At 33.6% G+C, this 118310-nt stretch overlaps 9 protein-coding genes and 1 long non-coding RNA gene across 22 annotated transcripts; 4 read left to right on the top strand and 6 right to left on the bottom strand.

Annotated features, from left to right (window-relative positions):
• The first annotated feature begins 277 nt into the window (after window positions 1–277).
• On the top strand, window positions 278–11923 carry LOC111711023 (3-hydroxy-3-methylglutaryl-coenzyme A reductase). Of its 6 annotated transcripts, XR_002767173.1 has the most exons (16): window positions 278–310; window positions 2263–2331; window positions 2465–2623; window positions 3303–3554; window positions 3619–3968; window positions 4508–4667; window positions 5118–5328; window positions 7564–7684; window positions 7779–7938; window positions 8012–8753; window positions 9039–9224; window positions 9302–9465; window positions 9597–9833; window positions 10000–10207; window positions 10363–10422; window positions 10560–11923. XR_002767173.1 is itself a non-coding variant. In XM_023485248.1 (14 exons), exons 1-14 carry the CDS (start codon window positions 293–295, stop codon window positions 10096–10098), a joined length of 2928 nt encoding a protein of 975 aa, XP_023341016.1. In that variant the 5' UTR covers window positions 278–292; the 3' UTR covers window positions 10099–11923. The 6 variants fall into 6 exon arrangements, 1 of the variants encoding a protein (XP_023341016.1); XR_002767174.1 differs by lacking the exon at window positions 10363–10422 and having other exon boundaries at window positions 10563–11923; XR_002767172.1 differs by lacking the exon at window positions 10363–10422.
• A 5656-nt stretch (window positions 11924–17579) lies between these two features.
• LOC111711033 (kelch domain-containing protein 8B) lies at window positions 17580–29417 on the top strand. 3 transcript variants are annotated; one of them, XM_023485263.1, is made up of 14 exons: window positions 17580–17687; window positions 19515–19553; window positions 19765–19851; window positions 20571–20680; window positions 21206–21366; window positions 22099–22198; window positions 22560–22712; window positions 22925–23131; window positions 23559–23637; window positions 23784–23830; window positions 24142–24219; window positions 24292–24331; window positions 28641–28684; window positions 29168–29417. In XM_023485263.1, exons 1-14 carry the CDS (start codon window positions 17601–17603, stop codon window positions 29217–29219), a joined length of 1284 nt encoding a protein of 427 aa, XP_023341031.1. In that variant the 5' UTR covers window positions 17580–17600; the 3' UTR covers window positions 29220–29417. The 3 variants fall into 3 exon arrangements, with proteins under 3 accessions (XP_023341031.1, XP_023341030.1, XP_023341033.1); XM_023485262.1 differs by having other exon boundaries at window positions 22051–22198; XM_023485265.1 differs by lacking the exons at window positions 22560–22712; window positions 22925–23131 and having other exon boundaries at window positions 22051–22198.
• Window positions 29418–33501: 4084 nt separating this feature from the next.
• On the top strand, window positions 33502–34120 carry LOC111711026 (protein PXR1-like). The gene is made up of 2 exons (XM_023485251.1): window positions 33502–33632; window positions 33772–34120. The coding sequence occupies exons 1-2, from the start codon at window positions 33502–33504 to the stop codon at window positions 34118–34120; spliced, it is 480 nt and encodes a 159-aa protein (XP_023341019.1).
• A 1930-nt stretch (window positions 34121–36050) lies between these two features.
• Window positions 36051–61767, bottom strand: LOC111711030 (speckle targeted PIP5K1A-regulated poly(A) polymerase). Of its 5 annotated transcripts, none has more exons than XM_023485256.1 (27): window positions 61684–61767; window positions 61341–61406; window positions 60599–60657; window positions 60430–60492; window positions 59991–60038; window positions 59236–59300; window positions 58539–58599; window positions 58218–58264; window positions 57925–57992; window positions 57551–57594; window positions 56856–56896; window positions 45747–45856; window positions 45408–45507; window positions 45066–45121; window positions 44798–44882; window positions 44401–44466; window positions 43189–43319; window positions 41628–41759; window positions 41157–41281; window positions 40747–40821; window positions 40358–40487; window positions 39528–40081; window positions 39424–39468; window positions 38599–38679; window positions 38003–38101; window positions 36732–36805; window positions 36051–36312 (listed from the first exon to the last, which is right to left on the bottom strand). In XM_023485256.1, the coding sequence occupies exons 1-27, from the start codon at window positions 61694–61696 to the stop codon at window positions 36234–36236; spliced, it is 2517 nt and encodes an 838-aa protein (XP_023341024.1). In that variant the 5' UTR covers window positions 61697–61767; the 3' UTR covers window positions 36051–36233. The 5 variants fall into 5 exon arrangements, with proteins under 5 accessions (XP_023341024.1, XP_023341026.1, XP_023341025.1 ...); XM_023485258.1 differs by having other exon boundaries at window positions 41673–41759; XM_023485257.1 differs by lacking the exon at window positions 56856–56896 and adding an exon at window positions 56776–56816.
• Window positions 61761–76634, bottom strand: LOC111711025 (zinc finger protein 26). The gene is made up of 22 exons (XM_023485250.1): window positions 76573–76634; window positions 76124–76175; window positions 75466–75616; window positions 74671–74852; window positions 74545–74620; window positions 74372–74433; window positions 74091–74156; window positions 73565–73647; window positions 73250–73391; window positions 72588–72746; window positions 72223–72291; window positions 71417–71516; window positions 70265–70369; window positions 68571–68698; window positions 68191–68270; window positions 67245–67363; window positions 66603–66731; window positions 65744–65847; window positions 65199–65257; window positions 63939–64011; window positions 63812–63864; window positions 61761–62184 (listed from the first exon to the last, which is right to left on the bottom strand). Exons 1-22 carry the CDS (start codon window positions 76632–76634, stop codon window positions 62082–62084), a joined length of 2157 nt encoding a protein of 718 aa, XP_023341018.1. The 3' UTR covers window positions 61761–62081.
• A 170-nt stretch (window positions 76635–76804) lies between these two features.
• Window positions 76805–78708, bottom strand: LOC111711034 (mediator of RNA polymerase II transcription subunit 28-like). Its single transcript, XM_023485266.1, has 3 exons — window positions 78621–78708; window positions 77956–78062; window positions 76805–76889 (listed from the first exon to the last, which is right to left on the bottom strand). Exons 1-3 carry the CDS (start codon window positions 78672–78674, stop codon window positions 76805–76807), a joined length of 246 nt encoding a protein of 81 aa, XP_023341034.1. The 5' UTR covers window positions 78675–78708.
• Window positions 78680–92205, bottom strand: LOC111711032 (transcription initiation protein SPT3 homolog). Its single transcript, XM_023485261.1, has 12 exons — window positions 92092–92205; window positions 91627–91747; window positions 91169–91237; window positions 90849–90919; window positions 89065–89125; window positions 88307–88363; window positions 87409–87490; window positions 86858–86947; window positions 86355–86408; window positions 85486–85548; window positions 85071–85141; window positions 78680–79092 (listed from the first exon to the last, which is right to left on the bottom strand). Exons 1-12 carry the CDS (start codon window positions 92169–92171, stop codon window positions 78976–78978), a joined length of 936 nt encoding a protein of 311 aa, XP_023341029.1. The 5' UTR covers window positions 92172–92205; the 3' UTR covers window positions 78680–78975.
• Window positions 92206–96781: 4576 nt separating this feature from the next.
• Window positions 96782–101895, top strand: LOC111711029 (uncharacterized). Of its 2 annotated transcripts, XM_023485254.1 has the most exons (8): window positions 96786–96974; window positions 97271–97366; window positions 97976–98020; window positions 98572–98663; window positions 98766–98848; window positions 99491–99602; window positions 100774–100868; window positions 101736–101859. In XM_023485254.1, the coding sequence occupies exons 1-8, from the start codon at window positions 96914–96916 to the stop codon at window positions 101803–101805; spliced, it is 654 nt and encodes a 217-aa protein (XP_023341022.1). In that variant the 5' UTR covers window positions 96786–96913; the 3' UTR covers window positions 101806–101859. The 2 variants fall into 2 exon arrangements, with proteins under 2 accessions (XP_023341023.1, XP_023341022.1); XM_023485255.1 differs by lacking the exon at window positions 100774–100868 and having other exon boundaries at window positions 96782–96974; window positions 101736–101895.
• A 462-nt stretch (window positions 101896–102357) lies between these two features.
• LOC111711028 (uncharacterized) lies at window positions 102358–105379 on the bottom strand. The gene is made up of 3 exons (XR_002767175.1): window positions 104041–105379; window positions 103428–103510; window positions 102358–103239 (listed from the first exon to the last, which is right to left on the bottom strand). It is a non-coding gene; the product is annotated as an uncharacterized LOC111711028 (long non-coding RNA).
• Window positions 105380–105877: 498 nt separating this feature from the next.
• On the bottom strand, window positions 105878–118253 carry LOC111711027 (major facilitator superfamily domain-containing protein 8). The gene is made up of 16 exons (XM_023485253.1): window positions 118139–118253; window positions 117966–118003; window positions 117817–117869; window positions 116385–116502; window positions 115588–115671; window positions 115246–115274; window positions 112975–113095; window positions 112191–112292; window positions 111619–111744; window positions 111418–111517; window positions 110924–111013; window positions 108332–108446; window positions 107954–108066; window positions 107574–107634; window positions 106572–106658; window positions 105878–106070 (listed from the first exon to the last, which is right to left on the bottom strand). Exons 1-16 carry the CDS (start codon window positions 118163–118165, stop codon window positions 105931–105933), a joined length of 1404 nt encoding a protein of 467 aa, XP_023341021.1. The 5' UTR covers window positions 118166–118253; the 3' UTR covers window positions 105878–105930.
• Window positions 118254–118310: the final 57 nt, after the last annotated feature.

Raw genomic sequence — 118310 nt, 5'->3', positions numbered from 1 at the left:
ATAATTAGACCCAGAGTTTAAATTCAATATTTATTCTCTAACCTTACCCTAATAATCTATTGAATATGATCAAGTAAATAATTATGTAATTTAAACCTTAGCTGCACCAAACATTTCAGTTTTGTTCGCTTAAAAAAATTTCACAAAATTTATAAATGATTGTTGTGATGAATTGCATCTTATACAAGTAGAACGTGATAAGGTTTGATAAATTTAAGTATCGGTCGTATCTCCCCCCCCCCCCCCATCCTTCAGTAGAAATCCTACAGTAGTGAACTAGAACTGCATCAAGATGGATCCAGGGAATAGGGTTGGAAACCTTTACTTACCATTCTTCTTAAACTAAACTTTAAAACTCGATAATAAACATTCTCTATTTATCCAACAGAGCGGCGGAGTTATGTTTGTGTATGTTACATCTGTATGCAGTTAAATTTTAACACTTTCAGTGTAACTTTAAAAATGTAACAACTTACCTTACGAGTAACAAAGCAGGAGGTCGTCTGCCGTAGATTTTTAAAATGATTTTTTAGAAAACTACGGGCAACGCCGGGTATTGTTCTTTTTATACAGTGATAACCAGAAAGACCCGGAATTAATTGGCAATTAATCAGACGACTTTTCCATCGTTGAAATAGTTTCCGGCATTCACTTGTCAATCTAATTTTACAATTATAAAAATATGATTGAATAAACGATGATCAAAAACTAGTCCTGCCATTTCCAAAATATGGTCTGCCTGTTTTGTGCGTTCAAATTCATCAGTAGATATAAATGATTTCATTCAAAATTAGAAAATTTTCGTTTTATTTAATAAAAAATGACATTAACTAAATCTCTTTATATCTCGGGTAGTTCTGAACGCACTACAAGGGCAGACCACATTTTGGAAATGGCAGGACTAGGGTAATTTTGTAATTATCGTTTTATCAATCATGAATGCCGGAAACTATTTCAAATATCTAAGACGATGGAAAAGTCGTCTGATTAATTGTCAATTAATTCCGGGTCTTTCTGTATATGACTAATATGACTGTATACGAATGAGCAACTTTTAGTCAATGATAACATGTAAAAATGTTATTTTTAAGTTGTAATAGTTAATTTTAATTTGTGGCTTGTATATTTTATTTTACATTTACCTCAATAAATATTTACAAATATGAAAAATACAATTTGCAAAATATGTTTGCCTGTATTTGATTAATGTGCCAACCAGGCTGAAGGAATTGTGTAAATATTTAAAATATTACTTCTATAGTATTTGTTCAGTTTATAANCCCTCCACATACATCTAACATAAGAACCACTAGCCTAGGATTTATATACATATAAATGTGTGAGGCAAATCCATAACCTGGTTTAAAACTTTCTACCCGGCCATACTGTCACTTTTTACTAGGCCAGAGCTGGAAACTTTTAAATTAAAATGAGTTAAACTCATCCGGGTGTAATTCATGAAGTTATGTTTAAGATCAATGATTTTTGTTTATTTTTTCCCTTTAGTTTTGTTAAGTTTGGCATTCACTGTTAAAAGCATCAAAATATTTATCCAACGTCTACTCCTTTTTAAATTTATGATTTTTAAAACTTAAAAAAATTATTTTGTAAAAATTGCTCACCAGGAAATCAACTCTCGTCAGTTGGTTTGTTAGTGAATAATTGTATAGTGGAGCAATATTCATTATTTTTTACGATACCATGGAGACTGGGATGGGGGGGAGGGGGGTGGGTTGTGGCTGATTGCTTCATATTCCGGAAGATTAAAGTTAGAACCTACTTACTTTTTACTGCCTCCATACTTATTTAGAGGTGCTAATTGCCTAAGATATTGCTAAACCCTTCTTTTTACGTGTGTGCACAACACATACAGTGTCCAATTTTTTTTTTTTTAACGATTCTTTTAGTTTTATACTAGTAAGGATTCATGTTTTAAATGATTTAATATTTTAAAACTATGAAATGATTAATTACATATTATAACTTCAACCGCGTATGTCAGGATTGTCCACGGTTTGATGAGAAACACCTTTCCTCGTTTAAAACGTTAAAAAATATTAGTTAACTTGAGATTTTTCTCAGTCAACCAATTCTTTTAAGGCAGTAAGTTGAAATGAAAAACGCGTTTTTTGTTAAAAAAAACTGGGATTTTTATGAGTTTAGCTTGAGATTACAAATTTCGACGATTGAAGCTTACTCGAAAAGCTAAAAATGGTCTAATTATGCTAGACAACCAAACATTTATAAATTGATTGAATTTAGGTGTTAACTGGTAGAACTGGGAGTAGAACCCCCTCTCCTTCCACCATGCTCACTCACACTGTACGGAAGGTTGGTTCATACCTTGTATATTATACCAAAATACAAATCGGTCCATTTTAGAAACCTTTTTACAAAAACAAATAGATTCATCTAAAACATTGAATATTTTAATTCAAAATAAGATATTATTTAATTTGCGTAGGTGTTCCGTAACCACGGGGAGTTCTGTGCAAGTCAGCCCTGGGAGGTGATCGTAGCTACGCTAACTTTCTTGGTTTGCATCCTCACAGTCTGGGGGAAACATGGAGATCAACCCCAACCTTCAAACCTTAATACTACATCCAGTACACAAACATCAGAGGTAGGAATTTTATTAGTACATCCAGTACACAGAGATCATGGGTAGGAATATTATTAGTACATCCAGTACACATAGATCAGGGGTAGGAATATTATTAGTACATCCAGTACACAGAGATCAGGGGTAGGAATGGTATTAGTACATCCAGTACACAGAGATCAGGGGGTAGGAATATTATTAGTACATCCAGTACACAGAGATCAGGGGAAGGAATATTATTAGTACATCCAGTGCACAGAGATCAGGGGGTAGGAATATTATTAGTACATCCAGTACACAGAGATCAGGGGGTAGGAATATTCATCCAGTACACAGAGATCAGGGGAAGGAATATTATTAGTACATCCAGTGCACAGAGATCAGGGGGTAGGAATATTATTAGTACATCCAGTACACAGAGATCAGGGGGTAGGAATATTTTTAATACATCCAGTTCACAGATCCAGAAGTCTCCATCTGAAAAAATCTTGCAGCATTCAATCAATTTTCAGCCTCAGAAAACGATGATATCTTAATGATCTATTTCGAGGGTCAAAGACTATCAATGTGAGTTACTGATGAAAGTCTTTTAATGGAGGATCACTATAATTGACAATGCTATTTTTTTGTCATATAAATCACACCAGATCTAGAGTTTAAGGATTTTTTTATTCATAAATATATATTTATGAATATTCAGGTTGGAGGCTCTTGGACCACAATGGAGTTGGTTATCATGACATTTATCCGCTGCCTGGCCTTGTTGCACTGCTACTACCACTTCAAGAAGGTTCACAGGGTCGGCTCCAGTCTTATCATGAAGATCACTTTGGCTTACCTTGCCTTCACGATGATCCTGTACAGCCTGATCGTGTTCGGTATGATGGGACCCGAGTTTGATAACGTCAAGGAGTCTTGGTTTCTTATCATGCTCTTCACGGATATACCAAAGGTGAGAACACTCATTTTTTAAATTTGTGAAATTTGAGTTGTTTTTAACTCGACATATTTCCCAGGTGACCCGTCTTGCCCAGTTTGCTCTGACTTCCTCTCATCAGCGACGTATATCTGAGAACCTGGCTGTCGGGATGGCCCAGCTTGGTCCTGTTATGACTTTCGAGACGGTTGGAAAAGTCCTTGTTGTCGGACTCTGTGGACTGACAAACTATACTCGACTAGAACTACTTTGCACCTTTGCTCTGATCACAGTATTCGTTGACTTTCTGACCTTCATGAGCTTCTACCCCTCCGGGCTCTCCCTGGTCATAGAGTTAATGTTCAACAAGAACGGGCGTCCGCACTGGGATGTAAAACAGATCATTAAGATGCTTCCTCATGAAGAGACACAGAATTCTGTTGTGTATAGGTAATAACAAGTGGAGGGCCGGGGGGGGAGATGCATAGGTTCCGTTCTAACATCCTGTACGACGAATTCCAACAGTTGAATGACCTTGAATTAGAATAATTGTTGAGATAGATGAGTTTAACTATATAAACCTGTATATCTTGATACTACTTGATACAGTCTTTTATTTGTATGATAAGTACCCTCAATATGCTAGGGGTTAATTTCTAAGAATAACCTAGCGATTTGTCTAAATATAGGAAATCCTGTTTTGAAATAATAAATGACATGAGATAAGAATGCTGAGAATGTTTGGTTTACTATGACTAAATTAAATTTCTAAATCTTCAACGCAACGCGGTATTTTGGTGATAAATTAGTATACTTATGACTTTCTAGAATTTAGTTTGAAGTATATATTCTCGATAAAATCATTTATCATGTCGAGGTGACGACCCAACCTGTATTTGGTGATGTTCAACAATAGGTTGGAGACAGAGTTAGTCTAGGGTTCAGCGGGACCCTGGCTCCAGATCATCAGATAACATTGATGTGTTCAGGGTGCGCGTGATCGCTATGACCGGACTGGTGGTGGTGCACACCTTCTGCCGATGGCCGGTAGATTACTCGGTAGAAAAATCTGCTAGGACAGCTCAGTATATCAGTAGCGAGTGGTTAAAGCTCATCGTTGCTAACGCAGAGCAGTTCTGCATCCTTGCGGTAATATTTTTGCCCTTTATGTTGTTTGTCTCCATTTTATCTTTTTTTCTTTTGCCCTCGTAGTTTTTATTGTTTAAAATCCTTATTTCTTCTAAAAAAGGCTGTCAGCATAAATTCAAGTGACTTGTTTTATGAACAGGTATATTCGATCAAAACGATACCCTCTAATCCTTTGTCTGATCAAAAAATATAATGTTAACCCTGTTTTTTAGCTAAAATTTTTATTAATTGCAGTTCTCTATAAAAGTGACCTGAGGATTTTTACAGCATTTTTACTGTAATAAAGCAGAAAGGAGTTATGGAGAAATTTTATCTGTAACAAAAACGAACATGGTAAAATGTACCGTTGTTAATCGGGCATGTAACGGTGTAATTTGAGGGGCTTTTTAAATGACTTGTCTGTTTTGTTTCTGAAAAAAGTATGTTTTCGTAATCCTCTACTTTTAATAGCTCGTGCTCGCTTTGGCTGTGAAGTACCTGTTCTACGAGGACTGGGAGGAGAACTGCAGAATCAGGAAAACCTACCTAGAGGAGCTGGAGAGGAAGTTCGAGGAGGCCAGTGAGAGTGAGTCCGTGGACACCAACACCAGCGAGCGGTCAACTCTGAGAGACTGTGTGCGTACTGGTGGAGACGAGATGGATAGATCTTCGAACTCAACAGGTAAACTGAAACTCTTATCTTTGTTCTTCAAGAACTGTTTTCCTATTTAATTTAAAACTGGTTTTGTACTTTGTCTATTTTGTAAATACCCTGTCCCTTAAAAGTTAAAGGCCCCTAATTGTTCAAGATGATGGATGCATCCGGGATTACCAAAATATACTGCATACTGGAGTCCTTAGGTGCAGCAAAACAGATTAAACCTGGATTTATTTTCACTTTTGGAAATTCCGTCATGCATGGTTAGACGGTTTAATATGGTGGGCTATTATTATCTGAAACGATATTAAACTCAACTACTGGCTAATAAAAATTGAATGAAATGCATTTAAAAACACACAAATAAACCATTTAATGAAAATACATTATAGTAATAGTAAAATAAAACTCATTGAAGAACTCGAAATAGCCACAAGTATAAAAATTTCAAATTATTTAAATTACTAGTAGGTAACACTGAGATTAACGGTAAATTTGCTCAGTAATTGGCTGCATTTTAAGATTGATAGATAGATGATCCATGACAATGAAAATTAAGTTGAGTTTAAAAGAATGCAAGTAAGTTTGCATTCTCATGTATTTGCCTGTTAGCAAAAAATAAAATCATGAACCTGTGTTTCTTATGTACAGCTTATTTTTGTTCTTATGTACCTCCTAGTCCTGTTCATCTGTATTTTGATCTATTGTAAGTTGGTGTACAGCTCTATTTTTATCTGGTGTAATTCATATATAGCTGTATTTCGAGCTTGTATTGCAGGGTGGGTAATATTATAAGTTTTTTTTTTGGGGGGGGGGAGTACCCTGCCCCTCTGGGTCTACTTCTTTATTTCCTTCTTCATTTTCAGTTTTTTTGGGATGGAGTACCCTGCCCCCTCTGGGTCTACTTCTTTATTTCCTTCTTGATTTTCAGTTTTTTTTACGGGGGGGGGGAGTACCCTGCCCCCTCTGGGTCTACTTCTTTATTTCCTTTTTCATTTTCAGGTTTTTTTGGGATGGAGTACCCTGCCCCCTCTGGGTCTACTTCTTTATTTCCTTCTTCATTTTCAGTTTTTTTACGGGGGGGGAGTACCCTTGCCCCTCTGGGTCTACTTCTTTATTTCCTTCTTCATTTTCAGTTTTTTTGGGATGGAGTACCCTGCCCCCTCTGGGTCTACTTCTTTATTTCCTTCTTGATTTTCAGTTTTTTTTACGGGGGGGGGGAGTACCCTGCCCCCTCTGGGTCTACTTCTTTATTTCCTTTTTCATTTTCAGGTTTTTTTGGGATGGAGTACCCTGCCCCCTCTGGGTCTACTTCTTTATTTCCTTCTTCATTTTCAGTTTTTTTACGGGGGGGGAGTACCCTGCCCCCTCTGGGTCTACTTCTTTATTTCCTTCTTCATTTTCAGTTTTTTTTAGGGGGGGGGGAGTACCCTGCCCCCTCTGGGTCTACCTACTTCTTTAATTCCTTCTTCATTTTTATTATTTGTATTTTGTCATTGCTATTATTATTTTTTACTTGTGAGGTGTAATATTGGTATTGTTCTTGTATTTGTTTGATGCAACCTTCTCTCTTCCATAGAAACCGTTAGCATAAGGTTAACTAATTTTACACTGCACAAAACTGCACAGCCTATACAAAGAAAATCTGCTTGCTTCCAAAACAATTACAGGGGTAAATTCTATCTTGAATATTGTTTAACAGGATCGCTGCTGCATAGGCGACAATAAATTCCATAAATCCTGTATCAATAATTTACTATCCCTGTGTTAAAACAAAATTTATGTTGTGATAGTTGGCAAGAAGATATAGTAAGCGTATATAAGAATATAATGTGGCATCCGCACACAGGATGCGTTAGCGTAAACTCGAGAACGCATGATGCACGGACCTGTGGACTGGTCTACGGTACACATATTCATATATGTAGTGTGTAGTGGGAGTAACTTGCCCCGAGCCATTCTATTCAATTTGAAGACGGTAGTATCCCCGTTTATGTTTTAGCTGAGCTACATCCTGAATCCGGTATACAAGAATTCCATAAATACCATTCTCCAAATACGCAGGAAACCACGTTAACCTTCAAGCGTTTCCTTGTCTCTACACTATCAACATTCAACACTGTAATATCTTCATCTCGATTTGAATTCGAATAATTAACATTACCAAAGATAATCAATAAAACCCAATACTCAAACTAGAATTCGAGAAAAAATAGTTTAATGCGGACTTTCCTTAAATTTATAAGATTAAATTTTTAGATGAAGGCATCAGCCTAAGTACACTGTCTCAAAGAAGAATGTCTGCTAACTTTGACCGACGGTTGTCTAGCAACTTGGACAGAAGATTATCAGCCGGGGCTAAATCTTTGCATTCTCACAGGTAAGATATAGACCCCCCCCCCCCACACCCACAGATCACACCATTTAATCGTTAAGTTTTATAAATTACAGCTGATTAAACGTAAATAATTTAGGGATAGAGTATCTATCGTTGTTGGATGTGATTCATTCTCTGAGAGTCCTTGGCCTGAGATGTACCTTGAGGCTGTGGATGCCGAGGTTCAAACAGACTCGACTGTTCAACCATCTCAATCCTACCACGATCAAACCCTAGAGGAAGAGAAGGATTCACTGGTAAGATTATCATCCGATCTCAAGTTATTTATTGTTAAATCTTTTGTCAAATTCATGTTTTTCTTTAACCCAGGACTATGAGCAAGTACCAAGAGAAGTGGCTGAATGCGTGAAAATCATGAATTCTTCCGAGGATGGAACCTCCTCTCTCATAGACGAGGAGATTATTCAGTTAGTTGACACCAAACATATTGCTTGCCACCAGCTGGAGAAGATCCTTAACAATCCAACCAGGGGTGTGGAGATCAGAAGAAAGATTATCGGTAAAGCTGGGAACATGCGACGTGCCATGAACACACTCCCCTACAAACATTACGACTACCAGCTGGTAATGGGGGCGTGTTGTGAGAATGTGGTCGGATATATGCCTGTACCTGTCGGGGTCGTGGGACCTCTCAACCTGGATGGAAACCCTATACATATCCCAATGGCGACAACTGAAGGTTGTCTGGTTGCCAGCACTAACCGAGGGTGTAGAGCTCTCAAGGATTGTGGTGTTAACACTGCAATAACTTATGATGGTATGACTAGAGGTCCAGTGATAAGACTGCCATCCATGCATAGAGCCACAGAGGTCATGCGCTGGTTGGAAAACAAATCAAATTTTGAGGTTGTGAAAACAAATTTCGACTCCACAAGCCGGTTTGCTAGGCTCCAGCGATTACACATACGCATCGCCGGAAGACTTCTTTATATCAGATTTGTTGCCAAGAGTGGCGATGCTATGGGCATGAACATGCTTAGTAAAGCGACAGAGTTCTCATTGAGACGAATGTTGGATATCTTCCCGGATATGGAAATCCTCAGCCTTTCAGGTTTGTGAGCCGGAAATTTCAATCTTTCTGGGTTTTTTTCCCCCTCTTATTTTACACAACATTTCGTTAGCGTAAACATTATAATGGTTTGGTTGGAAATTAACTTTAACTGATTTTTGATAAATGGTTTTCCATTTTTTCTGCCTTGAAACAAAGTTATAAAATTTCATGTTCGTATTCCATGTGGTGGGACCTTGCAAGGTAAAGGATCGGGTTTAATAAAGTAGAAAGAATATCCACTGAATGATGTTTAATTCAGGTTGGATCTGACCTAATTTATTTTAGGAAACTTCTGCACAGATAAGAAACCAGCTGCCGTCAACTGGGTTGAGGGTCGAGGTAAATCTGTGGTTGCAGAGGCCATTGTTCCAGCTTTTATTGTTAAAACTGTTCTTAAAACTTCAACCTCAGCACTTGTCGACCTCAATATATCTAAAAACCTCATTGGCTCTTCCATGGCTGGATCCATAGGTATAAACACACAAAAAAGAACTTAAACTTCAGTCAGCCGATATTAAGTTTTTTTAATTATACAATTTATTTTCTAGGTGGATTCAACGCACATGCAGCAAATATAATCACAGCTATATATATTGCTACTGGACAAGATGCTGCACAGAATGTTGGAAGTAGTAACTGTATTACACTAATGGAACCCTGGGGTAGGGATGGAGAGGATCTGTACATAACATGCACAATGCCCAGTATAGAGGTATGTACACTGTACAGTATGCACATTAATTTTAAGACAGTTTAATCTGATTATCGGTCGTTTAAAAACTAGAACTGCATTGTAAAAAAGTTGTGGATTCAAAAATGAAATATTAAATTATATAATCCTAGGTCGGAACAGTAGGAGGAGGAACTGTCCTACCAGCTCAAGGAGCATGCCTGGAGATGCTTGGTGTCCGAGGACCTCATCCCGCCTGCCCAGGAGAGAATGCATCCCAGCTGGCTAGAATAGTCTGTGGAGCTGTTCTAGCAGGGGAACTGAGTCTCATGTCTGCTCTAGCAGCTGGTCATCTCGTCCGTTCCCATCTTCGTCACAATCGGTCAACTCAGGGACCTCTAGCCCCTCAGGTAGAAGATCTTATTCCATAAAATCTAGCTTTTAGGTGAGTGAGACACAAATGTGATGGTTTGTCATGCTTTTTATTAGACACGGTGAACACAATAATAAGGAGGGAAATCGTCAAATGTCCGTTTATTTTTTTGGCTTTTATGTAAACAACTAAATATGTTTCAGGTCGAGCGACCATTGTGCTCTAGCTCCCCCCTTCCCCAGCAACAGCAGCAGTCTGGGGAACCTAGTTTTAAAGATCTTGTTCCTTGTGCTCCACTTTGACGTAGTCACTCAGATAAATAGTTCACACATCTCTTAAACTTAGCAGAACAACTCTTAACGATGTCATTTCCCACCAATGTCTATTTTGGAAGTTGTCAAGCTGTGAGAGGTGAAATATTTATGTACAGTACAACTTTATATGCTATTGCAGTACAGTAAAGCTTGTCCTCCTGTTCCAGTACAGTACAGCCTGTTCTTATGTTGCAGAAATGTACTACTAAGTTCTGTTGTTGCATTACAGTACAGATTATCTTACTATTACAGGACAGTATAACTTGTCCTCCTGTTCCAGTGCAGTACAGCTTGTACTTCTGTTGCAGTAAGGTACTACTAAGTTCTGTTGTTGCATTATAGTACAGATTATCCTACTATTACAGGATAGTATAGCTTGTCCTCCTGTTGCAGTGCAGTAAAACTTGTCTTAATACTGCAGCATTGTACAGCTTGTTCTTATGTTTCAGTAGAGTTCAGCTTGTACTGCTGTACGATACCCTGTCTTCCTGTTGCAGCACATTATAGCTTCTATTGCTGTTGCAGTACTGTACAGCTTGTCCCACTGTTGCAGTACGAGTTGTTCTCCAATGACGTCTAAAGACCTCTCTACTAAAGCCCAGTTGAAGTAGAGAACGCGGTATCTTCATTAAACAACGTATTAAGTGAAACATTCAACCAAATAGATACCTTCGCTACCTACCTTCAGTTTTACTCCGTCCAGACACATGATGAAGTTTATCCAACCAACTTATCACCAGATCTTCTAGTTCTTCTCTTCACATCCCTGCTAGATTACGTATTCTTCCATTCATGAATTGTAAACCCCCAGTATCATTTAATTTTCTTTTTTTTAGAAAAATCAGGCTGCTCTCTTTAAATCCCAGTATGTCATCAAGTAAGCACTTTTTAAGAGAAACTCGGTGAATACGCTCTCTACAAAAAGCGCCTATTTTTAATTAAATTTCCAAAATAATCAAAATTTATTTTTGTAAAAAGTGTTCAGCATTATTTTTGAGCCCATGTTGATGATTATAATCTAGTTTATACATACATATATACATATATACAATTTTATATTTTTAACAATTTTATTGTTGGTTTATCTTAGTTGTTGATAAAAAGGCTGACAAATTATTCTGTTTGTTTATTTAAAATAAGTTGTTTGATAATATGTCGTCAATTCTACATTATTGCATTTGATCAATGTATTTATTTCTAGCCCAGTTCACTCAACAATTCTCTAGGATACTAATAATAGTAATGTAGATTGTAGATTTTCTTCTATATTATAACCTAGAGAATCTAGACTTTCTAGATAACTAGTAATCTAGTCTACATAGATTACTCTTAATATAGATTATGGAGATTACTAATAACTATAGGTTACAAGTAACTTAGATTCTTTAGGTTACTAGTAACTTAGTTAACGTTCTTAATGAGTTGTTGATTAGCGAGCAAGTGTTTAGACCAATGAAATAGTTAATTCTTGTTAATGTGGTAACATACGCAATTTTTTTCATTAAAGCAAAATACATTAATCCTGTGTCTCATGTTTTCCTTTACCAGGATATAACAAACAAAAATATTTGTATAATTTAATCTGATGCATTCTGTTCCATGTTTACTCTTCATTGTAAATTGTGTAATATATTAGGTAGTTATTTTTATGCTAATTTTCTGATGGGTTAATTCAATTATTTCCCGCTTTATGGGGATCAAAGGGGAGAGGGGGGGTGTTAACATTTTTAAACCAAACAATAGTACAAAGCTCAAATGATATTACTTGTGAAAACAAATAATGTTTTTTTAAATAAAAAAATTTCAATTTCAATATTTTATTATTAATTCCACGTGAATAGGTGCAATACTCAATACTCTATTTACGACTCTAGAAAATAAATGGGAGATATCTAGAGATTTATTATATATTATGTATTTGATTAGGTATGATGAGATGTTCCTAAACGCTGGTTTTATAATTTTATGTAAAATATTCAATATTCGACGTAAATAGATTTTGATTAATCGTGATCTTACAATTAATTCTTCGCGGATAGATAACTAAAGAATAGTTTCCTATAGACAGATAACTAGAGAATAGTTTCCTATAGATAGATAACTAAAGAATAGTTTCCTAAAGATAGATAACTAGAGAATAGTTTCCTATAGTTAGATAAATAGAGAATAGTTTCCTATAGATAGATAACTAGACAATAGTTTCCTATAGTTAGATAACTAGAGAATAGTTTCCTATAGATAGATAACTAGACAATAGTTTCCTATTGATAGATAACTAAAGAATAGTTTCTAATAAACAGATAACTAGAGAATAGTTTCTAATAGATAGATAAATAGAGAATAGTTCCCTATAGATAGATAAATAGAGAATAGTTCCCTATAGATAGATAACTAGAGAATAGTTTCCTAGAGATAGATAACAAGACAATAGTTTCCTAGAAATAGATAACTAGAGAATAGTTTCCTAGAGATAGATAACTAGACAATAGTTTTCTAGAGATAGATAACTAGAGAATAGTTTCATATAGACAGATAACTAGAGAATAGTTTCCTATAGATAGATAAATAGAGAATAGTTCCCTATAGATAGATAACTAGAGAATAGTTTCCTATAGATAGATAACTTGAGAGTTTCCTATAGATAGATAACTAGAGAATAGTTTCCTATAGACAGATAACTAGAGAATAGTTCCCTACAGATAGAAAGATAACTAGAGAATAGTTCCCTACAGATAGAAAGATAACTAGAGAATAGTTCCCTACAGATAGAAAGATAACTAGAGAATAGTTCCCTACAGATAGAAAGATAACTAGAGAATAGTTCCCTACAGATAGAAAGATAACTAGAGAATAGTTCCCTACAGATAGAAAGATAACTAGAGAAAAGTTACCTATAGATAGAAAGATAACTTGAGAATAGTTTCCTTCAGATAGATAGATAACTAAAGAACAGTTTCCCATAGATAGATATATATATTAGAAAACTAGAGATAAAGTAAGAAATAAGCAAACATGCGATATTGTTTCGTTTTAAAGCTTCATTCTTATATACTTCCACTGTACCCTAGGCCTTGTAATGGCTGTGAAGTCTGTCAAGTGCCAACTAGACTTTGTAGATTATATAAAGATTTCTAAACCACAGAATATATTTTATAAACATAAATCATAAATTGTGAGAAAATGTTAATTTTTTATTTTTTTAGAAGCCTTGTATGTAAATTATCACTTAATTGCTATAAATGTATGGGGGGGAGGGAAGGTCCCTTTCTTAGTTAATTCACGAAAGGTAGATTTCAGAAATATTTATAACTCTTATCAGTTCTGTGTTAATTGTTAGAAAAGCCTGTAAGTTTATCAGGTGAAGATATAGTTTCCAAACCACAATATTCTTTAACAGTCTAGTCATTATATTCAGTAGGTATACTACATATACTGTATGTTACAATGTATGATATTTAAATCATTAATTATCATTAGATTAACAGTGACCATTGGGAAAGTACAGTCATCGTCGTATATATCAATACAATGAAGACGACTTTGTACTAATTAACAGCTTCTCTTTGTTTAATTTTAGTTAAATTTTGAAAAATATCTTGTTGGAAATCGAAACTAAAGCAGAATAATAGTTTTAAATTGATATAAACGCTATACACCACTATACATTTGTCATTCTTGAACTTTTCATTCAAAATGAGGTTGGATCAGAAAGTTTTGTGTCTAAGTAAAAACTGAAAGGTAGATTGAAAACTAAATATTTTCATCTTTCAAGAATAAGAAAATAGAAAGTTGGCTAACTTCAAATTGCAAATGGTCATGGGCATTGGGTATCTTTTATATGGACTCCTGTAGCTTATTATAATGTTTCCAACTGGCCCTTCTTCCTTTTATTTGATTTTATTTAAAATTCGGTGTTCTGTAGAGTAAAAAAGTAGATGCTAGTTCCACATTTATTGAAAATATATTTCGGTCTGGGTTGACCCTCGTCAGTTCTAACGATATAATAACCAATAACCGTTAAAAAATATATTAAAAAATGTTTGTTAAAAATCACAAGAAAATAAACAAACAAAAAAAATTACTCAAAATAAAAATTTGGGCTGTCAAATAGACATAAGGGTATCGAACTCAGATTATCAGATGGAAAAAAGATAATTTGCAAATATTCACTTTAAAAAAAATGTTTTAAGACAATTATTATTCCTTGAGAGTATTTCTTTCACAAAGGTTAAAAAGAAATTGTTAAGATGTATGTGTATAAAGTAGTGGTGGGGGTCGATCTAATTAACGAAATTTTGCGTAAATCGGGGGGAGGGGGGGGGACGGCTTGTTTAAGGAGGGGTATTTAAACCTTTTAAAGAATTGGACCTAAACAACTCTTTTTTTAAAAAGATACTGAATTACAGTTTAAAATTAAATAAAAACTATTTTTTTCTGTTCATTTCTCTAAGTTCAGTCATGTATTTAGATTCTCGTACTTCAAGTTAACTTCTTTCGAGGTCCCAAACCTTCTCTAGTATGCTAACTTTTAGATGGTAGAGTTCATGTACAGGAAGGTTAAAATGTTCTCCTGTTGGCTGGTTTGTATGGAGATATCTAATGTAACCAATATGTTCTCTTTCGTTTTTCGTTTTTCTAACATACTAAAATCTTTGCAACATACTTCTTCTTATCTCTAGATCTCTCGAACCTCAGAAAACTTGCAAGTCTTAATTTGTAATTTCTGACGTTGTTCCGATTTTTTATTCATGTCCATATTACATCTACAATTCTATATATATAATCCTATGCCCTCTGTATCCTCTGCATCTACTGTATTTTCTGCATCCTCTACATCTTCTGCATCCACTACATCTTCTGCATCCTCTGTATCCTCTGTATACTCTGTATCATATGTATCCACTGTATCCTCTATATCCTCTATTTCCTTTGGATCATCTGTATCTTATGTATCCTCTGTGTCATCTGTAGCCTCTATATCCTCAGTATTCTTTGTATCCTCTGTATCCTCTGTATTCTCTGTATCCTCTGTATCCTCTGCATCATCTGCATCCTCTGTATCCTCTGTATCCTCTGTATCCTCTGCATCATCTGTATCCTCTGTTTCCTGTATCCTCTGCACCATCTGCATCCTCTGTATCTTCTGTATCCTCTGTATTCTCTGTATCCTCTGTATTCTCTGTATCCTCTGCATCATCTGCATCCTCTGTATCCTCTGCATCATCTGAATCCTCTGTATCCTCTGTTTCCTGTATCCTCTGCATCATCTGCATCCTCTGTATCCTCTGTTTCCTGTATCCTCTGCATCATTCCTTACTTTTCTCTTGTTGACCTGCATTCACAGATCTTTTTTAAAACATGATATTTACTTTATTCTTTAGTAAAACCTTGTATGCAGAATAGTGAACCCTTCCTGAGCTAAGACCCAATCTACCCGCTAATTAGTATTGTAAAACTTGAGATGTATAAGAACTGAGGTTGGATATCTCAGGATCTGTAACATCCGTACTTTCCATGTGTATAATATAGTACTTCTACTCTACACACTGCACGCAATAATTTTAACCATGTTGATGCTAAGTTATTTAGTTTAACGGGTTTCAGGTTTCAGGTTTAGAGTTATAGATCAGGTATTTCAGGTTTCAGACTTTGATGAATTAAAGATTTAGGATCTAGAGGGGTTAGGTTTTAATGTTTATGGTCTAAGTTTAAAGTTTCAGGGTCTTAGGGGTCTAGGTAAATATTCTATCTTTGGGGCCTATGGTCCAAATTTAAAGATTTAGGTTCTTCGAACCATATAGGCTATAGGGTCTGGGTTTTAAGGTTTAGGGTTTACATGGTCTAAGTTTTAAAGTTAAGATTGTACAGGGTCTAGGTTTTAAGGTTTAGTTTCTAGAAGTTAAAGGTTTACAGGTATAGGGTCTATCTGACCTAGGTTTTAAGCTGTTAGGGTCAAGAAGTTCAAGGTTTGAATGTTTAGGACATACTTGGTCTAAGTTTTGAGGTTAGAATATCAAGGTTTAGGATATACTTGGTCTAAGTTTTAAGGTTAAAATATCAAGGTTTAGGATATACTTGGTCTAAGTTTTAAGGTTAAAATATCAAGGTTTAGGATACACTTGGTTTAAATTTTAAGGTTAGAATATCAAGGTTTAGGATATACTTGGTATAAGTTTTAAGGTTAGAATATCAAGGTTTAGGATATACTTGGTCTAAGTTTTAAGGTTAGAATATCAAGGTTTAGGATGTACTTGGTCTAAGTTTTAAGGTTAGAAGATCAAGGTTTAGGATATACTTGGTCTAAGTTTTAAGGTTAAAATATCAAGGCTTAGGATATACTTGGTCTAAATTTAAGGTTAAAATATCAAGGATTAGGATATACTTGGTCTAAGTTTTAAGGTTAGAAGATCAAGGTTTAGGATATACTTGGTCTAAGTTTTAAGGTTAGAATATCAAGGTTTAGGATATACTTGTAAGTATCAAGTATCTAAATGGTGAGGAAAAGAGGGTAAGTATCAAGTATCTAAATGGTAAGGAAAAAAGATTAAGTATCAAGTATGTAAGTGGTAAGGGAAAAGAGGTTAACTATCAAGTATCTAAATGGTAAGGAAAAGAGGGTAAGTATCAAGTATCTAAATGGTAAGGAAAAAAGATTAAGTATCAAGTATGTAAGTGGTAAGGGAAAAGAGGTTAAGTATCAAGTATCTAAATGGTAAGGAAAAGAGGGTAAGTATCAAGTATCTAAATGGTAAGGAAAAGAGGCTNTTTTAAGGTTAGAATATCAAGGTTTAGGATATACTTGTCTAAGTTTTAAGGTTAGAAGATCAAGGTTTTTAATATTAAAAAAAAATTTAAATGGTTTTGTTAAAAGATAATTACAAAATTGTACAAATTTTTTTAATACAGTGATAACCAGAAAACTTTGAAATAGTAAGACGACTTGTAGCAATACTTAAGTGTATTTGATGGTGTAACAAAGCAAATAGTTCTACTAGACACTTACTAAATCACTAATTTAGTGAAATGGGTCTTTTTAAATTGTACAATTGCTGTGCACCAGGCTTATTGGACTATTTAAAGTCATATATAAAGTCTGTAAGTCGTCTTCATATTTCGGAGTTTTCCGGTTGTCCAATTTTTCCCACTGCGGGATTCTTGGAGCCCCTGGGGAGGAAAATCAAGTTTTAAATGTTTCGGATATACTAGGTATAGGTTTTAAGATTTAGAATCTACAGGGTCTTTTTTAAGTTTAGAATCTACTTAGTATATGTTTAAAGGTTTAGGGTTTAGACTCCATGATCTAGGGGTGTGTTCACGTTTAGGGTCTAAGGGGTCTATGTTTAAAGGTTTAAGATATAAAAGGTCTGGGTTTTAAGGTTTAGGGCCTGCTAGTCGAGGTTTTAAGGTTTGTGATATAGAATGTCTGCCTTCCTTTTGAAGTTTATGATTAGAGGTAGCCAAATCAGACTAAACTAATAGAATTTGAGAAAATGTTTAGAAAATTAAAAATGCTTGGATTGGTTTCAGTGGTGGGCCTAATCTCCAGCTTAGGATTCATCCATGCAACTCAAACCAAGGTTGTAAACTCACGATATAAAAACCGATGGTTTTAAATATTATTTATTCAAAAGAAGATGAATAGGAGTATTTATAAATCATCTATATATTTATTAGTAAATAGATTTATAGTTAACACAGTATATATCGATCTGACATGGCCTTTTTAGAGAATTACAACTTCTTTGCTAAAAATCTGCTAAAATTTCACATTGTTAAAACCAAGGTTATAATGCAAGGAAAGTTAATTGCAGTTGAGTATACTCTGCGTACATACTAAAACCAGTTCTCTCTGGGCGGACTTTGTAAACAAAAATAGATGCATCAGTGTTCGTTTAGTATCCAAGGAGGTTAAAAGCATTAAATTTTGATAATTTTGATAATTCACATAATAGTTTCCTATGACCAAAATATTTCATTGATTTTTTATGTGAAAGATGTATCCCATGTCAGTCTTCGACATCCGTTTTGCGTTTACGTTACCGCACAGAGACAGTACACTGCGGTACAAAATATGCGTACACCTCTGAAATAACTTTCCTTGCATTATAACCTTGGTTAAAATAATGTAAGCGTTTACTGTGTATGAAAATTTGGTACGGTGTATATTGCCTATCGTGTTGCCTATAAACAGGAATTACAGTACGCTGTGTACTGCAGATTAATAGGACATACAGTATGCTGTGTACTGCATGTTAGCAGGAAGTAAAGTACACTATGTACTGCATATCAACAGTATTTATACACACGGCACATGGTCAAGCCATTTTTTAAAATCTACAAAGTACAAAATACCTTTCTAATAAAAAAGTTAAACAAAGACGACTTAATTTCGCTTTATTCTGGCCATTACTGTAAAACAGGAAGTAAAGAGCAAGTGTGTGGGTAGTATATAGTTGGCAGTCCATTAACAGTAAACACACTGTTATAAAGGAAATAAATTGGCATGGCGGGTTTATAATACGAGAACCACAACTTGCAATGTGCAAACCAGACAGACATACAAGAAAAACCCAGACGAGTCAGACAGACTAGAAAACCCAAGATCTGGCAGATAACCCAGACAGATAAGTTTAAAAAGATAAAACAGAATTGAAAATAGAAGAAACAAGACAAAACAGAATCCAGACAGTAAACATACAGATTGGACGAAACAGAACGCGAGACCAGGATGAAAAAAAATCAGAATAACAAAATTAATAAGTCAATGATAATTGACGAAATAGAATAACAAGAACAAGATAAATATCGTTTAAAAGAACAAAACAGAAAGGGCGAAATAGAACGAGACCAATAAGGAAAATAAGACTAAACAGAATAATAAGACTTACACGATACATAAGACGAAACAGAATAACGAGAGTAAAAAGACAAATAAAGCCTAAAAGAACGAAACTAATAAGACAGATAGGGCGAAATAGAACGAGATCAATAAGGCAAATAAGACTAAACACAATACTACGATACATAAGACGAAACAGAATAACGAGACTAATAAGACAAATAAAGCCTAAAAGAACGAAACGAATAAGACAGATAAGGCGAAATAGAACGAGACCTATATGAGGAACAGAATCACAAGACCGAAAGGACAGATAAAACGGATATAGAATCCCAATAAAAGTAAGACAGATTAGAAAAACAGAATGACAGATAAGACGACAGTTTGAAAGTATGACAGATAAGACGACGCAGAATGATGTGACGCAAAAGACAGAATAAAACAGAATCATGACAGAAAGAAAAGCAGAAATGATCCACAAGACTTATTTGAAAAATAAGATTAAACAGAACCCAGATAATTAAACAAAGAAATCTAAATTAAAGTTTTAATAAATACATTTTAGATGGATTCTATTATTGGGCAGTGCCTCTCCACAAACGAGGTAAGAATATAGTCACATTGTACAATTAAAATTGTACAGGAGATCTTAAAGGGAGTGTTCGCGAAAAGTAATGGGGAATAAGTTGAAAATAAGTTTTAGTACTAAGTTTTTCCTCGTAAAAAAGAAAGAGGGCTGTAAGACATAAGTTATGATTATGAATAGTCAATTGAACATGCTTCATATTGTGCAAACATAAAATAAATGCTTTTAGGCTTGTCTGAATACTGGAGAAAAATATTTTATTGGAGAGTTTAATGAAACATTCAACACTATCGGATGCTCAGAGAGATGTGAACAGGTCAATAACATTACAGATGTATCAGAAAAACTGTGCCCCCCCCCCCCCCCACCAAAATTTCTATTATTTGGTATTAACTAAGCCTAAAAGTGGACAAACGCACGATTAAATTTCTGTCCCGACAATTACCCCACCCCCCTCCCTGAATAAAATCTTGAAATGTGCGTTTATCTAATTTCTGCATGCGGTTTATTGGACAAAGGAAATGAGTCTTTGCCACAAATACCAACTTTCTAATACCTATAATATCTACAACCAAATGATGTAAACCTTTGATATTTCAAACTTATATTGTTTGATGTAGCAGAAGTCATAGTTTGAAATATCTAAGGTCTACACCATTGGGTTGTTAATATATAGGGATTTAAAATTCAGAGTTTGCGGCAAAAACTCAATTCCTTTGTCCAAGACTAAAGCAATGATGTGCACACAAAGAAATCTATTTTCTATTTTAAAGTTTTGCATTGTTCAGATATACCTGAAACCTATCTAAACCTTTTGTGCCAAAACCGTCATAAAAGTAGAACCATTTGACCTCCTATACAGTATACAGTATACATGTGAGACCATAGCCTCCTTAAACTGTACTTTTTTTTATAGATTTTGTGTATTTCTGTAGATCCTCAAAAAACGAGAGAATCGGAAAAAATATAAAAGAAATAACAGATTGCCGATATAAAGATGGGCGCAGAGAGGCCTGAATGTCAAAATCTGTTCAGGATCTGGAGTGCAGCGTTTGGACCTGGTGGGGGGAACAAAAGCTTTGTATGCTCTTCTCAGGATGTATTGGCAGGTTCAACGGATGTATTGATTGCCAAACTGGAAACAGGTATTTAAAGGGATTATACACTTCTTTCAAAGAGAATCTTCAATCAAAAGAATTATCTCCCTCATTCAAAACCTTTGTTTGTCCTTGTAATTTTACGTGAACGTCAATTTGAAGAAGGACTGCATGTCCGATTTACAACGGCACTTTATGGGGAATCCATGCATGAACAATGATAAACAATTTTCAAAGGAAACTATTTTTGAGCAGAGGACAAAGGTTTAAATGGTACAATTACTGAGATATTGACAACTCTGAAAGTTAATCATCAAATTTTCAGGCAGCCTCCACTTTAAAACGTCGCAATGCCTTGACCTTTGATTTTACCTCACCAATTCACTTTTTTGTAGCCCTAGACTTATACATTTGAAAAATGCAACGGGATTGTGTCCTGGTTAAGGTTAAAAGTGTAATTGACAAAACACTGTTTGATTTTTCGTGAAAGCGTGAACATTTTATTTTGCAATGTACTTATGGGAGGGTCACTTGAAATTACTTCAAATTAGCAAAATAATCCACTTTTGTTAGATCCTGCGGTTTATCTGAAACCCTGTCCACAGTAGTATCTGGTGGTCTAGGGTTACCAGCTCAACCAAACCAATCAGAAGTTACAATTCTGGGAGAAAATATGACGATTAACAATCTAGAGATGCCCAGGAGTAGATGGGGACACGTGTCTGCTTATCTAGGTATGTTTGTGTAGAGTCTGTGTACTATTTTTGTGTAATTTAATTACTATGTTTGTGTAAATTTATTTACTATGTTTGTGTAAATCAATGTAATATGTTTGTTTAGAGTATGTACTATGTAAGTGAAGAAACTTCTGTACTATGTTTGTGTACTATATTTCAGTGGAATCTGTTATACTATGTTTGTTAAGAATCTATGGACTATGTTTGTGTAAATCTATGTACTTTGTTTGTGCAAAGCCTATGTACTTTATTTGTGTAGAACCTATGTACTAAGTTTGTTTAGAGTTTATGTCCTTTTTTTAGAAACTATGTACTATTTTTGTTTTGCTTTGTTGAGTCTATGTACCTCATATGTAAAGAATCTATGTACTATGCTTCTGTAGAATCCATATACTATGTTTGTGTAGAGTCTATGTACTTTGTTTGTGTAGAATATATGTACTGTTTTTTTTTTAAAATTCGGTGATGGTGATGGACCAAACCTCCGTACTCCGAAGAGTAAAAAAAGTAGATGTTAGTCCCACATTTATTGAAAATATATTTCGGTCTGGGTTGACTGTACTGTGTTTGTGTACAGTCAATGTACTTTGTTTGCGTAAAATCGTGTCAAATCGATGTTCTATGTTTGGGTACAGTTTATGTACTTTTCATGTATTGAATCTATGTACTATGTTTGTGCAGAGTCTATGTACTATGTTTGTGCAGAGTCTTTGTACTATGTTTGTGCAGAGTCTATGTACTATGTTTGTGGGGGAAGTACCGAACTTGATGGAAATTTGGCTCCAAATGATACTTGTGATGCTTATCGGATAGTTGATGTAGAAAACAGGTTAGAAATATTTTCAACTTCTTTTAGTTAGTAACTCACTTTTAGCAACAAACAAAAAATGTTCAACTTGAACTATAAAATGCCTATTAATGTTTTATTTGAGACCCCTGAATTATCCTCATGTATTTTTGACTTTTTCAGTGATCTAAATAAAACTCTTTCTTCTGAATTATTGATGAATGTATTGTGAAAACTAAAATGTACAGTATATAATAAACATTCATACAGACAAAAGAGGACTAAACGGTACAGGACACCAAATAGGTCATCCCTTTTCTAGTCACTTTGTTTCCTGGTTTGATTTATGTGCTTTGTTCCCCACTCTCCCCACCCCGTAGATTAAAAAGAATATCATATAAAGTGTTGGACGATGGGAGAGTGTTTCTCCAATGCTAGAAGCGCGGCATTCTGCTGCAGCTGTTGAAATGTTTGGAAGAATATTTGTACTTGGTGGACTGGGGATCGATGGAGAATACCTGAAATCTGTTGAGATTTATGAACCTCACAGCAGGATGTAAGTTTTTATTTTTCAACTACAAGCGTCCATCGCAAATCTTGTGAGAAAAAAGCAACCTTTACGCTACCTAAATGAAAACATTCACTCACAAAAAGCTAAGAAAAAATCTATTTGATCGATTTATTAACAGATCGTTTATCGGAAAATACTGGAAAAGAAATCTTTACAAGATATTGATAGTTATTCTTTTACTAAAGATCATTTTCCAGGTGGGTGTCCGGTCAGAGTATGACCGTTGGGCTGGTTGGACACTGCGCAGTCGCAGTTCATGACGGTATACTAGTCGTAGGTGGACTAGGAGACGGTGGTATACTGCGATCATACGCGGCATTCTATAATGTGACATCAAACCTATGGACTTCTTTACCCTCAATGCGGGTGAAAAGGGCATACCATGGATGTTCAGTACAACTGAAGTAAATTTATAAATTAAAGCCCTTTATAGTTTTTTAGCCTACTCTTGTCAGGGGCGTATTCAGAAATATGTCCAAGGGGGCGGCTTACAATTTTTTCTTTCTAGGGGTGGTATCTTGGCGTCTATAGAGCCCAAAAAAACCTGAAAACCATACATTTTACTTTTCCAAGAAAGGCCTGAGCCTCCATACGCCTTTGACTCTGATATTAATTTGCATTTCCCGATCAACTTTTGCTTTCGGCACACAATACATTTTGCAATAGTCCATGAGTTGGAATTTAAAAAAGATATATATATATATATATATATATATGTACCGTCAAAAAATACAGGACTCTCTAACTGTGTCCACATATTTTGGTGTTAATGCATAGATATAATCCAATTCGATATTGGACGCTCTGGATTTTTACATAACTTTTTCATAGGTCAATGCCAGAAAATAAAACTGATCACGTGGTTGTAGTTACAGGAGGTTTAGGTCAACCTGGTTCTGCTCTACAACAGGTAGAAAACTTATCCCGTGCCAAAGCAAACAAAGTATATTTAACATAAAAGAAAATGCAAAAGTGCCATGATAAAAAACTTTGTAAATCAGAAATAGTTATCCAAATAAAAACAGTTGATTTTTTAATTAATTATGATATCTAAAGAAGGAGGAATCTGTGGCAATGGACAGCACAGAAATATTCTCATTTGGGTGAGTTAAAGTTACCAAAATTTGAAGGATTTTCTTTATTTGTAAGAATAGAGGCATTATTTTTTATTAAAATCATGAAGATATAAAAATGATTTATTTCCTTTATGTTTGAAAAGTTTCAATGCTTTGCTAAGAAAATACAAATTATTGAGCAAGCAACCAAGTTTCCAGTCAATAATTTTCACTGAATCTTGTAGTAAAATGAAATGAAATGATAAAAAAGTATTATTTTCGCAGCAAAAATAGAAAAAAAAAATCTATTCCAGGAACTTTGACTTGAAAGACCATGAAAGATAATATACTATTTAAAGGATAAAAAGATGGAACGATTTCACTCCTTTACCAGCACCCAGAGCATTTCATTCACAATCAACAAATAATCATATAAGGTTGGAAATGCAATCAAACATTAATAATTTAATTTGAAAACATTAAAAAATATTTGAAACTTTTTACCATAGATTGTTTGGTGGAGTTGTGAATGAAAACATTACAGATGAGGTAACTTATTTAGCTTATATAAAGGGTCGACAAAACAGAATAAGACTGTAAACAATTTTGTTAAGTCTTGTTTCTTCATTTTGTGGTTTCTTAATTTGAATCCAGCATTTTCAGCATTTTGAGCAAGATTGAATTTGATTCTGAAAACTGAACGAACATATAAAAAACTCAGGTCGACATTAAGTCTCACTTATGGCGCCCGTGTTGGATTCCTGGAATGCAGTAGACAGCATACTCCATACCTCATATGTTATTGTCTTGATTATTGTATACTGCATCTTGTATAAATCATGGGTTAGATAAATATATATAAGAGATAAGAGAGTTACAGAGATCGATTATCAGCTAAAATATGGGATATTTTCCACAGCATGTTCTATTGTGTACAAGTACTACTGTACACAACCAATCAGCAAACATCTGTATTCAGGGATATTTAAAGATTCTTTAGATACGAAACACAAAATCTTCAAAAAAGACTGAATTCATAAATGTTTTTGTTCATGTTTAAAATTGGAGTAATTCTTTAAAAGTTGTAAAACTTAAGTGGCTGTGAGATGGCACTATAAGAACCTATCGTAAAAACGTAGCATGTTGTGCTGGGTGAACTTAGGCCTACGTAGCCCACCCTGTGAAAGGAGATAAGCAGTCTGTGTAGTCTGTGATATATATATTCTTTTCTTTTTCAGCATGTCTAGAGAGTAAGAAACTACATCTTGTGCAGCAACCAACTCTGGTTTAATCAACACTGTCTCACTCAAGCTTCCTACATTTAAGCCAGAGGAGGTTGAGGGATGGTTTGCTCAGGCTGAGGCACAGGACAAAGTTTTACTATGTGGTCTCTGTCCACCTCCAAGATGTTGCTCCTCAGCTATCGGATTTACTCCTTGCACAGCCTGTTACTCCTTATGAATCACTCAAGGACAGACATATTCAATTGCATTCCTTGAGTGAGTGGCAAAGATTTGAAGCTTAGGTTAACCTTCCATTGGTTGTGGACCAGAAGCCTATCATTCTTATGAACAATATAATGGCACTTTAACCTGCAGACTCCAAGCCAGATTTTATGTTTAGAGGTCATTTCTTACAATGACTACCTGCAGAGATTAGAAGTCACTTAATTCATGAGAGTATTTTTGATCCTAGAGCTCTTGCTCTTAAAGCTGATGCACTCTGGTAGGGTCGAGCCCTCTTTCCTGTTTCTCATGTCTATGGGGATGTTGAATAGAATGAAGTTTTTGCTCTTGGATGGCCCGGGGGTTCCTCTAAACCCAAGTACCAATCCTCATGGTAATAGTCGTCTCCTGCATCTTGATCAGCTTCTGCTCCTCACTCCTCTTCAAGCTCTGACAATGTTTACTGCCAGTACCATCGTAAATTTGGAAATCATTCTCATAGATGTTTTCAGCCCTGTACCTGGTCAGAAAACCACTAGTCTGGCAGTAGGGTTTATTTACTCTACCTGCCGGTTCACCTTTGAGTAATCTTAACTTCCTTCAAGACTCCTTAAGTAACAGGAAGTTCCTTGTGGATTCTAGTGCCTCGATTTCTGTTTTTCCTCACTACAGCTCCAACCCACCTTCTAGCTCTGTATTCTCCAATTCTGTTGAATTTAGAACTGCTGATGGATCGTCAGTTGGATGATCTGGTACCAGAGAAATTCCCATCTGTTTTGGCTCCTGAAGATGCTCTTGGTCTTTTCAGCTAGCTCCTGTAACTGTTCCCATACTAGCTGATTTCCTACAATGTATCTGGCCACAGATTTCTAGATTTTTCGTCCTTGGCAGCAGTTGGAGAAGTTTTTTCTTCACCCCCAGAATCATCAGAGGCTCTTCATGCAGCACTTATCACAACCCCAATCTACATTCAAGATCTTCTTACAGAGTTCCCAGATGTTCTCTCCTCTGTTGGATTCACAGCCGCTCCTCCCAAGCATGGATTATGTCATCACCTTCAAACTCAGCCTGGCCCTCCAGTGTTTTCCAAGTCTAGGCATCTAGACCCAGAGAAGCTTGAGATTGCTAGGTTGGAGTTTGCAGCAATGGAGAAAGCAGGCATTGTTCGACTTCCTGTTCTTCATGGTCCAGTCCTCTCCATATGGTTAGGAAGAAGGATGGAGGTTGGAGACCTGGTGGTAATTATCGTAGGCTCAATAATGACACTATTCCAGATTGTAATCATTGCAGATTTTACTTCCTGTTTGGACGATTCCTCAGTTTTTTCCAAATTGGATCTCCAGAACTACCAGGTTCCTATGTCTGCTTCTGACATCCAGAAGCCTGCCATCATCACTCCCTTTGGTATGCTTGAGTTCCTCAGGCTTTCTTTTGGCTTGAGAAATGCAGGCCAAAAATTCCAAAGAATGATGGAGCAGATTTTTGGAGACCTCCCTTTCTGTTTTGTCTATGTGGATGACATTTTTGTTTTCTCCAAGAACATCAGTTCCCATGTTTCTCACCTGCGAGATGTTTTTGAGCTCTGCCGGCAACATGGGCTACCAAGTGTGAGTTTGCTGTTTCAGAGATTGAATTTCTTGGCCATTGAGTCTCTGCTTCGAGTTGTCCACCTCTGTCCAAGCACACTGATGTCATCAAGGATTTTCCAGTTCCCTCTGATAAACCTGGTCTCCAGAGATTTTTGGGTCTTCTCAACTTTTACCGAAAAATCATGAAGAATGCTGTAGTTGTCTTGGCTCCATTAACTAATGCTCTGAAGGGTCCAGGCAAGTCTCTTGTTTGGTCTGAACAGTTCTTTCATCAATGGCAAACAACTTCTCCTTGCAGAGCCATCCTTAGTTCACCCTGTTCCTCAAGCCCCAATTTCCCATGCTGTTGATGCCACCAACACTCACATTGGAGCAGTCCTTCAACATAAGGCCCTTGGAAGTTAGTCTCCACTAGCGTTCTTCTCAAGTAAACTTTCTCTGACTGGAGGTATAAGTTTTACTTTATTCACCGATCATGTTTTTCTCATGTTCTTTTGGATTTGGTTGGTCCTCTCCCCATCAGTCAGGGATTTACTTAAGTCCTCACCATGATTGATAGGACCTCCAGGTGGCCTGAGGTTGTTCCACTATCCCGAATAAAAGCTGTGGTTTGAGAACAAGCACTTCTCTCTTTATGGATTTCTTGTTTTCGAGTAACATCAGTTATCACTACTGACAGGGGAGCACAGTTCACCTCTTCAGTCTGGTCAGAAGTTTGTTCAATTCTTGGCATAAGACAGTCACAAACCACCAGCTATCACCCACAGAGTAATGGTTTAATAGAGAGATTTCACCGATATTTGAAAACATCCCTTTGAGCTCTATTAGCTGGCCCTGATTGGATTTGTCACTTACCTCTGGTTCTTCTTGGACTTCATTCTGTTCATAAAGATGATACTGGATATCTGTTGCTAACCCTACTCGGAGATTTCCTTGATTCAGCTCAGTTCCCTCCTAAGGTTTTTATTCAGAGTTTTGAGAAGGCTCTTGCTGGTTTCTCCTAATCTACTTACCGTAACCGCCTTGAGTCTCCCGACAACTTTCCCCTGTTCTCATTCAATGTAAGTTTTTGTAAGAGATGATGCTCCACCCCTCTCTCAACTTTACAGAGGTCCTTATCGCGTCCTAAAGAGGCCAAACAAGCTCTTTGTATTGCAAATTGGTGACAAGAAAGATTCTGTTTCTGTTGATAGACTTAAACCTTTTTTCTCCACTAATCCTGTTGTTCCTGCAGTTCCTCCAACCCATGGTAGACTTGTCATCATCCTGTTGTTAGGCCTTCAGCTCCAGCTATACCAGACATCCCTGCACCTACTACAGCTTCTCCTTCTGCAGATGACTTGCAATTCCTGCAACAAAGAAACCATCGGAGGCTTGTGAGAGATCATACATAATCTCCTTTTTCTACTCGCTGATGTCTGGTGGGAGTCTTGTGGTGCCCCTGTTGGATTCCTGGAATGCAGTACACAGCATACTCCATACTTCATATGTTATTGTTTTGATTATTGTATACTGCATCTTGTATAAATATTGTGTTAGATAAATATATATTCAGTTAGCTTATGACTACTCATTCTTACTTATCATGCTTATTAGCAACCTACTAATCAAACATAGTCCCCTTTCTGAGAATAGAGCAATGTTCTCCATAAAAAGCAGACCTCGTGAACTCCTGTGATGGTCCTACCCTGCAGGGTTAAATTAAATTGAGGGAACACACATTTATCCTCAAATTCAAAAGTTCCCACATTGGATATCAATAACAAACATCGAAGATTAATGGTACTCCATTCAAAAGTTCTGAACTCAGAATATATTTTGTAGATCCTAGAACTACGAGGGGAGGAATGGCAGGTTTCTCACCTAAGGTCAGAATATAGAAGAAATCCCATTTTACAATTTAAATTTATTATTTGAATTTTTTTTTTGTCAAACCATCGACATTTGCTTCATTGGAATCGTAAACATTCCAGAAAAAATTATAATGTACAGATTAAGTATATCACCAGAATAAGGAAAGAAATATAAATGAATCACAAAATAATTTATAAATTCATTAAAATTCTAGTTTCCAAATTAGATTTTAAGCTTCTGTAATATATATCTATTATAAAATGTGATAAAGGAACTGAACATTCGCTACATTTTATATTTTCTCATCCTTAAATCTTTCGACCTGCTGTTATTAACATTTTATATTTCAAACAACGGATGACGTTATATAAAATAATCTTAGTTGGAAATATCAAAGGTTTACACCATCAGGTTGCACAGATATAGGGATTAGAAAATTTAACTTTGTCAGGATTGTTTTATTCCATTCTATGCTTGTGTATGCTGTAAATGTTAAGGCTGAGATCAGCGACTAGAAGTGGGTCAGCTTCAATATTCCCGAGCGATTAAACCAGTTCAAAATAATCAGAGATGGAAATTTATAAATGGCAGAGAAGTATCTAAACTAGGTATGCCAGGTTAAACTATTTCTGAAACGAACCTTGTCAGATGCCTGATAAAGCTTGGACCATTTTATCCTTCCATCTTCTGAAAATTATCTTTTTTCGTTTTCTGATTTAATTGTTTTTATTATTACTCGATGTTTTAATCTTTAGTTCGCCTCTACAAATTGGACTATACATGAGTGTAGATGGACTAAACGTAGATTAGTTCGCCTCTACAAATTGGACTATAAATGAGTGTAGATGGACTAAACGTAGAATAGTTTGCCTCCACAAATGGGACTATACATGAGTGTAGATGGACTTGACGTAGATTAGTTCGCCTCTACAAATTGGACTATACATGAGTGTAGATGGACTAAACGTAGATAAGTTCGATTCTACAAATTGGACTATACATGAGTGTAGATGGACTAAACGTAGAATAGTTCGCCTCTACAAATTGGACTATAAATGAGTGTAGATGGACTAAACGTAGAATAGTTTGCCTCCACAAATTGGACTATACATGGGTGTAGATGGACTAAACGTAGAATAGTTCGCCTCTACAAATTAGACTATACATGAGTGTAGATCAACAAGGTTAAAGTATATAGAGTGATGATGTACGCTAATCATTTTTCTAATTGCAAAGACCATGTACTTCACTTCCAAAGGTCAATCTGTATATTACAGTACTCGGGGGGTGATTTCTGAAATTATTTAACATAACTTTAACATAATTCATTAACCTAGTAAAACTTCAAACTGACATAAATGACTTAATTTTAGTAAATAAAAAACTAAATCAGAAAATCGAAGTACCAAGATGAGAGCTCATAGTTTTTAGACATTCTGTTTTGTAGATAAAGTCTTGATACAGGAAGAGGTGAGGAGGTGTACGGGGAATCAGAATAATAATGAATTATTAAGTGATTGACGTATAACGTGTTCTGACGTATACTCTAGAATTAAAAGAATATTAGTATAAAATGTTGTCTGCTATATACCAACCACCAGATTTATGAATGACCCTGTGTATGCGTATTGTGTGTGTAGCGTATAAGGTTTTACGCAATAAATGAGATTGTAAGATGGATAGATAGATCCAATATCCAGACCTGACCTCAGGCCACCTCCCCTCCTCCCTCCCTCCCTACAGCCGGATGTATTCAAGATATTCGTGTCTGTGTCCATAGTGAGATTTATCTGCACAGGGTGTCCCAGGAAAATTTTAACAAAACAAAACCTCAGAAGAACTAACAGCAGCTAAAATCATAAAACCAAATTAAAACTAACAACAGAACCGAACTCCTGAAAACAGATCCAATGCAGAACTAAATATAGATCCAAACTCAGAACTGAAAATACAATCCAAACTCAGAACTGAAAATACAACCAAAACTCAGAACTGAAAATACAACCAAAACTCAGAACTGAAAATATAACACAAACTCAGATCTAGCCAGGGAAACTAAACTCAGAATAAACACCAAATCAGACTAAAAACTGAACCAAAATATAAACAAAGAAGAAAACCAAATTAAAACCAAATCAGAGCTAACAACAGAACCAACCTCAAAATCTAAAACAGATCTAAACTTAGAACTAATAATAGAACCACACTTGAACTAGAACCAACTAAAAACCCCTGACCAAAATTGGAACCAACAAAAAGAATTGATAAACAAAACCAAACTTATAAATAATATCAGTACCAGGATTAAACCAGAACTGGACTTAAAACTAAAAAAAGCTAAGAACCAAACTTACGACCAGATCAAAATCAAAAATAGTCTAAAAATAAAGCATATACCATTGAGTTCAACAAAAAAACAGAACCAAGTTCGGAACCATAGCTAGGAGAAAAATCATTGAGCAATATAAGAACCAGAAGAATTCAAGGCGTAACTTTTGTCTATTTATATACCTTTTAAAAGAATGAGGCAGATTTTTTTCTGATCTATAATGTCAAGTTCTAATTTCTAATTTGATTCAAATTAGTTAGATCTGATAGCAGGATCAAATCATTTTCCACAAACTCTAAGCTCAAAGTGCCTTTATGATGAGAAAATAATTAGAACAAAATTCAGATTAAAGCCTCTAGAATCTAACCTTAAACCAAATTCAGATTAAAACCTCTAGAATCTAAACCTAAACCAAATTCAGATTAGAACCTCTAGAATCTAAACCTAAACCAAATTCATATCAAAACCTCTAGAATCTACACCTAAACCAGATTTAGATTAAAACCTCTAGAATCTAAACCTAAACAAAATTCATATCAAAACCTCTAGAATCTACACCTAAACCAAATTCAGATTAGAACCCCTAATATCTAAACCTAAACCAAATTTAGGTTAAAACCTCTAGAATCTAAACCTAAACCAGATTTAGATTAAAACCTCTAGAATCTAAACCTAAACCAGATTAGAACCTCTAGAATCTAAACCTAAACCAAATTCAGATTAGAACCTCTAGAATCTAAACCTAAATAAAATTCAGATTAGAACCTCTAGAATCTAAACCTAAATCAAATTCAGATTAGAACCTCTAGAATCTGAACCTAAACCAAATTCAGATTAGAACCTCTAGAATCTAAACCTAAACCAGATTAGAACCTCTAGAATCTAAACCTAAACCAAATTCAGATTAGAACCTCTAGAATCTGAACCTAAACTAAATTCAGATTAGAACCTCTAGAACCCAAACAGAGCAAAAGGAACAAAATATAATCTTAAAATCTAATCAATGATTGGATAAAAAATATAAATTGAACAGACTAGTTATTAAATATGAATCTCCCTGTAAATAGGGTTTATGCTAATGATCAATACAAGCCAGACATAGCATGCATACTGCACATTGACAAATATCTTTTACTTAATCAGAGCCCGCGATTTAAAAGCTTCGGCTCGAGTCTTAATTCCTTAAACCCGACTTTAAGACCCAATCTTAGACCCAACTCTGACGACAGCTTGTGTCACGTGATTGACAGCTGCGAGATCTTAGACTCGACTTAAGGAGTTAGGCCCAATGAAAATAAAACCGACCTTGGTTGGTTTTAGTGGAGAATAAGGCTCAATGTTGGGTCTTATTCTCATCAAAACCCGGAATGCACCAATTCCAACTATGAAAATCCGCCAAATACAACATTAAACCGGTTTTATGAACTAAATTCTGTTGAAAAATAGATGCAACTTAAATTCGAAAGCCCGAGCCGTAAATAAGGCTCAACAACAGCTTAGACCCGAGTCGTATTTTCTTGAATTTTTTAAATCGCCGGCTCTGACCAGTTCATTCAGGTTTTAACCAAAAATTGCATATTTAAAGGGACTTGAGACTCTTGAGACATAATTTTAAATTTACCTTGATTTTTAGAGTTTCAAGCCCGATTCACAACGGTGCCTTGTAGACCGTTGTTTGATCAATATATGTGAGATTATGCATTTCTAAAGAAATTGTCCGATATGAACACATTTTTAAAGATAAAAAACTGTTCTCATCTCACCTCAGCTTGAGGTTTCAAGGGCGCAACTGTGAATCGGACATATCACGGTTTTTTCAATGGAAGGTCACTTGAAATTACGTGTTCAATCCCTTCAATGATGAAAACTAGCCTGGCATGGTGAACATGTAATAGATAAGGAATAATAATGGTTCAAGGTAGAAGTTTATAATATGATATTATAGAACAAGATAAAGAGTTCTCAGCCAATATAGATATCAAGATTCTTAGAACATAATATATCAGGCATAAACCTTTATAGGATTACAATCAAGGGCTGGGCACCTCGTTATTTTGTTTAATCGGTCCTCGTTACGTTCAATTCCTTAGACTTGGCTAAAGTTGCATTTTATGTAATTAGCGTAACCTAAACTTTTCACAATTACTACTTTTCAACCAATTTGTAGGATCCTGTATTTACGCTGTTTACCATATGTCAATCTTTCTTTTTCCTCATTTCAACTCAAACAAGGAAAACGAGGAGGTGGGAGAGAAGGGAGGTGAGCAGGAGGGGGAAGAAAACGAGGAAAAGGAAGAGGAGAAGGAAAAGGAAGAAAGCGAAAAGAGAAGGGAAAAGTAGAAGGAAAAGAAATAGAATGAGAAAAATAAGAAAATGAGAAGAAGGAAAAAGGGAGTAAAAAAGAGAAAGAAAGAGAAGGAGAAAAACGTAGAGAAAGAGAAGTAGGAGAAAAGAAGGAATCAAAAAAAATATTGGAAGGAGGATGAAAGAAGGAGGAGAAAAATGAGAACAACAGAAAAGAGAAGGGAAAAAAGGAGTAGAAGAGGAGGAGGAGGAGGAGGAGGAGAAGAAGTAAGAGGAGAAGAATTAAAAGAAAAAAAACTAAAGCAGAAGGAGGAAACTAGGGGAAAACAGCAAATGAGCAAAAGGAAGAAACAAAGAGGAGAAAAAGGAGGAGAGAAGAAGAAAATGAAAAGATTAGGAAGGAGGAGAGAAGGTAAAGAAAGAGAAGAACAAGAATGAGGAAGAGTAGATAGAAGAGTAAGTGATAAGGAGGAGAAGTATAAGGAGAAGAATTAGGAGAAGAATAAGGAGAAGAATTAGGAGAAGGAATGAGGAGAAGGACGAGAAGGAGAAGAATGAGAAGAAAGATGAGGAGAATAAGAATGATAAGCAGAATAAGGAGAAGAATAAGAAGAAAGATGAGGAGGATAAGAATGAGAAAAAGAATAAGGAGGAGAAGAATGAGGAGAAGAAGTATGAGGAGAAGAAGGCTGAGGAGGGGAAGAATGAGAAAAAGGATCAGAAGGAGAAGCATGCAAAGAAGGATGAGGAGACGAAGAATGGAGAGGAGAAGAATGAGGTGGTGAAGAATGAGGAGGAAAAGAATCAGAAGAAGTAGAATGATAAGAAGGATAAGGAGAAGAATGAGAAGGATGAAGAGGAGAAGAATGAGGAGGAGAAAAGTAAGAAGAAGGATGAGGAGAAGAATGAGAAAAAGGATCAAAGGAGAGGCATGCAAAGAAGGATGTTGAGGAGAAGAAGAATGGAGAAGAGAAGAATGAGGTGGAGAAGAATGAGGTTGGTAAGAATAAGGAGATGAATAAGAAGAAGAATGATAAGAAGAATAAGGAGAAGAATGAGGAGAAGGATGAAGAGGAGCAGAATGAGAAGGATGAGGAGGAGAAAAATAAGAAGAAGAATGAGGAGGAGAAGAATAAGAAGAAGTATGAGGAGGAGAAGAATAAGAAGAAGGATGAGGAGGAGAAGAATAAGAAGAAGGATGAGGAGGAGAAAAATAAGAAAAAGGATGAGGAGAAGAAGAATGAGGAGGAGAAGAATAAGAAGAACATGGGGAGACGAATGAGGATTTTAAAGTTTCCCCTGGGGCAACCTTAACGGTGGGCCAGCATCAGGGATATTTCGTGATACTAGCAGTCTGCGTGGCGTCGGACAGAGTTCAGATATAGGTTTAACCACCCTTATACATTCATTCAGGATCTTAGGGTACAGAGTCCAGAAATGAGGATATTATTTACGCTGCATACATATACACACTCCTTTGCCGGCTCGCTCGCGTATATTGTGTATATTGCGCTAGATAGACAGAATGCAAAAACTGGAAACACAATTTGACCGTTTGACGAGGTAGAACTGACAAAAAGTTTAAAATACAACCTGCCGCCCCAACTAAATTTGAATTGCCGGTGTCCTTCACTCAATTCTCATTCCGGGGGTTTCAGGGGGAAAATTGCCGAAATATTTATAACTCAGTGTCTATATATATACAACACATGGTATTGGTTGTCGGGCCCCAACGGTTGATAACCCCCCCCCCCTCGAAAGAAAAGAATTAAACCTTTAATTGTGAATTTCCTGTATACGCCCCTGTGGTTAGTACAGGGTCACCCACAAAGGTTGACCATTTAACGACGACCTAAAACTGTGGAGAAACAACGATCTGAAGATTTACTTTAATCCTCAGTATTCATAATAAAATCTTGTGAATAGTTTCAGAGGATGTGAAAAATTCATTGAAGGTAACCCTAAAATACTATAAGGAAGATGTGTTGAGTGTAAATAAAAACCCCAGTAGTACTGGAAGGGAGTGAGGTGGGGTTGTTGTAATATCTACCCCTATATTTTAACAGATGTATTAACTAATAAGCCCGGAAAAATTTAAATTTAGTCATTTTAACTTTTTTACAACGTAAATTAGTATTCTCAAATTATAATAGATAATCCCCTTCTCTCCCAGTTCATATTACCCCTGATATTAAGATTTCAGGTTTTATGAGGATAATTGAGCAAAATGAGCATATTCTGCAAGTTGGGTTGCGTATACAAATTGTTTAAAGAAAAAAATATTCTAAATATTTTAAGGCTATTATAACAGAAAACCCACATCCGGGTGCCTTAACTAACATAAGAATAAGTTTCTAGTAAAAAAGACTTTCAAAATATAAACTTAATTTCCAGTAAACTAATATTGGTAGAGTGGCATGTCCGATTCACAGCGGTTCCGTTAAACGCTTCATCAAGTGTATACATTAGATATCCATTTTTTTTTTTTTTTTTTTTTTTTATCTATTCATCTAATTTTTTCATCATCAGAATTGAGCATTAGTCAAGAAATAAAAACGACGTTATCCTCGACATTATTGGCGTGAATTTGACATGTTACTTTTTTAACTGAAGGGTCACTAAATATGAATTTTTAAACTACTACATAGTATAAGTTATAAATTATGCTTGTTCTTAATACTTGTTCACTTGTTGGGCAATGGTATGATACACACTATTTTCTAATTTGTACCAAAAAGGTTTGCTACGTATTTATTTTAGTTTTTATTCGTACGGAAAACAAAATAACATCTTTAAAAAACAGAAATTAGTGATGCTCTAAAAAACGACAATTTTAAAACATAGAATGTTAACCAATATGTTTTCTTTTCGCAAAGATTGAAAACTTTGATCACATCCTGATCATTTCACAGATATATTCTTTGCTTGAATTATGAGCTGGTTACTGCCTGTATTTGATTGATTGTTTTATCTTTTGAAATCCGTTTGTATAGGTCAGGTAGATGGGATCTAGATCAATATTATCTATTCCTAAAATTATTGACAAATTCGAACTGATCTTTCAGCAGTTATAATTTGATAAAAATAAAATGAAATGAAGAAGCAAGAGATCGTTGAACAGCTCACAATAGTCCAATTCTTTCTTAAAGGGACTATCGGTGTATTTTCTAGTTACCCTCAAAGAGGTGTATGCCCGATTCACAGAAGTGCCCTTTAAACTTTTGTCTGATCAATAATGAAGAAGATATCTTCGTTATTGTTGAAAAGATAATTAAATGTATTATCAGACAAAGGTTTAAAGGAGTAGATTTGAATCAAGCATACCACCCCATAACGGAGTGTCATTTGTAGGTGCAATTTATCAATTATAAGAAAAGTTAAAAACAAAACTAAAATGCTTAGAAGAAATTAATAAATAAATAATATTCCTGAGCCAAAAGAAGAAACTCTCGTAGGTTTTCTTGTGAGAAGAAACAACTTGTAGACCGACACAAGGAGAACCCTAGAGTATCATCAAATATATACTTGTAAACTGATACCAGGAGAAGCATAAAGTATCATTAAATACATACTTGTAGACCGATACAAGGAGAACCCTAGAGTATCATCAAATACATACTTGTAGACCGACACAAGGAGAACCATAGAGTATCATCAAATACATACGTGTAGACCGATACAAGGAGAACCCTAGAGTATCATCAAATACATACTTGTAGACCGACACAAGGAGAACCATAGAGTATCATCAAATACATACTTGTAGACTGATACAAGGAGAACCCTAGAGTATCATCAAATATATACTTGTAGATCGACACAAGGAGAACCATAGAGTATCATCAAATACATACTTGTAGACCGATATAAGGAGAACGCTAGAGTAACATCAAATATATACTTGTAGACCGATACAAGGAGAACCCTAGAGTAACATTAAATATAAACTTGTAGACCGATACAAGGAGAACCCTAGAGTAGCATCAAATATATACTTGTAGACCGACACAAGGTGACAAGGAGAACCCTAGAGTAACATCAAATATATACTTATAGACCGATACAAGGAGAACCCTGGAGTATCATTAAATACATACTTGTAGACCGATACAAGGAGAACGCTAGAGTAACATCAAATATATACTTGTAGACCGATACAAGGAGAACCCTAGAGTAACATCAAATATATACTTGTAGACCGATACAAGGAGAACGCTAGAGTAACATCAAATACATACTTGTAGACCGATACAAGGAGAACGCTAGAGTAACATCAAATACATACTTGTAGACCGATACAAAGAGAACGCTAGAGTAGCATCAAATATATCAAAACTGTTTTTTTTTTCTATTAAACAACATCGTGCACTAAATTCTAAATGACCTCAGCTTTTCAACAATAAGTCTTTTATTTATATTAAATACTTCAAATATTTTAAAAGTTATTCTAACATTTTCACCCAGTACTTTTGGCGTCTATTAAGCTATTCTGTATGATCGCGCTATTCTGTATGATCGCTAGGTAAACTCTAACAAGTGTGATCGCAAAAATACTGAAACCTGCATCATCTCTAGGTATTTTCTAACCTGAGCTGTGTGATCGTTAGGGAACTCTAACTTGAACGATCGCTAGGAATGATCTAACCTGTATGATCGCTAGGTTTACTCTAACCTGGATGATCACTAGGAATAATCTAACCTGGATGATCGCTAGATAAGTTCTGAATAATATCTCAGCTTCTGGATACTCCTTCCCGTTTATTTCCTTCAGTATCCGCTCAGTGATCAGAGTTTCCCTCTAAATAATAAATATATTGACTAATAAGCTTACTATAAGAATAAATAAATAAAATGTATGGAAAAGATAGTCTTCACTTTAAAGCTGATAAGTGAAAGACAAATTATCATTCCAATTTATCTATTGTACTATCTATTTCGTGTTTTTACACTCCTCGGCACCATGGAGTTGATAATATTCTCATTTACTGTTAATAATACATATGCATTTCTGTTTTATGACTGGGAATTGTACCTGTAGTTCTGTGTTCTGACCAGGAATAATACCTGTAGTTCTGTGTTCTGACCAGGAAAAGTACCTATAGTTCTGTGTTCTGACCAGGAATAGTACCTGTAGTTCTGTATTCTATATTCTGACCTGTAGTTCTGTGTTCTGACTGTAGTTCTGACTAGGAAAAGTACCTATAGTTCTGTGTTTTTACTAGGAATTGTACCTGTAGTTCTGTGTTCTGACTGGGATTAGTACCTGTAGTTCTGTGTTCTGACTGGGAATTGTACCTGTAGTTCTGTGTTCTGATCAGGAATAGAATCAGATACTTTCTTCCTAGAAATCCAGACTGGAGCAGTCAACTTCCAATCCTTCAGATCAAATGATTTAAAAAAAAAACATTATTATTGCTATTTTTTGCTATTTTTTTCTGTAAATGTTTAAATATGATAAAATTGACATAAAAAGGATAACATAAAAAAATTGCTGTAAATTGTTTAAATTATAATTTTACTGTACTATGTTTGAAATATAATAAAATTGCTGTATAATGTTTGAAATATAATAAAATTGCTGTATAATGTTTGAAATATAATATAAAATTGATGTATAATTTTCAAAAAAATAATAGAATTGATGTGTAATGTTGAAAAATAAGAAAATTGATGTATAATGTTTGAAATATAAAAAAATCAATGTATAAAGTTTAAAATATAATAAAATTGATGTAAAATGCTTGAAATAAAATTGATGTACAGTGATAACCAGAAAACTCTGGAATAGGAAGGCGACTTTTAGACTCAGGTTATGACTTTAAATTGGCCAAAGAACGTGAGGCACAATAAATGTGCAGTGTAAACAGACCCATTTCACTTAATATGTGATTTGATAACTTACTAGTAAAGCTATTTGCTTTGCAGCAACATCAAATGCCTTTCAGAATTGCTTTAATGTCGTCATCCTATTCTCCAGTTTTCTGGTTATTACTGTATAATGTTTAAAAAACAATAAAAATTGATGTGTAATGTTTGAAATTGAAATATGATAAAATTGATATGTAATGTTTGAAAAGAAAAAGTGGTATATATATAATGTTATGAGTAAAATCTATAAACCTGAGATATGAAATGATTTGCGGTGAATGAATCTTGTCGTCGTTTCTGTAATAAATAAGTTTTTTTATTAGAAAAAATTAATTAATTAGTTTTTTAATTCTAACCTTTCCATTTTTGAACTTTAAATCTATATCAGATTTGCGCTTTGAGTTTGATGCTTCATCTGTATTCTCATCCTGTTGGTTGTCTCCTGTTTTAATCTCTTCGCTTCGTTCTTCAGTTTCTGTAATCTGATCTTCAGTTTGCATCTTGTCATTGGCTTGTTTTGCTTCTGCATCATTTTCAATAATGTTGTCGACAGCTACGTCTTCGCTAGTATTATCAATCTCTACTTTAGCAGTTCCAGGATCAGAGTTTATCATCTCAAATTTGAGAACAGTCTTGAATATAGTGTACAGGATGTCTTGGACCTGGTTCAGAGGATCTATCACAGAGTTCAGGTCTGATTCAGGTATATCACTGTCAGGCTTAGTTTCAATAAGACTAGTATCATCATTATCTTTCAGGTTAGGTTTCATCTCTTCTGCAGTAATACAGGGGAGCTGAACAGCGCAGTATACTTTTACTCCAGGTGCTCGGTTGAATAAAGCCACAAGGTCACCAATCGTCTTCTCTTTAGGAAGTGTAACCTGGAGTTCGAACAGACGGTTCAGTCCACCTAAAATAAAATCATTATTATGAACATCTGCTTTAAGGTATCTTTAGCAAATTTGCAGAAAGTCCAAGAACCCTAGACTTGGGAGTAGAATTAAGAAGTTGAAACATCTGTTAAACTGCTTCTAGATATGAAATTCAGCCGCTGAATTCATGAACTTAGCAGAATATACATTAATACAATACAAAAATCACAACTTTGGATACATAATTGTTACGGTCTTGATGATCTCCATTAAAAAAATTCCATTCTGAAAATAATCTATTAAGAAAATATGACCTGGAGACTGTGTTGATGTCGAGACTAGATCTTGGCATACCGAGGTTGCAGCCTTGAAGAAACATTGAAGAATAGAGACAGCTTTTACAGGCAATCCCTTACATGTGTTCACATTCAATTCAAAAGGGTCCTAGGATAAATAACGGTAAATTTTTCCATGTATTTGTTTTTATATCGTCTTTTTAAATTTTCAAAGAAAAAATATAGATATCTGTGAATTTGTTCGTATACCGTTCAAATAAAACTTGAAGTAACAATGCTCGCAGAAAAAAAAATTGTTAAAATAATCACAAGAACTTTTGAAGTAAAAATTTTAGATTTTGTTTTGGTCGGTTTCTATGCAAACAATACTTTTCTCCTCACATCACAAAATTAATAGATGTATAAACCTGTAAACAAATAGGTCTATCAATATCCAAACTGTTCTCTCTCCCACCAAGAAAATCTTGACAACCGGAAAACTCCTAAAATTAGATTTGTTATCTCTTCACTTGATTAAATGCCCTTACTTTCAGGAGTAAGTTCCCAGCCGCCAAATCAATATTTTAATTACAGTATAGTCAAAAGAAAATAAAATCTAAACCGAAAATATTGTTTAATTGCAAAAGATGAAAAATAACAATAAAAAAGGTAAATGTCAAACTTATAAACTAAATGCTATAAAATTAACAACAAAATTCAAGTGTTCAATTAAGTTTAAGCTAATTAATAGGCAAAACTATTCTTAACACAATAACAAAAAGACTAAAAACAAGTTTTCAAGTAATAAATGTTGATTTAAATTTATTCTTTTTGTAACCTGAGGTATGTTGGTTTGCAGGGTGTGCCTGGTGACCAGCCTGCCTAGGTAGGGAGAGATGAAGTTACTAGAGAAATCAATACAACTGTACAAACTGAAGAAACCATGAAGTAGCTCCAACAATCCTAAACACACATCTAGAATAATTCAGGGTTAAATGATTTTAGCCAAAATAATGATGTCAGAAGCTTTAAACGGAGTGTTCGCAACACATGAAAGAAAGGTTGAATCCGAATCAAATTTGAATTCGATCGCTACTAATTTGAATTCTATCTGTAGCGTCTGTCAAGGAGGAAATGATTGAAAACGCTTTCTGCCAAGAGCGGATAAGTACATAAAATTCAGAGTTCACAAAAATATGATTGATGCGCGGCATTCTCGATCAGTTGCGCTCTTCAACTAAAATTATCAAGTATTTAGCTTGTTTATTTACAGGTAGAGAGGGAGGGTAGAGTTTACATGTACTCCTACCTTGTTTATTAACAGGTAGAGAGGGTAGTTTACATGTACTCCTACCTTGTTTATTAACAGGTAGAGAGGGTAGTTTACTGGGATCAGAAGAAAATGAACAGTTCCAACCACTGATCATTTCATAAGAACCCTCTAGACAAACAAAACTACCGTTTTTATGTAAATCGAGTTAGAGATTTTTAATTTAACTTAATAAACCTTAGAAGAAAACACAATAAAACAAAAATCAGGTCTGAAAGAAAATATTTATCTTGTATCATTGAAAACTTTAAGATATTGCCTTGGTAAACCCCATAATTTAACTTCCAAAAGCATTGTTAACAAAATAATAGCCTTTAACTGTAGACCCTTTCAAATTTTAACCGTGAGAGAATTTAAATCAGAAAACGAGTAAAAAAGAATAAAAAAGAATAAAAAAGAATAAAAAACTAACTTTTCTTCGTTTTTTAAAAATATTTTTCTTAGGAATAAAAGTTTATTAAAAATCTAAATTAAAAAAATATAGTTTGTGGAATCTTAACATTATTTGTTGGTGCATTTAAAAAGTCCGAAATCATTAAAATTGTTAAAAAAGAGCAAAGCTGGTTGCCCATCAATACCTATATGTAGGGTTGTTAATTTTTAGAAAAGAAATCAATAAAACTTTCTAGACTTTAAAAATGTATTATGTTGAAGTTGGCTTTTATTTTAATATCCTTAAAAAATTTAAATGGAAAAACAATCCAAAAACTATCTTTACAAGATTTAAAATTCAGTGATGGTGATGGACCAAACCTCTGTAGAGTAAAAAAGTAGATGTTAGTTCCACATTTATTGAAAATATATTTCGGTCTGGGTTGACCCTCGTCAGTTCTAACGATATAATAACCATCAAAATCGATTAAAAAAATTAAAAAAATGTAAAAATCACAAGAATATAAACAAACAAAAAGATTATTCAAAATAAAAATTTGGGCTGTCAAATGGACATAAGGGAAAAGAACTCAGATTATGAGATGGGAAAAAGATAATTTGCAAATATTCACTTTCTAAAAAAATGTTTTTGGACAATTATTATTCCTTGAGATTGTTTCTTCACAAAGATTAAAAACAAACTGTGTGGATGTGTGAATATTGAGTTGGGGTGGGGTCGATCTAATTAACGAACTTTTCCGTGAGTCGGGGGAGGGGGAGGGGGGGGAACGGCTTGTTTGAGGAGGGGTATTTAAAACCTTTTAAAGAATTGGACATAAAAAACTCTTTTTTAAAAACATACTGAATTACAGTTGACAATTAAAGAAAACTATTTTTTTCTGTTCATTCCTCTGAGTTCAGTCATAAAATTTAGATTCTCGTACTTCAAGTAAACTTCTTCTTTACAAGTTCATTAATGCATCGTTTTTGGGTCCTTTTTTCTATGTATCTTCTGCCAGGGTCAAATGTGACATAGTTTAAGAAAATCAAATGTTTAGAATAAAACATTTTGAATTTGATTTTCTTTTAATATGCCAATTTTTGAGCGTGAAAGAAAATGAAGTGCAAATACGACCTAAAAATGAACCAACTGAAGGTACACCACTACCTATGTGTTGTTGTAGCTGATGAACTGAATGAAGGAGAGGTTGATGAAGCTGCTGAAGGTAGAAGATGACCAGCATAGTTAGAGCATAGTTGGATATACGCATACCCCCGCCTCCACCAGATAAATCATACCTACAGCATCACTTTCAATAACAATAACACCCATAAAACCCAAAACACAGAAAAAAAAACACAAGGAAACAAGGAAACAAGAAAAAACCAAAAAAAATTCAATGAAAACAAGGAAATTAAAAAAAGTATTATACGGCTGAACAAAATGGAAACCAAAATAAAAACATTAAGGGCACTAACAGAAAACATATTATACAAATTGCTTAACTTCAGTGATCTAACGAGAACTGGTGTCACACACTCTCCACCCCACCCCACAAATATCAATATCAATAATATAATTTCAATTGGACAACAGGAGGGCTTTGTGAAAACAGTTGTCAGCATCTGAGTCCCCCTGCTGCAGTATTTTTTTAGTTGTATTTTTTATATATATATTGTTTAATTTGTTGTTATGTTGGCTGCAGAAAAATATTTGACTTGATTTATTTAATTTAAAGGAATTGAGTTTTTGTCACAAAATCTGATTTTCTAATTTCAATATCGTTGCAATCAAATGTCATAGAACTTTAATATTTCAAACTATGAATGCTATTAGATCAAATAATGTAAGTTTGAAATATCAAAGGTTCACATCATAAGGTTGTAAAGATATAGGTTTTACAATAACTAAAATTGTGGCAAAGACTTATTTCCTTTGATTTAAAATTTTAATTAAAAATTAAATTTAAAAGTTTTCTAACGTTTTTTCTTTTCTTTTCCAGATTTTTTATAAAACAAATTTATTGATAATGTATTTAATGCAGAATGCAGATAATTAATTTTCCAATCTTCTTGTTTTCTGGCTGTTTTGCTGCGTTCAATTAGCTGCATAACCCCCCCCCCCCCTCCCCAGGATGGGTAATATGCATGTTCGATAGCTTTAGAAGTAAATATCGGAAAATCATCTTTTTAATGTTGCAATGCATTAGAAGAAATATAGCATACCATAAGACTTATTAAGAGTTAATTAGAAAGCTATGATCAAAACATTTCGCTATGCGATTTTTTTAACATGACAGAATAAATGATATAAATTTAAATCACGTTAGAGTAATACCCTCTGTACATCTTCACTGAGTTTACAAATCAAAATTCTTACGTTTTACAGAAGAGTCTGATTGTCATCATGAGAGGTCTAACCCTAGAATCAAACTCGGTGCAAAACCTAAATAAAATGTGCAGTAAAATATCAGATTAATCCGGGTGTAATTATTCTGCCCCCCCCCCTTATATGTGTATTTATGCAACCACGAGACCATCAATTACAATATTCAATTAATTATACTAATTAATTTATTAAACAATGGGTAAAGTGCAGAAAGAGTTTAAAAAAAAAATTTAATTTGCTTGAAAAAATAATGTGAATAAGGTTACTTATATATTATATATTTCTAAAAATAAGTACTAAATAGTATTAGAAAGGGCTACATTTTGTTTGTTTATAATTAAATATTTACGAAATCCTTCTTTCAAAGTTTTGATTAAAAGCACTGAACCTTATATACTCCGAGTTTAAGCTGCTAGCTCGACTTTTAAACGATATATCACAGTTGATTCCAGATATCTTGTGCACAAACTTTACTGAAAATAAACACACTCATCAAAAATTAGAAAACAAAAACTTTTTTATCTTTAATCAACAATTTCATTTAAGTCAAGTCATGTTTTGATTATTGCTTCAGGAATTGCAACAGTTCCAAAACATATTGTTTTGGTTCAAGCCAAATAAAAAAAGGAACAACCTTTAACATAATTAGAACTGACCTATTGGGACTCTAGCGCTTGTAATAGGAACTATTTTACAGCACTGAGGGATTTGTCTGTACAACATGGATAACAATAAAAATTCAACACTCAATCAGGGCCTCAGCATTATTACAGTTTTCGCTTCTTTATAATCATAAAAAAGTATTAAAATTAATGAACTTAAAGGAAAACTCTTTATCAATAATTCATAGGGTAAAATTTGTGTCGATATTTGACCAATAAGAGACGAGAAACTGAGTTCAGCTTATCAGCTCATTAAAATCAATTAATCTAATTTATTCAAAAGTTACAAGGTCCGTAGATAAATACTGAAATATTTCACGATTACTAATATCCTTCCTAAGGAGTCGAGCTGCAAGCCGCACCTTTTGAACTTCCGTGAGCGTGACAGGTACACTGATCAGGGGGTTTCTTGAACTAGGGCCCCAGGGTATATCCCCTAAAAACAGTGTAAGTAAGTGTTCACAAGAAATGAAACGGTTGGTACTTCTTTTATTTCTATCCAATTTTCTATAAAACCATTCACAAAAAAACCATATATTTTAAAAATTAAAACAGATCACACTCAATAAACATTTCTTTGCCTCCTATGCATATTCCAATTTTAAACACAAATACACAAATTTAATTTAGAAAAAATCTGTAAAATCACTAGTAATTAATTAGATTATTACATACCTAGGTCAAGATACACATCTAGATCACATCCCCTGAACCCTAAACCATTTACTGTGGATCCGAATGGTAGAAGGCTGCAGCCAGGGTATCCGTTCCGGGCAAACGTTTTCCTAGATTGTAAAAATCATCTATTACATATTAAATATTTCAGTTTTCACTGTTGTTTCTTCTAGAATTTGCTTTTGTTTGTTTGCTTGTATCTGAGATTAAAACTGGTTTTGTAAATGCCGGGATTAAATATAGGGACAGTCCGGATTAACAGAGGTACCTATTAAACCTTTATCTGATCAATATTACGTTAGAGTTGTTCAGCTTGAATAGGTTTTTACGGCAATGTTCAGCCATTAACATCGTAGAAAAACCACAATAGAAAAATAATTTATTTTAAAATAGAAAAACGCTGATATCTCTAAACATACTTTAATCACATTTCATGGTTTAATGCTTACCTTATATTTTCACACATATCACTCCTCTATATCTTCCTAACATACAGGGTGTCCCAAAAAACATGGGAATTCAGTGACGAATTCGATATCGTCTTTGTTATGAATTAGCATTGTAATGCCTAATTTCAAAAGCCATAATATTATTATGTCTGCTAGAGTTTATTTTATGAAAAGGGTAAAAGACTGCAAAGATGTGTCTATAATGTCTCCGCAGGATGAAAAGTGTAGACGGACAAGTTTACTCTGTTTGTATACTGCAATTTTCTTGTTTTACTAAGTACAATCGTATGCAGTCAAAACATAAACAAACAAAATGTGAACATAGCAGACGAAACTCTTACAAATTACAGCTTTCTCAGTAGGTATCACTATAAATTCGATACCCCGTCTAAGGTCACAAACAGGGATTCACATATTCAAAGAAGTCCAGTCCCTGAATTGATGAGAACAGTAACTGTTCTACAAACTCCTGAGAAAGCTTCAACTGGCAAGAAGGAGCAATTGTAGTCGATGAAATCTAGAAAGAGGACGACATCCTATCTTGCAATTCGAGATTCCGAGATATGTATGGAGGGACTCTGGGGACTGTGGACAAAGGTAGGGTGTGGTATTTCGTAAGTTGCCCTACTTAAGAATGTACTGTAGGTGTTCGGTGGGACTGAAACGTAATGCATGAAACTTGGGATAAATTTGCATGCATGATTTTATGGTATTCTGCCAATTAGTACTTGGAAATAATTTAACAGGTTTTGGTTTTGTCTTCTATGTTTTTGTGAAAAATACTATTTGTCTTCTAACTTATTCTGCTGTTTTAATTAGAATCTTTTTGTCATCTTATTTAATCCGCTGTTTTTTGTATAAACTCTTATTTGTTAATTAACTAAGAATCATCTTAGAATAGGTCGCTTAATTTGATTAAATAAAAGATTTTTGTTCTCCTTCTAATTATGCTTAGACTAGTTAGCTTAGTCTGATTAAATGAAAGATAACTTTTGTTATCATAAAGTTTAACCTCTCATGAGGGCATTGATTACTTAACTTCTTCACGCTAATGTAACTTTTTTGTAGTTTTACGTATCCTCATAACTTATAAGTATATTTAACATTTGTATTTCAGGGTATGTTATGGCTATGCAGTTATGCTAAATAAGTTGGCAACACGGGATGCATCATCTGTACGAAAGAGTATAGAGCTAAAGTTTTACTGTACGTTCCTTGCCAATGATGACGATAATTGACTGGAGAAGGCTGGAGTTCAAATAAGAAAAAGCTAATACTGGAAAAATGCCTAACTGTCAATGATGCAAATTAGCAGAAGAGCTAAATGAAAGTTATAGGAAGTGCAGAACTTCTTAGGGGGACAATTCTTTCAATTATAGAGGTTTTTGTATAATAAGCTTTTATTCAGAGTATAAAGAAATATGTAAAGAGTACCATAATTATTATGGTGTGTATAGCCAACTTTATTATGACTAATTAATAAATAACTCTTGAAATGGATGTTAAACCTAGAGTTTTTTTTCCTATTAATCTCGTTAAGCTTTGAGGTTTTTAACGTTGAAATTTATGCAAAACCTTGAGATTATTTCTCGTTAATATGTTATGTTTAAGATTATTCCTTTTAAATGTTATGTAAAACACTGAAAGTATGTACAATGTGGAAAAATTTGTAATTTAATGTTATGTGACGTATGGAAAACACTGAAGGTTATGTGCAATTTGAAACTTTTCTTTTTCTTTAATTGTTGTTTAATCTGGAGAATTTATGTAGGAATAGATACCAGACATGATAAGTAATAAGCAAACCAAAACTAAAAGTATGTTGGTGTATAACATCGTTTTGGTTTTGTTAACTCCAATATTTTTTAACAAGTTACGAGTGTTTATGCTACAAGTATAAAAATACTAAAAATTAATGTCCAGATTAGTGATCTGTAAATGTCGTCTGTACGATTATTAGTAAACAAGGTCGTCATATATGTACTGCAATGCCGAGATAACTTAATATTTTGGGACACATGGCAAATGCATGGAGATTTCAATGCAGGGTGGTATGACTCTGTCAGTTACGGCTAAACCATGGAATTGAAACAATATTACTTTATTAAAGCAAAAGATAATGATGAGATTAAAGCGTGTTTCATTCTGTATGGAACAGAGGAGGGACTCTAGTTAATTGGTAATATGCTAGAAACCAATAAGATGCACTTTAGTCGAGTTATGTTGCCGGCAAGGTTGGACGACCGAATTGCGCACCTGAGGAAGTATTGTTCACAGTTCCAAGACTTTTCCGACCTTATACCAAGTGCAGAAACAAGCCAAGAAATGGAAGAAATTGTTGTTCAATTGCTGGAGACTGGTATAGTTATGCAAGACAGATTCTCGGAGGAGCTCAAATCACAGGTGGTTGGCATTTACAATGATTATAAGGACAGGGGTGGAGCTCTTCACCAGCCTGTTACTAAGACATCTGATGAGACTTGTGTTGAGATGGCGCCACCTAAACCTCAGCAACCTATCACTGTTAGGAAACCTTCGACAGTTGAACAGCAGATCAAAAGCCTGGAAGAGGGGTCGGAGAGGGCGTGGAACATCAACAAACAACTCCTTAAAGCAGTTGCGGAACTTCATGCTGAGATAACCAAGCTTAAATCGGGACAGGAAACTATGGTCAACAGGTTGGACGACCTGGCAAGTTCCAATATTTCAGCATCTCCAGTTGGTAGATCATTTAAGTGTACTTTCTGTAAGGCAGATGACCATGGTTACAAGGAATGTGAGCTTAAGGAAGTGTGTATCAGGTGTGGGCTGGATAACCACAGGAGTGAAAAGTGCTTCTGGATGTCCAACAGCTGCTCATGGTGCGGCACGGCAGGTCATGCTAGCAAGTTGCATCAAACCAAGGATCAGGGGTTCAGGCTAAAAGTGATGAATGAGTACGGCCCGGAGTTGTTTGCTCACTTCTGGGCAGATCAACGACAGGATACGCAAGAGCAGGTTCCAGTGGTCGTTAAGGCTTCAATCCAAGGAAATTTGGCGGAGGTTGGTCGTAAGAATCAAGGGATCAAGGGGAAGGGCCAGGGAACTGGTTCAGGAAGAAGTGCTAATAACGGACAAGGCAGGATCCCTAGAAGTCAAGAGTCAAAACCCTATGCTAGACTTCAGATTGACCCATGGACTGGAGGCTACAGTCGCCCTAGAGGTCACAGAAAGCTCAAGAGATAAATGTTCAGAACAGTCTTATTTGTCCTCTATTATTATATTGCTTAAATGAGTGTCTTGTTTGTACGATAACTAACTTTTGTATTTTGCAGAGTCATCAGTAGCATGAATATGTATAATAATAAAGATTTTTTTGATATAATTGTTGATTAATTTTAAATAATTGTTTCTGTTTGAGGGCTAAAAGTTATAAGGGATGAATATACAGAAAAGAAGCCCTGGTTATATTAAGAATTTGAATTTAACTGGCTTTAATAATGTTTCAAATGGCTTATGATTTTATTTATTTTTCCGTTAATATAAGCTAAAACAGGATAGGTAATAAACAGTTTAATACAATGTGAAATTTTTAACCGTTTTTTTTAAAAAAAACATTGGTTTAACTCTATAAGCAAGGAATGGATGGTCAATTAACTGTTAAATGTTTTTTTGATCTTGATTTTAATTTAATTCTGTTAATATAAGTTAAAACAGGATAAGTGCACATCGGTTAAATTACAATATGGATTTTTATTCAAGGATAAAGTTTAAAGATGTTAAGGTCAAAGGACATGGAACTAATAGTTTGTTAAATGGCCCATTATTTTAAAAACACTACGAAATTTCAGTCCTAGAAAGCTTAACAACTTTAAGATGAAAACGATATTTTAACCAAAAAATTGAAGGTATAAAAGATTACGATTTAAGAAAGGGAAAAAGGTCAATTAATGGTCAAAAGTGGTTAATATTTCTGAAATTAAGCTAAAAGCAGAATTACCTAAAACGTATAAAAGGAAGTTATATATAGATCATTATTTAAAGTTCAGAACTTTAATCCGTTATTAAAATTCAAAACGATATTTTTATCCATAATTTGAAGTTAAAACAGGGTACAATTAACACAAGGGTAAAAGGGTAATTTAATGTTCAAATGTGATTAATATTTTTCAAACAATTGGGCTAAAAGCAGAATTATTTAAAACGCAGAGAAATGAGCTTATAAATGGCTAATTATTTAAAGTGCAAAATGATATTTTAACCCATAAATTGAAGTTAAAGCAGTGGCCGAGTTTGGGGAGTTTGGGCAGCGGTTTGGGTTTAAGCCACGGTTTGAATATGGTTGGTTCCACTTAAAATGTTTCAAGATTTAGGCCGGTGCTAAATTTTAGACCGGGTTTTGTTGGATTTGAACCGCGGCTCAAATTCTTTAAATTCCATCTCTGGTTACGATTAAAATAAGGGGTAAAAGAACTTTTAATGTTCGAAATTGTTAATATTAATGAAACAAGTAGGCTAATTGTACAGGGGTTCTAGCTAAGCGCAACGATGGGCAGATGGATTTGGATGTCGACTTCCTTTAACTGTTAGAGAGGATGCGGTTTTTTTTTTCTCGTTTAATAAATCCTTTTTGTTCATTATTTTTATTATTAACTGTTAGAGAGAATGCGGGTTTTTTTCTCGTTTCATAAATCCTTTTTGTTCATTATTTTTATTATTGAAGTTATTGTTCTATAAATACAGCAGGCCTGTTGATATTATGATAACATTGAGGAAATGTTATTCTAACTGTTAGAGAGAATGCGGGTTTTTTCTCGTTTCATAAATCCTTTTTGTTCATTATTTTTATTATTGAAGTTATTGTTCTATAAATACAGCAGGCCAGTTGATATTATGATAGCATTGAGGAAATGTTATTCTATACTAAAATGTAGTAAAAGTATAAAATTAATAAGGTATAAATATTAAGCCGGAACGAGAAACAGACGTACGATAACAGTTGGGGCACTGTAATATCTAAACTAGAACGAGGTCTAACTGTGTCTGCGCACAGACTGCGTAGTTTATAATACTTGTTGGAAGGAATATTTATTTGTGACGGAAATTGAATCTTTTTTTGACTTTGTTAATAATGTAAGGGTAAGGAAGATTAAAAGTAGTCTTGATTGTTAGGTTGATAGGACAGGAGAGGTTATGGCTGCAGTTGTTACGGTATATTCGTCAGGGGAACCGATTGACTTATTTTATGTAATCAAAGAACCTAAGTTCGACGAGACAATCAATTCTTATTTAAGCAGTAATGGATGCTCAGCATCATATGTCTCTGTGTCAAAGGACCCAACTAAATCCAAGTTTAAGATTGAACACATGGTTTCAAATCTGGCGACGGAACTCCCAAATCTGCAGAAACCAAGTCGTCCGATTGGCCTGATCGACCTCCTTCAAGAAATGATGAACCGAGACTACATCAGTACTGTCTGTATGACGCCAGAAGATCGGAGAAACCTAAAGAGAAAGCAAGCTACAGTTATATCCCCGGATACTACAACGGTGGCAGCCCCACCTTCCCCAATGTTTGACAGTTCTTTTGATGATGATGCTTTGATGGAGATTTCACGAATGGAGGCGTCAAGAAATGAAATAGACCAGTAATTGCTTAATTTTCCAGTCCTGGATGCAATCCAAAAACTATCAGACAAGATGGACGCACAGATGAACATCACCAGAGAGCTGGTAAAGGACATCACGTGGATTAAGGAGGAGATCCAGGAAATCCGAAGGATTCAGGGCCAGCAAACTGAAGTTATTAATAAGACTAGAGCTTCAGATCCTAAAGAAAGGTTATGTGTGTATTGTGCTACAGGAAATCACTCTGAAGACAAGTGTATTTGGAGCTTGCTCAGATGCAGTGAATGCCAGGCAATAGGCCATAATCCATGGGTACATAAGGCGACGAATAAGGAGCTGAAGTCAAGAATTCTGACGACTCATGGAGCGAATTTTTCTTTCACTATATAAATAATGTGAAATAAATGAAGTCTTATTCGAAAAAAGCATGCTTTTTGTTTATTCGTCTGGGAATGAGTAGTTTTTCTGGTATTAATTAGGAGTAATATTTTATTAAAGTTTATAATTAGTTGCGGGATAAAAGTAGATAATAGGTTAATGAATAAAGTGGAGAGTAGGGCTAAGCCTAAAAAAAAAAAAAAAATATGACAAAATTAGTATGTAAATATTAACATTAACTTATTTTTATTTGTCTGAAAATAATTAGTTTTTAGGAAGTTAGGAGTAATATTTTTATTATAGTGGATAATTAGTCTCGAGAAAAAATTAGATAGTGGGTAATTAATAAAGTGGAAAAGTATTGCTAAGCCTAAAAAGTTATTACAAAATTATTTAGTTTCAAATATAGCGACTTAAAAGTCCAGGCTTAGAGCAAAAATTAGTAGAATAAGGATAACCTTAACCTATTAATTTATTTTCAGATATAAAAAAGATTGTGCTTACAATTCAATATGGGTAAACCAAGCAGCAAGGCCAGAGCGATTAAACACAGGATATTGAAGAGATTAATAAAGTCAGGGTCTAATGCTAACTTACTTAAATGTGTGTACTGGAACGCTAATGGAATGCATTGTTTGTGTAAACAGCAAGAGGTTATTGATTTAATGGAAAATGAGTCAGTGGATTTACTAATGGTTGATGAGACGCATTTTAAAAAGGATTCAAACATTGATTTGACAACCTTCTCAAATTACTCACCAATCTTTATAGAACGGGATTTTGGTGTAAAGCAAGGAGGGGGGAAAATGATTTTATTTTCGGACCGAATTAAAGCCACTAAATGGACCCCAACTATGGAAAATAATGAATGGATAAATAGCGAAAGGACATGGATCTTAATACATAATAATAAGTGTAGAATTGCTATATGCTCAGTGTATATGGCTTGCGAGTCAGTTGTAAGTAATGATTTTAAAGAATGGAATGATCAAATTTATGCTGCAATTAGTAAAGAAGTAAATATATTAAAATCTGATGGGTGTAAATGCACAATTATAGGGGACTTAAATGCTCATGTAGGGTTACCACCCAAGGGAATTGAAGGGAACTGGCCAGGGGTAAATCATAATGGCAAAAAATTACTGTCTTTCATTGAAGAGAATGAGTTAGTTATGATTAATAAACATAAGGACATATGTAATGGTACATTCACTAGAATCACCCCACACTCCAGTGCCATACTTGATTATGTCCTGGTAACTCAAAATATGATGAATGATGTCTTAAGAATGGGAATTGATACCGACATCGAGATATTGGCAGGGAGTGATCATGTTGCAATTAGGTTGGATATAAACCTAGTAGGAGGACTAGGTAAAACGCCCGAACCAAAGAAGTATAGTATATCTTTATCAGAGAAAAGGGATATAAAATTAGCAATGAATGCCATGGATATTATGATTGATGAGGTAACTTGGGATAATTTAACACTAAATGAGGCGGGAAATAAACTGCAACAAATTCTAATTGCTTCTAATGTTAATTCGTATAATACTGCACCAGTTTTAAAATGAAAGCCTAGAAATGTATTTAAATTGAAATGGCTTAAAAGGCAAAGAAAAGAGTTAGAGAAAAAAGAAAAGGGTCAATTAATAAAGAAGAGTGGACAGTGGAGGATCAAGAGAGCTTAAATGCAGCTGTTAAAGAAACTCGTGCATATCAGAAACAATTAGCAATTGTTCATTTGAACTTAAGGCAAAAAATACACAAAAATTAAGGTTACAAGATGACGTTAATTTTATTTTGGAGCTTGGTCAAAAAAACAGAGAAAAAAAAGGGGGGACTAACTTCTTTAAAGGGTCCAGACGGTAAAGTGGAAACTGAGCGGGAAAAAGTGGCAGATCTTGCTATAACAGGGTTGGCAAATATATTTAATGGTAAAAAAGTCCAATTTTTGAGTCCCATGGAGAACAGATAATTAAAGAAATTATGGTTAAGAATAGTTTTAATTATGAAAAATGGACTCCAAAAATAAATGATGAATTTAAACATGAGGATGAAGTTTGTGCTCCGTGTTCTATTGAGGAAGTTAAAAAAGTAATAAAAGGGTTGAAAATTAAAAGGGCCCCAGGGGTAGACGGAGTTTTAACAACAATGTTAAAGAATGCCAGTGATAAATTCATATGCCACTTTACTGGGTTAATTAACAACTGTTTCAGAGATGGTGATACACCTCAAGTTTTCAATACAGGGAAAATGACTGATAGATAAGAAAGAACCATCCCTTGAGATTACAAAAAAACAACCTTTAACAGTTTCAAGTGTAATGCTGTGCGTTATAACAAAAATAATACATGCTAGAATAAATATAATTTGTGAACGGGAAGGTTTATATGGAATAATTCAATATGGGTTTCGTAAACAAAGATCAACTACTGATTGTGTTTTCATAATATTATCCGCTATAAAAACGGCCAGAAGAAAACATAAAACGATATCAATTGCTTTCTGTGATATTGCAAAAGCATATGATTCAGTTTGCCGAGAGTTATTGTACACTAAGTTACGCTATTTAGGCTTTGGCGGAAGAGTGGTTTCTATAATTAGAAGCATGTATTACAATGATTCAGTTCGAATAAGCCTGGAGTAAGGAGTAGCGGAACCACTCTACTTCACACAAGGAGTAAAACAGGGGTGTAGTTTATCCCCCCTACTGTTTTCTCTATACATAGCACAATTAGGCACAGCTTTACATAGGTCCAATTTAGGGATAAACATAGGCGCAGAATTGATTACAGCTCTTTTTTTCGCTGACAACCTGGTACTAATCTCTGGAACACCAAGAACAGGGATGATAAAACTGCTAAAATTAGTGAATAATTTTTGCAAAGATAATAAATTGAGTTTATCATTTCAAATGCGTCATACAATATAAGCTGGCCTATCAATGAAGAAACAATTGAACAAGTTTTAGTAGCTAAGTACTTAGGAGTTAATATTCAATTAAGAGGTCGATCAATGATCGGCCAGTATGAAGAACTAATGATAAACAGAGCTACAAGTTACGCTTATTCAATAATGAACCTGACCAGGGGGGGCCTAGATAGAGCCCTTATAGCTAAAAGAATTTGGGAAACATGTGCCATCCCAGCTATTTTGTACTGTGTTGAAGCTATTTCAATTAAGAAAAGTACAGTAATGGAACTTGAAAGGATACAAAATATGGTAGGAAGGTTTATATTACAAGTTCCCGCTTCAACTTCAAGAGCACTAGCCTGGATGGATGCAGGATTAATGCCTATGCAGTATAGAATTTATTTAAGACAGTCCGGGTTTATATTTGATATATTTAAAACAAAAAATAATCCCACACTGTTAAAAATATTAAGGGAGCAACTGGATAACCCATCAGACCCATGGACTAAATCATGGAGGAAAATTGAAGCAATGGTGGGTAATATCTTCAAGTATAAGACAAAAAAGCTCCTACTAACCGTTGTTACACGAAAAGCAGTAGCATATGTAATGAATGTAAAAAGGCAACATTCAACCTTAATTACAACCCCCCAACCTTGGAATTGGTTTAAAATACAAAACCATGTTAATGATACTAAATCAAGTAAAATTTTATGCCAAGTAAGAGGGGGTAATGCTCAGCTGGGCAATAGGTATAAAAACCGTTATGGATTTATTTATGATGTTTGCCCCCACTGCGAGTTATAAGGCCTCAATATTAAGTTAACAGAATCTCATGTTATATTTGAGTGTCCAATAGTAGCCAAGCTCAGAAGAGATTTATACATTTCAAATTTTATGTCTAAGTTTAAAGCAACAGGCCCAATAGCTAATGTCCGGGTTTTAAGAGCTTATCTTGGCGGAGATGGTTCAACAGGACAAACCCTAATGGTAAGAGGTAAGAAGCTGGGTAATATGATTGAATCATGGCTCACAACAGTCCATGAACCACTTTAGTAACAAACATTCCACGCCATATTTACTTTCACAATGCTAGTTCTTATACTAATAAGTTAAAAAAGTATATTTATGGTTTAAAGTGTTCCAGTATTACTGACTGTATTTAACTAATTCATTGGCAAAATGGAATGAAGGCACCTGGGAGCGATATGAAATGATGATCACGGCAATCCCAGTAAGAACAGTCAGTTTTGCAGGTACAATAAATAGAAAGTTTTATTTACCGGTTCAATACTGAACTTTCCCTGGTCAGGATAACTTAAACCAACCAACAAACCAATCAATGGAAGTGTGTACCATATCCTGTAAGTGCTTGCAAAGCAACCCCTTTATTTCTCCCCTAGTATCCACGCTTATCTGGCATACACATTGAATCCTAAAAAATTCAGGCCAGATCTGAACCACTTGATCCCATATAGACCAGGGAAAGTGGCGGAGCCCTATCTTCAATGTGTTCCAGCCTACAGGTCGTAATACGTTGTCTGTAGGTTGATTGTTAATAATAATAATAATACTAAATCAAAGAATTATTTAAAAAGACGATATCGAATTCGTCACTGAATTCCCATGTCTATTGGGACACCCTGTACTTTAATCCCATTTCATGGTGTATTGCTTACCTTATATTTTCACACATATCACTCCTTTCTTCTATATCTTCCTGACATACTTTAATCACATTTCATGGTGTATTCCTTACCTTATATTTTCACACATATCACTCCTTTCTTCTATATCTTCCTAAACATTATATCGAGTTAAGCTTAATAATAAATTTTGCACAATCAATCAATTATTGTGCAAGGTTCAGAACAGTGCATGTTAATTAAATTCAGTGCGATTCCCTCATTTTTCCGTACTTCTGTTAAGATGCAAATTCTAGAGTCTAATTTGAACAATTTAATTTCTTATGAAGCACATCCCTGTCGCCATCAAAATCCGAGAAATTTTGACTTTAAAAAATAAAAGCTGTTGAAAAATTAATTTTTCTTATGTAATAAATTTTGACTAATATTCGGACTTTTCCCTTGGATACAGTCGGACTTGAGTTGTCCTATGGTCCGCATGGTTTGTCACAATGTTTAGATTTAATAAAATAAATAAATGAACATATTTTGAAAAAAATAGAAAATCTATTTATTTTCTCTTTGACTACAGGGTTACTCATAAATGATGAGACTTCATAGACGATTGTACGGAATTTATACTGTCTGTTTTCTCATATTTGTGATTCCCTGCAACTGTAAACTTGTTTCTTTTTTGCCTGATCATTGATTAAGCCAGATTATATTTATGACAGAAGACTTGTTTTAACCTCTGAATCGTCAAATTTAAAGAGTTTCAGGTCGTCTTTACAGTCTCATCTTTTGTGGGTAACCCAGTAGTAGGGTATACCTGATTTAGCTGAGTAAGGGAAACTATCTCCTGAATCTGATCCTCTACAAACGAAATAAAAACATTTTTCAAAATCAAGATTTAGGCATTATTTACATTATCAATACTATTTTTTTAAACTATCTAAATACATAATTTATCGATCAGAATTTGATTAAAATTTTCACATTATTACATGTACACCAATATCCTGGACCAATTCCCCTTGGATCGAAACTGTTGGGGTTACTAAATAATGGAAAAAACTTTCTTCTGCAGACCAACCTAAGTAAAATTAAGCTCTTACAAAAGATAGAAATATGTAACCTAGCCAGTCTATCCCTTTACTCTAAAACTCTAAATTGCAACATGAAAAATGAAATTATCTTGTTTTCCTGGATCAAAGATTAGTGAGAGCTGTAGCTTGATCTCATTCAGGTTTACGCCAGGACAGGCGGGGGGACTATTATTATTTTATATCTTATTTCATATATTCCATTTTTCTATGTTTTGAATTTTCTTAACAATACTTAAACAAACAGAGGTCTCTATTGTGTTTCGTCTACATTTTAGATTCAAAAACTAATCTTTTAATTTTGGACAATTTCATTTACTAGGCATTTAAGTAGGTTTATGTAAGCTAAATCATCAAGCCTGACTTGAAATAAAATAATATAAAATAATGTTCCTTGGTGATCTACGCATTGCTTTGAAACTCCTTTCTTCTACGTGTATCTATATATTAGGACAATCTATTAATTTTGAGACTCCTTACGGAACTTATACATACTGAAACTAAACCTCTAATTTTAATATCCTTGTATCCAGCCCAGCAACCTAATGTCGTAGAGCTTTGATTTTTTTAAACTACGAATTCTGCAACTCAAAGTCAGGATTCAAAGATATAGGGATTTGAAAATAAGAGTTTTAGGCAAGTGTGAAACAGGACTAAGAGTGCACCAAGAAGACTTGGTAGAAGTTACAGCATGGAATGAAATTAATTGTTTTCCTGCTGAAAGCGTGGTGGGGAAGTGTCCGGGATTTGAATATTGTGTTTGCTCCTCATATCTCTAAACCAGATTGAAAACGTGATTATTCTTTAGATAATTTTAGATAATAATAGATAATAATAGATAATAAAAGATAATAAAAGATAATAATAGATAATAATAGATAATAATAGATAATAATAGATAATGACATTATTATTTTAAGAGGACAATTTTAAATACACAGGGTACTATAATAATAATAATAATATTAAGAAGATCTGAAAGGGAACCCGACATGGAACCCCTAGATCACATTCAGGGTATAGTGCATCTACATGCTGCGCCTGGCTGGCACCATAAATAGGAACCTGAGTCTATATCTATATATATATATACTTTGCTTGACTGTCTGTCTTTCTGTCTGTTTGTCTACTTGTTTTTATCAAAAGAAAGTAAAACCGGCTGAACCGATCGGGCCCAAGTTTTGTGTGGCACCTCACATGATCCCAGGGATGGTTTATGGATGCAGAGAATTAAAAACAATTGCCTCCGAACATTTTTGATTTTGGAATTTTTTTTAATCCACTAAAAATATTATTAACTTTGTTGCTTGTTATTGTTTTATATTGTATACAAAGATGAGCCACAATTAAAATTTGAAATAGTTGGTGGGCGCCAAGCGCCCTAAAAGCCTAGTACTGTAAAAATGTTAACCTCGAGAGAATCTGTATGACGGATTCCTTGGATTCAAACTCCACAATCAGATGGTGCAACCTATCCTAGAATTAGGTTTATGATAATCATAAATCAGATGATGCAACTTATCCTAGAATTAGGTTTATGATAATCATATATATCAGATGGTGCAACTTATCCTAGAATTAGGTTTATGATAATCATATATATCAGATGGTGCAACCTATCCTAAAATTAGGTTTATGATAATCATAAATCAGATGGTGCAACCTATCCTAGAATTAGGTTTATGATAATAATAGATCAGATGGTGCAACCTATCCTAGAATTAGNGACAAGTAATCGACAATTAGGTTTCTTCATGATGATGATATATATCAGATGGTGCAACCTATCCTAAAATTAGGTTTCTTCATGATGATGATATATATCAGATGGTGCAACCTATCCTAAAATTAGGTTTCTTCATGGTAATCATAAATCAGATGGTGCAACCTATCCTAGAATTAGGTTTATAAATTATAAAAACTGGATCAGATTTAGTGATAATTTAACGTTAGAAAATCAACCTGAGCTGGCAACTTTTGAAATATCTTTAGATTGAAATAGGTGAACTATTTCATTCATCAAAATTAGTTAGAGTTTGGAGGTTTTACAAGCGTGAAACAAAGAAACGGGTTACTCATTTTAACCTTTTTTAGCTATTTCCATCAATTAGAAAGTTCTTGAATTTTGTATAAGACATAAAAGTAAAAAGATATTAATCATATTACCTTAAAATTTCTATCCCATCCAACCAGTATGTTTACAACTGTCCCAAACTAAATAATTTATTGTATTAAATTATAGCATCATTCGGTATTTCATGAGCTGTAGCCATTTTTGCGATCCTACTTATAAAATACATAATATTTCTTGGATCTAAGATTATCCATTCTGATATTTGTTTTGATTTATGAAGAAGGAAAGTCTGCATACAAAGTTTAAGGGCAAGTACATTTTTCAATTTATAAATGCTTTCCTCCTTAAAACAGTATTTTTTGTGTGTTGTGTGCACTAATAAACATAATAACAAGTCAATCATCATTATGTTTAAGTCAAGGCTGAGCTCCATTAAAAATAACCATAAATAAGATTTTTGTTCTCTCGACAAACCAGCAAGTTGGAAAAGAAGTTTACACCGTCACTTAATATGGTTGTTCTAATACAAACCTGAGCCATGTAAATCTGAACTGAGGATACATTTAGTTCCTTCAGTCTGGTTACATAAATAGTCTATAATGGATAAATGATGTTCTTGCAAACTCTTAAAAATATAACTGTCCTCATTCCAATTTGAGCAAATAAATATCTCAATTATGCTTAGAACATTTATCCATTCCTTGCCCTCTTGCTTCTCTTTATTATACTCCTGGTGTTGTCTTTTTATGTGCTTTTTTCCTTAATAAATACAATTAGTTGCATTCATAATCCATTAATAAATACAATTCATAATCCATTAACTGATTACAATTCATAATACATATATTTATCCAATTCTTAATCCATACATTGCTTCCATTGATAATCCATTCCTCGATTCAATTCATAATTCATATATTGCTTCAATTCATAATTCATAATTCATACATTTATCCATTTATAATCCATACATTGGTTCAATTCATAAACCATCAATGGATACAATTCATAATTCATACAATGCTTCAATTCATAATTCATAATTCATACATTTATCCATTTATAATCCATATATTAGTTCAATTCATAATCCATTCCTCGATTCAATTCATAATTCATACATTCCTTTAATTCATAATTCATAATTCATACATTTATCCATTTATAATCCATACATTGGTTCAATTCATAATCCATCTATGGATTCAATTCATAATCCATTCATTGATCCAATTCATAATTCATTCATTGATTCAATTCACAATCCATTCATGGATTCAATTCATAATCCGTACATTGCATCAACTCAATCCCATACATTCAAAATAGATTTCAAATCTTTACATTGATTCAATTAAAAATGTATACGTTGATTTATTCATAATCCATACGTTTCTATATATATTAAGAAAATTTCTTATTTTTTATGCAGATTAGATTACCTGAGAAATGTTGATTAATCTGCTCTGGAGCTGTTAAATGAACATTGCAGAGGGCGCATGTCATTCCTAACAACAGTTGAGCTTATAATAAAGCATATTTGGCAGCATTACACCCCCCCCCCCCCCCCCCCCCCCCCTCCCGGGGGAAATGATCATCAAAAGGCAAGTTTTTTAATTTCTTTTGATAATAATTTTCAGTTTGTAAAGTATGAACTTGCAAAACAAGTCTAAAAAGATACAAGAGCAACTGAAATTATGACTAGATGATTCGGTTTTCATTTCCAATCGATGACTCTGAAAAATTTATTTCATAAGAACTTAGGATTAGAATAAGTCTCCATTCCTACGGGCACCATTGTTACTGAACAAGTCTTCTAGTATTCTAAGTTCAAACCCCTGATCTTTAACTCATCTTTGGACTCTGAAAAACAATTCATGCTACAGGACAGGATTAAGAATTAAGGAGATAATTTGTATGAATAGAGAAAACGGTTTGGAAGTCTAGAAGGTTTCATCAGGTTCGGAAATCCAGATCTTTTGGTTTTTTCAGGTCTGGAAATCTAGATCTTTTGGTTTTTTTTTCAGGTTTGGAAATCTAGATCTTCTGATTTTATCCGATTTGGGAATCTAGATCTTCTGGTTTAATTAGGTTTGGAAATCTAGATCTTCTGGTTTCATCTGGATTGGAAATCTATATCTTCTGGTTTTATCTGGTTTGAAAATCTTGATCTTCTGGTTTTATCAGGTTTGGAAATCTAGATCTTCAGGCTTAATTAGGTTTGGATACTCATCTAATATAGATCTTCTATCCACAAGTGAATCTCTGGCTTTCCCTGTCTTCCTCCTAAAATGTAAATAAGAGGAAAAATGAAAAACCCAAAAAACAAATGATAAAATAGAAGATAAAATTTCTAGCAAGGTAATATGCTGAGAAAGAATCAAAATCACGGACACGTTAGGAAAGGAGAGATCAAGGTAAAGGACGTATCAAGGCAAGGAGAGATCTAGGTAAAGGACATATCAAGGCAAGGAGAGATTAAAGTCAAGGAGAGATCAAGGTCAAGGAGAGATTAAAGTCAGGGAGAGGTCAAAGTCAAGGAGAGGTCAAGGTCAAGGAGAGATTAAAGACAAGGAGAGGTCAAATTGAAGGAGAGGTCGGGGTCAAGGAGAGATTGAAATCAAGGAGAGATCAATTAATTAAAGAGATTTTTTTGTCCCCAGGACATGATCGGGTTGTTACGATCAAATCTCGGAATTTTTTCTATTGCGAAAGTTTGGTGTTGTCTGGGTTTATATTGATCTACCAGGGGTTGTAATCTGGCAGCACATTCATCCATCCACGCTTCATTCATACTGAGAAGAGGGTTAACAAGATTCCAGCTGCCAAAGATTCTTCTTAGGCCTGAGAATATTGAGTGCAGGAATCCTTCTGATATACTGGAATAAGGCCCGGGTGCCATACTGATACCTATAGCTGGCAACCATTCCTCTCTTCATCATCATTCACTTGGATCAATCCCCTTAAAGCTTCTTTCTTGTTGAGTAGAAAGCACGCACTCTTTCGCTGCAAGAGTTGTTGACAGCCGCCCCTCTGTCCTCCTACATCCGTCAGGTGGTCATAACTGCTTAACCAGATGTCGGCTTCAGATGTTTATGAAACCACAGGCTTGTGTGGAGTACGGGAATCGAACCCGTGAATACCAGTCTGGACACCAATCCAGTTACTGGCTGTGGAGAAGTGTGCTTAACTTCAGTGATCTAACGAGAACTGGTGTCACACACTCTCCACCCTACCCCATCAAAAAAAAAATCAAGGAGAGATCAAAGTTAAAGAGAGATCAATGTTAAGGAGAGATCAAAGTCAAGAAGAGATTAAAATCAAGTGAAGATCAAAAATAAGGTGAGATCAAGGTCAAGGACATATTAAGGCAAGGAGAGATAAAAGTAAAGAGATTAAAATCGAGGAGAGATCAAAGTCAAGGAGAGGTCAAGGATAGATTAAAATCAATGAGAGATCAAAGTCAAGGATACATTAAATCAATTAGAGATCAAAGTCAGTAAGAGATCAAGGTCAAGGAGAGATCAAAGTCAAGAGAGATTAAAACCATGGAGAGAGCAAAGTCAAGGACAGATTAAAGCCAAGGAGTGATCAAAGTCAATGAGAGGTCAAAGTCAAGGAAAGATTAAATCAATGAGAGATCAAAGTCAGTAAGAGATCAAGGTTATGGAGAGATCAAAGTCAAGGAGAGATAAAAGTCAAGGAGAGATTAAATCCAAGGAGTTATCAAAGTTAAGGAGAGATCAAAGTCAAGGAGAAATCAAAGTCAAGGAGAGATCAAAGTCAAGGAGAGATATCAAAATCCAGGACAGATCAAATTTAAAGGATCAAAATCAAGTTTCCTTATTTATCAGAATTCTTATCTAATTTTATAATAATTAGTTTTTTTAAACTTCAAATATTTAGTTTTTACCTCGGATGTTGTATTCCATGCTGTTCCTTTAAATGTGCAGTTAACAGAGACTCCTGAAAACAAATTGATTTCAAGTTTAGAATTTATTTCATTCACAATAGAAAAAAAACAGATAGTTAATATTAACCTTAAAAAACATCTGTTTACATTGTGAGCAGAAATATTTCTTCTGTACCACCTCACCCAGATGTTCTACTCTTCTAAATAAAAAAAAATTTAAATGAAAGAGACCATTAAATTTATTTTGTCACTTTTTACGAATTTTCATTAATAATAGTTAACAATTAAATGTAAAAGCCTCTCTTTTTAACAAGAAAACGTTATCAAAAACACTCACAAGATCCTGTGATTATTTAATTTAGTTAAAACTATTTCTTAGAATGATTTTAGATGGTTTTTAAGAATCAGAAAAATCATTCTCTCGATTTCTAAGGGGAGGGTGAGTTTGACCAATTTGAATACATTTGGGAATCTTGTCTTTATTTTGTTTTAGGAATCTGAATGAATTTTTGCATATGAGCATCATTTGTGTTGTGGGGGTAAATTATTTCCCCCACTTTTTTAAAAGCTTTTTTTACCAAAAAAATCTGCTTCGAAGACAAGCTAGCTTGGTGTTCTAAACACCTACCTACGAGTCAAAAATCTCTAGATTCATGGATTCAGTTTTCATTGAAAATAAAAAAAATCTTTTGCAAACTATTAAAAAAAAATTGTTAAAGCTTTTTTACCTATAAGTCTGATAGGCTAGGTGTTTTAAACATTCAAGTCAGGTAAACGGCGGGAGTAACTTTTAGTAACCTTGGCAGTGTTGGGTTCCCAAGCTAGTACATTATAAAGGAATTGTAATTTAACTTAATAAATATAGTTTCTTGAAGAAAAAAAGAAAACTCTGTTAGCTTTATCTGATAATGAGTTTAATCGCACAACTTGTAGTTCTGTAAAGGATTAAAAATATCATAAAAAAGGGAATAGTCCCGAAAATTTATTAGATGTTCCAAACGGACAGAACAACCACCAACATGCATAGAACTCTCTACCCTCCTCATAACATACAATGAGTATTTGGCATCATATGAAAAAGCAAAGAAAATTATTTGAAACTTTTGTTTTATAGAAAAAATGTTGAGTCGTAAGATTAGAAACCTAAGATGGAATTTAAAGAATTTGAGCCCGCGGTTTAAATCTGCCAAAGCCCGGTTTAAATTAAGCGCCGGCTTAAATCTTGAAAAATTTGATACAATTTTAAGTGGAACCAACCATATTTAAGTCCGAGGCTTTAATTTAAACCGCCGCTCAAATTCTTTAAATTCGACCACTGATTTTATCGTAATCTACTCTTTGTACATGTTCATAACAAACCAATGTTACCAATATTATCCAATTTTACCTGTGTCTTCTCATTGTTGAAATAAATTTAAACTGTTTATCACACTCAGGACAAATTGCCTGAAAATTATTGGAATTGCAAAATTTGTATCTACAATGATTTTTATATACAATTTTACACTGTCAGTGTACACTGTAAACTGTTTAGTCCTCTCTAAATAAGGAATAATATAAAATTGATTGATAAATTTAAAGTCGTCTTAGACCTTAGAAATAGCTTGCAGCATGCGATTGGTTTTTATGAAACAATAACACAAAATACTCTTCATCCTTTCGACATTTTCGAAATGTGGTCTGCCATTTTTTTTGCACTCAAAAATGCTAGAGATAATAAAATTTTGTTTACATTTCAATTATTAAATAAAACAATGAAATTTTATAATTCTGAAAGAAATCGTTCATATCTCCGATACTTTAATAAGTATTGCTAAAATCAGGTGTCTTTAATGAATGTCACAAACTTTTTTCAAGGTCAAAGAAGACTTTGCAGTTATCAATATATCTGTACATTGCACATGTTAAAATATTTGCCATGAATTTATTTACCTTGGGGTTTTTATAGTTATGATGCACCACTAGAATATGTCTTTTCAAGTGTGAACTGTAGATAAATGAATTCTCACAAAACTTGCAGGAAAATCTTCGGATACCTTTTAAGAGGGAGGAATTATCAAAATCACATTATTCACAAAAAAAGATTTATGATTTTATGATTTTATGATTTATAATTTTCTCTTTCACCAACCAACAAACAAACAGTCAACTTTTATTCCGTAGATGTAAAGGACTAAGTCTAATACTGATAACTAATAAGAAAAAACAGGGTGTCCCATTTACAGTAGAGACACGACTTGTAGGTCGTCGTTAATCTATGAAATAAATTGAAGCATTCATTCGTCAATCTGCTTTCAAATGTATAATTTTTACATATTCTAAAAATTCCGCTAGTCATGGGATTTCCAAAATGTTGACTACCTTTTTTGTGTTCTTATTATTAAAAATCTTCAGATTTCGAAATTTTTTTGTTATTTTATAAAATGATATTTGAATAAATTCTTAACATCTTCTGTAATACTAAAGCACAAAAAAGGCAGACCACATTTTGGAATGCCAAGATCTGGGGTACTTAAGGAAAACTAATTCGAGAGTTTTGTTTCTAAAATTAGGTCGACAAATGTATGCCACCAATTATTACAATGATCAAAGACAATATTCTAGTTATCTCTCTACATTTTCGTGGGACACCCTGTATGTTCTTGATTAAACAATTTTATTTTATGTAATAAAATCATAAAAAATGTTTTAAAAAGAATCAAGAAAATGAAATGATTAATCACAGATATCACCCCCCTCCCCTCCCCTTCACCTTGTGTAATGAACATACAGTATAAAGAAAGGAATTTACCTTCATGAATTGTTTCCACGTGAACTTTGAGCGCATTTGCCGAGCAAAGTGTTTTCTCGCAAATATGGCATTGGAGACGGTCTGGTTTAATTCCTCGATGCATGTTCAAATGCTTTGAAATATTCTGCACTAAATAATAAATAAAAATAAACATGTGTTGATGATAATGATCAGCTCTACGACATATTCTGCTTTAAATAATAAATAAAAATAAACACGTGTTGATGTTTATGATCAGCTCTACGACAAGTAATCGACAATATTTTTTTTAATTGGTGCAAAAGGCGACAAAAACATAATTTTGAACTTTAATTTTTAAGTAAACAGGGCGAGTCAAAACTATTGTTGTTTTACACAACAGTATAAAAATGCAGGATCATATTCTTGGTTGAAAAATATTTGAAGAAAGTGAAAAAAAATTGCAAAAATAGTGTGTAACATTTAGTTGGGGATTTTTTTACGTACCAAAACATATTTATGCAGTTTCACATATCAATATATTTAAATCTAAAACAAGGAGCCTGCTAAACTTAAGGCAAAAAATAACACTATTACCAGTTTTTCTAACTAAACCTGTCTATCAAATATATATATAATAATAGTAAAGTAATAATAAACTTCAAACCTTGGAAACTTCCAAACCTGATTTTCCACATTCAGTGCATAGTCTATACTTCTTGTTCTCCCTAGCAGAACATATTGGGCAGAACTCTAGACCATCCAATCCATTGAACAGTGGAGGTTTACACCTATAGTGGAACCTGCAGTACATATTGATTTAATTGTGTGTACATAACTACTTGTGGAACATATTGGGCAGACCTCTAGACCATCCAATCCACTGAACAGTGGAGGTTTACACCTATAGTGGAACCTGCAGTACATATTGATTTACAGTGTGTGTACATAACTACTTATAAAACATGTTGGGAAATAGAAATTGAATATATTTATTTGAAATTGTCAAAAAGATTAACTACAATATTGTCAAATTAATTTAAACGCATAATAATTGGAATTTGAAAATAACTACAAGTAAAAGATAACAAATCAAATTAAATTAAGAAGCCAGATATCTGCAAAAGTTTTGTATCAACTGTTAACTTTGAATTGGCCACAGGCCTCCGCCGTTACCATTGGTTTGACTTTACCAACCTACTTGTACCTTAGCCCTGAGTAGTGGGTATACAGATTTTAAAACTGGAAAATGTTTCTTATCCTTCAGATTCAGGTTTAAAGGAGCATTAGGCAAACTCCAAATAGACTTTGACTTCATACTGACGTAACAGGGCTTTAAAGCTCTTCCAACTAGTTTTCTACAGGGTTACCCACAAAGAATGAAACTTCAGAGACAACTGCAAGGAATTTAAATTGTCTGTTTCCTAATAATCATTCTCTGCAACTGTAAATTTGATTCTTTCTTTAATAAATCATTTATTAAGCTATTAAAAAAAATACACTCGACAGAAGAGTTAACTTTAGCCTGGATAGTCATATTTTAAGTTTTAGGCCTTCTTTACAGTCTCATCTTTTATGGGTAATCCTGTAAATAATCAAGCGAAGCAAATTATTAAAAAAATGTACTCACCGTGCGTGGCATTTTCTTAAGGGACATCCCATAATTTCCTCGTCACTAAAGCGGTCTGAGCACAGAGCACACTGAGCGCTCTACATTCATGATTATTCTTTTCAAAACAAAACAGAAACAAAAATATTGAAGGGCATTCCATCCATTTTCATCAATATCTCATTTCACTATTTGAAAAGAGAATGTTTCTAGATTTTTTTGTCCCTGAATTTTGGGGATTTATTGTTTGGTGTGTAAAAAAAAATATGCAACAAGCATGCAATTTTTTATTTTTCGCTCAGAAATGTTAGACAAAATATATACTTAACCTAAAAACTGTGAAAGCACGGTGTTTATTCCATTTCTTTATTCTAAACTATATTTAAATAAAGAATGATTTCCTGTATTGGTTCCTGTTTACCATCTTTCGGGTTCCGTTTATCACTTGATTTATCTTTTCCAGCTGTCTTGTTAGTCAAGAATTCAGAATACTGAGCAGGATGAAATGCTTTTATGTGAGTTATCAATCCTAAAAAACAATCTGCCTATTATAGTATCAATTTAACTTTGAATAAGGAAGATTAAAAAGTTTAAAACAATTATTATTAAATTGTTACAAAATCCTTAAGTTCATTCATTCAACATCAATATTCATTCCCATCAATATTTCAACTTTAATTCAAACCTTTAAAGGGACCGTTCACTTATTTAGGTAATTTCGGTGTAAACTGAACAGCATATTAGCTGTTAACTGGTATTAGTCTTACTTTTCAAAGACAACTGTGGCCGGAGAAAAGGCCAATTTTTCGTTCAGAATTCGAGCGCAAAGGGACGGTCCCTTTCTCTATACACTATTTGATGTTTTTTTTCGATGTTCTGAATTAAAAAAATTTCTAATATAAAATTAAACTGTAGTATCTAAAAACCAATTGTAAATGTCATAATTTTAAAATTTTTTTTACTTTCTATTTTCTAACATAACATTTTTAGCGCACTGAACATTTTGTATTGCTTCTCCGTAAAATGCTGAATAGAACTCAGCATAAAAAGTGAAAGGTTGCGCGCATATGGGAAAGGGATTATAAATTATCATTGGGTAGTTGATAATAAATTAGACAACTGATTGAAGGGTGTCTTCATCCGGGGGGGGGGGGGTAGAACTAGGATTTTAGACCTTTCTGGCAATAACAGATATCGGTTGATAAACTGACAGAGCTGACAGAAACTATTTCACATTGCTCACAAATGCATCATTGCAAGAAAGATGTATATTTTATTTACATCGAACGCGGAGTTGAGTCTAAGAACCAAAATTGCGTAATGATTAATTGATTGTCACGTTTTAATATGAAAACGTAAATTTAAACTTAAATATCAAAAGTTTTCATATTTTAGTATATAACAGCTAACACACAATGACATTGAAATATGATAAATTAAATTTTTTGTTTTGACTGTTGTTGCTGAAAAAAACGTCTAGTTTAGTGTTTCAGACAAAGGAACCGTCCCATTGCGCTCGAATTCTGAACGAAAAATCGGCTTTTTCTCCGGCCACAGTTGTCTTTAAAAAGTAAGACTAATACCAGTTAACAGTTAATAGGCTGTTTAGTTTACCATGAAATTACCCAAATAAGTAAACGGTCCCTTTAAATGACCTTTATTCAGCCTTTAAATGGACTTTTGACGTAATAACAAGTGACATTTTATTTGAAGAGTAATAACGAAAAATAACGATGCTATTTACACCTACATTTAAGTAACAGTGAGGAAGATATCGTTAAAATCAAGTGTTGCATTCTCTTGATTTTTTCATACTGAGAAACCAAAGTTTAAAATAGTCAATTTTAAGTTTGAAATAAAATGATATCTCGATCATAGTTTATCAGACAAAGAGGTTTAAAGGGTACCGATGATAATCGGACATGATATCCTTTACATGGAGGGTCACTTGAAATTACCCCTTCAAGCTTTCTTAAATAAACAACAACATTTTTGTCCTCTGGACTTCCCGGAAAACTTTTTGACATGTTGAAAAAAAAATTTTTTAAGAAGGGTAAAATGTTTTAAAAATATATTCCTTTCACACCAAGAATACCTTTAGTGGATCCAACTTTAGTTGAGATTATAGCAGAGCACTGTAAACAACAAGCTTTCTCGGAGGAGACAGGTTTAAAGAACTTCCAGGCAACAGATCTCTTCTCTAATACAAGTTCAGATTAATTATTTATTTATTTATAATAACGCGTCTACATTTTCAACCTTAAAAGCAACAGATACCCAGTACCACCCTTACGTCCGACAAAATACTATCATGTGGCATCCTTGCGTACTGTATGTGATATGCAGTACTATGACCAAAGAAATAGTGGGATTTAGTAGAGAGTGAGAAATGGACTGTAAGCAAAAGCATTGTAAAATGGTTTATGCCTGGGCGAGTGGGAAGCATACAGTGCAGTAGTCCTGAATATTATTGTCAGGGGCAGATACAGGGGGCAGTGCCCCCCCCAGACCTGTAAAGGTGGGAGCCCCCCCCCCCGTAGAACTCAGAGCGTTCACACTTATCAAATCTTAAACTGGAGAGTGAAGAACATAAAAAAAACTAGTTTGCTTAATTATAAGTGACAACATTGTTCTGCAATTTCCTTGACTGTAGTCGTGTTGTCTGTCTGTACCAAATGAGTGTGTGTAAGGTTTACCGAACTTGTCTGCAAAGCAGTGCGATTGGCTTTCTCATGCCAGACCAGCGCCATTTCCTTTCCCTTTATTCCTATTACCTGCCTTTTATCAGAATGGCATGTCCTATTCAAAACGATACCCTTTAAATATTTATCTAAATAAAAATAAGGAAGATATGCCATTCTATAAGTTATGTCTCCAGTTCGTTAAAGTTTAGAATAGGACATAATTTCATTTTTCAATTGATATAAAAAATAAAATTCATTTTATAAAAGCATAGCGGGTCCGTCCTGGAGAACGATTTTTGGAGCCCCCCCCCCCTCCTCCCTACTATCAATTTTGTAAATTTATTTTTTTATTATTGAGGGTTAGGTTAGATCAATTTCTGGGCCTTGCGCTGCTGCGGCTAGGACAGGCTAGGGGGCCGGGTGCCGGCCACATGATCAATTATACAAATGTACAAAATTGATAGGAGGGGGGGGGGAGGGGGTCCAAAAATCGTTTTCTAGAAAATTACCAGCATAGCTCTTCAAAGATGCGAAGTGCAAAATATTCACGTTTACTATGTTACCTGTATTTCGCAAAGTGTGCTGAGGTTGAGCCAAAAACTCTGCTTTACTAGAGTCCTGTTTTCTCTTCAGCTCTTCATAAGATGAATTCAAGACTGGATGCTGAAAACACAAATTATACTTTTAAACAATAAATACTTCTTGCTTTTGTAAAAATGATTTGTTTAATACAAGACAACATTTAAACAACAATTTGAAACAAACTTAATTGATTTCTTAATTTCCAAGTCAGATCTGCTTGTCTTAATCTTGGGATTGGAGAATATTCTTTAAAAGATTTAAATTTGAAAATAACAGAATACTGCGTAACTGTGAAGAAAGCTCAAATGAATTTTTTTCAATCTTTTAGCAGTGCCTAGGATCCATTTCATTTTGATGCGTACCCGGATCCGCCCTGAAAAAATTGGATTTAAGATTCACTGATTTCTTAAACAAAAAAAAGAATTTTAAAATCATTTTTCTTCTTTTTTTCCACTTACTTTTAAGCTAAAACTTAATAAAACATTTAGAGGTAAGGACATTTATAAAAATCTTTCTTTGTAAAAAGTTCAGAATTTGATTAAGAGAAAAGAATCTTAGTTTTTAGTTGATATTTTGCCCCTTAGTTCCGAATCCGTAGATCCAGAAATTTTTTCGGATCTGATTCAAGAAACGTAAAATTGCGGATCCATCCGATGGATCCGGATCCATCCGATGGATCCGGATCCTAAATACTGCCTTTTAGGTAAAGATAAGATTTTTAAGTATTTTGAACTTTGTGAACTGGCAAAAACGATTCAGAATTTGATAATTATTAATCAATGTTTTCCTTAGATTTGAGATGAACCACTAAAGATTTAGAGCTAGCATTCTTAGCTGACAGTTTAGCTTCACACTCCTTACACAGCAATTTGTAAATTTTCTGTTCACGTAAAGGAACCTGTTACATGCACGTTCTACAACCTTACCATTTAAACATGAGCCATTGTTTTCCTCTGTGAAAGTTGAAATTTAAGTTATAGAACCTTGACACGATTTGAACGGCTATTTAGAACTATGAAATGAAAGAAAGAACTATTTTATAAGAAGGCATAGTATCACAGTTCTAAATAATATGAAGGGGTGGGGGGGGGGGTATTTTCAATGAACAATGTCAAGAAATTCTCTCTTTAAATTTTGTATTCATAAATTTTCCTTGCAGCTAACATAGTTGTTTTCGACTTGCGTAAAGAAATCCCAAATAACAGATTTCCTGATTTTCTTTTTCTCTTTCATTAGAGTTGGCTGGTGAGGGGGTTCACCAACCTCTTCATAATCATCAGCATTATCATTATCGTCATAGGCTTCACCAGTCTTAACAAAACAAGAATTAAGGACCTTGTCCAATATTGGGGTATATATATTATGAAAATGATAGCACTCAAAACTTATGAACCAGTACACACGTTTGTATAGAGAATATGAGAATAAGAGCTTGATATGAGAATTAGAGCTTAATATAAAAAATGTTGACCAAATCAAAAACTAAAGTTAGACAAGGTGTTCGTCATTGTGTTATAGTTTAATTCTTTTATTTAAGTTCATGTAAAGAAATTATCCATCAACAAAGAAATTCAGAGTGGGGGGGGAAGGTTGGAGGGGGTTTCAGCGCTAATAGTTCATAATAATTTAAAATTCGATGGTGGTGATGCACCAAACCTCCTAATAATATTTTTTTTGTCAATCCTAGGTTCTCTAAGAAAAAACAATGTGAAATGAAATTTTAGTTGCGTTTGGTTTAAAAATTGTGCCAATATTTAATAAAAATTACTAAAACAAAACTGTTAAAAAGTTAAATGTTTTATAAATTCCTGTACTTGGTCCAAAAACAACGCAGGATCGTTTTCAGGATCACGAAACTGATTGCCCTCGCTGTTCTTAGGAACAGACAATGCTGTTTCCATTTTAATGCTGCTCCTGCTCCTGCTTGGTTTCATCTCCTGTTCTTCAGGACACAAACTGGAATCAGCAATTCAAATATTTTTTCAATTTTATTTAACAAATCAAATCACAAAAAACTGAAAATAATCGATAAATACGATATCTACAGCTCTTAAAATCAATTTGTGGAATTCAACTTCAGATAAGAAGAGTAAGGAGTAAGATTAAAGATTAAAAATTTGATTTGGTTCCTGAGTAATTGGTTGATTGAAAATTTAATTGAAGATTTATCGTGCATAGGAAGCAGAATAATATCATGCAGCTCCAGATTTATCTAAAGAAATTAAAAAATTTATTTTATAGGAAATACCCCCCCCCCCCCCCCCCAATCCCCAGTATTAGAAAGCAAACAAAACTTTATCTTTGAAAATGAATGTTTGCATAAACGAAGATAAAAACAGGACTGTATTTTGCAAAAAAAATTGAGAACAAATACCCGGTCTTATATCTTTCCATTTTTTGTACAAATTATGAAAGATTAATTATCACATTTTGAGTATCTAAAAAAATATGTTATTATTCAACCTACAGACAAAATACAATGAAAATAGGGTTGAGCTCCCCCACTTGCCCTGGTCTATATGGGATCTAGTAGTTCAGTCCTGGCCTGAATTTTAAGGATTCAGTGTATATGCCAGGGGATGAATAAAAGGGATGCTTGACTGACAGAATGCGGTACACACCTCCGCTAGGTTTAAAAAAAAATATGTAGTTTACCTTATCTAACATGACTGGGAAAAGAAGATTTAAGAACATGGGGTTCAGAGACATTTTCTCTTTGTCCTATAAAAAGATTAAAAAAATTAAGAGAAAACCCTAGCAAAAATAAGCTTAATTACAAATAAATTAAAGAAACAAATTAAAAAAAGAAAATGTAAAAATTATTAACTCTCTGAGATTCTGAAATATCAATGTACAGTGTACAATGTGACACTTGAACACAGACAAGTGCAAGTATGTAAATAACTGTAAATTTCAACCAATAAACAAACCTTTACCTTGCAAATTAGTTTAACTGTTTGAAATGTTCCATTCTTCCATTGATCCTCTAGCAGCATACCTGAAAATGACTTTTATATCGAATATCCAAAATTGTAAAAATTTTCTCGATAAAAAAGGTAAAAATATAAATTCTTGACTTTCAAATAAGAATTATATTTGATTTCTTTACCTAAACTGATTTTACTCCGAAATCTAACAACTTCGGCGGACGATAAATCCTCCATTTTTAATCTGAAAATATTCATCTCATTCCTCCCATATTATTCATCATACCAGGGCCTCCCATTCCGCCCACACTTCCTCCACCTCCTCCCATTCCCATCCCCCCGCCTCCCATACTACCCATGCCCCCCATTCCCATGCTGGTCATCCCTCCAGGCATCGAGTTAGGAATTGGTCCTCCGATATTTGAGGTTGTCCTCTCTAGGTATGCTAAAGGACCTTGCAAGGATTGGCCTCCACCGTACATCTGAGGTCCTAGAGATAAAAAATTAATTAGATTACATTCGCGTGAATTTAATTTGCATATTCACTTTCTGAGTTTTATAATAGATAATCTTAAAAATGAAAATTAAAGAATAGAGAGTAACAAAAGAACCCGTGTCAAGTAAGACATTTTGTAATATCTCTTTCAATATTAATAGCAGCCGGTTCTATTTTTGAATGTAGACTCATATAATTTGTTAGGAGCAGGATATGAAGTCAGATTGTCGATATCTCTNGGAGGTCACTTTTCAGAGGTTCCAAGACTCCGGAAAGAGATATCGACAATCTGACTTCATATCCTGCTCCTAACAAATTATATGAGTCTACATTCAAAAATAGAACCGGCTGCTATTAATATTGAAAGAGATATTACAAAATGTCTTACTTGACACGGGTTCTTTGCAACACATTCTTTCTTAGTTGTTGTCTTTTCTCATCTTCAAGTAAAAAAATCATAGAATGTTACAAAAGGATATTAATGTGGAAGAAAAATTCAATATATTTTTAAAATTTTTTTTCTAAACTAGAATCAATTAGTTAGAAAGAATGCATTTTTTAATTAAAATTCAATTTATAAATTCATTACACTGCACTGATAATCCACCTGGCATTCTGTTGAAGCCCCCTGGACCAAAGGATGAATGAGGAGCCCCAGGAAGTCCCTGAGGAGGTATCCCTGGACCACCAGGAGGTCCCAACTGAAGCATTCCAGGTCCACCTTGGGGTCTCACAGAGGAACTAGACGGCTGGACTCCCTGCCACAATATAAAGCATCATTAGTTGCTAAATATCAACATTATCAAACATTACAATTGTTATTATTATTATTATTATTATTATTGGAAGAAAAAAAGAAGAAGACAAATTATTCAATGAAATAGGGGTCAACGTTCCTCGCCACCAAAGTGCATTTTGGGCAAGAAGATCTGCTTTGCCCCAGGAAGGAGACTAAACCTGGCGGTCTGCCCGAAATATATATTTATTAGTTTTAAAGAGGACTTGGCGTTTATTTCAATGGAATAAGATCTATAAATTAAAGACCGCTGTCGGGTGAGCACTCAAGGTTAAAGTTTTTAGAAGAAAAAGGATTAAATCAAGGTTTATACTTAAGTCCTACTTAAAGAAACTCCTAACATTAAAAATTGGCCCCGTTCCGGTCCGCAGCAAATATTAAACGTAAATTAAACCGAAACCCTTATTAAACGTTTGTCAACATTCAACAAACTGTTCACTGTTAAAATGTTAAAAAATGCGAAATAAACCTGCACATCTGCCAACATATTCTGCCACTGAACCAGTTTATCATAGTGCTTCCTGAACATTTAAATAGAAATACAAACAATCAATTAATTCAACAGTAAATAAATAAATCAATCAATCATGTAACAAACAGTAATCAATACATCAATTAATCAAATATCAAATAAACCAATCAACTAATCAAACAGTAAATCAATCGTTTAATTACAAAAGCCAACACGTCAAAACAAATATTTGCACCCATTTGATCCGACCGAAAAACTGGAGAAAATGATTACAAAAGAAACTAATAACTTGCCTCAAACCTTAATTTTTTATCACTTATTGTTTTAACCTATTGTTGAAGACCTTTCATATGTCAACCTATGTGATAAATTTCAATAATCAAATCAACTTCATTTCCATTCTAACCAAGTTTCTTCTTTAAAAATTTGGTTAAAATAATCCTCACCTGATGAGTTCATCTTTTCTGACCAGCTCAGCTTTTAGTTCTGTAGTATCTTCCTGTAACATATATAGTCCGCCTTAATAGACAGTAATACAGAAAAAAATCTAGGATCACATTGTGTAAACTACATATAAAAGGCAATCAAAAAGTGTTGAGAACAGAAAAAATCCAAATAATGACAAAAAATAACTAAGAAGTAAAAAATAAAAACATCAAATAGTTTAAAAACTAAAAATCACAATAATATTACCTTCAAGACCATTTCTGGTTTGTAATTGTAAATTAGAAACCGCTTCTGTAGGAAGAAAGTCTCAAGCTGCCTGCAAGTAATATTTTTGTTTATTGTTTATTAACTAAATTTTTGATTTGTTTTCTTCTTTGCTATTGTTGTTTATTAAAACTAAACATTACCTGAAGAAAGTGAAAACAAGTGATTTAATTGAATGGGGGGGGGGGGGGTTTACCAGGCAATTTTTTGCCTTTTTTATACTGTAACTGAAATAATACCTGTTTCCCCACAATTTTCCAGGAGGAAAAAACAGATATAAATATGTCTGTGCCTACCTATCTCTATGTTGATAAATCTAAAATTTTATGGGAATGCAATGTCAGGGAAAAATATTTTAAATCGCTTGGGGCTTCTATTTTTTATATCAAATATTTCAACACAGAAAATTATTACTTGTAATTGAACACTTCACAGGCTCCATGAATGAAAAAAACATCGATAACATTCATCATCAACATTCATAACTTCCACAATAGTATTTATGGTCCTTGGTATTATTTATGGTTCTCTGCTAATTACCTGGCTAGATGAGAGAACTTGTGGTTACCTTATCCTGTATAGTATTTATGGTTCCCTGGTAATTACCTGGTAGATCAGAGAAACTGGTTACTTTATCCCCTACAGTATTTATGGTTCCCTGGTAATTACCTGGCTAGATCACAGAACCTGGTTACTTTATCCTCTATAGTATTTATGGTTCCCTGGTAATTACCTGGCTAGATCACAGAACCTGGTAACTTTATCCTCTATAGTATTTATGGTTCCCTGGTAATTACCTGGCTAGATCAGAGAACCTACTTACTTTATCCTCAGTATTTATGGTTCCCTGGTAATTACCTGGCTAGATCAGAGAACCTGGTTACTTTATCCTCAGTATTTATGGTTCCCTGGTAATTACCTGGCTAGATAAGAGAACCTGGTTACTTTATCCTCTACAGTATTTATGGTTCCCTGGTAATTACCTGGCTAGATAAGAGAACCTGGTTACTTTATCCTCTAATAGTATTATTTATGGTTCCCTGGTCATTACCTGGCTAGATCAGAGAACCTAGTTACTTTATCCTCTATAGTATTGTTTATAGTTTCCTGGTCTTTACCTGGCTAGATCAGAGAACCTAGTTACTTTATCCTCTATAGTATTGTTTATAGTTTCCTGGTCTTTTCCCATCAGATCATCATCTTCCGTCAGGGCAGCAATACTTTTCTAAGAAAATGTTAAGATATTATAAGTGTTCTTAGGGGCGTTAAGGAGCATAAGGAAATTGAATCTGCAAAAGACCCCAATGTGGACCCCCAGAGTGCTGCCAGGTGTGGAAAGCACTGTCCCACACCCGTTTAAAAGCCGGATATTTGCGTGGATTCAGAGGTAATTTTAATCAAATAGATATGTACAATGTACATATGTATTTTGTAATCAAATCAGATCATGTATCCGTGATGGCTGTATCATCGTATATATGTATATAATACAAAGTTCACATTTATTTGGTTATTTTGTGCCATTGATTCATGAAAAGTTAAAATTTACTGTTTCTGAGGCAGAATTCAAATAATTTGTACAGTGCATGAGATGGTTTAATCATGATGGTTCAGCTAAAAATCTTAACAAGTGTTTTGAGATTTTAGCCGGCGCTAATTTTGAACCAGGTATAAACGGTTCAGCAACATGGTTCAAATACTTTAAATTTGGCCTCTGGTTATGCAGCAAAGACAAAAAGTCAAGGGTTTGGTTAGCAATACTCTCTTATATTTAAGCTCTCACCTGAAATGATTCCTCAAACTCCTGTACAAGGTTGGCATTTTCCCCTAAACTCATCTTGATCTGCAAGAAGTCGTGGATTTATAATTTTAAATTACAAAATTGAAAACAAAGAAACGTTTCAAATTCAGAAGCTGAGAAGGTTATTACTTCCTTCCTATAATCAAGCTGGACAGGTTTAGATCTTTTGGGAATTTTGAAGAAACATTTTTTTAACCTTTGGATGGGATTCAACAATCAAGGAACTGATTAAGCTGACATTAATTAATTAAGCCCTTATTGATCTTTAAATTATTTTTACAAAATTTAAAATGATATTGGTGGACATGGAATAACTATTCTAACAGAAAATGAGAAACTAAATTGCTAGAAGCGGAACATTAGGTTCAGGTTGAAGTCCATGTAAAGATTTTCGTCCTCCAAACATAGTTCTAGTTCTCTCTCCATCCTGCAACCTTCGCACAGCCTCACGAACCTAAATAAAATTATTAAATTTATTGGTATCATTCAGTGCTTATTGCTTAAGATCCATTTCATTTTGTTGCCGATCCTGGATCCTAATTTTGTTGCCGACCCTGGAAGTGGAAGGGAAATCTCTTGACAGTACGGATGGGGTCTTAGAATACGTCTCCCCCCCCCCCCCCCCCACTGCCGAGGAGGGGGAGGGGGTAGATAAAGTATTCCCCCCCTCCCCTCCCCTAAGAAAATATCATGAAAATGTGTAGAAAAGAAGCTGACGCAAGCAACATGTGCTAACAGAATAGAAAGCTAAAACTGAAAACAGTGTATAAACAAGATAAACGAGAAAGAAGAAGAAAACTTTGAACAGGAAAATTAGAAGCGGAGTTGAGCTTTACACTATCTATTTTGAATTCACCGATAGCAAATGAAGACAAATACACAGGATGGCAGACATCCCATTACCCCCCCCCCCNCCCCCCCCAACTATGTCCTACTCAAAATAAAACTGGAAAATGTGTAGAACAGCTGACTCAAGCAAAATATAAAATCAAAGTAAGGGAAGAGGGTAGTGACCTTGCTTCTCACCCCTCCTCGTGTTAGTCTGATGATGTTTTCTATTACAGGACTATATCATGGTACTGGAAGAGTCTCCAGGAACAGGCTATATATATGTTATTGTTTTGGTTACATTTATATATTGTTGTGTACTTTACATCTTTCATGTTTCAGATATAAATACTCCTAGGCTTGGGGGTTTTATATATATCAGCTGTTATTGTACATATTCATTTCCAGAGAATATGTGTCACTGACATTATTATGGTAGTACTCAGGTATATTAGTCAGTTTATCAATGGTAGCAGAGCCAACAAGGTTCTGAAAGACCTTGGCTCAGGGTAACAACAGAAAGTCCTGAAAGACTTTGTTCTGTTTAATTAATAGCTGAATTTTTATGCAGAAAGTCCTGTAAGACTTAGTTCTGCAATTATGGCTGGTAAGCTAAATGTTACTCCCCCAAGTCTAAATGAGGCTAAGACTTATGAGTCTTATAAAAAGGAGTTAAAAATGTGGGCTGCTGTCACTGAGGTAGACAAGAAGAAGCAAGGCAATCTGATTGCTCTGTCATTGCCAAATGAAGGCAAGTTTGGCAACAACCTGAAGGAGCGGGTTATGGAAAGGCTCTCTGTCAGTGATCTTAGCTGTGATGATTGATTAACCAAACTGGTTAAGTTTCTTGATGAAGAATTGGCTTCTGATGCAACAACAGATCTAATTGGAAAATGGGATGATTGGTTTGACTTTGTGAGGAAACCAGATCAAACCATGGAGCAATTCATAGGTGAATATGAGTTACTGGTCAGCAGGCTGGAATCTGCTGGGCAGAAACTTAGTGAGCAAGTAAAAGGCTTTGCTCTAATGAGGAAAGCAGGTCTTAGTGATCTGGAAAGGACTTTAATCCTATCAAGATTAGATCTTGAGAAATCTGAATCAATATATAAGGATATAAAGATTCAATGTACTAACCTTCTGGGCAAGGTTTTCAAGCAAGGAAGTGCTTTAAGTACAAATCATACTATCAAGCTAGAACCTGCTTATTTAGCTCAACATGAGGACACTCTAGCTACAATGGGTTACTACAAGAAGTATGATAACAAACAAAGTTGGAGAAAGGATGGAAAATCTGACTGGAAATCCAAAGGTTCTACGAATTTTCCTCGGAAGAATAATTACACTTCAAACAAGAAACAGAATCCGAAGGGTAGAGATGGAAAAACATTGAGATGCAATGTTTGTGGATCATATTTGCATTTGTTCAGGGACTGTCCTGATAAGGAAGAAAGTGTAAACTATGTATCAGAAAAAGATTCATGTGATGATGTATTTGAATCTTTAGAGAAACTTGTTCTTTTCACAGATAATTCAAATGAAATGAACAGATTTACATCTGAATCATTGAATTGTGCTGCTTTAGATACCTGTTGTACATCATCAGTGGCAGGCAAGAACTGGATGAAGGTTTATCTAGAATCACTCCCAGAGGATATGAAGAAGCTAGTTCAAGGACCAAACAAGGGACTGAAATCCTTTCAGTTTGGAAATCTTGGAATCATGCAATCTGAAAATAGCTACAAAATCCCTATTAATCCTGTTGGAAAAGTATCATTCATAGAAATGGATATAATAGATTCAGATATACCTCTGCTACTTTCCAAGAAAGAAATGCCATGAAAGGAGCACTCAATGTTGTGAATCTCACCACTGGAGCAAATTCTCCCTGGCAGAATGGGACTTGTGAGAGAAATCATGCTGTGGTTGATAATATTCTGGAAAGAGTTGAAGATGATTATCCAGAACTTGATATAGAAACTAAGTTAGCATGGGCATGTATGGCAAAGAACAGTTTAATTAATGTCTATGATTACAGTCCTAATCAGCTTGTTTTTGGGAGAAATCCAAAACTCCCAAATATAATTACTGATGGTCCCCCCTCTTGGGAAAATGAGAATGTAAGTGAAGCTTTGCTGAAACATCTGAAAGCTCTACATGCTACAAGAAAAGCCTTCATTGCCTCAGAAAGCTGTGCTAAATTGAAATTAGCACTGAAAAGCAAGGTCAGATGTTCTGCAGAGTTGTACTCTAATGGAGAAATTGTTTATTACAAGAGAGATAATGATTCTACATGGCAGGGACCAGCAAAGGTTGTTTTTTCAGATGGAAAGATTATCTTTTTGCGAAATGGAGGACAGTTGGTTAGAGTTAGTGCCAATAGATTAGTCAAAGTTGGGTCTGAATTGGCTAGTCAAATAAGAAGAGAGGACAGTAACACTGAGATTGAATCTATTAATAATCCAATAATTTCTCCCAGTATAGATGCCAGAGACACTAAACAAACAGAAGATGAAACCCCACTCATCAGTGAGGATCTTGGTGTTGCAAATGAACCCAGTGATGAAACCAGAAAAAGAAAAGCTGTTGGATTTGGAGATGATCAGAAAGTTTTAAAGCACAGTAAGATCTGTCTAAAGAAAGATGAAAAGATTAGATTCAAAGATCAAGATGATTGTTGGACTGACGGTATTGTCACTGGTAGAGGTGGAAAAGCTACTGGCAAACATGCCGATTGGTACAACATAGCACGTATAGATAACTCTGAAGAACTTTGTGTAAATCTAAGGCAAACAGAATTTGAGATTATTGATGACGTCCTTGAAGAAGTTCATGTAGTTAATGTTCCAAAAGAAAAGAAGAATAGTCAAGAATGCTTACAAGCTAAGCTGCAGGAATTAGCCAAGTTAAAGGAATTTAATGTTTATGAAATAGTTGATGAGAATGGCCAAGAGACAATATCAACTACATGGGTGTTGACTATGAAAAATGATGATATCCGTGCTAGGCTTGTGGCTAGAGGATTTGAAGAGGAAGATGAAGTAGACAAAACTTCACCAACTATGATAAAGTCTACATTGAGATTGATTTTGGCTGTTGGTGCCATGAAAGACTGGCCATTACAAACCACAGACATTAAATCTGCTTTCTTGCAAGGGTCTGAAATGAGCAGAATTGTACACATTAAACCTCCCAAAGAAGCTTATTTGCCCAAAGGAAAAATCTGGAAGTTGCGCAAATGCTTATATGGCTTGAGAGATGCTTCAAGACAATGGTATTTGAGAGTCAGAGAGAGTCTGCTATCTCATAACTGCACTCAATCTCTTCTTGATCCTGGTTTGTTTTTCTACTCAAGAGAAGGAAAGCTGGAAGGTTTAATAGGTTTACATGTGGATGATTTCTTACATTGTGGATCAGATAATTTTGATGCAGATGTGATAGTTCCAGTTATGCAGCTCTTTAAGGTTGGAAAGAATGAGAAGAATAGTTTTCTTTACACAGGATTCTCAATCAAGCAGAAACCCTCAGGAATCATCTTAGATCAGTTTGAGTATGTGAGGAACATAGATATACCAACCATGGAATCCAAAAGAGTTGTGAACAAAAATGAAGACCTAACTGCTAGTGAGCTTTCTGAACTGAGAAAGATCTGTGGATCTTTAAACTGGGTTGTCATGGCCACCAGACCAGATTTATCCTTTGATCTGATTGAACTGTCTACTAAACAACAGAAAGGAAAGGTGTCAGATCTAGCTAAAGCTAGAAAAATCATGTTGAGTATGGATCCAGGGGATTGCAAAATTTTTATACCCAAACTGGATGAGAACTCTGTTGAATTCAGAGTATATACAGATGCTAGCTTTGGGAATCTAGACAATGGAGCAGGTTCAATGGGAGGACATGTGGTCTTTCTGAAAGACAAGTTTGGTAACAGTGTTCCAATTGATTGGAAGTCAAGAAAAATAAAGAGAATTGTTCGTTCTACTCTTGCTGCTGAAGCATTAAGTCTGGGTGATGGACTTGATACTGGATTGTTTCTGAAAGAAATGTTCAAGGAAATCATGGGACCCAAAGCTGCTCAAGCTCCCATAATTGCTATTGTGGACAATAAGAGTGTTGAGGTTAATCTGAGATCAACATCCTCCGTGGAAGATAAGAGGCTCAGAAGAGATCTTAATCTTATCAAACAGATGATTGACAGAAAAGAAGTAGAAGCTGTACAATGGGTTGATGGGCAACATCAACTGGCAGATGCTCTTACCAAGAAAGGAGTGAATCCTTCTAAACTTCTTTCAGTAGTCCAAACAGGAAGGATTGTTTAAAAAAAAAAGAAAAAAGAAAGAGAGAAAGAAAAGTTTTATTTTAGTAATGTAGAAGAGAATGCTGAAATATTCTCTTAGATATTTTATCCTGTGTAAATGTGGTTTTATTTCCTTTGTTTCATGCAATCTGGAATGCTGAAATATTCTATGTATAATTAAACTGTTTTTATTTATGGCTGATTTTACAGGTATTACAATTATTTTAAGAATGTCTGGAGATGAAATTGTGTACACAATGACAAGAGTTTACAATCCTAAGACAAGAGTACATTATGTTAAAGATTCTAGGTCTGCTGAGAGTCAAATCAAGTGTCTCTATATTGGAAGTAGTGAACTGTGTGGTGATGTTGAAGAGATTAGAGTTAGATCTGATGTAGCAAATGATTTTTTGCTTGCTACTGGTGATGATCTATTGTTCTGGGCAGAGATTCTGGTAGATCAGATTGAGAAGGCAACTTCACAACTTTATATCATCTTAGATATAGGCTATGAGCTAATCCTTCAGCATCTGCCTACTGCAATTGTGCAGTTTGCTGATCTGATGGCTGGTTTTTGTGATATGAAAGGGCACAAGTTAGCTCTAGCTACTATGACAATTATTCCAGAACTGCAACATTTAAAAGAGAAAATTCTTGAAGTAAACAAAGGGTTTAATGAGAAAAAGATGCTGAAGAGGACAAGAAGAAGGAGAGGGGACTAAAGAGGAAGAGAAGAGAATAGAGGGAATGTTAGTCTGATGATGTTTTCTATTACAGGACTATATCATGATACTGGAAGAGTCTCCAGGAACAGGCTATATATATGTTATTGTTTTGGTTACATTTATATATTGTTGTGTACTTTACATCTTTCATGTTTCAGATATAAATACTCCTAGGCTTTGGGGTTTTATATATATCAGCTATTATTGTACATATTCATTTCCAGAGAATATGTGTCACTGACATTATTATGGTAGTACTCAGGTATATTAGTCAGTTTATCACCTCGTGCATTCAAGAATTCAGAATAGGTCTGAGATAAAGAATTCAAAAATAGTTCTTTCTCCTGGAACTTGGCTAGCTGCCGGGACATAAAAAAAATCATTTCTTTTTATTTTCATAATTTGCCAAAGTGTGATCGATGGATGGACGAGGAATAAATGATCAAGAAGAAAGAAGGAAAAACAAGAAATATAGAAGTCTCAAAATGTTTCCATCTGATATCATACAGTAAAATATTGTAAAATGTAATTAAAATAAGTTATTAAAGTTAAAAGAAGTGATAATAATGATAAATTTACCTCAGCAGGTGTTAAAGGACAACCGGAGTAATCTGAGTTCTTTATTCCTTCATTCTTATCACGTACAGGTACTAAACAGTATACAAAATTCAATCAGGGACGTATATTTTTCAGATTTTTTAGAAAATAAAATACATGAAATAAACTGGCAAATGTTTATTACACAATAAAGGTACATACTGAGTATTGACAGTACATTCAAAAAAAAAGCAAGAAAGGTAAGTTTGTATCAAATAATAGAGGTACATAATATAATATCATAATACACGTTTTTTCATCCTTTTTGTTACTTTTCACCCAATTTTACTTAAACACATAATTTCTAGTGAAAATAATGATTTTTGACTGAGAGGGGAGAGGGGGGGGGGCAGATTTTCAATAAAATATACACCACTGTAGAAGAATTAAATTAGACCTGCTAGGTTCGGAAATGCTGTGTTAATACTCTGTATAGGCAACAGACGGTTCAGTTTATCCACTAGAAAAGATTTTCAATAATATCAAATATTAAAAATATTAAAATTGAGGTCTAGGACAAATGATGTGTAGGACAAATGATTTTTAGGACAAATGATTTGTAGGAAAAATGATTTGTAGGACAAATGATTTGTAGGACAAATGATGTGTAGGACAAATGATTTGTAGGACAAATGATGTGTAGGACAAGTAATGTGTAGAACAAATGATTTGTAGAGCAAATGATGTTTCCCCCGTCTCTGTAGGACAAACGATATTTATGACAAATGATGTGTAGGACAAATGATTTGTAGGACAAATGATTTGTAGGACAAATGATTTGTAGGACGAATGATTTGTAGGACGAATGATTTGTAGGACAAAAGATTTGTAGGACAAATGATTTGTAAGACAAATAATTGTAGGACAAATAATTGTAGGACAAATAATTGTAGGACAAATAATTGTAGGACACATGATTGTAGGACAAATGACATAGCGCCAGAGAAAACAAATCATTAAGCAAAAAAAAAAAAATTTAAAAACAAGCCATGATTTCATAATAGAGTAGATTCTTAGTTAAATTAGTCCCAATGTATCTCAAGATTCAGGCTTTAATTCAGACTTAATGGCAATTGACAGTTTACTAATTATTAATATATAAAAAAGAAACCTCCGGAAACGCATCAAAGTGAATATGCAACACTGATTTGAAACCAATTGACCAAACTTGGCAGATAGATTGATTAATTGATTGAACGATTGAAAGATTGATTAGTTCATATATCTATTTAAAGATTTATTGATTAATTGATTGTTTAAGTGTACCTGAGTTGAATGAAGAATCTCGTCTGACAACTAGGCAGAGTTCTATAAGTTGACCTGCACAACAAATAGTTGGTTGCAAAATATCAATTTATTACAACAAACTGAAATATTCTCATAATAAACTTTTGGATGAAAAGGCAACATTTTTCAATTCAATCATTTTTACTGGAAAAGACAGAAAAAAATGAGAACTTTGCCGAAAAAATTTCCGATTTAATTTTGTTTTCAAAATCCATCAATAAATATTTTAAAAATCTCCAAATTAGTTTTGCAGTTTACAGAAAAAAGACGGTTTGAAATCAATATTAAAAACTGGAATTTTTGCGAAGAAAAAGGGGCACGAAGAAAGCCTTTAATGTAACAAAACTATATTCTTAGGTCAGAATTGATTAAATAATTGTCTGGTACACTATCGGCCTAACTATAGAATCAGTACAACCATTTACTGCTGTCAATTAATTCCTACCTCTGGTTGTCCATTATAAAGTTGGTTAAAAGTTTACCTAAGGTTTCATATGCTAAATAACAAATAACATCATTGGTCAGTTTTTCTAGTTTAATGTCCAGGGTGTCTACCACATCCTGTAGGGAACCTAGTACAGAACAGTTAATAAACCTAGTACATACAATAACATAACTCTGTGTACGCTGCATTGGACAGTACATATTTAAAGTGTTGTTCACAGATAATTAGCTAATATTTATATATTAAGCTTTTCCAAGCCCAATATATTTAAAGAATAAAGAAAAAGTACTAAAGGATTGTGATGCTAAAAAAAATAAAAAATCAGAATATTTTAAAATGTTTTATTTTTAAAAATTGAGATAAGGATTTTTCCAAAAGATATTGAGTCTTTGGTACAAACTCTGATTTTCTAATCCTTATATCTATATAACCCAATATTGTAGACCTTAAACATTTCAAATTTTGAATTTAAATTGATCAAATAAATAAAGTTTGAAATATCAAAGATTTGAACCATCCGGTTGAAAAGAAGTTTTAAGTTTGTGGCGAAAAATGAATTCCTTTGTATTGAAAAAAATAAAGACTTACTCTGGAACCACTGTGAGTATTTTCCTCTAAAAGAAACACGTCTGGCTTTACAGAAATCCAGATACTTTCTTTCATCCAAATTCTAATCCAACCGTACGTTTGGGTCTTCAGTAGACAAACAGGTAGACAAACAGGTAGACAAACAGGTAGACAAACAGGTAGACAAACAAGTAGACAAACAGGTAGACAGGTAGAGAAACAGATAAAGAGGTAGACAAACAGCGTAAACAGAAAAGGCCAACAGCTGAAAGGGTAACAGAAAAGGTCACCAATTGAAAGGGCAAACAGAAAAGGAGACCTGTTGAAAGATTAAACAGAAAAGGAGACCAGTTGAAAGGGCAAACAGAAAAGGAGACCAGTTGAAAGGGTAAACAGAAAAGGAGACCAGTTGAAAGGGCAAACAGAAAAGGAGACCAGTTGAAAGGGTAAACAGAAAAGGAGACTAGTTGAAAGGGTAAACAGAAAAGGAGACCAGTTGAAAGGAAAAAAAGCAAAAGGTTAACAGAAGACAGGGTAAACAGAAAAAGAGAACAGATAAAAGGCTTAACAGATAAGGTTACAAGCTGAAAGAGTTAACAGAAAAGGTCACTAGTTAAAAGGGTAAACAGATAAGATTACCAGATGAAAGACTTACCGGAAATGGTTACGAGCTGAAAGAGTTACAAGAAAAGGTCACTAGTGAAAAGGGTAAACAGAAAGGATTACCAAATAAAAGGTTTACGAAGGTTACCAGCTGAAAGAGTTAACAGAAAAGGTCACCAGATAACTAGACATTAAGATGACAAAGCTGACAGAAAGGAACAACATTAAGCACAAGATGTATAAGCCCGGAAGATTTGATAATACAATATGGCGGAACTGTAACTTGTTTGAATACTGAAAACACAATTACTGTTTCCTTGGTTATTCTGTCATGCCTCACCAACCTCTCATGGTAAACTTCATCATAGTGCTCCTGTATCATGTACTGAAGTTCATCTACAGCAATTTGGTTGATTCAAATTGGCCAAATCAATCAACAAGTGTTTTCAAAAATTTATTTGTTGATAAAAGACTGATTGATTAAGCGAAATTTTAGATGACCCTATATGCAAAGATGGCATTGCCTGATTAACAACGGTACCTTTGATACCTTAACATTATCAATAATGTGGATTATTCAATTTGATTACGAATAAAAAACTAGTTCAAAGATTGATTAAATTGATCTATTTGCCGTTTTTTGTTTTTATGGATTGGTTAATTTAAAGATTACTTACGTTAATGCATGCAAAATAACCTGTTCTATGAATTTAAATTTTTTTTTAAAGATAGTAATGAATTGATTGATTTTAAGACAGGCTTAGTTGATTGATTTAAAGATTTTTTACCAGTTAGAGCTTAGATTGAAAGACTAATTTTCTTAGAGATTATTCTATTGATATGTTAGTTCACTGCTTACTTTAGGCAAAACAAGTGCCCGTCGTTGCCCGAGGAGAGTTAAAACATTTTTTAAAATTTAAATATTGAAAGAAAGACAAATTTCTAATTTTAAAAAATAAAATTGATATTATTTCAACTAATGGTACAGCAGTTTAACCAGCTATAGCTAACATATTTATAATATAGATTTTGATCTGAAAACTATTGATAGATTTCAAGATAACTTTTATATTCCTTGTCACAAGCTGCGAGGAGAACTCCTGTTTCGTCGATCTTCTCAAGAAAGTTACGGCATCTAAAATGTTTTTAATAATTCAATATTCAGTATATATCATACATAATACATGTAATTCAGAATTTTAAAGATGAAAAATTTATCAATCAGCATAAAATATTATTCATTTCTGGAAACCAAACCTGGATGAACCAAACGCTGGTTACTGGGCATTAAACCATACAATAGTTTGGGTATCGCTCTTGGGCATAGACCAAACCAAATTAAATGCCAAAAACCAAGCTTTTTTTCGAAAAATCTTAACATAATCAAAAAGTTTTTAATTATACATAAACGTCTTAGTAATTAAACTTTAATTGAGATTAAGACTTCGTCTTTTTAGTTTTTCTAAATTTCATAAATTCTTAAACTTGCACATAACAAATTGCAGCTTTATATAAAGATAGACAAATTTTATATCATTACACAGGTGTAGCATGTACTAATCTAGCTATATAAGCACCAATTCACAAAACATAATAGTTTTTGTGAAATACTTGAATAATAAAATACAATAAAACACAAACCACTTCATTCTTGCATGATGCAGGATCTTGGTGGAGAATTTTTTAACGTATCAACGTAGTTAGATTCGTACATGATACACATGAAAAATGGTATAAAGTTTGTCTATCTCTATCATAGAGAATAGAATATATAGAGAGGAATTTAATTGAAAAAAGTGTAAAACGGCCATTTTGTTGTACTGTTTCCATACTGCAGGTGTACTTCACTTATTTATGCTATATAACCTGTTGGGCCCTGGAATATCATTATATAGAAAATCTAAAATTATTGTTATAAGAAAACCAAATTATGAAATAGGCTGGTTTCATAATTGACCAATGATCATTTCACATATATACTCTATGCCTTCCACTTTACAAACGATGATTTTCCGTTAAAACTATAAATCAAATGATGTTTTTATTCAACTAATTCATTATAAAGTTTATTTAAGAGTTTAAAAAATTCGAAATTGAAATGAATAGTCTAGGGAACATACTGTATTAATTTTTCTAAGATCTTAAATTATTTCTAAGATCTTAAATTGTTCTAAGATCTTAAATTATTCTAAGATCTTAAATTATGTTCTAAGATCTTAAATTATTTTTCTAAGATCTTAAATTATGTTCTAAGATCTTAAATTATTTTCTAAGATCTTAAATTATGTTCTAAGATCTTAAATTATGTANTTTCACATTTAACACTTCTTGATTTTGTTTTCCATAATTACGTCGGCTAATTAGCATCAAGACGACATAGTTTAACTAATGGAATGCCATACTTACGTCGAACTTTCAATGTTCTTCGTCAGTACAATCGTAGTTTCTTACATATTGCATAAATTGACAGTATACCATTGTTACATAAAAACTTTAGAATGCTTGCTCAATCTGATTTTCCACATTAAATGCTCAATTATATGCAGACTCGGTGACTCGAGAATATATGTACACAATAGCATCGTTAAATAGTTGTATTAAATATATGTGAACAATTTTGTACAATTAATATAATCTCGATACGGAGATAATAAATATCTAGATCTCAAAAAAAATGTACTCTACTGCATATAATTTGTGAACATTTACATGATTTGTACACTTTGAACTCCCTTTTAGGCTGAAAGGGACTGAAAAATTTCATACCGAGAGATTCTTTTAATTCCTCTCTATATATTCTATTCTCTATGATCTCTATAAAAAAGATGCAAAACTTATTTTAAACCCCTGATGTTCACCTAACGGTAGTTTTCAGTTGTCGTTCCCAGGTTTCTCCTTTCTCAAGCAAACTGAGTTCATCTTTTTTATCCTGGATAAATTGTTTCCATGAATTCATAATACAAAAATACAAAAATACAACTGATAAGAGTAGAAAGAAGGGGAAATACAAAAAACTTTAGCGGGTGTCCAGAGAATAAACTAAATTAATTCATTATTTTGGGGCCATCCTCAAACATTTTTCAATTATTAATTTTATCGTGGAACTGTATGGAAAAGAATTTTGTCTGAAATTCGTTTCTTGGGAATCGAAAAAGAAATGTTTATTTTTATTTTTTACCTTGATTTTCAGGTATTGGATAAGACGTTGGATTTTGATTGGACTTTTCCGCATCAAATACAGAATATCCTAAAAATAAAATAATTATCAAAAAATTGTATAAAAGAAATATTTATGAACTAGGGTTTCAAAATTGAAAACCTGAACAAGATATCTTCTAAAAATCATGTAGAATTTTATCAAAATAAAGTTTACATGGTCTGTTTACTTATTTTCCAATGAGCCTACATTTAACGAGTTAAATGCTCGATTTACAACCAACAGTACCTCTATCTCGAGCAAAACTAATAGTTAATAAAAGCTACTTCCTTGCGAAAGTGGTTTGCATATTTCAAGATATCTTTTTTATTGTTACTCAGAAAAGGGTTTTAAGGGTAGCATTGTGAATCAGGCACTTTAAATGAAGGGCTAATTGAATTTACTTTAACAGTCCCTTTATGTAAAAGATGGTTTAGTACCTCTATAATGAGTATCTTTGATCCTCTGTTTTCTGCCAGGTTTGTTGCAAGATGTATAATTGTACGTAGTTGAGCGAGGACAACTTGTTCAACTATACGAGCAGAATCAGGGTTCGGTCGTCTAGAATAATAAGGTTGAACGAGGACAACATGTTCATGTTCAACTATACGAGCAGAATCAGGGTTTGGTCGTCTAGAATAATAAGGTTGAACGAGGACAACATGTTCAACTATATGAGCAGAATCAGGGTTCGGTCGTCTAGAATAATAAGGTTGAGCAAGAACAACATGTATACTTCAGAAGAAAGAGCAAATAGAAATTATTCTACTAAGTACTTCAGAATCGCAAATAATACTACTAAGTACTTCAGAAGAGCAAATTAAAGCACTAAGTACTTCAGAAGAGCAAATAAAACCACTAAGTACAATTCAGAAGCAGATTAATTACAAGATTAAGTTAATGACCTGAAGTCCCCGAAAGCGTACATCATCTGCTGCGTATCTGAGAGTCCTGGTGGGCCAGCTGATGATTTATTTCCGTCCATTGCAGATTTTCTAGAATTATAGTTCGTGTACGACGATCAGGATTTTAGATTTAAGATTTCCCTATATCGGTCTCTGTTTTAGGCTTTTGTGATTTTAGGTGACCCAACATCACGCAACCATTAAGAACAATCAATTTTCAGATACCGATGAGCGAGATTAACTGAGATCAGAGTGATTTCATGATAATTGGAGATTTTTGGGATATATAAAATTAGTGCCGAGTAAATAACGGCTACCGCTCGATCACAATAGTATATCCAATTATCTTAGAACCTTCCACTCGATATTGGAGTATTCATATGTTTCAAAACCGTAGCGTCCTTCAAAATAACAATAGTGAAGTCAAACATATTCATTTGGAATCTTAAATCTTAAATATTGTGGGTCTGTCTTAGAGAACGATTATTGCCCCCCCCCCCCTTCTTATCAATTTTGGGAATGACCTAGATTTCAACTATTTTCAACAAAGAAATATTTATTTTGGATTGTTTCAGGATTAGGTTAGGACAATATCTGGGACAGGCTAGGGGGGCCGAGCGCTGCGGCCAGAACAGCTTTGCAAACATTTAGTCTCCGACAAACCGATGGCAAAATATAAATCCAGAATATTTTACCCGCCAACTTCGCCATGGCATATAAAGTCGGTAAAAATGTTTCCAAGGAGGCCTTTAATTTAATTTCAACAATTTTCAAAACAAATTAGTATATATTTAAGGTCAGGTTAGGTTCAGATACTTTCTGGGCCGAGGGACCTGGGCCGAGCACCGCAGTTAAATATGAGATGAGGTGGGGAGGGGGGCGGGGTCCAAAACTCGTTCTCTAGGAAATTACTAATATTGTTTTACTTTTATTTATTATGAATAAAGCTACCATTAAATGAAAGTCTAACAATGTGTAAGATTTTAGATTCAAAATGAATAACTACACATTAAATGGCATTAATACTAAAAGTCCCAATGTGAACACAAATAAGTAGTTTTTCTGTTAAATAAGCTTCGGTTTTTTATTGTGGAATGGAATGGGATGGAATCGGTAGAATTTGTGTTTTGAAAAGAAAAACGTTATACTTGCGGCATTAGTACGTAAAATCGGTCGTCTTCGATCTCTAGAAATTATTTATGGATGGACTATAAAAGTTTATAAATCCAGTTTTTACTCTTGTCTTCAATTTGATCCGTTAAATTTAACCTCTTTTCTGAACGCCCCTCCCCTATTTCTCTATCCTCATTTTAGATGCCTTCCTCTGTGCGCTTAGCGAACGGGTTACGTAAACAGATGGCGGGGTGGCAGGACCTTCGCGTACCCCCCCCCCCCCTGAGATTTCAGAATAGCTTCTCAATAGCACTTAAGGGAAAGAACTAAGTGCAAAATAGGAAAGTTAAAAAAATAGCATACGGCACGTCTTTTGGTTCCTAAATCTGGATTTTTTTGTTCCGAAATAATCCTGTAAATGTAATAATACTGTATCCGCCCCTGTTACTTTATATGAATGAAATATATGAATGAAAATCATTCATCAACATTTTAAGAATCTAGCTACTACTATGACTACTTTAAGTTAAGTTTGGCTACGGTGATGATACTTTACATTTCTTAGTGTTCATGACATTTCATAGCCAGGACATAATTAATAACATATAGGACATTTTATAATCATAGCTGCAAGATACAGGGTGTCCCACGAAACATGACATGGCAAGACAAATTGAATGTCGTCTTCGAAAGCTGAATTTATTTGTGACATTATGTCGTCAACCTACTTTAACATGTATGATTCTTGAAACAATAATATTCAAGGGCGTATACAGGGGGGAAGCAGGGGGCAGTGCCTCCACCAGACCTGTAAAGTGGGGGCGTACGCCCCCTAGAACTCAGAGCTATCATACTTTTCAAATATGAAACTGAAGAGTGAAGAACATAAAAAATTGTTTGCTGTTAGTTTTGTTTGAAGGAGAGATAGAGTACTAAGTTTGCAAGACGTAATTGGACTCTATGTGTACCTTCCATGTAACTTATGCTTATGCCTGATTTCCAAGAAGCCAAATGTTTAGTCCCCCCCCCCTCCCCTAGGAACTCCAGGGGGAGGGGGCAAAAAATTTTGGCCTCCCCTTAGATGTATTTATGTATACGCCCTTGCAGCTAGGCCTCCAAAGGACCGAAGGGCAACTAAAGGGCAAGGGCATATACAGAGGGGGCGCAGCGCCTCCCCCTAGACCTGTGAAGGAGGGGGGTTAGCCTCCCCTAGAATTCAGAGCTATGACACTTTTCAAATATCTTAAACTGAAAAGTGAAGAACATAAAAAAAAATTAGGTTGCTGTTCTGAATTTATAATATAATTATATAAATATTTTTCCTGCAGTATAGATTGAAATCAAATTATGAAGTGCAAATTGCGCATGTGCCAACGGGGTATATTTTAAAAGTCTTTCGGGAAACTGTCTTATTTCCTTCTTTTTCTTTTTACGTCTGAGGATTTAATAGTCATTTTTTTAATATTCTTTTTGATCATATTAAAATTATTGAAAACTTTATAAAATTCTTGGTGACACTATATTGATAAAATGGAAACAGTTATACAATAATCATTTTAATGTGTTTCTTATTAACATGTATTGTATCCACATTTAACATACATTAAAATGTGATTATTCATAAAGATATCCACAGATACAATCAAATCTTAAAAATTAAATCAGTTAGCATTCCAATGTCATATGTATTCACATTTAACGTATATTAAAATGTGATAATTCATAAAGATATCCACAGTTACAATTAAATATAAAAATAAAAACAGTTAGCAATCCACTGTCATATGTATTTACATTTATCGTACATTAAATGTGATAATTCATTAAAATATCCACAGATACAATCAAACCTTAAAAACAAAAACAGTTAGCATTCCACTGTATCAAATGTATCCACATTTAACGTACGTAAAATATGAAAATTCATCAAAATATCCACAGTTACAATCAAATCATTTAACAAGTTTTAAATTTATTCAAGTTTAATAGATTTTAATCTTTCAATGAATAAAGGTTATATTCAGCATAACAATGTTAGATGTATTATGCAATTGCATTATGCAAATGTTTAAATTTAGCCAAGCTTTTCAGGGCAAATCTTATGGAATATAACAACATTTTTTGTATGGCAATTTATCCATAGTTTTATCATTATATTTTTTAATTAGGATTTAATGAAATCCGAAACAAAACGTGTCCGTCATTTTTTTAGATTTGGTTTTTGTCTCACCCTGTATTTCTGGAAAATCTAACAATCTTTTTAAGATTTTGGATTTACAGGGTTGCTCATAAAGGATGAGACTTCAGAGACGACTGTATGGAATTTACACCGACTGTTTCCTTATATTCATGACTTCCTGCAACTATAAACTTCTTTCTTTTTTGCCACATCATTAAATAAGCCATTTAAAACCACATACAGGGATAAGATTTTTTTAACTTGTAATCCTCATATTTAAAGAGTTTTAAGTCGTCTTTACAGTCTCATCCTTTGTGGGTAACCCTGTAACTCTTGAACAGCTAACAACCTTTTTAAGATTTTGGATTTAACTTACCCTGTATCTTTTGAACAGCTAACAATCCTTTAAATATTTGTAAAAACAGATTTTGTTTTTGATTTCAGTAATCAATATTTCTTATATCAACATACAATGTGTCCCAATAAACATTGGAATTAAATAACGACTTCTATATCTCTTTGTTCCAAGCGGGATTATTTCATAAATATAATGATATAGTATCACAATCAAAACATTTAACACAGAAACTACTAGCGTTGGGATTTCCAAAATTTGGTCTACAATAATCTTACCTTCAAAATTGACCAAGATTTTAGGAAATGAATTGAGTCTTTGTTACAAACTAAAATTTTCAAATTTCTATATCTTTGTTACCTGATGATTTAAACTTTTGATGTTTCAAACTTAGATTATCTAGTCTAATATTATTCATAGCTTCAAATATCTAAGGTCATACGGCATTGTGTTAAAAATCAAAATCAAAATTTGTAACATAGATTAAAGATTTCACTTTATTAAAAATCAACAAAAATAATCAATTGTTTAATATCTCCGTCAGTTTTAAAGATACAACAATCTTAGACCACATTTTGGAAAGCTCATTAGACTTTCCGTCTTAATTTTGATGCACTTCATGTCATTTCTCAATTATCGGAAATCAAAGACGATATTCAAGTCGTCTCTCAAATTCCATATTTCTTGGGACACCTTGTATGTATTCAGTTCACAGTTTGTGAAACATAATATTTCTGGCACAAGCCTCAGATTAGAAGTCTAGGACCAACCCAAAATATTCTAAACAATTTCGTGGAGACATGGAATTTACAAATTAAATACACCCCCATTGATGCAGAAAATTGATAAATGATTATTTTGTTGAATTAATGAATCATTAATTTTCTAAAGATATATTTGAAACCCATTCATTTCTCATTATTCATAAATACTTGTGTTCACTAGAACTTTCTAATCTTGCAATAAGAAAATTCTAAGAACTCTTTCCTGACGTCACCTTTGCGTCCCACCCACAGTTCCTGGATATAAGAGGAGGTGTGGCCCCGCAGGGGTTAGTTTCGGGTGTTCAGATCACTTCTGCTCAGTGACTCAAACGTAGCATAAAGCAACAGCGTTCTTTAGATAAATCTGAATAGTGTTTTCTAAAGTAATAATTGTAGTAAAGTTTTATCAAAATGAGCAAGGTTCGTCATGAGTTTACACCTTACTATCGATCAGAGAGCAATATGAAAATAGGTAAATATAGGTAATATAGGAGGTTAGGAAGTTAGGAGGTTATGTTAGGGGATTAGGAGGTTAGGAGGTTAGGAGATTAGGAGATTAGGAGATTAGGAGGTTAGGAGGTTTGGAGATTAGGAGGTTAGGAGGTTAGGAGATTAGGAGGTTAGGAGGTTAGGAGGTTAGGAGGTTAGGAGGTTAGGAGATTAGGAGATTAGGAGGTTTGGAGATTAGGAGATTAGGAGGTTTGGAGATTAGGAGGTTAGGTGGTTAGGAGGTTAGGAGGGTTAAAATGTAATATTTTTTAATTCTAGGATACACGGATACCCCTGCAGATAGAAGATACAAACAGTGTACCCTTGTATTCTGTATCATGGCTATTCTTGTATCTATAACGATGATTATAGTAGGAATGTTGTTTTCAAACAATTAAGAAAACTGTTAGCAGAATTTATGTTATTTATTTTACTACATCTTTCTCAATTTTGTATTGCAAGTTTTTAATTAAGAGTGTGCTTTTTTATGAGAATTGTCTTGTTTTTCATTTATACGGTTCAATTTCATAAAAAAAATATAATAAACTCTTTATAACTTTTGACCGTTCAGAAAGCTTTGAAGGAATTGAGTCTTTGCAACAAACTCAAATTTTCTAATGTCTTTACAACCTGGTGGTTTAAACCGTTGATATTTAAAACTTAGACTATGTAATCCCAAAAGATTTCATAGTTTCAATTATCTCAGGATAATCAGATTCATCAGATATAGGTTATAGATAATCAGAGTTTGTGTCAAAGACTCAATTCCTTTTTTTTGCCAATTCTTTCGAAACTAGAAATTACTATTTTAAAGACCAAAGTCCAAAATTAGCCTTTAAATTGTCATAAATAAAGATTTTTAAGTCGCTATTTAAGTCCCTTTTTTATTTAGTATAAATAAAGAGTTTTAGGTCGTTATTTAAGTCCCTTTTTTACTATTGCATAAATAAAAAGGATGATTCTAAAACAACAAATGCTGTGTAGGATCTATATATGCTGCTCCATTAAGACGACCCATATACGATTCAGGTAACTTTCTATTTTTACTTAATTTTTTTATTTCCGGTCTTTAAAGGAAGTGTTCAAGAAAAATGATAGGGGCACATAGAGCCAAACTGTATTAAAAAGTTGCATCAATTTAAAGTGTCGCATGGTCTTAGATTTTAACGGAATAAGTCACTTATAATTTTTTTGTAGCCCTAGAACTAGAAAGCTCTTTCGTTTCTAGTTTTTTTTTTTTTAAGAAGTAATTTGCAAAATTACCATCCATCTTTTTCGTGAGAGATTGTCAGTATCAATATTAATGCTACCTGATGGGTTTAAAATGTTCATGGTAGACTTTTATAGATAAACACATCATAAACAAAATCATCAGAGCCATTTCATGATAAAAATCAGGAAGACGACAATATTTGACTGTTTTTTGGTTTCCATGGTACTGGGATATTTATTCCCTTTTCTACAGAATGTCCTGCAGTGAAATCATAGCAGGGGTGATTACTATTTTCTACAGGATGCCCTGGTGAGACCATGTTACCCTGGCATCTAGTTATAGCAGGGATAATTACTATTTTCTACAGGATGTCCTGGTGAGACCATGTTACCCTGGTATCTAGTTATAGCAGGGATAATTACTATTGCTTTAGTTCTTATACGGATACTAATTATACAGGTGATATAGATAATAATTGTAATAATAATAATGATATCAATGATAACAATGATAATAATTATAATAATTATAATAATAATAATAATTATAATTATAATATAGTGTTGTGATGTATGCCGGGGGAATGATGGGCGGGGCTGGAAGGAGGTTGGATGCACTGTCTGTAGAGTCTCCTTTATCACACTGTAAGCATTTTATAAACTTCAGAGGTCACAACTTTTGATCCAATTGATCCAACTTGATCCCAAAATTAAAATCATAATTGCAGTGTATTATTACCACAGAATATCAAAACTGAATTAGATTAATCTGTTGTCTGTATAAGATGAAGTTCAATGCTTGCTCTTGAGATATACAAGTTCACAACACAACGAAGGCCCGTGGAGAAAATTTTTTTTCTTCAAAATTTAAATTTGGACGAAAATGTTGAAAAAATGTCACCCCCAGTTTACCCATGAGTTCCACAAAAAAGTCAGAACATATATACGAATGTCTTGGTCTAGCCGTTTTGCCGGCTATAGGGAACATATAAACGAATGTCTTTGTCCAGCTGTTTTGCCGGCTATAGGGAACATATAAACGAATGTCTTTGTCCAGCTGTTTTGCCGGCTATAGGGAACATATAAACGAATGTATTGTTTTATTTTACAGAGAGGAATTGAAAAATTTTCTGTTTTGAGAGGGGTACTATTATTCATCTTGCTTTAAAAAAGTACTTAATTGATTGTCTTGCATTATCAAAAGTATAACATTGAAATTAGAGATACAACAAGAAAAAAGTGATTCCTCTTAAAACAACTACAAAATTTACAGACGCTACTTTTTAGTTATGACATACTTGCCGTGGCTGGAACTACTTTATGGTTGATTGCTGGCACAAAGTTCCTCTTGGGATTGCATGATGTAGTTAATTTTGCTACTCATCGACCTAATCAGGACGTAAGTATAATGTTTCTACCATATTTAGCTTTGATCAAAAGGAACCGAACACCCGCAACAAACTCCACTAATCACTAATCTGTTTATGCATATCTTTGTAACCTAATGGCGTAAATCTTTGACATTTCAAACATAGACTATTTGTAATAGAATTCATGCAATAAAACATAAAAGGTCTGTAACTTGAAAAGATATAATAAGGATTAGAAAATCCGAATTTTTTTGGAGTATTTAGTTCCCTTCAGCTGATTCATTTTTAATATCTATTATTCATGCATATATTTACCAATAACCACCATAGTAACCAATCTTAATAAACAATAGAACATGTTCTAGACTTATTTTCAGAAGATACATATATTTATATATACTAGAAATTCAAGGCGCTTCGCGCCCTTCTTTCTAGCCTTAGAGGGCGCTTCGCGCCCATCTTCTAAATTAGTTGTAAACATGTTCTCTTTGTGTACATCGTAAAACTAAACAAAAATAATTCGCGGATTTTTACAAAAAATTTCGCGGATTTTCAAAATTTTAAAAAATTTAATGACGATCGAATTTTGATAGAGACAAATATTTGAAATTTTGATGATTCATAAACCTTCCCTGGGCTCCCTAGATGTCCCACAAAAAATTTGGGCCCGATCGGTTCAGCCGTTTTGACGTTTATTGGATACAAACAAACAAACAAACAAACAAACAGACAAGCCAAATTTATATATAGATGTAAATTTCCCAAACTGGCAAAAAAAGGTTTTACTCTCACAGGCAGAAAAACTCGGGTTTGGAAATTAATTTCGATATATTTTATATCCTCTTCAGTCCTACATCGAAAATGACCGAAATTATTACAAATTAAAAATAAAGATAATATAACACATAACTTTCTAGTAATTTATAAAAAAGTAAGCAAATTAGGGAAGGTTTTTTTTTTGAAAAATGGAAAGCGTAAGAATTATACATAAATATATATATATATACCAAATATTTTTCCAACAATGTTTAATAAATTAATTTTTTATCACATTATTAAAAATGTTTAAGTACAGGGTTACCCATAAATGATTTAAAGACTATATAAAGACGATATAAAACTCTTAGAATGGACAATTCAGAGCTTACATTTTCTCTTCTGCCCTGGTAATAGGCTTTTGATTATGTACAATCTGTTTAGACGTGTGACGAGGTGGTGTTTAAGTTTTCTGTGTACATAATTATTCTTGGCTGGTGTACTGTTGTACTGCTTACTCTCATCATTGTCTGTACAAGGTGTAATAAAAACTAATAACTTATAGGGCCTATACCGGGGAGTAAGGAATAGAAGGGAGATACAACTGACGCGGTTCCCCCTACCATATGATTATGAATGCTTTTCAGACGGGTACTCCATTTATATAAGAAATATTCAGAATAGGTTATTGTATACGCGGTAATTGTACATCAGACAAATATTCCTTATTCAAATGAAGTACCGTCTGCAAAGCATGTATAATCATATGGTAGGGCGAACCGCGTCAGTTGTATCTCCCTTCTATTCCTTACTCCCTGATACACGCAATTCCATCATTTTTGAACTTTTCAAAATTAAGTCAATCTTATCGATCTCAAAGATTTTTCTAAAGGCCAGACTATTTAATATTTAAAATTGAAGAAAAAAAGTTCCGTCAATTCTTTTGACAAAAAACTTAAGATCCTAAAAAGTGAATACCTATAGTAATTGCGTATAAATCCTTGATGACGTCATTATCGATTGTTTGAATTCTCATCTTTAATTCATAATTTCATTTAAATTCTTATTCAATTCGGAGATTGTTCTAATTGAATTAATCCTTAAATTATAGATTCTGCAAGGCGATAATATCAATATAATGAAGACGACTTTTTTATTTAAGTTTTACTTGTTAGCAAGCTTTTTTCGAATTACAAGTTGACCAGTAATTAAAGAGAAGCTTATTTAATTTACAGCTTCTCTTTGTTTCCATGTTTTGTTTATACATGCTGTATAAAGCTGAACATAAATCGAACTTGAAATCAAAAGTCGTCTTTATTATATTGATATAATCGCCCTCCATCGTATATAAAATTTTATCGATTTTATCTTTTTCCATTTTTATTAATTAATCAAATTGATTTTAGATTCTGCCAATGTTGCTGCTACCTAATATGCTGTAAACCCTGCAAAGAACCAGCAACAAGAGATGTTTAAAACATAAATATATGTTTGGGTGGATTCAATAAACGTTAAATTGTACTAAATCGATGAGGCCAAATATATTTTCCTAGAGCTAACAAAGCACATGAATATCTTGGGAAGGTAAAGGGTCGGTTAGAATTTAGGAAAGTCATAATTTTTTTCTCTTTTTCTTTTTAAAAGTTCACAAACAAAAACAGGAAATTCCGCAAAATAGTATTAGACAAAGTTTCACATGTAACACTAAAATATTACAAGCAAGAGATGGACGAAGTGGCCTAGAGCCTAGAATTTAAGATTAAATTGGGATATTGAGCCATATACGCCTAGCACAGAGAACCCCCATAAACACGAGTATTAAGTGAATCGAATTTGCAATATCACCTAAGCATAAAGGATTGTAGAACGAAACAATTTTGTTACTGAAAAATCATATTTTTAAAGAAAAGCTATAAAGAGGAAACCCATTTTAACAAATTTACCAATAATCAACAATATTTTAATAAAGTATTCAAATGTTATCAACGAAGTTAAATAAACAATATAAGGAAATAATTTTGTTGATTGTAAAGATTTAAAGAACAATTTATTTTTAAAATCACAGAAAATACATTACATTGTATAAGAAAAAAATAAAGACTTTCATATACAAGGGTCTGAAAACTGTTCCATCAATTCTAAAAAGATGAAAAATTTAATCTTATAATTGAAAAATAACTCAAATTTTAAGACAACTTTTTTTACACTTTTCCAACCCTTCTGACCATGTATCCACGTGATCGAAAGACCAAATGGCCCTGGCTTGGCAACCTAACAGTGTCAGAGATTTATCTGCTAGTTTGCATAACAATGTATTTTCAAGTACGTCCTGGGAATGTTCAAAGTGAATAATTGATCCAAAGAATAGAAATCAACTACTAATCAGCGTACTTTTTAAAAAGAATCTATATAGGATAAATTCAGTCATTAAGACAATCATCATCATCATCATCGTCATCAACGTCATCATCATTATCTTTATATATCTATCTTGATAGGATCACCAGTTGGACTGCTCAATGTCTTCATTATTATCATCATCATCACCATCTAGTTAAATATATCTTGATAGGACCACCAGCTGGACTGCTCAATGTCTTCATTATTATTATCATCATCATCATCATCATGATGGACTGCTTAATGTCTTCATTATTATTATCATCATCATCCAGTTAAATATATCGTGATAGGATCACCAGTTGGACTGCTCAATGTCTTCATCATTACGGACGTCATCTTCTTCTTTGATAGGATCACCAGCTGGACTGTTCAAGCTCAATGTCTGCATCATCATAATCATCTTAAGATCATCTTCATATTTATTATCGTCATCATTATCATTATCTTAAGATATGTATATCACCAGTTGGACTCCTCAATGTCTTCATGAGCATCTTCATCTTCATTCTGTAAAAAATCTTAATTAAAACTTACAAAATGGGGTCATATGTCAAATCTTCTTTTAAACTCAACTTGGCTGGAAATGTATCTAATTTTGTCGAAAATCTTTTAAAATTCTCAAAAACTGTTTGGAAATATATTTTCATTCTTTAAACTGTTTGGAGATGTATTTAACTAAAATAAAACTTTTTAACCTGTGTTGAAACAAAGAAATCGATGGAAGGAGTCGGAATTGCCATGACTCGGTTTACCCAGATAACATATAAGAAGATATATCCTGAACAAGAGAAGAGTGATTAGAAGATATTATCAAACCTTCGATCAGTTTCGAAGAAAATGAGAAACACTCATGACCAGTTTAAAACTGAAAAAAATGAGGAAATTTCTGTCTTTTTAGACTATTACTTTAGATCGTTTTTAAACAAATCCCAACACTACTCTCTAGAACTAGATTTATATCATTTTCTTCTCAATATATTTCGCCAAAAACTTTGGCATCATCAGGAGTTCGTCCTATAATATAACAGATATAAGCAAAGAATAAAAATAAATAATACAAACAAAGCAACTCAAATAAACAAAGAAGAGAACAAAAATAAAAAATCTTTTTATGTAATAAGGAATTTTTCAAAATGAATATTGTCAAAACACATAAAACTTAGAAAAATTAGAAAACCGTACCTTACTCTTTTGAAGTGTATTGAATGACTGGAAATGGATTGACTAGTTTATGGGCGTATGACTGTCGTAAATATTTACAAGTAAAGGGTCAATCTTAACTACAGTAACAGTTCATTTTCAACTCACCTACAAATGCCAGGCAGTAGAAACCCCGGTCAAAATGGTTCCAGACAGGGTCCATGTGATACCATGGTTGTTGATACATATTCACACGGCTGATTAACTGATGAATTCAGGGATACAGATCTGATAAATTGATGAGGTCAGGGATTAACTGATGGGTTCAGAAATACAGCTGATAAATTGTTGGGTACAGGGATTAACTGATTACTGCAGAGTACAGCTGACTAACTGGTGGTTCAGAGATACAGCTAATTATCTGATGGTTCAGGGATACAACTGATTAACTGATAGATTCAAGTATTCACCTAAATAGCTGATAGGTAATATCTAGGCAAATTATATCTATAGAATCACTGAAACCAGAGCTGATTAAACCTAGAATAGCAGGTACCAGAGCTGATTAAATGTAAGAAAGATGTCGCTGAGCTATTCAAATACAGGATAGCTGCCACTAGAGTTGATTTGGTTTTAACTAGTCAGCAGTTCAAACGAATGCTGATCAGGTTTAGGATAGCTGACACCGGAGCTGATTAGGTTTAAACTAGCTTACAGTAGAGTTGATTAAGGTTGAATAACTGAAACGAGAGCTGATCAGGTTTAGAATAGCTGCCACCGGAGCTTATTTGGTTTAGACTAGCTAACAGTAGAGTTGATTAAGGTTGAATAACTGAAATGAGAGCTGATCAGGTTAAAGATAGCTGGCACCGGAACTATAATTAGGTTTAGAATAGCTTATTCGAGAGCTATTTAGGTTAGAAATAGCTAACACCGGAACTGATTTAAAATAGCTGTCAGCAATACTGGATTAGAATGCCTGATATAAAATCCAGTTAACTGAAACCAAACTTTAGAATGGGTCTATATTTGACTTTAAACACTAAAGATATACTGATGAGTGTTTAGGTAAGTGAGTGGAAGTATGGTTATATCTAAGGTTATGTCTAAACATATACCCAGTGTTGTCCGTATTGCTTGTATATGCCTAAACTACTGCCTGAAAACTGGTTTCAGGTATTCTACTCTAAACTCAACCATTCTTGCTAAACTAACCATCTTACTACCTAACTAACTTTAAATAATAAGAGAAAGCAAGCTCATAAGTTCTATCTTTTCATCTATCTACAATCTAAGCATGAAGTGAAAAATATCTATTGTTTATAACATATATCCTAAACAACTAACCAATCAAGGATCTCAAAATCTCTAACTTCTAACCTATAATATTTCTATAGCTTATCACAAACTTACCATAATATAGTTCTCAAAATTTCCATTTATAATCTATATATATATATATGCAATGTAACTATAATGTAACTATGTTTATCTATATTCTATATATCTATCTACAAACTAACTATATATCTACAAACTAACTATATATATATATATATATATACAATGTAACTATAATGTAACTATGTCTATCTATATTCTATATATCTATCTACAAACTAACTATATATATACAATGTAACTATAATGTAACTATGTCTATCTATATTCTATATATCTATCTACAAACTAACTATATATATCTACAATGTAACTATAATGTAACTATGTTTATCTATATTCTATATATCTATCTACAAACTAACTATAATGTAACTATGTCTATCTATATTCTATATATCTATCTACAAACTAACTATATTTAGCTCAAAATGTTATTCTCTATTTTATCATGCTTTGATAATATCTGGCCTCGACTGGGAATGAAATCTTATTTTGATAAGATTATTTAACAAAAACTCATTTTGATTATCAAATGCGGTAATCATACTTATTCTTTTGTTTGTTTATTTGTGTCAGTGGGGTATATTAAAAATTCTTGGAATGATTCTATTTATAGTTTATTGATACATTATAAAAAAATCCGTTAATTTTTTATTAAAAACTTGTATAATTTCCCTCATCAGTGTCGCCAGTTCCTTGATCTTGATCGTCAGTGATCTCTATTCTAGGGAGTAAACGATCTTCTATTGGGATTAATCGCTTGTAGGTCAACCCACTAACTACCAGGGATATTACTAGAAATAAACAGTAAAAATGAAAACAATAATGTTCAGAATTAGCACTTTTATACTGTGGTCGTCCTTTATATCAATACAATGAAGACGACTTTTCTTTTCAAGTTTTTTCTAACAATCTTTTTTTAAATTAAAAGTTTAAAAGTAAACCAAGAGAAACTGTTAATAAGCTTAATTACAATTCAAATTGAACTCGAGAGTCGTCTTCATTGTATTGATATATACGCCATCTGTAGATAAATTCGTGACGATATTTCCTTTATTGTTGCTCAGTTACAGTTTTAAAGGGCATGAATCAGTCTACAGTCTACAGTCTACAGTCTACAGTCCACAGTCTACAGTCTACGGTCTACAGTCTAGTCTACAGTCCACAGTCTACAGTCTACAGTCTACAGACTACAGTCTACAGTCTACAGTCCACAGTCTACAGTCTACAGTCTATAGTCTAGTCTACAGTTTACAGTCCCTTTAATGAAAATTTTTGATAACTGTATATCATACCTAAAGAAAGAATGCAAAGTCCAAAAGTCCAGTAAGTCCCGTAGCTTTGATAAATCTTTGAGACGAATATTGGACCGCAGATTCGTGCTAAATACAAATGATACTTTAAAAAGAAATAAATAAATGTTACACTGGATATATGGAGGTTTATTTACGCAAACAGGGGCTTATCTAGGATTTTGTCCAGGGGGCGGCAGTTAGGACCTAAAAAACTACCTTAAACCTATAGATTTCATTGGTCCAATGAGAGGGGGGGTCTCAGTCCCAATAGCCCCCCCCCCCTCTGAATCCGCCTCTAGACGCAAATGTAAAATGTTTTATTCATATTACATAAGTATTATTACAAGTATTATAACAATTGAAGATTGATTTTTTATGTTTAATAAAGAAAGGCGAAATTAACACTTGTAAAGTATTGTTTATTCCTTACTTGGTGCTTTTTTCTGTCATTTCTACTTTGTCTTTGACCTGTATTTTTTCTTTTTTTCAGTCTGTATTTTTCAAAGTGTATTTGTATTATTTTCTACCAGCATTTTCCTTATTTTCCAACCTGTATTTTCCTATTTTCCAACCTGTATTTTCCAATTTTTCAACCTGTATTTTTATTATATTTCAACCTGCATTTATTTTATTTACTAACATGTATTTCTCTTTTTTTCCCAACCCGTATTTTTCTTTTTTTCCCAATCTGTATTTTCCTTATTTTCCAAGCCGTATTTTTCTTATTTCCCAGCCCGTATTTTTCTTATTACTTAACCTGTATTTTTCTTATTTTTCAACCTTTATTTTTCTTATATTTCAACCTGTATTTTTCTCATTTTCCAACCTTTATTTTTCTTATATTTCAATCTGTATTTTTCTTATTTTCCAACCTTTATTTTTCTTATATTTTAACCTGTTTTTTTCTTATTTTCCAACTTGCATTCTTTTAATTTTTCACCCTGTATTTTTTCTGGTTTAGGTTTGTAAAAATTTTTCTCCTTCACCCTGTAAAACCTTTACCTAAGCTTCCAACTGATGTAAAAAGACCCATCCAGACGCCCTGTGGTCGGGGCCCAATCAGCTAGGGTTAAAAAATTGTTTTTATGGAAAATGTTGAAAGTTTTATCAGAATCAAATAACACAATTTGAGTAATGATTTTTCAAATTGATGAACTAACTAAAATGTCTGTCAAAACTTTTTAAAGAATACTTTTAAATACTAAATATTTCTTGATTCCATAGACGACTCAATATACAATCCGAGTTCAATATAAAATTTAAATTAATAAAAATATTTTATAGACCAGACTTTTATAGAGAGAAAAAAATCACAAAAAATTAGATAATGATAATATCTTTTTCAAAATTTAAAATCATTGATATATTTGATGAAGGTGTACCTTACTAAAAAGTGCTTGACAAATTGCCATGCAGTACGGGAAACTAATGGCTGAGATTATGTACCCCAAATAGAACTGGACTTCTGTTATGGCAGGGGTAGTTTTACACCATTCTTAACATGTAAAAAATATTTCACTCAAACTATACTTGCGGGATTCAGCAACTTGGTTGGGTTTGGTTTGGAAATACAAATGGTGGACATTATTTGCCATAGTTCACCTTCGTATTTCTGATGCAAAAACTAGAGTTTTCAATTCTAAGAAATGAAAAGAAAAAATCTTTTTTAAATAAATAAGTTGTATAAAAAGTACATATACACAAAGTAAAAATAATTCAAGATTGGATTGAAAAAGAAATGTAAAATTGTTTTTACAGACCTAGATCACAACCCCCCGTCCCTGATTCGTCTTGACATGAGTCCTGAGTTCGTGTAAACATTTGATAGTAGAGATGTAGTCCATCCCCATCCCCATCCCCTCCTTCTCCTCCTTCCTATAAAAATTACACATCTCAAAAAACGAATAAATGTCGTCGTCCAGTACAGATAGGTAAACAGAGGCACAGACTAGTGTCCCACTACGGTAAACTGGATGTCCTGGTAAAAGTCAGTGATCTTTTTAACTTTGAAACCCATTTTTACCGATTAAATGTAGATTTCTCGTATTAACTACTTTATACTTTTCTTGAGCTATGCGTTCTAAATTTTTAGTATGTTTTTAGTATGTAAAGTCCCATCCGCTTATTTTGGACGAGAGATCAAAATATGACTGAAAATATTCCGTTATAGACTGGATAGGCTTTAATGTTGTTAGTTTTACGTGATATACTCTATTCTATCAAGAAAAGATATGTTTTTTACTTTATCAATTTATTTATTTTTAATTTTTTTATGAAACAAATTATTTAATACATGTATTTAATGCAGAATGCAAGAATGCAGATAATCTTCTTGTTTCCTGGCTGTCCTGTTTTGCTCATTCAATTAGCTGCATACCCCCGCCCCCCCAGGAGGGTTAATATGCAGTTTCGAGAGCTCATCAGGCAATTTGTAGTATTTCAATATCAGCTCTTGAGTTTCTATATTTATTCCAGTTGTTTTTGATATCGGCCATCTATGCAGGTTTATTGCTGACATTGTTGTAATGAGAACTTCTCTTTGTCAGCTGCATTACATGTATCAGTGTCTTGCAGTAATTTAGAAAGAAATTAAAAGACCTCCTAGCCTTAACTGCATTCGGCTAGGTTCAAGGTGATTTAGATGTACCCCCTAGGAAAGGAACACCCAATGAAACCAATGATGATCTCTCTCAGAAAGTTTTGATTAAGATTCCACAGCAAAGCAGTTTCTGAGTTCCGCTATATCTGCTCGTGAAGTAGGATAAGGTTGGAATTTAGGAGGTAGGCGGATGAGGATGGGGGTGTAAGGGTAACAGGTATGAGATATACCATAGTCCTCACTTTTAACGTGTATTCCCACGTGGACAGATTTTTTAAAGAAAAATAACCCGCTAAGCATGCTGTCCCATCGCTTTAAAACACGGGGAGTGTGTCCTTTGCCTATCATTGTCAGAGGTCTGCCATGAGTAATCCAGTTTCCATTGTGAGGAGGGTGAAAAACCAGTTTATGGTATTTGATTTAAAGTCTATTGAATTGGCTCTGTTCCCCCTTAAAACCTGTACCGGCGTGTACTTCATCCCTGAATTTTTGAGTTTCTGTATTCCTTCTGTATTCATATTTATTACTATATCTTGTTCGGGATTAGTCACGCTTTCCACTCAGTTGTGGAGAGAAGTGTCCTTGCTATCTAGACTTCTATACAAGTACAACGCACATAGCGCCCTTTCTCTCAACAGGCTTAGAAAGCTCTGCTGACACCCTTCCTCTGGGAGGTTCGGATACACACTCAAGAAAAGATATGTAAATCGTGCCTATGCCTATGATTAGCCTCTTTTTATATCCACTGTGGAAACTTTAAAATTTCAGAGGCCGCGTTTAAAGAATTTGAGCCGCGGCTTAATTTGAGACGCTGCTCAAATACGGTTGGTTTAACTTAAAATTGTATTCAATGTTTCAAGATTTAAGCCGGAGCTCAATTGAAAACGGTTTTTGGCAGATTTGAGACATGGCTCAAATTTATTAAATTATTAAAGTATAATTTGATTGATCCATTAAAGTTTGACCCTGCCATGGGTCCTGCTCCCAGGTTATCCAAGCGGAATTAATTAAATCCCTCACATACCAAATAATCTAGATCACTGCATGATCACTGGATTCAAAAGTAAATGACTTAGCTTACAAAAATTGTTCTCTTGAAAAAATCATTGTAGTCGGTTAAGTTAAAGTTTCTCTGTGTACTGAAGAATAAAAAATAATTGTAGTCGGTTTAAGTTAAAGTTTCTCTGTGTACTGAAGACTAAAAAATAATTATAGTCGGTTTAAGTCTAAGTTTTTTTGTGTACTGAAGAATAAAAAATAATTGTAGTCGGTTTAAGTTAAAGTTTCTCTGTGTACTGAAGAATAAAAAATAATTGTATTCGGTTTAAGTTAAAGTTTCTCTGTGTACTGAAGACTTAAAAAATAATTGTAGTCGGTTTAAATTAAAGTTTCTCTGTGTACTGAAGACTAAAAAATGAACTATAGTCGGTTTAAGTTAAAGTTTCTCTGTGTACTGAAGACAAAAAATGGATTGTAGTCGATTTAAGTCAAAGTCTATGTAAACTGAAGACAAAAAAATGGACTGTAGTCGGTTTAAGTCAAAGTCTATGTGAACTGAAGACAAAAAAATGGATTGTAGTCGGATTAAGTCTAAGTCTATGTGAACTGAAGACAAAAAATGGATTGTAGTCGGTTTAAGTCTAAGTTTCTCAGATCAAAATTGGAAACTGATAGATTCTATGACATGTATTAATTGATTTGAAAATTGAATAGAATATAGAATGAAGAAAATAGAAAATTTTCTGAACCTTACATCTGGTTTTAGAGGAGGAAAATCTTTACCCATCGGTAGCATTACAATCCGCCCTAACAGCATAGGGATCAAACCAAGACCAATGTAAACCTAAAATGTTTATCTTTTCATTAAACTTAAAAAATCTTCTTAAAATTTTAATGATAATTTTAGTTTTTCGATTTTTTTTTTCAACTCATGCAGTACTCAGTATATGAGACTTTATACGTTGGTAGGCGATTATATCAATATAATTAAGACGACTTTTGATTTCAAGTTTGATTTATGTAAATTAAAAAAATCTTTTCTTTAATTACTTGTAAACTTGTAATTCGAAAAAATCGTGTTAACAATTAAAACTTAAATAAAATGTCGTCTTCATTATATATTATCGCCTACCACCGTATAACGAAAAAAAGCGAAAGATCAATAATAATTTTAAAAATGTTATTGATTTTTTATCCTATGATAGCAACCGCGTACAATGTGTACACGTGTTTTTGTTTTTAACTTACCAATCTTTCATCCATAAGCCTTGTAAGTGGCGCAACAGAAGCGTATGCAAACATTGATATAACAGCTCCCACTGACATCAGGATTCCAAGGTTTGTGATACTTCACAAGCAAAAATTCAAGAAACTCATCTAAATCTATAAAAAAACATGTCTCTAGAGACATCTGTTGATGAAAAATTAAACTAATTGAATTGTGCTTTCCTTTTTCCTTCGTCCCAGCCCAGCTGGTCCATGCAGAGCGGGGTTCCAATGGTTTCCAGAAGGATAAAATTGAAAAGAAATACAAAGAATGAAACAGCACAGGAGGTAACAGCAAACAGGTCTGGTCTGGAAAAAAAGGTAGAATTGAGCATCGTCTATATTACTGTTAGGAGGCTCTTAAAGAGTTTGAGATGGATCATATTTTGAGATTGTGTGCTCTTGCAGTTTGGTTTTTATTATTATTGCTTTTATTCCCTTTGATAGAGGCAAAAAATGGGGGCCTTTAAAAGTAAAATAATACCCTGAATGTTTATAACGAACAAAAAACAAACAATGCACAGCTCAATCTTTTGGACGAGGTATAGTCGTCGTCGTATTTATCAAAACAATGAAGGCGACTTTCGATTACAAAATTTTTATTTCTAACAAGATTCCAAACAGCTTGGAAACACATTATCTGGACAATTGTAATTTGAAAAAAGTTTATTAAAAATCAAAATTTATATAACAATGTCGTCTTCATTGAATTGATATAAACGCCGACCACTGTAATTAAAAAAATGAATTATTACCTTCCCAGTTCTATTTTCTCATTATCGTTTGTTTTAATCCTCTCTGCTTCTATTTTAGATATATAGTGCTCCGAAAATATTCCAGGCAGAAACAGAATAAAACTGTTTAAGAAATCATTTTAATAATATTTTTTTATTTGGTTTAAAATTAATCATTGACAACTATTTTAGGGGAAAGTTGCAGGATTTTTACTTAACCAAGGGTTTCCGACACCAATTTTGCCTATGGTAGAAAGGGATGTTTTGTAGGCAAAATTGCAAAATTGCAAAATTGAGATATCTTGTGATTCAATAAAGTGTTCAAGTTCCCGAATAAGTAGTTTATCGTCTTTAGAGATAAAAATGCCAGAATTTTGTTCACAAAAACTTCGCGGAGAGTTATGATATTTTACTTAGTTGTGGAAAGGGGCCATGAAGTAACTTAATATCCCGCTGTTGTGGGAATCATATGTTGGCAATTTTAATACTGATTCTCAAGATTCGTGAAAATGATTTAATTTTTTTTTTTAAATGGTCTTTAAATATCTGAGAGGTTTAAATAACTTCAAAATAGTTGTTCAAAACTTTTCTACAACATGCTATACTTTAGAAGCTATTATTGCCCATATGTAAATGTTCGTGAAAAGGCGGTAAGAGAGTGAATTAACAAGAATACCTAAAACTTATTAGGATGTGGTTTCCTAATTTTATAAAATTAAGATTGACCTTATTTCAAACATTAAGCTATCCCTCAAACATCTGAAATATTACAATTTCCTGGACTGATTTCTGCATAAAATGGTTCCTAATGATTCCAACACCAGCACTCAACCAGCCGGATATAGTGTACATATCAAACTGTATTTCTCCAGTAGGGTAATCATGAGAGCATCCTACAGGTACAAGGGCGGACTGTATAGCGGGCCCTGAAATATGCAAATATAGGAATTAAAGTGATAACACTTCTCAAATTTAAAAGTTGCATGTTCGATTTACAACAGCACCTTTTAAACCTATATCTGAGCAACATCATGACGACATTTTTCCATTTGGAATTTTTTTTTTAACAATAAAGAATTTTATTTAAAAAACTGAATAGTATCATATTCTCTTCTATCATTATTCATTATTCATTTCTAACTTTGGCAAACAAACTGGGCTTAAGGCAAATTCCAACATTAAACACCCCAACTTTGATTTTTCTTTTTTTGGATATTTTCTTTCAAATATCATGCCTTCCCCCCTCCCCGGTTCAACTGTCAGAAAGACTGGAAATGTGTTAAATTCAGGCATATTTTATCTCTATTGCATATATCCTCAAGGCAATGACAGATGGACGGATTTTTTGGTAATGTCAATTTGGTAATGACAATTTGGTAATGTCAATTTGGTAATGACAGTTTGGTAATGACAATATGGAAACGGCAGTTTGGTAATGACAATTTGGTAATGACAGTTTGGTAATGACAATTAGGTAATATCTATTTAGATATGACAATTGTGTAATGACAATTTGGCAATGACAATTTGGTGATGACAATTTGGTAATGACAATTTGGTAATGACAATTTGGTAATAACAATTTGTGTAATGACAATTTGGTAAGTTCACAAAAGTGATATTTTGGTAATGACATTTTGGTAAGATGAAATTTTGATAACAAAGTATACATATTTGCAATTATTAATAAATAATTAATTACATTATGTTGGATTAGGTAAGGTAAAGTTAAGTGACAGCTTTTCGTCTCATAATATACAAGGATTTCCCAAATGAGGTCTGTCTTTTTTCAAAGCTCTTGAATCATATTTTGCCCTGAGAGGCTGAGACAGAACTTTGTTGTGCAGAACCAATTTAAAGAGAATGCCAGGGGCTGGAACTTAGCTACCTGTCCGTGTATTTTAGCCTGAGTGTACACTTAGGACAGTTTACTGATAAAGGATATTAAGAGATTTTGGCCTACATACAGTACAACTAGCAAATATGCAGTACACTTTCAGAGTACAAGAGTATGGGGAGGTTTTATAACTTAAATTTACTCATTTTTCTCAGAATATTTTATTAACCATGAAATATTGCTCTGTAAAAAACTGCAATAGTATGTTTTCCTGTGAAAATGTAATCCTGCACACTATAAAAGAGCAGTGGATTGCAATAGTCAAATGGAAAACAAATTCTCCTAGCCGGATATGCAATCGGCATTTTTTGAAAAAAAATGCTTTAGAAGTCCTTTTGGTAAAAAGCTATGAAACAATGCTGAATTCTGATAACTTCCTCCATTGTTTCGTTAGCAAACTCCTCAAGTCACTTTCCAGAGAAATCACGATTAAATTAATCTACTTTCAAACAAAAAATTATCTCGTACCTTCGTCTTCAAACAGAGGTTTAAGGGTACCAATGTGAACCATACATCCCTCTCCATTTAAAGGAAAAGTTGAAATTATGTCTCCAGTTTTATTAAGTTTTTTGATTGAAAACCTTTTTCTGCTTAAATGAAAATAGATATTTTCAGAAATCACCTCCGAGTTCTGTAAAATTCAGATTCACCTTTGAAAGTGGAGTACATGGCCTCTACCATTACATTGGTCGACCACATGACGTCTCTTAATTTTGGTCGTACTTTGGTCGTATGAATTATCTATCAGATAAGAATTTAGCGTGAGACATCTGGCGGCTAAACTATCGTCCTCCAAAGTACGACCAATGTTCATACATTTTTAAAGAGAGAACGGGTTCTGTACAATTAGTAATGTATCATCATTACTCTATACACTACAACCTCGTTGGAGAATGTCAACTTAATCTAAATCAATCCTTTAATTGAGGTTTTGCATAAATATTTTTTAAATAAGTATTGTCACTGTTCTGAGCTTCCGTTAAGAAATTTGAAAGAAGAAAAAAATGATCTTGCTCGTTCTTGAAAAACATCAAAAACCTGGATTTCTAAAAATTTCTTAGTCACAGAAACAAGGATAACTTTATCAATTTTTGCGAACACTCTCTTTAAAGAAGAATTGATAAAATAATTATATTTTCCAATGACCAACGATCAACCCAAAATAAATATGAATTTTACCTATCATAAATCCGAGAGCCTGGAACAAACTAAAAATGCAAAATAAAGAAATCTAATAAAAACCAACAATATTTAAAGAATATTTGAACCTATTTGTGTAAACAAAAATATATTATAAAATTTTTTTAATATGACAGCTTCTGTGCCAAGTAATGTAACAATGTAAAAAAATATGGCACTTATTAATTCATTTTGGGAGACTTTTGTAGACATTAAACGCTTCCAAACCAGAACTGAACTTTTCAAAAATATACATTTTAAAAATTTAGAAAAGTTGCATCAACCAAGTTTACGGTTTAGAACCTAATACATCTAACTTTTCCTTCTCTCTGGTGTTCTAACCTGAGGATGGAGATATGCATATTTCGTTCATGTTTCCAGGTAGCACTAGCTACGTAGGATCTGATAGGAGCTTGATTTGCAGAACTGAAATAATTATCAGAAGTGAATATTGTGAAATCGGCATTTTTTCCAGGCACAATTTTACAATTTAGACTAGATAAAAACTATCCCTTCAGGTCATCTGAATTGCCACAATCGCTGATCGCTTCAGATGTTTTGACGTTCATTAAATGCAAGCAAACAAGCAAAAAGATAGACAAGCCAAAATTTTTAAATGTTGGAATCATTGACTGAAGAGATTGTAAGTAGATGTAGTTTCTAGTGCGCCTGCTTTATAGAGTCTAATGTCTGATTTACATTCTTTAAACCTTTGGCGGAGCTACGATGATGCAGCTATTTCTCTTATTCTATCTCAAAATTGATAATGTTTGATTACGAGTTTTAGCTGTAAAGTGAATTTTGCATTAACGCTGTAGGAGAAAAAGACTGATTTAGGCCGGGCATAGAATTATACAATTCAAGTTTGCGTGTTATCTAAACAGTGCGTTAAAGATAATCATTTTGATTTGAGCGATTGATAAATAAATAATAGACAAACGCTAAAAATATAACTTGAACCTATAGGATATTCTATATTTTTGTAGATTTTTTTATCAGTCAACAAATCGGCGTCTTTTCTTGAGACTAATTCATTTTTGAGCTTTGAATAAATCTCAATTTTAAATGAACTTTTTAAAAAAAAACAGCTTACAAAGATTAGTTTGAAGAGAAAATAAAATTGCAGGATATATATCTACCTAATCCCAACCAGTAGTCTAGCCAGGAACATAGCAATATATCGGTATCTACCTCTAGTCTCCACATCTTCATCAGGATCATGAGGAAATAAAGACAAGCACGAGTACATAACGTTCCCTAAAGATAAATAGGAGTACATAACGTTCCCTAGAGATAAATAGGAGTACATAACGTTCCCTAGAGATAGGCAGGAGAAGAAAACGTACCCTAGAGAAAAACAGGAGAATATAACGTTCCCTAGAGATAAATAGGAGTACATAACGTTCCCTAGAGATAGGCAGGAGAAGAAAACGTACCCTAGAGAAAAACAGGAAAATATAACGTTCCCTAGAGATAAATAGGAGTACATAACGTTCCTTAGAGATAGACAGGAGAAGAAAACGTACCCTAGAGAAAAACAGGAGAATATAACGTTCCCTAGAGATAATAGGAGTACATAACGTTCCCTAAAGATAGACAGGAGACGAAAACGTACCCTAGAGAAAAACAGGAGTAAATAACGTTCCCTAGTGATGAACAGGAGTATATTACGTTCCCTAGAGATAAACAGGAGTACATCACGTTCCCTAGAGATAAGCAGGAGTATATAGTGTTCCCTAGAGATAAAAAGGAGAAAATACTTTCTCTGGAGATAAAAAGGAATAGATAACGTTCCCTAGAGATAAACAGGAGTAGATACATTCCCTAGGAATAAACAGGAGTAAATACATTCCATAGAGATTAAGTGTTTTCCATAAGATAAACAGGAGTAGAATTGTTAGAATTTTCTAGAATTGTTAGGATTGTTAGAATTGTTAGAATTGTTAGAATTGTTAGAACTGTTAGAATTAGTAAGGATTGTTAGAATTAGTAAGGATTGTTAGGATCATTAAGATTGTTAGGATTGTTAGGATTAGTAGGATTGGTAGGATTTTTAGGATTGGTAGGATTGGTTGGATTGTTTGTATGTTGGGATTGAAGATGAGTTGCAGGAAAATCAATGGCTCAGGTGCCTCACTTTCATGCACAGACTTTATTTCGAAATTCAGATTAAGCATCTCATTTTCACACTTTCCTGGATGACTTTAGGTAGTCATTTTTTCTGAGGAGGGGGTGGGGTATAGACATCCCCCCCTCGCTACTAAAAGTACGAACCTAGATTTTCATTCTGTTTTTCATTAAAAAGAACCATAATGTTTTGTTTAAAAAGACAAGGTTTCATGATAAAATGATTTAATTTGATTTATTTGATTTAATTTGATTTGATTGTAAACTCAAAACCTTAAACAAATTCATAATTTGCAATTGTTTTTAGTATATATTTTTACCTATTACATATGCAATACATGATATCAGACATATAAGTCGTAGTTTAGTATATAATTTTTTACCTATAACATATGCAATACATGATATCAGACATATAAGTCGTAGTTTAGTATATAATTTTACCTATAACATATGCAATACATGATATCAGACATATAAGTCGTATTGAACCAAACCTGAAACAGTTTCTTATTAAAAAAATACAATGTTTTTCGAGCTTTCATTGTCCAAAGAAAGTTTTAAATTTTTTATTTACAAAATATAAACATTACCTATTCCCGAGCCAACCAAAAATAGGAGAAAAAATGAGCTAAAAAGAAAAATTATTTTCAAATATTTAAATTTAAAATTAACAGCAAATTTCGTATTTGTATTTTGTAATTATATTTCATTGTTTTTATTAATTTATTTATTAAAGGCCAAAAAGACTTGTTAAATATCTAACCTGTCCAAGTGGATTAATGGCTACCATCCAACCAAACAGATTTAGCAAATTTGTCTCTGGTAGATTAGTTAATCTCTTCAAGTAGGGTAGAATTCCTTGATAATATTAATATTAATATATTAGTTAATCTCTTCATGTAGGGTAGAATTCCTTGATAATATTAATATTAATA

Source organism: Eurytemora carolleeae, unplaced genomic scaffold (assembly GCF_000591075.1).
Source record: "Eurytemora carolleeae unplaced genomic scaffold, Eaff_2.0 scaffold1117, whole genome shotgun sequence".
Taxonomy (NCBI): Eukaryota; Metazoa; Arthropoda; class Copepoda; order Calanoida; family Temoridae; genus Eurytemora; species Eurytemora carolleeae.
This window is presented reverse-complemented; position numbering and strand designations above follow the sequence as displayed.

Excerpts from the sequence above, each read along its gene's own strand:
- LOC111711026 (XM_023485251.1), top strand. The coding sequence starts at position 33,502 with ATGAGAACAACAGAAAAGAGAAGGGAAAAAAGGAGTAGAAGAGGAGGA. Across the intron at positions 33,633-33,771 it reads GAGGAAACTAGGGGAAAACA|GAGGAGAAGTATAAGGAGAA; the intron begins GCAAATGAGCAA and ends GTAAGTGATAAG.
- LOC111711023 (XM_023485248.1), top strand. Across the intron at positions 4,668-5,117 it reads AGCAGTTCTGCATCCTTGCG|CTCGTGCTCGCTTTGGCTGT; the intron begins GTAATATTTTTG and ends TACTTTTAATAG. Across the intron at positions 9,466-9,596 it reads GCACAATGCCCAGTATAGAG|GTCGGAACAGTAGGAGGAGG; the intron begins GTATGTACACTG and ends ATATAATCCTAG.
- LOC111711029 (XM_023485254.1), top strand. The coding sequence starts at position 96,914 with ATGAGCAAGGTTCGTCATGAGTTTACACCTTACTATCGATCAGAGAGC. Across the intron at positions 96,975-97,270 it reads AGAGAGCAATATGAAAATAG|GATACACGGATACCCCTGCA; the intron begins GTAAATATAGGT and ends TTTTAATTCTAG. Across the intron at positions 97,367-97,975 it reads TATAACGATGATTATAGTAG|GATCTATATATGCTGCTCCA; the intron begins GAATGTTGTTTT and ends AATGCTGTGTAG.
- LOC111711032 (XM_023485261.1), bottom strand. The coding sequence starts at position 92,171 with ATGGACGGAAATAAATCATCAGCTGGCCCACCAGGACTCTCAGATACG. Across the intron at positions 91,748-92,091 it reads TACGCTTTCGGGGACTTCAG|ACGACCGAACCCTGATTCTG; the intron begins GTCATTAACTTA and ends TTATTATTCTAG. Across the intron at positions 91,238-91,626 it reads CAAAGATACTCATTATAGAG|GATATTCTGTATTTGATGCG; the intron begins GTACTAAACCAT and ends TTTTATTTTTAG.
- LOC111711025 (XM_023485250.1), bottom strand. The coding sequence starts at position 76,634 with ATGTTACAGGAAGATACTACAGAACTAAAAGCTGAGCTGGTCAGAAAA. Across the intron at positions 74,621-74,670 it reads TGGGAGGAGGTGGAGGAAGT|ATGAATATTTTCAGATTAAA; the intron begins GTGGGCGGAATG and ends GGGAGGAATGAG. Across the intron at positions 66,732-67,244 it reads CACTGAATGTGGAAAATCAG|TGCAGAATATTTCAAAGCAT; the intron begins GTTTGGAAGTTT and ends TTTATTATTTAG.
- LOC111711030 (XM_023485256.1), bottom strand. Across the intron at positions 56,897-57,550 it reads CCCTTACTCAGCTAAATCAG|GAAGATATAGAAGAAAGGAG; the intron begins GTATACCCTACT and ends TATAATGTTTAG. Across the intron at positions 43,320-44,400 it reads ATCAGACTCTTCTGTAAAAC|GTATGATTTATCTGGTGGAG; the intron begins GTAAGAATTTTG and ends GTGATGCTGTAG.
- LOC111711034 (XM_023485266.1), bottom strand. The coding sequence starts at position 78,674 with ATGAGTTTAGGGGAAAATGCCAACCTTGTACAGGAGTTTGAGGAATCA. Across the intron at positions 78,063-78,620 it reads AGTTTGAGGAATCATTTCAG|AAAAGTATTGCTGCCCTGAC; the intron begins GTGAGAGCTTAA and ends ACATTTTCTTAG. Across the intron at positions 76,890-77,955 it reads AGGTTCTCTGATCTAGCCAG|GCAGCTTGAGACTTTCTTCC; the intron begins GTAAAGACCAGG and ends TATTACTTGCAG.
- LOC111711027 (XM_023485253.1), bottom strand. The coding sequence starts at position 118,165 with ATGGTAGCCATTAATCCACTTGGACAG. Across the intron at positions 115,275-115,587 it reads ATGCATATCTCCATCCTCAG|TTTGTTCCAGGCTCTCGGAT; the intron begins GTTAGAACACCA and ends TTGCATTTTTAG. Across the intron at positions 106,659-107,573 it reads TACATCAGTTGGAAGCTTAG|CACGAATCTGCGGTCCAATA; the intron begins GTAAAGGTTTTA and ends ATTTGTATTTAG.
- LOC111711033 (XM_023485262.1), top strand. The coding sequence starts at position 17,601 with ATGTTTAGAAAATTAAAAATGCTTGGATTGGTTTCAGTGGTGGGCCTA. Across the intron at positions 22,199-22,559 it reads ATAGTTGATGTAGAAAACAG|TGTTGGACGATGGGAGAGTG; the intron begins GTTAGAAATATT and ends TATCATATAAAG. Across the intron at positions 24,220-24,291 it reads TCAACAAATAATCATATAAG|ATTGTTTGGTGGAGTTGTGA; the intron begins GTTGGAAATGCA and ends TTTTTACCATAG.